The following is a 120,259-nucleotide window of genomic DNA, read 5'->3' as shown; positions in this document are numbered from 1 at the left end:
AGAATGTTTGCACGCTTATACAGGGTGATCCAAAATTACTTTTACAGCGAAGATATTCGAATAGAGAAAACGATTCTGAGCAGAAAACTTCTTAGTCGTTACTGAAAATTTTGAGTAGTTTTTGAGTTATTCAAAATTTTCGTTGACCAATCAGATGTGAGATTTAACATTTAAAAAAAAATAATAAATAATAAATTTGGCTGCGTTGCGATTTCCAACTTCACGTTTTACTTTTGTTTGTTTACTTTTTTTAAATAATTCTAATTTTTAAGAGTTTAAACAAATGTAACCTTTAAAATAAAATTTTTTTTTCTTAATTTTGTTTAAAGTCGCATAAACTACTAAGGTCGTGAGCGACTACGTTAGGGGGTAAACTTTTGAGATTGGAACTCGTTTTATTTCTTGGGCTGAGCAGTATAATACACTTAAATATTGAAAATATTCATTGGTGTACGCCGGACTCGAACCCGATCCAATGCTTTGGTAAGCAAGGGCCGGATCCGATAGGCTACTGCGCGCCTAAAAAATAAAATAAAATAAAATACTCAATTTTAAAATTTAAAGAAGCTATTGAATTAATGAATGGATAGGTAATCAAAGATAAAAATTAATTTATTGTAAATTATAAAGATGAAAGATTCTAAGTCAATTGTCAGAATAATAAAAAGGACTCATATCAGACGAAGTATAAGGACAAATTCTAGGCTACTTATCAAGATAAAAATAAGGACTTTTATTAGGTAAAGTAAAAGGACAAATTCCCAGGCTGCTTATCGAGGCTACAGGGTAATAGTAAGGACCTTATCAGGAAAACTAACAGGATAAGGACCAGGCTATTTATCAAGGTAATAATGAGTCTTATCAGGAAAACAAATAGGACAACTTCCAGGTTACTTCTCAGGATAATAAAAAGGACTCTTATCAGGAAACTGGAATTTACTGATTTCACTGTAAAATTCCACTCATTCATTTTAAGAGAGTAGCTTACGATAAATGTCAGAAAAATAAAAAAATTGTAGAAAAAAATGCCTATTTTAAGAACAATATCTAGATCACTATGCAAGGTGAAATTAAAAAATTAACATTATTTTTAGGGCTGAGATCCGAAACTCCAACTTTATAAAATTCCATATAATTGAGTAGAGTTATTTCAAGTTTTAAATAATTTCAGAAATATTATAGATAAATAGATAGGCTGGATACGTATTAGGGAGATGACAAACAAGACAACAAACGAGACGATAAGCGAGACCACAAGCGAGATCATTAGCGAGACCACGAGCGAGATCATGAGCAAGACCATGAGTGAGACCATGAGCAAGATCATGAGCGAGACCATGAGCGAGACTACGAGCGAGACCATGAGCGAGATCATGAGTGAGACCACGAGCAAGATCATGAGCGAGACCACGAGCGAGATCATAAGCGAGACCATGAGCGAGATCATTAGCGGGAGCACGAGTGAGATCATGAGCGAGACCACAAGCGAGACCACGAGCGAGATCATGAGCGAGACCACGAGCGAGATCATGAGCGAAACCACGAGTGAGATCATTAGCGGGAGCATGAGCGAGATCATTAGCGAGACCACGAGAGAGATCATTAGCGAGATCATGAGCGAGACCATGAGCGGGATCATGAGCGAGACCATGAGCAAGATCATGAGCGAGACCACGAGCAAGATCATGAGCGAGACCGTGAGCGAGATTACCAGCAATACCCTTATTATTAACCTCTAAGAATTTTTGAATTCGATCTTGCTAGCCTCCACATTGTGTTTTTTTGAATATTCGGCCAATTGTCTTTTAATCTAAGCTTGATAACATGATTTTTACTCCTGCAGTTTAACCTAAACTTTATCCAGTAAAATCATCTTTCGGATTCTCCTTCAGTTTAGTTGTTCAAATTTATCCTGAATATTATCCTGCTAAGCTTTCAATTTTGTTGCCTTCATGTTATCCTCCAATTTAACTCTTAGAACGTTTTCCTTTTTTTAACAATCTAGATTTGATCATCAATTGATTCTTTCGAGTGTTTTAAGTTGTCTACGCGTTTAAAATCTCTGCATATTGTCCTTTTAATCATTCTTCTTATGGTCCTTCTGTATGATCTTCCTTGTATCCTACATTTTAGTCTTCTATTTTTTATTCGTTCATTCAGAACAAAAGAGCACGCTTATTACTACGTTCGCGTTGCGATCGCTTATCTTTTATTTATGTCAATCAATTAATTCGGTGTGTATCTGTCATTACAATTAATAATTTACTTAAGAATTTAAATATTCATAAATCGATTTTTCTCAAACAATATCTGTATTATGGCTGAATATACTGCTCAAGAGTATGCTGATATGATCCTCCTGTATGGTAAGGCCAATTGTAATGCTGCTGAAGCACGGCGCAGGTATGCAGAGAGATTCCCGAATCGGCGGCATCCAAGTTCTCCAGTGATCCTTAGTGCAGTCAGCCGATTACGTGAGTCTGGTAATGTTTTACCAAATCACCGAGAAGCTGGTGCACCACGTCGTGCACGAAATAATGAGAACGAAGAGGCTATCATTGAGGCCGTTGAGGAAGATCCAGAGATCGGTATTCGTGGAATTGCTCAGCAACTGCATTTGTCTTTTGGCACCGTCCAACGAACACTGAAAGATGAAAAGCTTCACACGTATCATTATCAACGAGTTCAAGAGTTGAAGCCCGAGGATTATCCAGTTCGTATGGCTTTTTGTCAGGAACTCTTGAATCGTTTCGAAAACGATGAAGATTTTTTCAAAAAAATTCTGTTTACTGATGAAAGTAAGTTTGGCCGGAATAAGTTTTGGAATACCCGAAATTTCCACTGGTATGCTCAAGAAAATCCCCACTGCACTATTGTTCGGAATCACCAAGACCGGTTTTCGATTAACATCTGGGCAGGAATCCACTTTGGCCAACGCACGATTGTAAATTAAATTTATTATAATAATTGTCTTCAACTAATTTTTGATTTGTAAAGTTCTAACAACAAAATTTATTATAGGTTGGTCCTTATGAATTCGAAGAAAATTTAACATCAGAAATATATGTAGATTTTCTCGATCAACATTTAAGGCAAGAATGTCGAGAAGCAGGAATTCCGCGGAGGATTTATGAAGAAATGTGGTTTCAACAAGACGGCGCTCCGGCTCATACAGCAGGAGCTTCGCAAGCATGGCTTCATGCAAATTTTTCCCAATCGCTATATCGGTCGAGGTGGAATAATAGATTGGTCTCCAAGATCACCAGATCTCAATCCGTTGGATTATTTTGTATGGGGCCATGTGAAGGCCAATGTTTACCGTCATCCCGTTGACGACGTTGATACTTTGCGAGACAAAGTCACGGATTGTCTGAGAGAGATCACACAGGAGATGGTCGATAACTGCGCAACGAACTTCGTCAAGCGTCTTCGTTGTTGTATCCAAAATAATGGAGGACATTTTGAACAATTTCTATAATAGATTTGTTCACTGACGTTATAAATTTCATATGTTAATAAAATTTTTACTATAGATAATAATGCAGTCATTGTAATGTTAGTTATCCTTATAGGATGCCTGGAAATTGTTCTCGTAATCCATCTGATAAGAGTCCTTATTATTATTCTGATAAGCACCCTGAAATTTGTCCTTGTACTCCACCTGATAAAAGTCCTTATTATTATACCCTTCAATAGCCTGGACTATCTCCCGTTTGTTTTTCTGCTAAGAGTCCTTAAAATTATCCTGATAAGCAGCCTGGCAGTCATCTACGTCTTCGGCCTGATAAAAGTCCTTCAAATTATTCTGATAAGTAGCCTGGATTTCGGCCTTACAATTTTCCTGATAAGAGTGCTTATAATAATATCGATAAGCAGCCTGGATATTATCCTTTTAATTTTCCTGATAAGAGTTCTTATAATTGTCCTGATAAAAAGCGAGGATTTTATACTTATAATTTTCCTTAAAAGAGTCCTTAAAATTATCCTGATAAGCAACCTGGAAGTCATCCTCGTCCTCGGCCCGGTCAAAGACCTTAAAATTATTCTGAGAAGTAGCCTAGATTTTGTCCTTTTAATTTTCCTGATAAGAGTCCTGATAATTATCTTGATATGCAGCCTGAATTTTTTCCTTTAAATTTTCTTAAAAAATATCCTGATAAGCAGTCTGGATTTTGTTGTCTTAGTTTTCCTGTTAAAAGTCCTTAAAATTATCCTGATGAGCAGCCTAGGTGTTGTCTTTTTAATTTTCCTAATAAGAGTCTTTATAAATATCCTGATAGACAGCCTGTATTACCCTTCTTATTTTCTTGATTAACGTTATCGTCTTTAACCTTATAAGTAACATGGGATTCATTCTCTTAATTGTCTACAAGAAATTAATTTTTATCTTTGATTACCTATCCATTTATTAATTCAATAGCTTCCTTAAATTTTGAAATTAAGTATTTAATTTTATTTTAAAGGTTACATTTGTTTAAACTCTTAAAAATTAGAATTATTTAAAAAAAGTAAACAAACAAAAGTAAAACGTGAAGTTGGAAATCGCAACGCAGCCAAATTTATAATTTATTCTTTTGTATTTTTTTTTAAATGTTAAATCTCGTATCTGATTGGTCAATGAAAATTTTGAATAACTCAAAAACTACTCAAAATTTTCAGTAACGACTAAGAAGTTTTCTGCTCAGAATCGTTTCCTCTATTCGAATATCTTCGCTGTAAAAGTAATTTTGGATCACCCTGTATGTGAAAATTGAAATTTTTCGGATAAGAAAAAAATTTCTTATTTCCACGAGAGGTTATAAAAATAAAAAAATAAAAAAATGCTCTTATAGATTTTGATCAAATCTACAAGAGCATTTTTTATTTTTTTTTGTTTTAACCATTTTTTTAGTCGTGAAAGCTTAAAATCGATTCTAGCCATTTCGGGAGTAATATGAAAAAATGCTCTTGAAAATAAAGGAAAAAACTTTAAAATAGTTGAATTTCATTGATTTTGATGAATATATATTTCTAATATTTCCAAACAAAAATTTAATTTCAAAATTGCAGCTCAAATAACGAATTTAATAAATTTTCGAAAAAATGCTCTTACAGACAATTCAAATACACGCCATTATCACTTTGAAAAATTGTGCTAACCGATATTTTCATGAAGATATCGATTGTTAAAGTTTTCAATTGTCGGATGTCGGCTGACTTCACACTCATGTCAATGTAGGTGCTTAGTGAGAAAAATAATGTTTTTTTTTTTTAATATACATACAGTCGTCGTCATTGATTTGTAACGGTTGGCAATGATTCGGGTAGAATAAATAATTCTCAATTTGGACATCTCTCACTAAAAATTTCAATTAATAATGTGCTCAGAAAATAAAAATAATATATGAAACTATGAAGAAAATTCACATAAAATAAATAATTGTAAGCTCAGACAAACATAATTATAGAAATTTATCCAAATAAAAATACTATGCATAAACATAATTAAAGATGAAAAATTCCCACATGGTAAATCACCAGAGAAATAATTTGAATATTAAAAACTATACAAATAAAATATTTCAAATAAATTTGATGTTTCAATTAAAAGAAAATAAATAAAATATTAGTCTCCTTATAATTACAGTCTTAAAAATAAACAATATCAAATAACTGTAGCTCAATATAAAGACATTTACTAAATTATTAGATCATATTATCATACAAAATTAAAATTGAAAAGGCCCAAAATTAGAAAATAGTCCATTGAAACAATTTAAATTAAAAAAAAAATGGAATTATAAAAAGAAGATACAAAGGAAATTAAAAAATAATGACAAACCTAAATTCAGACAATTTGATTAAAAAACATCAAGGTTATTTGACTTATACACAATTGAACAACTCTGAATATAGAAAAGCTTTACAAATGAACATCTCTAATTATGGACAAGAAAATTCGGAAATCTCTCAATTTGGACATCTCTCATTGAAGAAAACAAAAAAAAAATACAATATTTTCCGAATTAAAAAATTAAAAAATAAGTAATAGTTTTAAAAAACACGCTTTAATATAAAATCAAATTTTTTAGAAATCTATCTATTGAACTGGTCTTTATAAATTTTATCATAGTATCACGTTATTAGTCAAGAAAGAAAAGTTTAACATAAGTAACCCTCGTCACTGACTCTAGTCATCAGCGATGAACGCTGCATTAACCGCGTACTCCTACGATCTGAACAATTTGAGCGACGACGAGATGGCGGGCGACTTTTCTCAATCATCGAATTCAGTGCATCATCAAAGCGGATCATCGCGTATCGGCGCAATGGAAATTACAACCGCGCAATTAGCTGCGACTCTAGCACGTGCCGGTGCTAATACTCAATCGGCACCACCTCCCTCAAAGATCTACCTAAAAATTAAAAAATCGTACATTATCTATGATGAATAAAAATTAATTTTTTAGCAGAGTTCTCCGAAGAAAATGTCTTGGTGCAGAGTTTATAACCCTTGGACGATTGTTTTTATCTGATCCCCACACTTATTTATATAAAACGATTTTTTTTTATTAATCACTTTGACTACATTTTGAATTATCCAAAAAATTTTTTCCTACTTTTTAGTTTGGTTTTATATTAAAGCGTGTTTTTTTAAACTATTACTTATTTTTTAATTTTTTAATTCAGAAAATATTGTATTTTTTTTTTGTTTTCTTCAATCAGAGATGTCCAAATTGAGAGATTTCCGAATTTTCTTGTCCATAATTAGAGATGTTCATTTGTAAAGCTTTTCTACCCTAGCGGTTTTGTAAATGCCAAAAAAATGTCGCAATTATACAGTATTAATGCGGTATTTTTTCAGCATTTTTTCGGTTGTTTTGGTCAGTTTTTTTATCGAAAAATTACGGAACATTACGGAAGTGAGAAATTAAAAATTGAAATTAAAATTAGAATATATTTACTTAACATATGTATTATTTTATATTAATTATCGCTAAATACCTAATTAAAAAATAATATTCTAAGTACATATTTTTTATTCAAAAACAGTATTTGTTTTTGCAAAGTAGCGATGGAGAATAAAAAGCAAAATTTGAAATTTTTCATTTTATGCATTTCTAACATAGAAGTGAACTAAAAATAAAACTAAATCTTTAATAATTGTCCATTATGTCAGAAAATATTCGGCAAAATTACTGTATTATTACGGTAATTATTGGGAATTTTTTGGGTAAAATTTGGGCATTAATGCGGTAATTGTATAGTATATTTTTGGTAACTGTACAGCATAAGTGCAGTATATATACTGGATAACTACAGTATAAAAACTGGCCAAAACAACTATAGTTTAACCGCATTATTACCGAATTATAACGGTAAATATACGGCATGAGCATAAATGCCGAAAAATTACGGTATTTTTACGGCATTATCAAAACCGCGAGGGTATATTCAGAGTTGTTCATTTGTGTATACGTCAAATAACCTTGATGTTTTTTAATCAAATTGTCTGAATTTAGGTTTGTCATTATTTTTTAATTTCCTTTGTATCTTCTTTTTATAATTCCATTTTTTTTTAATTTAAATTGTTTCAATGGACTATTTTCTAATTTTAGGCCTTTTCAATTTTAATTTTGTATGATAATATGACCTAATAATTTAGTAAATGTCTTTACATTGAGCTATAGTTATTTGATATTGTTTATTTTTAAGACTGTAATTATAAGGAGACTAATATTTTATTTATTTTCTTTTAATTGAAACATCAAATTTATTTGAAATATTTTATTTGTATAGTTTTTAATATTCAAATTATTTCTCTGGTGATTTACCATGTGGGAATTTTTCATCTTTAATTATGTTTATGCATAGTATTTTTATTTGGATAAATTTCTATAATTATGTTTGTCTGAGCTTACAATTGTTTATTTTATGTGAATTTTCTTCATAGTTTCGTATATTTTTTTTATTTCCTGAACATATTATTAATTGAAATTTTTAGTGAGAGATGTCCAAATTGAGAATTTTTTATTCTACCCGAATCATTGCCAACCGTTACAAATCAATGTCGACGACTGTATATACTTCCTTCATTAAATAACTAAATAAATGAAAACTAATTTAAAAAGTCTTGAAGAATATCGAAATGATAACATTTTTTCGGCATCTATACATTCATTTTTAATAATAATGATATTAATACAAGCATTTATATTTTTGTGTACTTTTTAATATTAAAATATTTGAAAATTTTTAATTTTAAATTAATTTAATATTTGAATTGTTTAAGAGCTAGCTTTGGCAGCACTTTTCACTCTTTTCGTCATTTTGCTAGCGGTCCTGTGTCCGTTTGACTGTCTAATGGCCGAAAAGAATGTCAATCTTGGTTTTGCTTGTACTTCTTGTACTTCGTCACACTGCCATCTGCTTCTCATTTCATGTCTGTTTTTTACATCACTATTTTATATGGATTTTAAAAAATGTGTAATACAAGAATTTGCTAATTAGAAGTAATTTTGTCTTAAAAGAAATAAATTAAACTGAAATCTTTCTATTAAGTATATAGTAAGTTTTCTATAATTATTAGTTATAAATTTCTTAAACCAAATTTGCTCAAGTGAGGTTAACAATGACAAAAGGCATCTATTATTTAAAAACTGATTATTTACTGTAAATACAATTAAAATAATAAAATGTGTGACAGTGAATTGCAAGACGAAGAAAGAGAAGCATTATTGTCGATTTATGAAGGAGATAAAGCTTTCAAACAGTTAAATTCTACAACATATCAATATAAGGTTTGTTTAATACATTCAGTAAAAACTTTCATATGAAAAACTTGAATAATAATATGAATAAATGATTTATATTGATTATTTTCATGTTTCAGTATGGAGAAGATAACGATTTTCGTTCGTTTTTATTGGAGATCATTTGGCATGATAAATACCCTACAAAAAAACCGACAGTTAGCATGGACACTTTCTACAACAAACACATGTATTTTTCACAATTAACTTGTATCTTTTGATATAGTATTACTTGTCAATAACAATATTATTTGATGATAATATGAATTTTTTAATTTTAGACTTCAAAAAGTAAAAGATAAAATAATAGCTCATGTAGAAGCAGAAGCAAAACAGTGGCTTGGATATGGTATGACTTACACTTTATTTCAATCAGTTCAAGAACATTTATCGGAACTAATAGAAGAACAACCCGATTCAATTACTGACTTAAGTATCCAAACAAATAAATTGACTATTAGTACTGGTGATTCGAAGGTATGAGCTTACTTTCTGTACTAGATTTACTTGTTAAATTAGTCCAAATTTGCTTTTTTGAATATTATTCCGATTTTTTTCGATTAACTTAATTATTTATCAAACATCAATATCAATTTAAATTATTTTTATCGTAAAAGTAATCACTCTTTTAAATGAAATTATTTAGAATTTACTTTTAATTCCTGTTAAACGTTGATTACTATTAGAAGGAAAAGTTACGTTAACATTAATAAAATTAGCTGTCTTTTTAAAGATACAGTTTCAAAATTAATTTGCACAGACAAAAGTTTGTTCATTTAACAATAATAAGATGGAATCAAACTAAAAATTAGACCAAGTAAGGTAAAAGCCCCAATATATGATCATGTACCAGTATATAATCACTCCATGTATTTGTATACCTATATTTGTGAATATATATATACCAATACATGGAGTGATCGTATACTGGTACGTGATCATCTATCGGGGCTTTTACCTTAATCATTTCACAATGAAAAATAGAATTTATATGGCTAAGTTGCTGAGGAAGTCGAAAGAAAGTCAACGATGCATCTAACATGAATCAAAACTAATTTTTAAATTGATTCACACGAAAACGTCCTTTTTTCTAGATAGAATAGATTTATGTTAAAAAATATGAACAAAGTAATATCAATATCAATCTTTAAAAAATTTCACTTTTGGCCATGAGAATAGTAAAGTAAAAAATTAATTCATCTCATAATTTTTTGTAGTCATCGTATAAATTATTTTCTCGAATTTTTTATCCAAGCAGCTTATTTTCAATTCAAGAGTTTTTATTTGTTAATACTATGATAATTTCATGACCAAAGCACTCACACTTTTATTTTTCTATTTTTATTTGAAAGATAATACTTCAATGCCATAATATTAGTGAGTAAAATTCATAGTAATTAGACTATCACCATTATCCATTAAAAGAAATCGAATAGAAATTTTATGATAGTCTAAATAAAAGTTTTTTCTTAATCGATTAATTTTAAATAAATTAAACCATAAATAGTAAAAAAGATTGTCAGAATTGATTTTCGTATGAACAATAGATCGATAGATCAATAGATAAAAATTTTAACAAAATCGCGGATAAAAAATTATTTAGCGAAGTGTTTCTTATTTGATATGGTACCATGATATAATATAATTCGATTGATATTTCACTAGGATGAAGCAGCGAAAAAACCAAAAAAAGAGCAGCTTACAAAATCACAGAAAAGACGTCGTTGGAACAAGGTCGATAGTAAAGGTGAAAAACCTCGAGGGTGGGATTGGGTGGATATTGTTAAACATTTATCGCAAACTGGTATGAAAACTGAGCAAGAAACCTAATGATTTATGTTTAATTTTTTTTTTTCTTTTGTATAAAAAACAAACTATATTACATATTTTTATGAAACGTTGAGTATTGACTATATACAAAATTCGATTTATTATACAATTTTACCATAAACAAAAGACTCAGTACAATAAGAAATTACGGATCATGTAATTAATTTATTGATTACCGTTAAAAAAAATAGAAATAACATTAAAGTTGTTTAATTAAATAGATTTTTTTATTTATTTCAACTTTGTAAAAAATTTGACTTGTATTTACTTAAGTATCCCATTCTCCTCTCCAATTGTTTACGGGTAAAAGATTTAAATCATCTAGCCATTCTAAAAGTGGATGAATACTAATAAATTAAGTATAGAAAAAGAATAATACCCTAAAAAAGAGACTTACCACTTTTTTGAAGTAATTTATTCCAGTGTTTAAATTCTTCATCAATAATAGAATCCAATGAAATTGATGGTTCCAAAGTAAATTGTCTTCTATCACCATTAAATACATTAGATTCAGATAAAGTATACAGTTTATCTAAAAAACTTATACCCTGCGATTTTATTGCATCGATTACGTTTTCCTTTCTGTTCAATTGTACATTAATGAATTTTGCATAAATATATGCATTGAAGTAAGCCTCCAAGATATTAACAGAGAGAACATTTTTCCTTAGAACGACATAAATTATTTCCTTTTTTACATCCGGTATAATCAAGAATGATTTTTTGCGAAAATGATTCATTAATTTTGTCAAATATTCAATATTATTAATCCTTGGATTTTTTATTATATCAGACAAAGAAATTCCTAATTTGATTGAGAAACCACTGTATTGTTTAGCTAAAAGAAAAAAAAAACATTTTAATGACATAATATAATTTTTTAATTAATATAATGACATTATATAATTTTATAATGTAAATGATTGTCTTACGTGAATTATGAAAGGGTAGTAAAGATTCTTGTTGATTGATTAATTTTGTATCATAAATAATACCATCATTAATGTAATTATGAAACAACAAAATTAATCTGTCTTCATTTAAAGAATTAAACGTCAGTACTTTAACAGCAGAATAATTCGCATAAATATGAATAGTTACCAAAATTAGGTACATTTCAATTAAAAATCTGTAAATATTAAGATGAATATGCGTATTTTTGTGAAAATCGAATAATCTATAAATCATATTTTATATTAAGTACTCACGCGTTCGGAATGTATGAGATTAAAAAAATACCAACAAAAGATCCAATAAGATTAATGAATGTTTCTTGACTTCCATCTTTGGCTGAAACATCACCTACATTACCTTTTAAGGCTTGGTGTTGTGTTAAAGCTGCTCTTGTTGCTCCACCAGCAACTCCAACAATTGACTTCGTTGCAGTAGAAAGACATAGTAACATTGTAACAGACGACGAATGCATACTAGGTAGTGTAAGCTCAATCCCCATTGCTAAATCATTCAAAATATCAGCAGTGAGTCTCCATTTTTTACATTGAGCGTCTAATTCAATACTGCAAGATTAACGTGAAACCTTATAAAAATTTGAAATAAGAGTCCCTATGTTTCATTTGAATCTTCATAAATCAAAAATCGTGACAAATAATTACCTTTTCCACCAAGTAAATATAATCCGTCCAATCATCCCGGTTCCATCTTTGAGAATCCAAGAAATAGCTGCAGCAGAAGCAGTTGCTGTTGATTCTCCTACCCCTACGCTTTGAAGAACTGAATGAGTAGTTAAAGCACCCAAAACCGTACTGGCGAATGCCTGACATTAAGAAAATAAACATTATTACTAACATGAATTCAAAAATGAGAGTTGAGTTTTAGTACCTGAATGGTATCCCATATTTGATAAGGAATGTAATCAGGGTGTACGCTATCCGGAAATCCTTGTGGTAAGAATACTTTTTTCAAGAATGACTTTAAATTGAACAGACGGGTCTCATTATTGATAATCGCATTGTTTTTTTCCAATGCTAAGTGTTGTTCTGAAATAAATATGGTCGGTGATACTGCATCATTATCAATTACACTTTGCTACTAATAATTTGCAGTGAAATCATGTATTCACTAATTATCGCTAGCGTTCTATACCTCATTTTACTTAATCTTAATTATTGTACGGTTTAGAGTAGTAAGTTCTACGTTCAAGCTTAAGCTAAATAAAATTTTTTCATTTATTTATATTAAGAGACAAGGTATGTTGAATTCTTTTAAAAGTGCTGTTTCACGCTTTTGTATTTTATACTATTTCTTATATTATGCTACTCTGAATAAATTTTTTCTATTGTTACTTTTATTTTTAATATTATAATTGTATTACTTTTTCATTTTATCTCATATCAAATGTAATATGACTAAGTGACTTTGTTATTAGCTGAATAGTTAGGTCTAACAAAAATGAATAAGTAGACACAAGGGAACCGAAGTTGCGATGTACTTATATCAATTTTTAAATTTAGATTGATCTAGTGCGTTTAATCAAGTATGTTGTGAATTTTTTGTGCATCTAAGCAAATACATTTTGATCATTTTAAGTATTTAAATGTAAGAAAACAAATGAAAGATTTTTTTTTTTTTTAAGATTTCGATATTTTTGATCAAGTCGACTTTTAAAAATTACAGTAAAATTTTTTAAAGTAAAAAATGTCTGTAGTTACGAACTTAAACTATTTTCATACTTGATAAATTTATGTTATTGAAAATGCGTACCTGATTTAATAAAAATATTTTTTTTTTCATCATTTCCATAGATTTCACAAAATAAAATTTTACGAGCCATGGATATAATATTGTTTCAGTGAGAGAATGGACGCGAAATGCATTGAGTTTTGAAAAGTGGGGGTAAGAGAGTTGTATGATAAATGAGTGAAGTGAGGACGACCAAACTTTAATGTAATTTATATAACCTTTAATAATTTGTTTTCGTTCGAAAAAATATGTGTTATGCATGATAAGATTACTAAATTATATATGAATAATTATATATCATAAGATTACTAAATTATATATGAATAAGAGTATGAGATTTTGCAACTTGATTAAATAATGTAAAATGGAAGATAATCATGATAAAAATGAATTGATAAAGTAAACAAAAACAATGCGTGATAAAGTCATGCCTAAAATTATTCACATCGACGAGTTTTTAAGGCTACGCCGTAATAAATGTACTGTCTGAAATTTTATTTTTCTAATTACTTTTTTAACAAATTTTTAAATGAACTATGATGAAGCTTCCTCCCCGGGAAAAAATGATCAGACCTGACCATGCCTGTTCATGTATGATCAGGTCTGAAATTAGACATGATCATGCCTGTTCATTGCGTGAAAATCGGTTCATTCATTCAGAAGTTATTGCGGTTTGAAAATTCAAAAAATAATGTTTTATTAAACTTCTAATAGACTTTTGAGCTAGAAGAGCTCATAATCATAGAACAGCTTACTCTTTGAGTTTGGAGAGCTCAAAATAACACATAAGTTAAATTTTCGAGCTCGAAGAGCTCAAACACGTCATAAGTGCAATTTTAAGCGCTTAGATATGGAATTAGCGGGAAGTTGTAGGGATGGCCTTTAGGGTCGACCGTTTTTATAATTTTTTTTATATACACTTGTTATTATTATGTTAGTTTTTTTCATTGTCTTGTGACTTAAATAACTGATTTAAATCATATAATAATAAATAATCTAACTTATTATTGTAATCACAAGACGAAAAAAGATCAAAATTACGAAACTTTTATTGATCAAAACGATAAAAAATGATTTTACATGTTAAGCACCTATAAGAGATATCATTTCTTTTTAATACTTTTTAATTATTTTGTTCAATAAGGGAAAAAAAATTATTTCTTGATGTGAAGGTATTTGAATTCCATGTTCGATAATATCTCAAAAATTTCGGTTTATTACGTAGAATTTTATAAATTAAAATAAAATCAAATGGCCCCATGAAGAGAAAATTCAAATTTGGTCTAATTTTAAAACTTTCTTCTCGCAGATAGAATTGTATATTTGTCCAGTTTTATCTAAACTATATTTTGATTAAATTTAAATAAAATTATTTAGCAAAATTACAAAAGTAAGTTCAAATGTAGTTAAATACATGAAACAAGTCTCGTAAAGATTTGAACAACATTATTTTATTTTTCTACAAAATGTTTTACAGTCGAAAATACTCAAAATATATATTTTTTCAGGTTTTTAAATTTTTGTTCATAATTTTTCATGAAAAAAATTATTGTTAACATTATGAAAGTATAAATTTAAAAAATAGCATACATTTAAGTAACTTATTATATAGATGTAAATTCACTAAGAGCATAAGTTACTGCATCATGAATTGTCAAAAGAATTAGAAAGTTAGGTTTTTCGGATACATGTTTATTATATTCTAAAATACTGTCATAAATTGAGCCTGAACATCCGGTTATACATACTGAAATATCAATTGAATTAAATTCATTAGCAATATTATATAAAATAGCTACACCGCTAGGATCAATATAACTTAATGAACTTAAATCGATCACTAAAAATCGTAATTTTTCATTATTTCCATCATTTAGTTGCATCTCGAATTGATTCTTCGCTTTCTTAGATCTCAATTTTAATTCTTTTTGAGGATCAATGTTGACAAGTTTAAAAATTTTTGACTTGAAATAATCTTTGTTAGCAAAATTCAATCCGCCACGATAATGGAATATTTTAATTCCAGGCAATTCAATAGGCTGAAAAAAAGATTTAGTTTGTAAACAGCAGTGACATTTTAAAATAATATTATAAATTTTTTCCTTATCTACATCCACCATTCAAATTCATATTTTAGTTAGCAAGAAAAAAATTATTTTTGATTTTTAAAGAAAAATACAAAATATGATAAATCATCTTAGTTATTATCGTTTTTACTCAATAATCTAAAATGTCGAATTTTTAGATACAGATATGGTAAAAGTATGTAAGACACGGAAAAAATTAGAATATCCCAATCTCCTTGTTTGTTATCCTAGCCTTCGGTTCGTACAGGCAATTTCACATGTGAATTGGAATATCCTACTTTGCTCAATATCTACCATAAAAAAAAAAAAAAATAAATAAAAACTTACATCCTTGTATTTGCTTGTGTCCAAGTATAACTCGGTGTTTGGAATGTGACCCAGTAAACATGAGTAAGATTTAATACTTAAAATCAAAATTGTCGATATAGATGTAAGTAGTCCAATTAGAAGTCCCACATCAATCCCTACGATTATTACAATCAAAAAGGTCATAATCCAAACCATACCATCTAGTTTGCTGAGTCTCCAAAAATGAAGGAATTGTTTCATTTGTAATAACATTCCTTTTAATGAAACCTTAAAACAATGCTTTTTTTTTATCTTCTTACAAGGAAAATTAAAAAAATTTTTTGTAACTCCGAAAATTCTTTTCAGTAAAATTTTCGAAAATTGCGTTTCCATTAAGTAGATACGCTAGTAATAATCTCATGGAAGATCAGCACAAGAAAGTATAATAGTTTATCGTTTGTTTGGTATGAAATCTCGCAAAATTGCTAAATGAGTGTTGATGTTTTGTGCTTTTAGAAAACAATTTCGACCATTTCTATTAGAATGTTTGTTTGTGTGCATATACTTGAAATTTTTTTCTTTGCGTACCTACTGTTAACTATTTTCATTACAAATAGTGCTCTTTTATTTGTTATTAATACTTACAACAATAATCGATGCTAAAACTGATCTTGGTAAAGATTCAAAAAATGGTCCGATAAATAATAATATAATTAAAAGAATTGAACAAGATATTATACTAGCTATCTGGGTTTTCCCTCCAACAGTTTGTTGAATTAGTGATCTGCTTAAAGATGCAGACACGGGCATACATGAAAAAAATGATCCAAAAATATTACTGATGCCCTAAAAAAATCGTTTTTATTCGTTTTTTTAAATATTTTAATTTGTTAGCTTAAAAAATAAAGTACTAATTATAATTGCTATATTACCATTGCAAAAAGCTCTTGATTGGAGTCAATCTCATAGTGTAATTTTTGAGCAAATATTAATGCCATTGATAGAGTAACTGTATAAGATACCATAGTTATAGCTATACAATCTGTTGCAATATCTTTTATCAATTGGATAGTAGGTAACTCGGGCTTTGGAAGTCTGTAAGTGTATTAAATTTATCAGAAATAAAATGGATTTTGTTTTATAGAATAAATTAGTGACTTACCCCGTTGGAATATTACCAACTGTTTCAATAACATAATGTCCAGCTAAATCAAAATAGTTTGAGATGATGGTTCCAGAAATCACAGCAATTAGTTCAATTGGAAATGGCATATTGCATTTCTGCTTAAGCCATGGCTTGATAGATAGAATTAATATAGTGTAAATTCATATAAGTTCATTAAAGAATGATGCTGCATCATTTGCGATTCTGATAAAACTGAATAAGAATACTATTTTTAAGTGTGGAAAGAAATACATTCTTTGAAAGTGAAAAATCAGAAATATACAATTATCCTCAATCGAATTTTAGAAATTTTACTAATTAAAAAAATTGTTTTTTGTACAAGGCATTTTGTGAAGTTTTACGTTATTTTAGAATGATATTTTATTTAAAGAAATTTTATAAATGCTATTCGTTGGACTAATAAAATATATCATTATGCTTCTTCAATTTTTTTTAAACACTTCGTTTCCAGTATTGAAGATTTATCATCTTTGCTAAGAATTTACTGAGTTAACTGTCTATTTTACCGTCAAATGTAAAAGTTATTTTGAAAAATTTTCAACAAGAGTATCTCTTAAATGAATCATGCGTGGTTACTTCTAATTATGCAGAACGTGAATTACTACTCGTGAATACTACTCTATTATTATGACAAAAATTTATTATGTATAAGTGTATGCGTGAAATATGAAAAATATATTGGCTTTCAGTCAAGTAAAATTGCTCAGAGTCGAATTTATGATTACGCGATTATTTATAAGTGATGTTGTTTAATTATTTACTAAAAAGCTTTAATTTATATATATCTTAATTTTATAATTAGTTATGATAAGTACGCTGATTATAGTTACCTTGAAAAATTCATTATTAAGTACCATAATAATTATTGTCACAGTAGATACAGTGAGGGCTGCGAAATTGGGATACTTAAGTACATTGAATATGTCTATAACAGTCTGAAAACGAAAATATAAAATATAATGATTTTTCTCACGTTAGAAGAAATTAATCGTGCGTAATTTACATGATTTCTTTAGCTGTGATGCAAATATATTGAGGAATAATTAATATTGTAAGAAGTCTTTAAACAAAAAATGAAGTAATTCATTTTATTTTGAAAATTTTTTTTGTAGAATCGAATGTGTAGCGCTGATATATTTTATTTATTGCAAAAAGACTTTTTTGGCATAAAAACGTATTAGGATTTAGAAAAAAATATCAAAATGGTTTTATTTGGTGTCACGAGACCAAAAATATAGTTTTTTCAACACGAGTTAACGATATTAAAGGTTTAAATATTCAGGGCTTTTTTTCTTAATATAGAGAACAGTTTCATAAAATTTTTAATCAATCAGCGGGAGAAATTTCGTAAAAATGATGTTATTTGACTGAATCACTAAAATATTGCATTTAAAGTTTAGATGTCACATAAGTAGAGTGTTCTACGAAAGGTTAAACATGGAGTGTACTTACATATACCAATTTAAAATGGGTTATCTTGCGTTTTGGTAATTGTAGACCTAGAAGGTCTTTTACTTGAGATATTAAAACATAAATCGCTGCTCCAGTAGTGAATCCGCTTACTAAACTTTCACTTAACAAAGAACTTATTATTCCCAATCGTAAAATGAACATGAGTAACTACAAAATAACAATTATTATTCTTCAAGTCTCTACAAAGTTGTTTAATTCCCTAGTTACCTGTAATAGTCCTACAGAAAAAGTAACGGCTGTAGCTACTTGCATGGGTGAATAAAACATAGGTAAGCTATCATTTAAGTCACGAGAAGAATCAAACAGTGTATTATTTGACAAGGAAGAACTAATTGGAGTAGAATAAGTTGCAACAACTTTGCCAGTCATTAGGCATACAATTGCAAAAGTACCTGAAAATAATTGAAAAATATTTTTTGTAAAATCTCGACAGATATTTTTGAATATAATTGAATTTGGACTAACCTATAGAAACATGTTTTGACGTTCCAAAAAAGAAATAAATTAATACTGGAAAAAATGCCATATAGATACCAACTATTGGCGGAACATTTCCCAATAAAGCATACGCCATTCCTTGCGGTATGTGCATTATAGCTACCGTAATCCCAGAAATAATATCTGATAATATATAATCTTTCCATTTATATTTACGGAGCCAATAAAATACTGGTATGAAGGATCTCAAAGAGACCTTTAAATTTTTATTTTTCATCGACACCAATACATTTTTAGCAACTAAAAATTATAATTAATAAAACTGGATTAGTTTAATGAAACTCCAAAATGGTAAAAGCGTTAGTTTATAGAAGCTACTGACGTGTAACAACGAGATACTAATACTAAATTATTAAAACACACTATGAATAGATTAATTAATCAGAATAAATTCAAGATAATTGATTAGATGGGTAGAACCACCGTCTTTTGGCCATAAGAAATCGAACAATTAACTTAATCAAGATTTTTTTTCTATTTTGTTCTTCACCTCGACAGATTCAAGAATAAAATTTGAAAGATTATGGAAAGTTAATTCAGTTTTTCAAGTTTTTTGAGAAAAAAATATTATATTATTCTACAAATTGATGTTCAAAAATTTTCAATGCAAAACAAGAAGATATACATTTTTTTATGTTTAAATGACGCAAGTAAATATAAACATCAAACTTATAAATTTTTAAAAAAAGATTGGCAAGTCTGTAAGGGACGAAATAAAAAAAAAATTTGTCGATAAATCAATTTTTAGATGTTTTATATTAAAAAAAAAGACGCCATTCGGCCATACCCGAAATGGAAGGTAGATTTCATAGAATGAATTATCATCTTGTCTCAATAACTTTCGTTTGACATGGAATGAAATTTATTGTAACATACATAAGTAGGTTGTATTACACATTGCCTGAAAATGGTTCAATTGAACTCTTAACTTCGATAAAATAACTAATAATGGTCAAAAAGTTAACGTTATGTAGTCAAATTAGAAGTGATTTTATGAGTTTTCACATAAATTTATCAAAAATCAGCTATCTTTTTGCTATTAAAAGTTATACATAAATGAAGTTACCGAAAACGTAATTTCTCCTATTTTGATCATTTTGAAGAGCTACTCTTTCTGAACTAATCGAACGATTTCGCTCATTTTAAGGCTCATGCAAGCTAATTGTCTAAGGAATTTGTATACTAAATTTCATTGGGATCTGTTACGAATTCTCGACAGAATAACATTCATAAGTCGGCTGCACTACACATTGCCTGAAAATGGTTCAATAGAACTCTTAACTTTGATAAAATAACTAAAAATGGTCAAAATGTCAATGTTATATACGTCAAATTAAAGGCAATTTTATGAGCTTTCACATGAATTCATAAAAAATTAGCCATCTCTTTTCAACCAAAAGTTATACATCAATGAAGTCACCGAAAACGTGATTTTGACTATTTTGATAATTTTGAAGAGCTGCCATTTCTAAACTTATGGATGGATTTCGCTCATCTTCGAACTCATTCAAGGTTTTTATCCAAAGAATATGTGTAACAAATTTCATCTAGATTCGTCGAGAACTGTAGACACAATCGCGGCAACATCCCGCGTTATATTACATATGTATATATATTATATACAGGGTGTCACAAAAGTCACGGACGCCATTGTAACATCTCATGAAAAAAATAATTCTGAGACGAAAAGTCCTTAGCCATTTTTCAATTAACCGCATAGATAATTAATTATTAATTAAAAATAACGTCTCTTTATTTGTTACAGAGAGAGCGCCAGTGTCCAGTAAAGTATGTGGAGATGTTGTAGGAGTATTTAGTAGCATAACATTAAAAAATTTTTATATTTGCTATGTGCCAAACAAAGGCACAACTAACTGTATGACTAACTAGTTTCTATATAGCTAACGTAGTCACACATATTTACTTACACATTCACACGTGCAAGTGTCTTCATTGGAACGCACTTGACTTGACACTAGTGCTCTCTCTCTAGCGCATAAAAGGACGTTATTTTAATTAATAATTAATTATCTTTGCGTCTGATTAAAAAATGGCTAAGGAGACGAAAATTCTTTAGCCATTTTTTAATGAGACGCATAGATAACACCGGCACACAAAAAAAAAAAAGTTGTCTGTACTTGGGACGCGCCACATATATTCCCATGTAATTTGACCCGCTGAACCCGAATTTGAGGTCCGTTTGGCCCCTACACCCTAGGATTTTGAGAAAACTGTAAAAAACCGAAAAAAAACGGGAAAATTGGGGGTTTTGGTGATTGAAAAATTTTTTTAGATTCTAACTATGCATGATTTTCATGTATTTCGATCTGCTTTATACTTATCTGAAGTGTACTCAGACCAGCAGCCATTAAAAGTCTAAGTAAATCCCGAAAAACCCATGAAAATTGCGAAAAAACAAAAATTCCCAATATTGTGATAAAAAATGTATTGAGCTAAATATATGATGATTTTCATGTAGGTTTATCGACGACATATAAATCTCCAACTTTTATAACTCAGACGTCTCGAAAACATCAAACAAATGTGCAAAAACCCCGAAAATTGGAAAAAATCAAATGTAATATAATAAAAATCGAGTTATTATTCAAAATAAATAAAAAATCATATCATTCGATCTGTGGTGCATAAAAAAAGTATTTCGTCCTAAGACTTAAAAAATTAATTTTTCGGAAAATATCATCAAAACCCTTTGGATTTGAATTTTAATTCGTTCTCCGCTTATATCTCACCCTTTTATCTTCAAACGTCCTGCATAAAGGGTTTCTCTTTCGTTTCCTCTCTTCTTCGGGTAAATCTCTCTTCAGAGTCCAACAATGATCTGCCATCATATTTACATCCCACGTTCCTTGATATCGTTTTTCCATCACACTAATGTCTTGATGGAATCTCTCACCTTGCTCTTCACTAAAATCACCAAGATTTTCAGGAAAGTGTGAAAGATGAGAATGTAAATAGTGCAATTTTGTATTCATTAAGCAACCTAAAGTATTATAGTTGTATAACAACTCGTCAACTAAAGTTGCGTAGTTATCACTTTTCGTATTCCCTAAAAATTGCTGTGATACTTCCTTAAAACTTCCCCAAGCTGCTCTCTCAATCTCGTTCATCTCATATTCAAGATTAGCATCCTGGAATAGAGTCCGAATTTGGGGTCCATCAAAAATTCCTTCTTTTTAATTTAGCGTCACTTATAGCTGGAAATTTTTCGCCCAAGTACTTAAAACAGTTTCCATCTTTATCCAGAGCTTTGACAAATTGCTTCATAAGGCCAAGCTTGATATGAAGTGGGGGCAGCAAGTACTTGGAAGGATCAATTAGAGATTGTCGCGTAACATTGTGAGAACCAGGATTCAAATTTGTTCTTGTTGGCCATTCTTTTTGAATGTAATGATTCTTTCGGTCTCGGCTATCCCACAAACATAAGAAGCAGGGGTACTTTGTGAACCCTGATTGTTGGCCTAGCAATATTGTTGCAATTTTCAGATCACCACAAACCTTCCATTGATGTTCTGAATAGTTTATTTTATCTAATACAACCTGTAAATTGTCATAAGTCTCCTTTAGTTTAGTCGAATGAGCTACTGGAATCGGTGCCAATAAGTTTCCATTATGAAGAAGCACAGCTTTAAGACTTCGCCTAGAGGAGTCAATAATAAGCCCCCATTCTTCGTCTTTATAAGTGTTTAGCTTCAACTCATCGATCAATCATTTTAAATATAAACAGTACACAAATGAATGCTCGCTTTTTTTTGTAAAATAATTCCGGATTTACTTATCCCTATCACGATAAAAATAACCTGTTGTATTTTTAGCTAATAAATTTTTTTCCTTAAAGCTGAGGCTAAATGTTCAGCTTTTACCTTAGATAGTCCTAAGTCTCGTACAAGGTCATTCAATTCAAGTTGATCGAAGACTTCAGGGTCTTTACTTCTAGGAACACCACTCGGGATGTATTCTTCATCCTCAGAATGGATCTCTTCGGGTTCAGGATCGATTTCTTCAAAGTTATCTTCAACTTCCATCTCTTCATGTTCATTCACTGGTTCAGGAGCTGCAGGTTCTTCGACATTCAAAACTTTTTCTGCTGGCACAACTGATGTTACGTTGGCATATTGAATTTTATGTTTGGTTGTCGAAGAAAAACCTGAAACTTCCGTCGTGCAAAAATAGCAGTTTTTTGACTCGTTGGTGCAGACCAAATCACAGGTTTTGAAAATTTCAAGCACTGTTTACTTTTCGTCTGCTCCCAACGAGTAAGCATCGTGTGACACCGATTGCAAAGTGAATGTGGTACCCAAGTTGCTTCCCAGTTCGTAATCTGGATACCGAAGCAGGTTTCGTAGACATTTTTCAATTTGTTTGAAAAAGATCTACGACTTTTCGTTACTTCAAATTCTCCACATATGTAACAGAAGCAATTGGAGTTTTTGTTACATATGTGAGAGACACTTCTTGTCATATTAAACGCTTCAGAAGCCAAGTCACCCACTAATGAAGAGCTGCAGTCACTTGATGACGACGCCTGCGAGCCTGCTTTCTCACTCTGACCAGACGCCGATACTGGGATTCCGGGTCCCTGCATCGTAAAACACTTATTACTTGTGCCTGCCATGACGGCATTCAAGCCGTTAACCCAGGGACTATGCCAGACGGTCCTGTTGCCCGCCGTCACCACGTGGAGGTGCCCTGGTTACAGGCACAAGCATTTAAGCAAGAAATCGATTCTGAGCCCAAAAAGTTCCTAGAAGTGAAAACCCTGAAACATCAGCTTAAAGAAAAAAAAATTTATTAACTAAAAATACAACAGCTTATTTTTATCGTGATAGGGAAAAAAAAATCTGATAACATTTTTAAAACGGCGAAAATTCATTAGTGGACTGTTCAGATGTAAGAAGTTTGATTGATGAGTTAAAGACGTTAATGAGTTAAAGAACACTTTCAGGACGAGGAGTGAAAGTTTTTCATTGCTTTGTCTAAGCGAAGTCTCAAAGCACCGACTCCAGTAGCTCATTTGACCAAAAATCATTGAAAAGTTTGTGGTGATCTGAAAATTGCTACACTAGTTAAGCCAACAATCTGGTTCACAATATATCCCTTCTTGTATGTTTGTAGGATAGTCACGATCGGAAAATTCCCTACAGTAGAAAAGAACGGCCAACAAGAAAGAATTTGAATCATGGTTCTCACAACGTTATGCGAGAATCTCTCATTAATCCTTACAAGTACTTGCTGCCACCACTTTATATCAAGCTTGACCTTATGAAGCATTTTGTCAAAGCTCTCGATAAAAATGGCAACTGTGTTAAGTACTTGGACGAAAAATTTCCAGCTATAAGTGACAATAAATTGAAAGAAGGAATTTTCTATGTACCCCAAATTCGGACTCAATTCCAGGATGCTAATCTTGAGTATGAGATGCACAAGATTGAGAGAGCAGCTTGGGGAAGTTTTAAGGAAGTATCTCGAAATGTTTTAGGGAATGTGAATACAAAATTGCACTATTTACAATCTCATCTTTCACACTTTCCTGAAAATCTTGGTAATTTCAGTGAAGAAAGAGAAGAAACATTCCATCAAAACATGAGTGGATGTCAATATGATGGTAGATCATTGTTGGACTCTGAAGAGAGATTTACCCGAAGAAGAGAGGAAACGAAAGAGAAACCCTTTATGCAGGACGTTTGAAGATAAAAGGGTGAGATATAAGCGGAGAACGAATTAAAATTCAAATCCAAAGGGTTTTGATGATATTTTCCGAAAAAATTAATTTTTTTTAAGTCTTAAGACGAAATACTTTTTTTTATGCACCACAGATCGAATGATATGATTTTTTTTATTTATTTTGAATAATAACTCGATTTTTATTATATTACATTTGATTTTTTTCCAATTTTCGGGGTTTTTTGCACATTTGTTTGATGTTTTCGAGACGTCTGAGTTATAAAAGTTGGAGATTTATATGTCGTCGATAAACCTACATGAAAATCATCATATATTTAGCTCAATACATTTTTTTATCACAATATTGGGAATTTTTGTTTTTTTCGCAATTTTCATGGGTTTTTCGGGATTTACTTAGACTTTTAATGGCTGCTGGTCTGAGTACACTTCAGATAAGTATAAAGCAGATCGAAATACATGAAAATCATGCATAGTTAGAATCTAAAAAAATTTTTCAATCACCAAAACCCCCAATTTTCCCGTTTTTTTTCGGTTTTTTACAGTTTTCTCAAAATCCTAGGGTGTAGGGGCCAAACGGACCTCAAATTCGGGTTCAGCGGGTCAAATTACATGGGAATATATGTGGCGCGTCCCAAGTACAGACAACTTTTTTTTTTTTGTGTGCCGGTGTTAATTATCTATGCGTCTGATTAAAAAATGGCTAAGGACTTTTCATCTCAGAATTATTTTGTTTATCAGATGCTACAATGGCGTCCGTTACTTCTGGGACACTATATATATATATATATATATATATTTATTTGATTTTCATAGAATTTTTTAACAGAAGCTTAGTTTGGGCATTTCTGGTGAAAATTCAAAATTTGGCCGGAAGTGCCCAATTAAATATCCTGTTAAAAATTCTATGAAAATCAAATACATTATCTCACACCAAAATATCTCAGGAAATGCCCAAACGCAGCCTCTGTTAAAAGCGGAACTCAAAATTCCAATTTTAAAAGGTTCTCTACGGAAGTTACATTTTGGCACACCCTAAAATATATATATATATATATATATATATATATATGAATTTTTTAACTAACGTTATTTTTGAGCTTTACTCGACTAGTTAAGTGATATTACGACAAAATTCCGAGTAAATTCCGACATGAGGACCAATGAAAAAGATTGATTTCTATGAAATCTACCTAAAAACAGTGGAACCATACACCTAATCGATTACTAAATTTAATGACACGAAAATTAAATTATAACTTGTCTGATTAACTGTGGGACCACTCAAACCAATGTTTATCAGATGTAACGAGGATTTAATATCATCGAGTTACGAGTCGCCGGTAGCCGTATTATTATACAAAAGGATACGTACAAGATTTTTTAGATTTTTCGTAATAAAAATTTTCGTTGAATGTATCTTGATAGTAAACATGACGATCGACTTTCAATTTTAAAAGTACTTCTGGATGTTTTTCTTCGTGGTCCACTGGAATAGTCAAAATAATTAGTGATAAGATTAAAGTGAGTATATACAGTACACAAAAATATTACCTGGTATATCCATTTTAATAGTGTTATTTGTTATTATAAAAATTAATTTTTATTAGATACTTTTTATAACCTGAAATAAATTTTTTTGTTGTTACTATACCTACTAGTAGTGTTTGAATAGATTAGTACAAAAATAGTTTAATGGATAAATTCCAATTATTAATAATATTGCCCTATCATCGAAATCGATTAGTCAAACAATAGATGTTTTTGTTTTTATTAATATAAATTAATCTGGTTTTTTTTTTTTTTAAATAAATCTTATATTTAAAAAAAGAGCGTGGCTATTAACATATTCCCGTGCTAGCACAGGGCACGGGAAAAGTAGTCATTTTACCTATTTTACACGCACGCGCACGGGTAAATTACCAAATCATCTGAAATATGACCAATCCGTTCAATCCGTGCCCCCTGCGTGTAAATCCTTCTCGCGCATTTACATATACATGTTTATGTTGACTAAGCATTGTGACTAAAATAACTATATAAATATAACAACTACTAAAAGAATTGGGTTATGTAATACCAGAAAAGTAAATACGACCCTTGGCACGTGGTCCTCTAGGGGATGATAGCCAAAAGAAAAAAGTAGTGAGTGATGTGAGTGAAACAGCATGACATAAATTGTGTTATGTATTGACTGACGGGCCTCTGATAGGAAACGATTTTAATTTTAACTTTTATTTGTGTGATATAATACATAGGTACAAGATAATTAGATTCTTAGAAATATGTTTTTTTTTTTCAATAAAAAAATTTTATAACGGTAATGGTTTATCATATTCTTCATTGTTTACAATTGAGATATGAGTCCCAACCTTTAACCTTTAATTAGTACTTATTTAGTATTATAGAAATTATTGAGTTTAAATAATTAAAAAAAATGAGTGTTGTCAGAACGTTAAGATTAGTTGCTTTCCAAGCTAATTCTGTTAGGCAAATATTGTTTTCTCCAAAGTATTTGTTGTATACAAATATTGGTATTTCTGTTTCATTATCTGCTGTGGGAGATACTTTAGAGCAACACTACGAAATTTTAAAGGTAAAGTATAAATATATTAGTCCAATAGTACAATAGGTCGTTACAAAAAAACCATAATTCGTTGATAACGTTTTATTCTGTATTTTAGGGTGAATGGAATGAGTGGTGTCCAAAAAGAACTACAAACATGGCTATATCAGGAATGTCAATTGGAATTTTTTGTCATTATTGGTATCAAGTATTAGACGCGAGACTCCCCGGAAAAACTATTGGAACTGTATTAAAAAAAGTTATTGTTGACCAAATTATTTGTTCACCATTCTATATAGGAATATTTTTTATTACACTTGCTTTATTAGAACGAAAAAATTGGTCTGAATTGAAAACTGAAGTTAAGGATAAAGCTCATAAGTTATACTTAGCTGAATGGATTGTTTGGCCACCTGCTCAAATTATCAACTTTTATTTTTTACCTACCAGATTTCGAATTCTTTATGATAATACAATTTCTTTAGGTTATGATGTATATACTAGTAAGGTTAAACACAATCATTAAAAAACATATGCTGGTCGTTCTAATGAATTAGATGAATGTATATTAAATTGTAAACTATATTCAAAAGTTTTGAATAAGACAATTTCTTCTGCAAGCAATAAAAATAAGGGTTTACAAATATAGATGATTAATCAATGGCCTGTAAATATTTATAAATACATCCCCATCTTATCAATCGGTCTGTCTAGATTTAACGAGCTATTAACAAAGATAACGTTTCAGTTCAACTATGAAGTGCCTACAGTTTATAAAATTTATAAAAAAATTATTAACTTGAACTTTTTTATCATTTATCAGTACAGTATTTTACTAAACTCCATATCTTTAGAAAATCTTTTCATTCTAAATTTTCATCCAAACAACACAGATAAATTAGTGACGATAATTTTTAATTAATAATATAACTTAACCTAATGTCTTTTTTGATTAATTTTATATTTATCAGATCATTAATCTTTTCGGAACTTATTATATAATTTTTGCTGTTTATTTACAATTATAAAAACTTTAAACCTGTGATATCACAATATACCATTATGTGTTTATGTATGTTAACGTCTTATTGTAAATAATAAATTTTGTAAATTAATTGAGTATTTTTGAATTATTCACGTTAGTTTTTCAAGATAAAATTGAGAAAAACAGTGAAATTAAAAAAAAATCAGACTGAAAATTATGTTGTAAATCACATAAATGACAAATTATCATTACTGACCAACTTGAAATCACTTATATATGATAATATTAAAATCAGCAGATTCTTTTTTGGCTTCATACACCATTTAAATTAATACTAAAATAATATTTTTAAAACTTGCATCCATAGTTTTTTTTAATTTCTAGATTTTAGAATTTTTGTAAAATTACTTGATAATAATTCACTTGTTCACAAATCTTAAATGATTCGTAATTAATAATCTATAATTCATAGTTTAGGCTTAGACGAAGTTGTTGAGTGGCCCTCACCCCACTATTGAGTGAGTGTGTTAGACTATTTATATATAATTATTATGTTATATATTATTGTAATTATTATGGTTATACCCTGGCGGATTCGTGGTCACGGTAAAATGATCGTGAAACGACGGTGAATGTACCGTGAATTCACAGTGTCGACAAATGATCGTCGAATGACCGTCACTTGACTATCGAACGGTCATCGTTTGACAGTGAACGACGAGTATCATTGTGAAAGTTTTTCACTGTTACTTTATGATTTTTATTTTGTATAGTTATCATACTTTACTCTTCGAAAAACCAAATTTTTACTTGACTTCTCCGATTTTTTACCTAAGTAAAAATCGTAGATCATCGATCGATCGTCTGTCATTTGACAGTCATTCGAAAACATATAAATTATCAAAAAACCGTAACTCGGTGGTAGATGCACAGTAGTCTGTGAGTGAAACGACCGTGAAACGAGCGTATAATGTCGGTAAGTCAGGAATTTTTTACTAGTTAACAATGAAAAAGTGCTGATTATATTTTTTTTTTTTATTTCATTAAAAATACTCAAAGTGTATAAAAAGATAGGTAAATGAGAAATTTTCAGTAAATAATCGGGATGAAAAATTTGAAAAAAATATTAAATTATTGTAATTTTGTTTATTTTAAAGTAAAATTATAAAAAATTAATCAGATTACAGGCAATCAACAGAGATCCGTCATTTCAATACTTTTCAGAAGAGTTTATGGCTTACAAGTGTTGAATTTTTTTCATAGTCTTAAATGAGAAACCATAATACCTTTTGATTATGAAAAATATAATAATCAATATTGTTTTTTTTTTTTTTTTTTTTTTTTAGAGACGATAACTTTAATTTCAAAATTACGGAAAAATTGTTTGTTATCAATAAAAATTATTATGAGATATTTTTTTTTTAACAATTCAATTTTTAGCAATTTTTTTTCCAGATCTTTTTTTATACAGTTAATAATTTCACCGTAATTTCGAAATTAAGAATTTCGTAATCATCAAAAATTTGAATCATATTATTATTATGCTTTACTTGTACACCTCTCGGTTTTTACAAGGCTGATTCCTCTTTTTTCTCCTAGCTCTACGCTTTTTCTATTTCTCATATTGGACCTCAGCAAGTCCCACCCGACACTTCATTTCTACTTTTAATTTTTGCGGCTGTGGACCGACTTGTGCTTTCTGTACCGTATTCACCCTGAACCTCCCCTTCTCAGGCTGTTGGAACAGAATCATGGGGAAACCGCAGAGAAAACCCATGATAGTACAGTCGGAGCTGGGCTAAGTCTACAGTGATTGATAAGAAACTCTTCTTTATCGACCACTGGAGCATTAGGCCCCTCTCCTAGTGTGCAGAGATCCCTCGCGCTACCCTGATAGCCACAGTTTCAGACCAACCAAGTTGGTGTCAGATAGTTGCCACCAACTTAGCGACAACTTGCGGTCAACTTCCGAATTTGTAACTGTTGGCGCCAAGTTGGCTACAAGTTTCTGAGAAAAAAGAGACCAATCTACTGCTGCAATATGTCGCCAAATTTCTTGAGAAACTTATCGTCAACTTGGTGTGAAAAAGTTTCAGAGCAACTTTTGCCGACAACTTGGTGAACAAGTTGACACCAACCGAGTTACTTTCCAAGAGTTGCCGCCAAGTTGGTGACAAGTTGCGGCAGTAGATTGACAGAAAGTTGCGGCCAACTTGGCTATCAGGGTAGCCAACGCTGACTAAAGTGGTCACCCATTCAAGTTGTTGCTTAAATGTGTGATCGCCCAAGTCAGACGTGTACCGCCCGGATATCTCTGCCACTTCCAGAGGCTGGCAACGTAACGTAACACACATATTTTTAATTATAATCACTGAAAAATATTGGTGCGTGCTGGAATCGAACCCGGGTCCCACTCTTTCGAAAAGCGAGCACCGAGCCAACCAGGCCATTGCCAGCCTCTCAAAAATTTGAATCATTTATTACGATTATTATTTTGAAGTCATGGAAAAAATATAACTTTATTTAAGCTATTTTTATCTATGCAATGAAAAAAAATGACTTGGTTTTGACACCTTATGATGTGACTGAATCAAACGTTTCGTGTAGTGTCTTAGATAGCTTTTTTTTTTTTTTTTTTTTTTTTATGAAAAGTTTATTTTTATTTTTCCACAAACAAAAGTTACATAAATGATAACACAGAATAAAAAATACAATAAAAAAAACTGTAACATAATTATAATAATAATATTATTTTATCTTAGCTAGCTATAGTAAATAGATCTCGCTAAGAGACATATTGGAGATTGCACTATTTAGTGTCAGAAACATAGATAATTTTAACATTCTTAATTAAGCCAAATAATTTATAAGGAGATGTAAAAAGTTGTGATTATAAAAGAATCTAAATCTTTAAGGAGAAGGTGTGGGATAGGGAGTAGGACGGGGAAGAGGTATGGATAATGGGAGAGTAATAAATTAAACTAAGCTATTTATGTACATATTTACAGGTTTGCCGACTGTTCGGCGCACTGGCGTTATATATAAAAAAAGCCCCTGGGGGTCATCTTGAGTTGTAGTCCGATTTAATTGTCCCAAATTGTTCTTCTCCTGATCTCATCTAAGTATGCCGCATCTGTCTGGAGCCACCAGTAATTTTTATTAAGACGGTGTGTGTCGCAGAGGTCCACTTTTGGCAGTGATGTCGAGAACATCCTATTTGAGTCTTCAAAAAGTTCGGTTGTTAGCTTTTTATTGAAGCAATGTCTTCTCGCGTGGTAGATGATTGGAAGGTTATTTCCATCTTGTAGTAGGCCTCTGTGATCACAGAAAGTGAACATCTCTGGAGTGACGTAGCCAGATGTACAAGCATTAAGACAGATGTTATCATCGGGCAGATTAAGTCATCCATTGAGGGATTGTCAATGCTTCTATAGTTAGCGTAGTAGTTCCTGCTTAATTTGAGGTAGAAACAGTCTATTCTAGTGATGTTAGCTTCTTTATAAATCTTCTTATTACTTAATATTTCCCGATAGTCTGTCTCAGGTTTACGATACATGCCAACAATGGAACGTATAGCTGATCTCTCCAATCTCCTGTACTTTTCCATGACCGTGTGATTCATGTTCCAGAGTATAGGTGCAGCGTAGGTGATCAATGGGCAGATCAATAACTGATAGCAAATGAGTTTTGCTTTGGAAGACAGGTTTCTGTTATAAAATATTCTGGAGTTAATTTTTATTGCCTTCTTGGCTTTTTCAAGTTGTGCTTTATGATGGTTTGTCATGTGCAGTAGATGGTCAAAGGTAACGCCCAGGTATTTTACAATTTTTTTAACTGGTATATCAGTTTTTTGACCCAGATGATCAGTTATTGTGATCTTGGCCGCCTTTATCCTGTTATATTGCGACACTTTTATTTGTTTACAGGGACGTCTGAAGAAGATTATTTCACTTTTCAGCCCACTGATCTTCAAATTCCATCTCAAATAATGGTCATTGATTTTATTAACTCGATCTTGCAGTTTGGCTGTGATGATGTCTACATTGGGGTCAGCTATGTAGATGACTCTGTCATCAGCGAATGAAATAGAATGAACCCCATTCTCTTCTAACTTTGCGGCGTCATTGGTAAAGCTGTCGAAAATATTGAAGAGGATGGGAGACAGTACTCTGCCTTGCTGGAGTCCTTCTAGTATGGAAAATTTGTCATCCGAAAGAGATAGGCCATCCCAAGTGTAAAAATAGTTACCAGTCAGCATATCTATCAAAAGGAAGATGAGACCACGCGGGAAGTTATTTTTTTCTAGTACAAAAATTAGTCCATCGATCTAGACGGAGTCGAAGGCCTTCTCTAAGTCAAGTAAAGCAGCTCCGACTACCATGTTATTATGAAGACTCTTATTAATATCAGAAGCGAACTTGTTCATCGCATGAGTTGTTGCATGCTTGTTTCTAAATCCAAATTGATTATTTGGTATGATCTTTTTGTCGCTGATAATAATGTCCAGTTGTTTTTTGACTAGTCTTTCAAAGACTTTGCTGACACTCATGGTGAGACTAATTGGTCGATAACTTTGCGGCCAACTTTGTACTATCCATCTTTGAGGATAGTACGCTAAATTAATCGCATTGTTGAATATGATGGTATAATGTTTAATGATTAATTCAGGTAGATTTTTAAGCACAATAGTGGGAATGTTATCTAAACCCAGCAGATGTTTTATTTTTAAGCTTCTTTAGAATTAACAAGACTTCTATGTAACTGAACAAGAATTTTGGCTCATTATCTTTTGTTACCGGGTAGTGAGCTGGGTTGCTAGTTGAGAAATCCACGAATGACCGATTTGTAGTTCTCATATTGTCTTTTATCTTCTTGATGTCGGTAGCTACCGTGTCGACACTTAATTTGGTGATGGTACCAAAATTGGTGTATCTTGGAGCGTTTATACTTTCAAGGTGTTTACCTATGATATGCAACTTTGTATCAGGATCCGTAGCTATGATTTCGTTGTTGTTGACTAGATCGGGAAACTTATTGGAGCAATGATTGCTGAGAGAACTATTGTCCATTGGAATTTTTAATGTGTTGATGCTGATGTCTTTCTTCGGCCTGAGTATACGGTTAATTTTGGGAAAAAATTCCTGCGGATTCTTGTAGTTAATGCTCTTGATTTGAGCCTCCCAATAAGCAGTGACTGTATTTTTAAATTCCTTATGAATAAGTTTATTTATTCTTTTGATGGTGAACTTGATTCTGGATTTTTCCTGATTACTGATGGGAATATTGTCAAATTGTCGTCTGATGAGATATGATTTGTATGCATGTAGGCGTTTAATGGATTTATTATTGCATTTCAGGAAATAGTCTTCTTTTTTCTTGGTGAGTGGAATTGTAGCTTTGATTGAGTTTGTTATGATGCTATCCAGTTGTTCAATATGGTTGTCAATTTCATCTATAGACAGGTTATGTTCACTTAGGCTTTTGATGTCTTGATCGTAGTTGTTTAGCAGGTGCTTCCTGAATTTTTCCCAGTTAGCTTTCTTGAAATTGCGGGCTTTGAGATGAGTATCTTGTTATTCAAGTAATCCAGGAGCACAGTTGTCAGTAGAGATGGTCAGAGTGATTGCCCAGTGGTCGCTATCATATGGTAAATTGGAAGTTTTCCATTATCAAGGTTTTCGATATCAATTCTCATGTCGATGATGCAGTGATCCAGGTAGGATTTGGCCTTAGGGAAGGTTGGTCCTTTAGGAGAGAGGAGTGTCGCTTTGTACTCAACGTAATTGGCTTCCAGCCAATCTATCAGTTTGTCACCTCTGTCATTTGATGTTACATCGCCCCACATAGTGCTCTGCGTTGAAATCGCCCGCTATCAGGTAGTAGTTGTTGCTGGGGTCAAGCTTAAAGTCTTTCATCAATTTTGCCAGCTCATGAATGAATTTTTGGCCATTACTTTGTGTCGCGTAGATGCTGATTATTATTAAATTTGTTTTTTATTTTTATTGCTGTGAACTCTATGACTTTGTTATTTAAAGAATTAGGAAAATGAATTGTCGTGAATTTTAGCTTGCTGTGGATGGCTATAGCAGTCCCACCACCTTTGGTTGAGTTGGGTCTGTCTGTTCTGACCAACTGGTGATTGGACAGTTGGACTTTATGCTTGGCATTTAATTTTGTTTCGGATATAAGGCATATGTCAATTTTGTTTTGATCAATGAAGGTTTGCAGATCGTATCTACGTTTGGTAGTAACAATTGAATTGACATTTATAGCGGCAATTTTAATTTTTTTGTACGGTGCTTGCTCCATTATTCGTCATCGGAGAAGAGAGCGGCCATTATTTGGTCGATTCGGGTAGTATTTGCTGAAATTCTATCATTTATTTTCCTGAATTCTTTTGTAATATCATTTTTGAATAATATGAGTAATTCTTCCATCCTGAAGATATTATTCGAGGCATTGCTCGTTGTTGGCTCAGGAGGACTGTCGAGGATGTTGTGACCGAAAGACAGTCCTGCCGGTCTTGGTTTCGTCCTTGGCAGAGGAGGAAAGTGTCTAGCTCCATCAGGTTTCATAACATTCGCGAACGAGTATCCCGGTGTAACATAGTAATTGATTGTGTTGACTAGCTTTTTCTTTTTCGCTTTATTAATTTTTTTATTATTAAGTTTAACTTTGGTAATTAGTTTTAGTGCTGGGCATCCTCTGTAGTTCGCTGGATGACCAGTTTCCCCTCAATTGATGCACTTAAGAGAGGATTTATCCATTGGTGATGTGATGGTGCAATCTTTGGACTCATGATCGCCTGCTCATTTGACGCAGACTGGAGGCAGTTGACAGTTAGCGCTGGAGTGACCAGTTTGCTGGTATCTATTGCACATGAATATGGTAGGCTTTCTGAGCCTCTCCCACTTAATAGGTTGTGACAATAGTGTTTTTTGTCTTGTGAGGGGTGCCAGCAAGCTAGAGGCTGTTGCTGATACTAAAAAATGAAATAAATTCGGTTTAGTTTTGTCAAAAGTTAATTTACTAACCTTAGTAATTGTGACAGATAATTGGAGGCTATCAAGTGCAGATTTGACATCTTTTTCGTCGTATCCTCCTTTTACTCTTTTAAAGACCACAGTTTTAACCTTAAGGTGGCGAGGAGTGTATGTGAAGTATTTAGTTGTCTTACTTTTAAGTAAGGCAATAATTAGATCGTAAGTTTCCATGTTGTTTGGAAATATTTTTGTGAACGTATCGTCAAATTTCCGGACTATGAAGTCGGTAGCTGGGATTCCTCCGGAGCTTAGGAACTTAATAGTGTGTTTGATACCTGGTAGTTGAACGTAGATTGGAGAAGGTTTAATCTTATTTGTTTTAGAAGTTGTTTTATTATTGATAGTTTCAGGATTCTCGATATTTGATTTGTTTATCCCGTTGTTATTAAATTTATTCTTTTTATTATTACTACTTTTTAATTTATTGTTAGTATCAGTCTCAGATTGTTCACTGTCTGAAAGAACCATAAATTGGTTACTAGTGCTCACATTTGGATATTTTGAAGTTTTGCGCACTTTCGCGGGCTTTCGTGGTGTGACAAATTGTTCAGTTGACGTCAGTAGCGCCATCTCTTGAGTTTTGGCTTGACTCGGATGAGGATCGGCTTCTTGAGATTTTAAGGTTAGGCTTTGTTGTTTGTTGAATATTTTTATTTTTATTACCGAGTAAAATATCTCTAGCAATTAAACCTGCACTAATATTTTTGTTAAAAATTTTGTTAGACAGTAAATCATTATTATAAATTGTATTTGACACTGTGGCGTCTTTAGCACTACCGCTTTGCGCAGTTTTCCCCGCGGTGGGGTTAGACATGTGGTTGAGAACCAGGAACACTAATTATGCGAAAAAACGAGTGTTACGGGAAAAAATAATATTCACAAATTAACAAACAGGCGAAAATTCACCTAAATAAAGGTCAGCAAACCAAATGATTGCGTCCCAGACTTGATATTTAAAAGCAACACAGTGTGTGAGCACGATACTTCTCTTACCGCGGACGGATCGAGACTGTGTGTGTGTCTTAGATAGCCTAGCTAGTAGAGTCTTGGGCGCACGACCAGATGAATCGGGTTCGAGTCTCGGTCTAGACTGTCCGAAATATTTTTTTTTATTTTATTGTCCGTGATAGTAGCGTAAAATCACCGTATTTCGACAGTATATTGAGCGTACAGTGTCGGTCATAACGTCGTAGATTTACTTGCGTATGCACCGTAAATATTCAATAAATTCATAGTAGACATCGTTCACAACGGTATCCGATGCTGGCTGACAGATCGCTCGGTAAGAACGAACTTTATCCGGTGAAACGACCGTGAAACAACCGTCATTCGACCGTGCTTTCACCGTGTCGCCGAAACCGCCAGGGTAACCATAATAAAATATCTCATGACTCACTAAGAGCAGTTTTTCTATTAGCGTATGCAGAATTTTAAAAATAGTTTTCTAAAACTTTTCAGGTATCACTCAACAAATGATCAGAATAGCTTCAAAAGCTAAAATAAAAAAAATGTTTAACCCTTCAGCACTCTCGCAAAACGATTTACTATCATTACTCGCGCGATAAGAAAAACTCTCACGCCTTTTGTGGAAGAGCGCACACATATGCTTATAGCCCCTTTAATTTAAAAAATCTCAAATAAGATAAATTTTTTAAAACAAAAAAAAAATTGACTTATTTAAAAATAATATTTAATAATAATACACCCAAACACAAGTGCACTCTTATGGGAACCTCCGAACTGTACCGATCAGACCCGATTTTTTAAATTCTGACCCCCCTACTTTACTATTGCGATGAGAAAATATCTTACAGAGTTAATAAAATTTATTTAATTTTTTTATAGTATTGAACAATTAAAATAATAATATTGCAATCTGAAATAGTATTAATTTTTTGACAGATAGAAAAAAAATCACATAGTCATTCCATTTGAAATTTGAAAGAAAATTTGAGTTATTGATGAGCGTGAGAGAAAATCTCATAGCGAGAGTGCTGAAGGGTTAATTTTAGTAGCGGGAAGCTAAAAATTTAAAGATAAAAAATATGTCAAATTCAACGCGTTTGATGTTTAGGAAGAGCTATTTCACAAAATAACCTAGTTTAATTTTATACTGGGTGTCATCTTTATGAAATAAGTAATGTTTCATAAGAAAACTTTTCATAAATCTAATTAGGCCAATGTAGTAGTTCTAACAATCGAAAGGGAAAATGATAAAAATTATTTTATATCTATTTAGAACCCATTAAGCCTCCGTAAATCTAAACAATTTTTTGTCGACCCATAATTAATCACTTATGATAAGACAGAACTCAATAAAAATTAAAATATCATTATTTAAGGATATTAATTGTGATCACTAGCTTTGAAACAATAAAAAAATATGATCATTTATTCGTATATTTCAATATATGACTTTTTGATAATGTAATTTATATCATATACAATCACGACAAAATGCTAAAGTCCATTTTTAAGCATTTATACGTAGATAAGTAAATAAAAGACTTTGATTTCTGCTATAGCAGATGACATCAACAAAAATAATCGAACGAAGACGAAGTTAGTTTATTCATATTATAAAATTATTACAGATTATTGTATAAAGTCATAAAGTTATTCCAGTCAGAGAGTTGTTCTCTTTAATACTGTACTTTAATATGTAATTTCCTTAACCCCACTTTAAAATTTGTCATTGAAGTTTACTCTCTTGTTGGATCAACTTTACTTGTTCATCATAACTTTTACTTATAAATTAACTTGTTGCTAGTTGCTCAGTCATCGCACATACATGAATCAGTAAGAACAATTCATTTTTCAATTTAATAGAAAAATATTGAGGTATACTTATAAATAATAATAAATAAAATTGGGTAAGAGACTAAATATTTTTAAGCATATAGTTTAATCGTGTTTATATTGTTGTTTTTATAGAATATACCTAACCAGGACTAAATATTTATGGGATCTAAATTAAAAAAATTTTATAAGTATCGTACTGTCATTAGTATTTTTTAATTAAAGTAGTTTGTTAGTATTTCTCCAAGTGTAAAATTTATATTTTATGTTTGAAAGTTTTTAATTATTCATTTAATCTACATTTATAGTGATTATATTTATAAAAAAATTCATTCATAGCTATTAAATATTTCAGCTTGAACACTAAACCTAAATTTTTTACTTTAACTTTGTATTTATCTTTACAAATTTTTAAGAGAAACTCATTCATAAATATAATACTAACTAAAAATTTTTTTTACCTTTCTAGTTTAATTGACGTGCCCTTGTGTTTTTATAAAACTATAAAAGACATATTTGAGGATTATCATTCTGTAACTCTTTGTAAGTGTAATTTTTTTTTTATTTTTATCATTTATTTATTTATTATTTTTTTTAAGCGTTAATAGTTTTAATTATTTTTCATTAAATTTTATTGAAATATAACGATTATAGGATAATTTTAAAATTAATAAATAGCCGGTCATTCTAAACTAAGTATAAAAAAGCAAATAATAATTAATGAAAATAACAAAAAAACTTAGAAATACGTATGTGCTATGCTTAAAATAATTTAAGTTGTTATGACGTATCACAAAATAGCGGAATACGCGAGCTAACTGTAAAAGAATCCTGGGTTAAAAATATTATACATGAAAAATGGCCTTAGGATATGTATATATACATATATATTATAAATAATTATTTCGATAAAAGTAAAAAAAAATTCAGACATTCTAGAAACAAACCGTGGTCCTCGCTTTTTCAAGATCGATTCGCTACCTGTTGAAAAGCTAGATTCTAATCTTTATATGAACTTCAAGTAATGCAAATCTTATGTATACAAGATTAATTACTATATTCTTATATTCTATCAATTATTAATTATAAATTATTAAATACGAAGTTACGGCTCTATAATATTATGTGTGAAATATAAATTGAGTAAACAACAATATATACATACTAAAGGAATATAGCGGCATGATGGCCGAGCGGGTTAAGTCATTATCCCGTTAGTTCGCTCGCACATCATGCCGTGAGGCGAGGGTTCGAGCCCCGACGGTTGTTCGAATAGTTCCAACACCAACCGTCGGGGGTCGCTCCGGTAGCCGAACTGTACTGGCATGGGTTTTCTCTGTGGTTTCCCCATCGCCACTATTCCAACAACCGATAGAAAGGGGTGAGGAATAAGGTAAATACAGTACAGAAAGCACAAGTCGGCCCACAGCCGTAGTGATAATAATAAAGAGTTGAGTATATAAATGTGCGAAAAATAAGGTTGATTATGTAGTGAAAATACAGGAGTGAAAAGAGGACGTGCTGGGGTCCAAAAAAGCGTTGAATAAAAAACAAGGGCAGTATAAAAAAACACAAGACGGTGGTGCACTCGCGGAATGCGACAGCTACCATCTACCCAGCCTTATAAAAACCAAGAACGGTATACAAGTAAAAATCGAAATAATACTAAAGGAATATTCTAAAGATAAAATTAATTTACATTTACAAAAAGAAAAAGAATATCTTACGTTAAGAAAATTTTAAGGAAGACCAAAGTTATTTTAGTACAAGATGAAATTTTCTTGACACACACACACGCACACACACATCGAGTTCTTTATCAAAGCTCCTATCACTTTAGCACTGTAGGAAAAATTCGAAAAGGAAAGATGGAATGCCAGTAAGTCGACCTAGAAGCCTTGAGAGCATCCATCTCGAAGAGCTGGGAAACTCTTAAACTCCGCCCGTTTCCCAAAACTAGCAGCGAAACGGAAAAGTTAGTGCAGCAAACGATGAAGGCCATCACCACTTCCTGCGATGGTTCAATGCCATACGAAAAACGCTGAGGCACGCATAGACCGGTATATTGGTGGTCACTGGAAATCGCAGCTCTCCGGAAAAAGTGTTTGCAACTTAGACGGCGAGCAACTAGGGCCGCAAGCGCACTTCAGAGCAAACCACATGCTTTAACGAGTATAAAGAGGCCAGAAAAGAACTAAACCGCACCATCAAGAAAAGCAAAACGATACTGTTGAAGGAACTCTGCAATGACGTAAACCAAGATGTCTGGGGAAAAGTATATCAGATTGTCTTAAAAAAACTGGGAAAAGCTGCACCCGAGGCACCTAAATATTCAGACGAAATAAACATCATTGTATCGGAACTGTTCCCCAAGCGCCAGCCACAAGAGAAACGGCGTTATACTAGCAGTGGAGCCACACCTTTCTCGTTTGAAGAGCTGCAAGATGCAGTCAGGTCCTTAAAACCAGGGAAGGCACCAGGTCCTGACGGCATTCCTACGTCAGTGATTAAGATTATAGTCCAGGCATTTCCGGACCTGTTGTTAATCACATACAGTGCATGCCTTGCAACTGGCACGTTTCTTACGAGCTGGAAGCGACAGATACTGGTTTTATTGGATAAAGGAAAAGGAGCCCCTTTTATACCGTCGTCGTGGCAGGAACAATGGACAAGGGGCGACACAGGCAGATGGACGGCACGCCTGATACCGAACATCAGGGTCTGGCTCACTCGAAATCACGGAGAAACGGACTTTTTCCTGACTCAGTTTTCGACGGGCAATAGCCAGTTCGACGACAACCTCTTCAGGATGGGACTGCACCACGTGCAAATACTGCTCGGATAAAACAGACGACGTCGAACACACGTTCTTCGAGTGTGATCGGTAGAGAAATTACAGACTCAACCGAAGAAATTGTAGACACCAGGCTCTCCCCCGCGAGCCTGGTGACCAACATGCTAAAACATGAAAGTAACTGGTCAGCTGTTGCAGCCTCTGCGCAACACCTTTTAAAAGAAAAAACCGCAGAAAGGGACCAGTAATCAGGAGCAGGCGTCGTGAGACGAAACACGGGCTGGATTGAAGTAATGCTAATTGTTCGGGGAACTAAGAGAGGAGGGGCTTAGAGAGTGGAAATCCCACACTACCGATAACATCATATGTCGGTGTCTTTAAAAGAATCCCCCCCCCCCCTCGTTAAAAACACACATATTCTCGTTAGAATAGTCAGAACTGCTTCCCAGGACCTTAAAACGTGGAGATCTGATGAAAACTCGATTTTCGAAAACTAGGGTGAAATCAATAACTTCTCGATTTTTTAAAAATCATTAATTTTTATAGTGGAAAATAAAAAATTATAAGTTCTGTAAAACTAAAGTGAGTAAAATGCGCATAATGCCCGTGCCGAAGGGTCAAATTATTCTAATTCAATCTACGTCTATTAAATGTCATTTTTGTAGAATAGAGGAATAGAAGTTACACATAGTAAAAGATCAGGCTTGTGTTTCTGCTAGGAAGATTGTGACTGGTGATGTAGTTACCGATTACTCGGTCTCTGTTAAATACTTGGGTATCATTTTAGATCATACTCTCTCGTGGCATGATCAAGTTATTGCAATGTGCAATGAGTAACCGTTCAATGTATTGCCTCGCGAGAGTAAAAATGAATAATGACTTATTTAATCTTCCTATGCGAAAAAGATTAGTTTCAACGTTAATTTTGCCGATTTTCGACTATTGTACATTGGCCTATACTGATATGTCAGGCACTCTACTGAAAAAGCTGCAGATAAAATTCAATGCCTGCATCAGGTTCATCTGCAGACTGGCGAGATATGATCACGTTACTCCAAGTAGAAGGCTACTCGGTTGACTAACTTTATCTAGTCGGCGTGAGTTCCTGATGGCTTGCACTGTTTTTAAAATGCTGAGATTCCATCATAACAGAATACTGCTGCAAGACTTCAGTCTGTTGACTTCGGTTCGAGTACGCTCTGTCAGGCAAACTGATGTGTTGAGCTTGCCATCTGCTCGAACCGCAACATTCGACAACTCATTTATTGTCACGGCAGTCAGGGTGTGGAACCAGTTACCGGAGGAGATTGTGACGATTACTGATTACAATGAATTTCGATCAAAGTGTTACAAGTTTTTTGTCGATAAAGATGTTATATAATCGTCATTACATAACTGTTCAAATTACTAATTATTTATTGTTTTGTCGCAAACTCTCCAAGATGGAGAATTTCCGTAATTATTTATTCTTCTTGAACTATTCAGGAACCAGGATCAGGAATTCTTAATTTAAAATAAAACACTCGGTGTTGGGGTGAATAATTATAATAATTTATTCCCCAATGGGAGAAAACTCTAGCAATTACTAGAGAAAAACTCCTCGAAGATAGATACAGTCGTGTATGATATGAATAAGTGTGTGTATGTAAGTGAAACAATTGCACTAGGTGTACAATAAGGGTGAGAAAGGATCTCAGCCGCTATTAGGTTGTTGAGGTCAACCGGTACCTGTTAATAATGATCCGAGAGGATCTGAGGATTTTGATCCGAGAGGATCAATGTGCGTTTGATCTGAAAAGATCGATTCAATTGATCCGAGAGGATCGAACGTATTTATGATTTGAGACAATAAATTGATTAGTTAAATTGAGATGAAATAGATTTTACTTAGTCAATTTGAATTATTTCGTGATTATAACTATTTTTAATATAAGTTAAATTGCGTATTATGAAGTTAAATTTATTCGAAATCTAATTAATTATTATTCATTACTAAAGAATTTGAAGTTAAATTAATATTTAAAGGTGATGAAATTACGCGTCTTATTACCCGGCGTGTAAGTTAAAACAATAGCCGCGACGCCACATCAAAGTACTGCGTCACAACTATCAAAAGTGTTTAAATTTAATTACGATGAATTTATATTATTTTCACGATAAAAAATACGACTTTAATTAACTAGATGAGTTACTTTAATATCAGAATGGATGTATTACTATGTAATTGTTCACAATGAAAAGCACAGAATAAAATGAAATTAAGTGTTAGCGAGGCTAGCGGGTATATTGTGTCGGTTACAGGTCCCAAACACAACTGAACTTCGCACATGGCGTCTCGCGCCTCGTGCTTCGTGCCGGCCGGGCTTCTTCCCGCTAGCTCATGGTGCGCAGGTGCAGCAGCCATTACAAAACGTGTTATTGGACATGTTCGCGGAGAACAGTCATAGAAATGACTCTTGTTGAGTCTCGAGTCTGGTTAAGCTTTTGGTATAGTTATGAGAGTCGGGGTGACCAACTCTCTTTTGCCTTGGCGGCAAAACAGGTATAGTTATGAGAGTCGGGGTGACCAACTCTCTTTTGCCTTGGCGGCAAAACATTTATATTTAAATTTATATTTTTTCATCTCTTTTGTTTTATGATCTAGAGTCATTAAATGTTAAATTAATTACTTTGATGGACTTTGCTTTGAGACAACGTTATTTATTTTTACTTTATTATTATCATTTCCATTACTGTCAATAACTTTTATTATTATTATGTATTAATTTATATTTAAGGCCCTTAGGGAGCTAAGGCTTCAGGGTCTAAAATTTTGATAAATAAATAAATAAATAAATAAATAAATAGTAAATATTTTATTTATGAACATTACACAATTTTATTGAATATATATGAAGAACAATTTATTGATTGAATACTTTGTATTTTTGTTTATTTCATCTTATAACTATAAAAAATATCCATACGGTATTTATCATATTTTGGATCTTTTGCAGTTACAAATCTCCAATATAAATTTTCTGCAATCATTGTGATAAAGCTTAGAAAATATCCTATGATTAATGCCACAAATATACCGTAAAGTTTACGAATATCTATTAAAGCTTTCGGTCCATTGGATTCAGATTTAATTTCAACTATTTGTGACCACTCCATTACATCACTGAGCCATTTATTTACTAACCCAGATTCAACTATTCTGTTAATTATGCGATCGACTTGTGGTTTGAGGGGAGAATTTTTTATCATTCCAATGGATATTGGCATATGAATGATACACTCTTCCATAATGTGTAAATCTCTATCTGCAATTAAGTTTTTATTGTTTTTAAGAGCTTCATTTTTTTGCATAGATTCTAAAAGTTGTCGTTTTGCTCTTGCTTCTTTCAAAACATAAATATTGTCGTAATATGCAAATGCTCCTTTTGCTACTCTTGAAATTGCTTCATCTTCATCATTTACTAATTCAAAGTTTTTTCCAATTTTATTTAACAATGCATCTGATTCAGAACTAAATACGTCTTTATAATTTTCATCCCATCCTCCAACAGGTAATGAACTTTTTGCCAAATCTGCTATTGTGTTTATAGTGATTCTATCAAAATAATATCCAGTGAGTGAAAAAAATTTCTTTAAATCATTATCAAGAAAAGTAAAAAAAAAAACTATTACTTGGCGATAGGGTTTGCAAGAGTAGCAGTTAAGCTAGCCCTATAAGTAACAGTTATCAGAATTGTGTAAAGCCACCACCAACCAATAAATACTCTAAGGGCCCAAACTTCAGGAAGTCGTGGCAAGGAAACTTGTAGAAGCATGCTATATGTATAGAGTAAACAATTTTGCATTCCAGTGAATGGCGATAAACCATATATTTTTTTGGTATATATTTCATTTATTTCTTGTACTTCAATCATCGATATTATCTTTAAACTTGAAGGTTCGTTGCTCTTTTCATGTGATAAAATTTGTTTCTGATAAAATATAGTGAAACCTCGAAAAATAGAAGCAACTAATAAAAGTATGAAAATGATAGTCGTCCAAGTATATAACCTAAAAAATAGTATCTATATCAATTTCAAGAGAGACTAGCCTAAATCATGCATATATCTTGTTAGCATTTGAGTAGTCTGCTTTTTTATTTAACCCTGAATTTAGTTTCAGAAACTCGTGAAAGCTTTGAATTAAAAGCTTTTCTGTAAGACTTGCAAAAGTATTTAATAATCTATAACTGAAGAAATATAAAGATATATTTCAAATGAATTGCTACATACATATATACTACCGAAAATAATGTGTATGGTGAATGCAGAAGGCTTGCGCAAAAAATTTTTTGACACAGACGTATAGTTTGCATGCAAGATATTTGAAGATATATTATGTTATATAACTGTTACTGTTTTACAACATTTTAGATTGTGACGAAGCAGCTCAATTCTGTTCAGCTTTAAATAAAACTAGTAAAACAGAAACAGTTATAAGTAAATATATCGTACGAATTTATTTTTTGCTGGTTTACAGTGTTACATTTACATAAAAATTCATACGTAAACGGATTAATTAACAGTTTCCAAGAATTATCTGTGAATGATTCTGGTGTAAGAAAAGTAAGACATTCAGTATTATACGGAGAAGATAAATCAAGAATTTGGTAATGGCGAAGAGTATAATGAAGATCTCCTAAAAAAAAAGTTGCTTTTGCTTCAACTGCTTCTCCAAAAAGTCCGTCATAACTTCCATTGTTGTTCGAAGTCCTCCATTTTGCAATTTTTATATTTTCCGGACGGAAAAAAATTGGTTTGAAGTTCATTTTATTAGCAATAATTTTCATAATCTACAATGAGAAAAATTTATTTTACAAAATCATTATAAACTATTTACAGAAATTGGATTCTACAAATATTTAAAAATTTTTTCGTAATACATTGGATACGGTAAAACTTAATAAAAAATGCCAGTACGACCTTTTAAAAATGAAACTTTAAAGTTCGAAACTTGTCGCTATTTATTTATTTATTTATTTATCTAGATCCTGGAGTTAACTCCTTGGGACCATATTTCTTTTACATTTATCACACGGTTTTTAGCTATTTTAATATAATTTATAAATTTACAAAACACAGCATTTACAGACATTAATCATCGCTCATACATGTTATCATCATATCCCATCTCCTCATCTAGTCTACTCGACTCTTGATTTAATAGATATAAAGTACATTTTTCTTTAAATTCGCCAAGAGTAGATAAAGAAGTTATCTCAAATGGCAGCGAATTCCAAAAATTACAACCTGCTACAACAAATGATCGCTGATATGTAGTGGTTCTAGCAAATGGTACTTTAAGAGTATTTGTCTTTCCTACATCACGCCGCGAAGCAATATTTGGCCTAAGATCAAGCTGATCACCAAACAACCCCGGCCGCATGAGACACAATGCTTTATAAAACTCACAAGCTATCAACAGAATCCTACGGTTCTGAACCGTAAGCTACCCAAGCCGCCTCCGATGTTGTGATATATGTTCTCAGCGCCTGATCCGAAGTATATATCTCACACAATTATTAAGTGATACTTGTAACGATCTTTCAAGTTCTACTGACAGATTCGTCAGAATACACGCACAATAATCATAGATAGACAGTACCAATGCAGTGACTAGCCTACGCTTCAGCGTAACACTAAGATGAGAATCATTCATGCGTATTCAATATAAAGCCCCCGCAGCACGCTTTCGCATGTTTGCTACATGAGAGTGCCACGAAAGCGTGCTATCGAAAACTACTCCCAAGTATTTAAACGATCCAACGTACTCTATTAATTCACCACTCAAGTATAGACTTAAATCATCCAAATTCAGATTGTTAACTCTACATACATTTATCGTACTGCCAAAGACCATTGATTTCGTTTTTGACAAATTAAGGTTAAGCTTATTTAACACACACTATATTTAGACGTTCGATACCGTCAATAATATCATCAACTTTACATCGCAAGTATATTACTAAGTCATCCGCATATAGTAAGTATTTACAGCTTAAAAGGCATTCAGGAAGATCATTGATGAATATTGAGAAGAGCAGAGGACCCAAAACGCTGCCCTGAGGAACTCCAGAGTTAATATTCACCCAATCTGACTTGCAACCCCCAGTAATTACCGACTGCATTCGGCCACAGAGATACGAATAGATCCATCTAATTGCATCATACGAAAAGCTAAGCTTTATAAGTTTTAAAATCAGTAATAAGTGATTTACACTATCAAAAGCTTTTGTAATGTCAAAGTAAACCGCAATAGTAATCTCACCGTTATCAATTCCCATTCTTATATCATTCGCGAACCTAAGTGCAACAGTTTGAGTCCCCATGCCTTCTCTAAAACCTGTCTGCCTACGATCTAGCAAATTACGATTTAACAAATATTTTACAATTTGATCATGAATAGTCCTTTCTAATACTTTAGATAATGCGCAAAGCAGAGCTATAGGGCGATAATCTGACGCAGTTGATGGATGCTTCACTTTCGGTAGTGGTTTCACTAGTGAGCATTTCCATAGCGAGGGAAAGACACTTTTACTAATTGACGTATTAAATAACGCTACTATAAGCGGCAGAAGCACTTCAAGCATAGCTTTATATTCTTGCATCGATATTCCATCAACGCCTCTCGCACGAGTCGAAATACGCTTCACCGCATCTTTGACACTTAGCGAATCTACTTCACAAAAACACAACTGATCTTCACCACTTATGAACTGCGTATCAGCTGAAAACTCTTCAAAACTTGGCAAAGGCTCACCACCAGACACTGATGCGAAGTAATTGTTAAGCTCCATCGAATTTAGTACAGGTTCATGCTGCAATTGCAATCCCTTCCTAGTAAGTCCCATATTGTCAAATTCTTTCCAAAACGCCTTCGTACCACCTGAAGCCGCAAACTTAGATTCCAGGTACGCATCTTTTGCCGCTAATAACTCACGTTTGAACTTGCGGCGAAGATCTATATATCTAACGAATAAACAAGATGAGTTATGACGCTTGGCTGCTCGATAACAGACATCTCTTTCCTTTTTTTAAGGCACGAAGATCCGCTGACATCCAAGGTACTGGAGACCGCTTGAAAGTTGTTACTTTTTTCAGTGCGACTGCATCGAGCAGATTATTAAACAGTGAGTTGAAGTTAGTAAGCTTCAAATCAACATCCTGCTCATTTTCGAAAACAGATACGTCATAAGATGAGATGAAATCCTTTACAGCATCAGAAGTAATGTGTTTGAGAGATCTATAAATAATTATATAATCTAATTATCTTCTGCTTGCAGCACATGGCTTCATAATTAATTGAAATATAAATAAGGTCATGTCCTGATAGAAAAGGCTGCTGTGATTGCCTTCATGCAGCTAGCATTGAAAGATCACTGACTGCGCAGATGTCAATCCATGTATCTGATGTCCTGGTATGATGCGCAGGCTCCATAGGAACCACCACTAATCCTTGCAGGGCTAGAAACTCCTGAAGGCTAATTGACTCCGGTGTTTGAACTAAAATATTAGTATTTAAATCTCCTATAACGCAGACAAATTTATATTTCTTTACATGAGCAGAAAGCTCATCTTGAAATAATTCTAAAAAACCAGCTCTAGGGGGTCTATAGACTACAACAATCAGAATCTTTGGATGCAAAGAGCTCCAAACTTCAGCGAAGAGAAATTATGGGACGCAATCAGAAGGCAATGACATTGAAGTGGCGAGAATTCATGAAGAAAGCCCATTGCGTATGTAGAGCGCAACTCCACCACCGACACGGCCACGACGATCAACTCGAAGCACTGAATGACCTGGCAAGCTAACCTGAGAATCTATGATCATGTTATTTAGCCATGACTCAGTCACAGCAATCACATCATAGTTATTATGGCAGAAAAAATTTCGAAACTCGTCAATATGAGTAGCTGAGGCTAATGACTGGGCATTTAAACAGCAGACATTTATAGTAGAGACCGCTGAAAGCTCTGAAGAAGCCGATTTCCTATTTACTGACCGTTGAGGAGATCTTGGATGCTCTGGCACCGGCTGAGAACATCCAGGCGATAAATTAATATCTGAAAGATATTATAGTTTAATGCTATCAAGGCTGGTTGAAGGCAAAATCCTTATTGGCCTGGAAGTCGCATCTTTCCTGAGATAAACAGCTTCATCCATGATCCAGATGTACTTGCCATCAACCTGTGCAAACTTCTTTCGAACTTCATCACATAACTTTCGCAACTCAACTGGGGTACATCTGTTGACACTAACTTTATTGGTTGGCAGCGAAGCAACAATATTATTTGCCATTAGGTTAGGGACCTTCTTCTTTGCTTCAATAGCTTGCTTGCACTTACTTGCTGAAGTGAGCTCAACAACGATCGCTCGTGAACGAATTCTTCCCGAGTTCAACTGCGGATTTGCCTTCTTTTTGCCCATGAGCTGTGCTCGAATAATCTCAAACTGCGTTAACGGAATATCTAGAACATTAGCTAACGCTGGAACAAAATCCGATGCAAGCTTCTTAGGATCCACCGTATCTTCCGTTTCAGGAACGCCAGTAATGACAAGTTGATTTGCAACACTAAGACAAGCAACACGCAGGCTAAGATCCGGATCAACTGAACCCTGGCGGTTTCGGCGACACGGTGAAAGCACGGTCGATTGACGGTTGTTTCACGGTTGTTTCACCGTGTAAAGTTCGTTCTTACCGAGCGGTTTGTCAGTCAGCATCGGATACCGTTGTGAACGATGTCTACTATAAATTTATCGAATATATACGGTGCATACGCAAGTGAATCTACGACGTTATGACCGACACTGTACGCTCAATATACTGTCGAAATACGATAATTTTACGCTACTGTCACGGACAATAAAATAAAAAAAAATATTTCGGACATTCTAGACCGGGGCTCGAACCCGAATCATCTAGTTGCGCGCCCGAGACTTTACCAGTTCAGTTATCTGAGACACTGTTCGAAACGATTAAATCAGTCACCTCATAAAGTGTCAAAACCAAGTCATTTTTTTTTTCATTGTACAAATAAAAATAGCTTAAATAAATTTATATTTTTTCCATGACTTCAAAATAATAATCGTAATAAATGATTCAAATTTTTGATGATTACGAAAATCTTGATTTCGAAATTACGGTGAAATTATTAACTGTATAAAAAAAGATCTGAAAAAGAAATTGTTAAAAATTTAATTGTTAAAAAAAAATATCGCATAATAATTTTTTTTGATAGCAAACAATTTTTCCGTAATTTTGAAATTAAAGTTTTCGTCTCTAAAAAAAAAAAAAAACTCAAATCTTCAATAATGGATTCGAATTTTGGAATTACGGTGAAAATATTAGACGTGCAGAAAATATTTAAAGTTAAGTTGAAAATAAATTATAATTTATTAATTAATTAATTGTTGAATAAAATATCTCCCGATTAAAAAAAAAAAAAAAAAACAATATTATATTTTTCATAAACGAAAATTATTATGGTTTTTCATTTAAGACTATGAAAAAAATACAACACTTGTTCCTGACTTACCGACATTATACGCTCGTTTCACGGTCGTTTCACTCACAGACTACTGTGCATCCACCACCGAGTTACGGTTCTTTGACAATTTATATGTTTTCGAATGACTGTTAAATGACAGACGATCGATCGATGAACTACGATTTTTACTCAGATAAAAAATCGGAGAAGTCAAGTAAAAATTTGGTTTTTCGAAGAGTGAAGTATAATAACTATACAGAATAAAAATCATAAAGTAACAGTGAAAAACTTTCACAATGATACTCGTCGTTCACTGTCAAACGATGACCGTTCGATAGTCAAGTGACGGTCATTCGACGATCATTTGTCGACACTGTGAATTCACGGTACATTCACCGTCGTTTCACGATCATTTTATCGTGACCACGAATCCGCCAGGGAAGCACCAACCGGGACAGCAGCCTCAGCCACTTTTTTCTCTACTTCAACTAGACGAGAATCATATTTTGAGACCTTCTTTGACACTTTACGAATGTCCTCAACATTCTTTTTGACATCACCAGCCAACGATTCATATTCCTTTAGGTCATCTCGAATTCCTTTGCTATCTTGCTTGAGAGCATCCACGGTTTCCTCTAGAGTTTTCAGAGTAATTTTCATTTATTTACATAAATTTACATTTCAATTTTGACTTGACACACTCAGCTGATTTCGCTATCTCTAGGTAACAAAGAGCGTACTTGGGTTTAGGCATCTTCTAGCTGTCCGCCGGTAACAATGCAGATACTGTACAACGACACGCGCTACAATCGCTCGAAGAACCTCTATACTATTGATATAGTTCACGGTAACCAAAAACACGTGGCGTCTACTTAAATTGCCAAATTTGCTCGAATTAGAGTTCACTCCACCAAACTAATTATCACAATAGGCACAAAAAATAAAATAGCTAATGAAAACCATTAATTGAAAGAAGTAGCTAGCCACTGAATATTGAAAAAAAAAGTAAAACTACGGAGTTAATAAAACACTTGTCCATCTCTCAATATGCTAGCGCCCTCTATTTAGATTGGACAATATTCATATTTTTGCTGCTTCATTCACCGTCATGTTAAGTTAAATAAAAATCGGTAGCGAGAGCATATTTTTAGATGAAAATATACAAGAAAACCCATACTGATAACAAAAATTAACTTGATTCAAGAGAAAAAAAATTTGAATCAAGAAAATCATTTTGGAGAATTTCACTGTCTCGAATGGAGCAGAAAAGCTCTTTATATTACGAAATTTTTCTTGATTTATTAAGAAATAATGATGCTTGCTAATGTATTCAAATAATAAGATAAAATTAAAGATAATATCAATACGGATCTATAATAAAATATTTACCTCAAATTCTATTCCTACAGATTTATTATTATGTTTCTCATAGTTTTTATAAAACATTCTTGAATTTGTTGTAACAGCCGGAATATGCTCAAAAATAGCGACTCTTAATTTTTTTTTTGATAAATCTAGTACTTTATTTGCAAAATGATTCTTTCCGTAACGAAATCGTCCTTTATACCACGTGTCAACGTAATAAGTTCTAAGAAAGTATTGACCAGGAATAGGATATTGCATTGTTTCGAGATTAAACCAGTCATAATTTATATTTTTACCAGATTGTGATCTTATCAAGCTATGTCGCCTGATAAAAATAACATTGATTATCCTGTTCCACAAGTATTTCATATTAGAGTAGAAAAGTCTTGAATCATGGATCATTAAAAAAAATCCTTGAATATTTAACAATCGTTCTCTGCAATGTTTTTAATTTTTATCAAAATTTACTTAAAAATAGATGATAAAGAAGCAAAAACCTTTCTGCGTATTGTAAGAGATCCATCGTTTGTAATCCATTAGTAATTAAAATAACATAACTATTACAACCAGAATTTTTGCTGTTTCTTAAAATGGCTTGAATAGTCAACTGAGGCGGAGAAAATTCTTCATTTTCACGTACAAAAACCTGCATTGATTAATGTGTTATGAAAGCATTCGTCACCAATAATCATCAAGTTTCGTGTTTACACTGTAATATGTTAATGTTAAATTTCCATTCTCGTCGCGATGAATCAAATTTTGGTAATAAGAATCGAACATATAAACCATACATTTGCTTTTTACAGACATTTCTTTGATCACGAGATTAATTACATCTCTCAATGGCTCTTTTGTTTGTTCGTGCCATTTTTGAAGTTTTAAACTGATTTAATAAGTCAAATATTTATTAAATATAGATTAATAAAAATAGTATTTTATTGACTGCTTACCAATTATTAGCAGTAATCAACTGAATAATTATTAAAAGACTCAACATTATTCCGTAAACACACTTAAATTTCTCAAAAATCGCACTTATGAACCTTTTTTACCAGAAGGAAACTAAGTAATACTTCTGATTAGGTTAAGTTTGCGGTAGCAACTGTGTTTTTCATTATTCAATTCCTATTAAATAACACGATTCATGAACTCGATTTAGGAACTTTCATTACGCTGCATAGAGAACGATTCATTAAAATCGGAGTGACTAAAAACACCGTCCACGGGTGGTTAAAGTCACGGGAAAAAACTTAAAAAAATGACGGTTTTTCATCAACCTCACCTGTGACTATAAGACAAAAAGATTTGATATCACTAAAATAATAGATTAATTAATAGTTATAAATTGATTAACATGACGAAGATTGTTCTTAATCTAAACGCTAGGAAATGAAAAGGATGTCGTAAGCTTTTTAGGTTACTTATAAAAATAAAGGCCACAAACTTTAACCGACTTATGTATAATACCATTAAAAATAAATTATTCGCGGGAATTCAAAAATTGAAGGAATCGTACAAAGATTCGATTTAGATAAAATTATCGTATAAATAAACACTACCATAATAAAAAAATATCAAAACTTGAATAAATTTATGAATAATTATGTAAATTAATATGCAGGCATTACAATAAATAATGCAGTCCTATGATGAAATAAATTCAATGGTTACAGTCACGGGTAATCCATAAATTTCACCGAAATATTTAATTATAACATTGAATTAATTTAATTAAATGAATGAAAATAATAACAGCGACGAAATGAATACATACCGTCGTTAAAAATAATTATAACACTGTAAATAATTAAATAACTACCACAATGATAAATAAAACCTTATAGTCACGGGTTACTCGGACAAGTATATCTTATAACAATTGTTATAAAATTAGATGTATTTAATTTGCATAAATAAATATATATCTACAAGGATAGCATAGATGCGTACAACCGTTTGAAATAATAAATATAAATCATTTAAATAAATAATTGCCTCAATAATAAATAAAACCTTATAGTCACGGGTTACTCGGTACAAGTATATCTTATAACAATTGTTATAAAATTAGATGTATTTAATTTGCATAAATAAATATATATCTACAAGGACAGCATAGATGCATACAACCGTTTGAAATAATAAATATAAATCATTTAAATAAATAATTGCCTCAATAATAAATAAAACCTTATAGTCACGGGTTACTCGGTACAAGTATATCTTATAACAATTGTTATAAAATTAGATGTATTTAATTTGCATAAATAAATATATCATCAGGGACAACATAGATCCATACAACCGTTTTAAATAATAAATATAAATCATTTAAATAAATATTTGCCTCAATAATAAATAAAACCTTATAGTCACGGGTTACTCGTACAAGTATATTTATAACAATTGTTATAAAATTTTTTTTTTTTTAATTGCATAAATATAAATATCAACAGCGATAGAATAGATACATACCGTCCTTAAAAAAAAATTAAAACACTGCAAATAAATAAATAATTACCGCAATGATAACTTAAACCTTAAAGTCACAGGTTGCTTGTATAAGTTTATCTTACAACAATTATTATAAAATTATATTTATTTCATCAGCATGACGAAATATAACAAAAGCAATGATATAGATGCCTGCCGTTGTTAGGATTGGTAATAACAGTGTAAATAATTAAATAATTTCCGTATTGATAAGTAAATTTTTATAGCCATGGGTTGTTCGGATCTTATTGCATTTACTAAAGAATTATATTTATCCAGTTAGCATACATAATATAACAACAGTGATGCAATAGATGTATACTGTCCTTAGACATAAGAAATCGCGATCATTGAATCAAATAATCACGTCAAAAAAATATCTCGCGCAAAATTCAAAACATTACTACAATGAATACATATCTTGAGCGTTACAGATAAATAAATTTATGAGTACATGACAACAAAAATTCATTCAAAAAATTATTTATGAATAAATAAAAGATTCAGAATAAAAAACACAGCGTTTCATAGTTATAAATTATCGAGTCATATGAGGTGATGAAGTATTTTTCCAAAATAAAAAAAAATTCTTAAACTCACGGTTGAGACGTAAGTATTAAATCCAAATAATAACTAAAATATCTGCCATTTATATAAATGAATATATATCAATGTGTTAATATGAAACATTAACACTAAAATAATTGTAAACTGGGGATATAGATTATTTTGTCACATAAGGTAATTAAATTATCACCCTGAACACAAGCGAATTCTTAAAGTCGCGGATAAGAAGTGAGTATTGAATTTAAGTGATTAATAAAATCAATTTTGTATCTTATTAAATTAAAATATCCATGTGTTAATAAAAGTTTAACAATAGAGAAATGATGTACCATAGTTACAATTTATCAAGTTACATAAGGTAATTCAATAATTGCCCGAGAAACAAGTAAATTATTAAAGACACGGGTTAGGGTGAGTATTCAATTAATTCAATACAAATGGTTAATATAAAAAAGATTATATTCAATGAAAGTAAAACGTATATGTGTTATTAAAAGACTAACATTGGAAGACTATTGTACTATGGTTATAAATAATCAAGTTACATAAGGTAATTCAATAATTACCCTAGAAACAAGTAAATGATCAAAGGCACGCGTGAGAATGAGTATTTAATTCGAATGGTTAACAAAAAGTCTTATTACCAATTATTTTAAATAAATTAATCTATGAATTTTACGGCGACGATTGTGAACTATTGTTATATGTAATCGAGTTATATGAGATAATTTAATAATTACTTCCAACACAGGTAAATTCTTGAAGTCACAGGTCAGGCATGAGTTAATTATAAACAATAAATAAAAAACAATTGAACGTAATCAAACTTTAATGCACATGCGTTAATAAAAGATCAGCAACGTAAAAATAGTGCACTCTGATTATACAGACTATTAAGTCGCATGAAATAATTTAATTGTTACTCTAAAAAGAAGTAAATCCTTAAAGTCACAGGTAAGATGTGAATATTAAACTCAAGTAGTTCATAAAAAAAACCAATATCTGGTTGTTTAACATGAGTTAATATAAGAATTTCACTGCGACAAATTTGTACTATTATTCTAAATAATCAAATAACGTAAGGTCATTAAAAATGATCACACTAAAAACAAGTAAATCCTTAAAGTTACGGATAACATATGAGTACTGATTTACATAGTGATTAAAAAAAAATTTCTATTTAATTCATTTAAAATATTTATGTATTAATAAACGATTAACAATAGAGATATAGTGTACCATAGTTATAAATTATCAAATCACACGAGGTAATGAATTAATTACCTAAATACAATTAAATTTTTAAAGTCACGGGTAAGACGTAAGTATTAAACTCAATTAGTAAGTAAAAAACCTATTTTTAATTCTTCAAAGTGAATCAATATAGGAATTCTATTGCGACAAATCTGTACTATTGTTATAAATAATCAAATCACTTAAGGTGTAACATAATTTAATGATTACCCTTAGAAACCAGTAAAACCTTAAAGTGACGGGTGAAAGGTGAGTAATAAACTTTAATGGTAAATAAAAAGAAACTTTGTCCAATAAAGTTAATAGATAATTATGTTAATAAAAGATTAACAATGAAATAATTAAGTCTTATGATGGCAGTTAATAATCGAGTCACATTAGATAATATGATAATTACCCTAAAAACAAGTATGACCTTAAAGTCACAGGTAAGACGTGAGTATTAAATTCTAATGATTAGTAAAAAAAACATATCCAATTAATTAACGTGAGTTATAACATTTTTTATAAACAATTGAGTAAAATAATGTACTTAAGTAATAACCTTGAAGTCAAGTTGAAGCTTTAACTCACAAGTTTTTTAACTTTATACACGGAAAAAACAAGATACTGAGCAATATCTGTGGTGAAAAAAAATTTCAGATAGTAGCTAGAAAAATCCAGATTATACTGTGTGATATCTGGATTATACTCATTGTAATCTAGATTATACTAGCTACTATCTGAAATTTTTTTCACTCAGTATAATCTGGGATGATATCCAGTGTCACCTTGTTCTTCCCGTGTAAAAGCACTATTGTTTTTTTTTATCTTTCACGAATCATCAATACTACTGATATTTATTTTTTCTTCCTCGGAAAAAATCCTGTCGTTGTTTTATTTATTCCTGTTGGTCTACCTTTTACTCGTACAGGACTTGGCATTACAATTTCTTGTAATGTTAATTGTTTTTCCTGTCGTTCCTTTTCTGTTTCATCCAATTTTTGTCGCGAACATCTTGGTTCAAACTCATCTTTAAAAACGATTTTACCGATACGCCCTTGACGCCATCCCTCTATAAGTTTATCCAATAGTTCTTCTTTCTTCTTATATGTTTCACCTGTTGATAAACTACCGATTTCAATCAAATCATTAGCGCGTTCACTTAAAGCTTTCCGTCTCTGCGATACTGTTTTAATACTTCTTACAGGTATTTTGCTAATTATGGTGCTGCCCAAGCTCGAAGTTTCGTGAAGTTCACTAGTAACATCAATTTTTTTGGTAGAACTCAATTGTACTTCATACTTCTTCGACCATTTATTAGCACATAGGTTGTGATCAAAAATTGGTTTATTTACAAACGCACGATGAGCCATAATATGACGACATGGCAAGTTATTGCTCTGAAAAAAGTGACAGCTACATTGAGAAGATGATGTTACGTAAGTACTCAATTTTGTAGCTATTGTGGATTAATCTGTATCTGGAGAATAATTACTGAGGACGATTCTTTTATATGTGGACAGTTCTTTATTTATTTTTTTATATGCATACGTAGTTAAATAATCTGCATATTGTTGTTGAATACTGTTATCTTCCGTATCATTTAAATTCAACCGCTTCAAATAGTTTGTTGCACTCTTCAGGTTTGTTTCTTGGTTTTGGGATTTTAATAATGCGAAAAAATTTTTGCCAAAATTACACAGAGTACTCCGCAGTTCAGTTATTACTTTTATTTGCTTATTCATACTCTCCACTATGTTGTTTGTTAAATTCCCGAAATTTCCTTTGATCATACTGTATTTTGACCACTCATGTCTGTTTGAGTGCCAACTTTTATTAAAATAATTTAACACACAATCTGGTGCTGTCTTACATAAGATTTCATAAAAATGATTGTATTGATCTTCGGTTTCAGACTTCACTAAATTTTCTAATGTTGCTAAGATTTCTAATTCCTCTTTTTTTTTTCAGATTCATTTTCTCAATTGTTCGACGAAATGTTTTTAATGTATGAAACAAACACAAATAAAATGTTACGTTTTGAGGAAAAACCTTAATAAAAGCATTTCGTTCGTTTAGGTCCTTGTCAGACATGAAACATCTAATTTTACTGCAAGCATTTGAATTTTCTTGCTTAAAGCACTTTGCCACCCATTGCAGTGTACCAGCATCTTCATTTTTTATGATAGCTGCTCCAACTATTTCTCCTCGGCCATTCCCCGTCTGGACCATCAGTAAAAATAAAACAAAATTAAGATTAAATAATTTATAAGTGCCGTCCATAAAGACAATTTCTGGATGCGCTTCCATAGATCGTTTCATATTCTCATTACAAAAATAAATGCCTTTGAACTGATTAGTTTCCTCTTCTTTAAGAATGTAACGGGTACTTTTTGACCAATTTTTACCCCCGGCTCGATTTTAAGCTCGCCGGAGTCCAGGATTCTAACGAGGGTAATTTCGAAATTAATCAAACTCGGAAATTTAATTAATATTAACAAACAAAACCTCTTTATTTCAATAAACAAAAACATTAAACATTTTACAAAAGAAAACGGCGATTAAACAAAATAAAACCCATACATACACGGCGTTTACAATTTCCATTACCGTCGTTGGTAAAATCATTCGCCCGTCGTACCTTTCAAAATGCGTCGCTAATTCCCCTTCAGTCGGCCCTCTGGTGCCCAGCTCCTGACAGGTGACTAGTGCCGCCCCGCAGGCCCTAATTCGCGATTCCCAAAGGAAGAGTGAATAGAATCCACCTCTCCCTCACCTACTCGGCTGGGGTTGCCACCTTTTGGCTGAAGGCCTCCAGGTGGAGAGTCGCCTTTACTCGTAGGTAGATAAGTTCACTTACCTGTGGTAGTCCGCACCAGGTAGAGAGAACCCTCTTTTAATTTCCTTGGCCAGAAGTCTCCAGACAAGTAAATTAAACCCAGAGAAAGGTTGCTCAACGGCGGATAATTTTTGGGCTTTATCAACCCAAAAATTATTAATAAAAGCGAAAAGTATTGATGAATTATCGCCACCTATCGCTTGCCGTCGAACTTCGGGAAATCCCCGAAAATTTATAAGTTTTTAAATATATTTTCAAAATTAAATATCAGATTCATTCAATTGATTCAACAGATTACATCGATTTCAATCGAGTTACATTTTCCTATAATTTCAACGTCGAAAAATAATTTCATACAAACATAATTATTTTACCAAAATTATTTCCCATACTAATTTAATTTCCTGGGACTTAGAAAAATAATTAATTGGATATTTCGAATTTATTCAAAATATTTTAATCAATTAATTATTTCAGATAAAGTAAATTGTTGTTCTTTGAAAGAACAAAAATTATCACGTCGCGGTTTCGCTTATATCAGCTCGGCGATTTTTATCGCGAGCGAACAGTCGACGCCATCTATCGCGCGATGGCAAACTACTAAATTCCTTTTTCTAATAGTCGTCCTTTGAAATAATTTTAAATCAAAGAAATAATTGTAAACAAAAAAAAATCATATACAGATTATTATTATTAATAATAATCGCCGTAAACAAATAATAAAGTTGTAAACGAAACTTGTCAAATTAATTGTTTCAATTATTTCAAACGCTTATAATACCTTCTTCACACCCCTCTTTCTTTACAAAGAAAAGTGGTGAACTTCGTTTGCCACTTTTCGTTTTGCCTTTTTCTTTCTGCTCCTTCATTTCTGGCTCGAGCTGCCCTGTAGATTGGCCAGCATGTCGTGAGCCGTAGTTCTCATCGATACTCTAGTCGGTGATGACTGATTACGTGTCTGAACCACCTGATATAGTCGTAGCTCTTGATCATACGCCTTGAATCGGCGTCTCTTCTGATGTGGAAGGAACGGTTGACTTCTAACTTGGTCTAGCGGCGTCAGAGTTGCTAGCAACTGCTCCAACGTCTGCGGCGGTCGTTTCCGTGGTCGTTTGAAAAGATCTCCTGGTTTGTCTTCGAATTTATCCGGGTAATCCATCAATAATGGTGCGTCGTCGTGTCGAACCCAACTGGGTAAACAGGCCACCTTCGAGGTGACCGCTGTCGTAATTGTCAAGGGATTGCCTTGGCATGGACTTTGTTCGTCTCGGAGATCCGAGTGGACGGCGCTGTGAATGGTCTCCGGTTCCTTGGTGATCAGGATCTCTTCTAACAGGCGTGCTTCTTCTTCCACTGTTTCCGTCGGTGGCTGTAGCTTCCTCGGCCGAGTCCATACGAATCCAGGTTTAGTTGGATCGTACGGCTCGGGGGCTGGTACTATCCGGATCTTTCCGGGCAGCATTCGGTTTTCTACGATTGAGATCTTCGGTCGTTGAAGTCTCTTCGTCTTAGGTTCTTGTCTGGTCTGTTCATTTGGTTTGTCGAGGCCCTTCCACTGGCGTGGACCTGGACTGGCTGAGCCGAATAGCTCCAACATTTTCTCGCAGCGTTGTCGAGCGAGTCGAACTCGTCGAACGTCGTGACTTGCGATTATGGTAGCGGTGGGGACGTGGGGGTCGTTCTTCAAAACTTCCTCGAGACGTCGAACTTCTTCTTGAAATTCGCTGATCTTCAACGGCTCCATCGTCTACGAAATCGTCGAAAAAATGTCTTAAGACTAGTAGGCATTCAACATACTTTATCATACCCGCGTTATTAAAATAAAGAGGTTCAGTGAATCTACGAACTTATTATTTTAATTTACCTTTTTACTCTTTTCGTCGCGTTCGGCTAATTTCAAATCGGGGCCCACGACTCTACAACTAATTTCGCTAACCCGCGCTTTGTTCTCGATCGAGTTACGCGAGCATTCTCGTCGGGTTCCTCGGTCGTCTCAATTGGCTCAATAGCCGGGGGTTCTCGATGATCTTTGACCTGCTCACTACCCTCGTGGCAAGGTTTCAGATCCTTAATGTGCGCTGTATACGTTCTCCCGTTCTTTTCTAGTTCGTACACTGACGGTCCTACTACTTTCGAGACTACGAAGCCCGTGGAAAACTTATTGGCCAGCTTGGCTGAAAAGTTGTCTCCTGCGAAAGACAAGTGGTGTTCTCTACGACTCACCAAGTCTCCGACTTCAGGTTGCCACGATCCTCGTTTCTTATTGTAGTATTTAGCCTGTCGCTCGTATGCCTGTGCTAGATTTACATTTACTAATTCCATCGTCTCTTTTAAAGATTTCGCCGCCTTATGCGGGTCGTGTTGCTCGTGTGTACCTTCGTCGCTCAACGCCCTTACCGATAAAGGTGGCATAATCTCGCGTCCGTAATTTAAATACGCTGGTGAGAACTGCGTTGCGTCGTGTTTCGCCGTGTTATACGCGAACATCAATTCCGGTAGCAGTTTATCCCACGTTTTCTGACTTTTTTCGACAAATTGGGCAATAATTGTCCCAATTACGCGATTCGTGCGTTCTACAGGGTTGCACTGAGGTGAGTATGGTGGGGTTTTCACGTGTTGGATATGGAATCCTTGTAATAGCGAAGTGAACTCTTTGCTTACGAATGGGGTTCCATTATCCGTGATGACCGTGTCGACTCGCCCAAAGCGCAGTAAAACTTTATCTTTTAGGACCTTACTAATCGCATCGGCCTTCTGATGGCGTAATGGGTGTGCCTCGACCCATTTCGTGTATTTATCTTGAAATACCACGATATACGCCATTCCGCTGCTCGACCTAGGTTTTGGGCCGATGATATCCGCTGATACCACTGCCCAGGGTCTGGTAGCCGGTATAGTACCCATCGGAGCAGACGGGGGTTGCTGTGACGGCTTAAATTCCTGACATTTGATACATTGACGGACGTACTCGGTAATCTCGGCGCGCATTTTTGGCCAATAATAACTACGTGAGATCCTCGCGATGGTCTTTGCAATACCTCCGTGTCCACCGGTCGGAGCGTCGTGATTCTCGTGCAGAACTTGTCGTCTGCCTGCATCTGGGATGCATAACTTCCAAACGTCTCCTCGATCCGTGTAATCGAGACTGTGATACGCGTGTCGGTACAAAAGACCATTCTTTAAACAGTATTCTGGATACTTCTGTGGGTCATTTTCAACACCCTTTTTAACGCGTTCGTACCACGAATCTCCTAGTATTAAAGCGTCGATCACGAGCTCGGCTTCATGATCATCGGCTCCTTCGATGACGGCGTTTTCCGGCTGGCTGCGTGACAAAGCGTCGGCCACCTTGTTCCATTTTCCCTTTCGATATACGACGTTAAAATCGTATTGTTGTAAATACATATTCCACCTAGCTACTCTACCGCTCGGACTCTCCATCGTCCGTAACCATTTCAACGACTGGTGATCGGTGATTACCGTAAACTCATAACCCTCGAGATACGGCCTCATTTTCTGAATCGCCCACACGACGGCTAGGCACTCTTTCTCAGTCACGGAGTAATTTCGCTCCGCTTTATTCATCCCTCGGCTCGCGTACGCGATAACTTGTTCTTTACCGTCGTCTTCCTGCGTCAACACCGCGCCAAGTCCTTCGTTACTCGCGTCGGTTTGCAGCGTAAATTTCTTATTAAAATCCGGGGGAGTTAGCACCGGCGCGGATTTTAAATGATTTTTCAAAGTGTCGAAAGCCGTTTGCTCTACTTCTGTCCATCTCCATCGTTTCTTTTTCTGGAGTAAAGAAGTGAGTGGCTTAGTTCGGTCTGCACAGTTTGGGATGAATCGTCGATACCATGAGACCATTCCCAAAAACTGGCGTAATTCTTTCGTCGTTCGCGGTGGAGCAATCTCGCTTATTGCTTTCACCTTTTCTGGGTCCGTGTGAATCCCATGTTCGTCGATAACGTGCCCGAGATAGACAACCGACGTTTCTAGGAAGCGACTTTTCTCGTGATTAATCTTCAAATTCGCGGCTCTGAGGCGTTCTAGCACCTTTCGTAATATCTCCATGTGGTGCTCGAGAGTTTCACCGAGTACATTATATCATCTAAATACACTACGACGTACGGTTCTAGATCGATTCCTAAGACTTCGTGCATGGCTCGTTGGAATGTCGCGGGTGCTGAATGTAACCCGAAAGGCATCACGCGGAATTGGAATAAGCCACGTCCGGGAATTGTGAAGGCAGTAATTGGTTTACTTTCTTTGTCCAGTGGTATTTGCCAATACCCGCTCTTAAAATCGATTACGCTCTTATACTTAGATCCTCGCAATTTGTCTAGCGAAGCATTAACCTGAGGAATCGGGAATGCATCTTTCTCGGAGACGTCATTTACGTGTCGTAGGTCGACGCAAAAACGATACTTTTGGTCCTTTTTCCGTACCATCACTATCGGCGAGCTCCAAGGACTGCTAGATGGTTCTATTATGTCGTCTTGGAGCATTTTGTCTACTTCGTCGTTCATAATCTTTTGCATTTTCGGATTTTTCGGATAATATCGTGATTTAATCGGTTCTGTGCCGGGTTTCAACTTAATTCTATGAGTCGCGCAACGAGTTGGACCTTTTACTACTTCATCGAGCTTGAGTAAGGCTTTGATTTCTCGGCGGGCGGTCTCCAGATCGTATTGTACGTCGAGGGTATGACACTCGAACGTATCCTGCTTTCGTAGTAACTGATAACCCATTTTGCTCAGGTTATCGACCCCCAAGAGCATATCATTTCTATATGACGGAATAATATGAAACGGTAACGTGTAAGCTCGACTTGACTCTGTTATCACGATCCACGCGGTACCGGTAGTTTGCACCACGTGGCTTCCTAAGGTTGATCCTTGTTTCGGCGTTGGATCATACTTTTTAAATAGCCCGTTATTTTGTACGAAAGTCCATGTGGCTGGTGAAATTATGGACGCCGTCGCGCCAGTATCCATTAACGCGTGGATATTTCTTCCGCCAAGCTCGATTTTGGCGAAAGGACGTTTATCTCCTACTCTTACTGCTGAGGGGTTGTACTGCTGCTGGGTTCCGACGCATTCGTTGTCACGGCGTTGTCCCTTTGATTCGTCTGAGGCTTGGCTCCCGATATTTGTGAGTCTTGACGGTCTCCGGGTCGACTCTGGGAGCTGGTGTCGACCCTCGCGGCGTTTCCCCGCCACGGGCAGCAATCGTAGGTCCACGTGCCCATTTTACCGCACCGTGAGCAGAATTTAACTCGTTGGTTCGTGCATTGGGGTTGTCGGTGACCTTTCTGCCGACAGCGCCAACAATGCTCTCGCCAATCGTACTCTAAAATCTCTAACGACGAGGCTGGTTTCGTCGTTTTTACTGTAGCCGGCTTCCCGGCGTTAGTTTTCCCGACTGCAGGCTTATTACTAGTCTGCGGTTGCCCGTTTTCCTGAGCCACAAGTTGCTCAAACTCGCCTGCCAGACGCAACAGCTCTGGAACGTTGGTGAACTCTGTTCGCTTAATATACCGACGGTATTCGGGTCTCAAATTTTGATACAATCGCGCTAACTTGGCCTGCGGAGTCATTTGGCCGTGTCGGCGCATAAGTGTCTGTAGACTGGTCGCATACTCTTTTGCTATCTCGGTCTCCTTCTGCACCCGGTTTCTAATTTGTTCTTCGAGTTCGATCTCCCGGCCCGGTGGCAGAAAAAAAGATTTTAAATCTGACGTGAAGTCTTCCCACGACACCCAGTCTCTCTTGTTGTTTCGATACCAGTGTATGGCTTTCTCGCGGAGAAGCATGGGAATGCAGTGGACTAGCTTGTCCTTCTGGAACCCGTAACTCTCGGTCAGCTCGTCGATACGCTCGATGAAGTCTAAGACGTCGCGCTCACCGTTGAAAGTAACGCCCCACTTTCGCACTAAGTCTCTCGTTCGGAATTCGTCGTTCTCTCTCGGCAATGCCGCCGGTACAATCATGCCCGGGTTTTGTGCTGCCAGATTGGCTTGCCTGTCTAATTCTATTTCACGTCGTACTTGTTCCGTGATTTCTCGTCTCAAACGTTCTCGAGTTTCACGCTCCTCCTGTTCTCTTTGCTCTCGTTCGCGTCGTTCCCGTTCTCGTCTCGCCTGTACTTCTTGTTCTGTCTCCGGTCCCGCGATCTCCTGGTCAGGTACCCTTCTCGCCTCTATTTCTCGTCTTACTTGTTCCGTAATCTCGCGTCTTAATCGTTCTCGCAGTTCTCGTTCCTCCCTCTCGCGTGTTTCTCGCTCTACTCTTTCCCTTTCTTCGCGTTCCTCCCGTTCGTGTTTCTCTCGCTCTTCCTGCTCTCTTTTCTCCCGATCCTGGGCCTCAGGTTTTTCTCTTTCTTTTTCTCGAACCTCTTGTTCTCGTTTTCTCTTTTCCTCGAGTTCCCGTTGTTCGCGCTCGGCTCGGCGCTTTTCGCGGTTCTCCCGCTCTATCTTCTCCCTTTCCTTCTTTTCCAACTCCTCTCGAACTTCGCTCTCAAGTTCCCGACGTAACTCAGCTTCTCTAGCTTCTTGTTCCCGGGTTGCCTTCAATTGAGCGTCTCCTTGAGTCGGATCGTCGTCTGGCGGCCGTATTTCTTTATCTGAATCGCTTTCCCCCTCATTTTGCTCTACTTCTAGCTCGGACCGATCGAGATCATCCAACAATAGGTCGTATATGCCTTCTTGACCCGCATTCGCGATCTTTGTTTTATTCAACTGGGCTCTCAACAAGATTCGCAACTCTGTTAGAGTCGCCCTCGATTCGAATGACACGTTGTACTTTTCCAACTCTTTGATAACGTCGGCTTTTCGTAACGACCAAAGCCACGTTTGGGAACCCCTCGCCGCTCCCGAAGCCATCTCAAAAAAGAATATAACTTAAAAAAAATCTACTCAAACTCCGCTTGAAAATGGCCGATCGCGACGCGGTTACTAAACTCGTACCCCGTTACCAGAAAAACAAAACCTGTCCCTGTTCGAGCGCCATAAAAATTTGTAACGGGTACTTTTTGACCAATTTTTACCCCCGGCTCGATTTTAAGCTCGCCGGAGTCCAGGATTCTAACGAGGGTAATTTCGAAATTAATCAAACTCGGAAATTTAATTAATATTAACAAACAAAACCTCTTTATTTCAATAAACAAAAACATTAAACATTTTACAAAAGAAAACGGCGATTAAACAAAATAAAACCCATACATACACGGCGTTTACAATTTCCATTACCGTCGTTGGTAAAATCATTCGCCCGTCGTACCTTTCAAAATGCGTCGCTAATTCCCCTTCAGTCGGCCCTCTGGTGCCCAGCTCCTGACAGGTGACTAGTGCCGCCCCGCAGGCCCTAATTCGCGATTCCCAAAGGAAGAGTGAATAGAATCCACCTCTCCCTCACCTACTCGGCTGGGGTTGCCACCTTTTGGCTGAAGGCCTCCAGGTGGAGAGTCGCCTTTACTCGTAGGTAGATAAGTTCACTTACCTGTGGTAGTCCGCACCAGGTAGAGAACCCTCTTTTAATTTCCTTGGCCAGAAGTCTCCAGACAAGTAAATTAAACCCAGAGAAAGGTTGCTCAACGGCGGATAATTTTTGGGCTTTATCAACCCAAAAATTATTAATAAAAGCGAAAAGTATTGGTGAATTATCGCCACCTATCGCTTGCCGTCGAACTTCGGGAAATCCCCGAAAATTTATAAGTTTTTAAATATATTTTCAAAATTAAATATCAGATTCATTCAATTGATTCAACAGATTACATCGATTTCAATCGAGTTACATTTTCCTATAATTTCAACGTCGAAAAATAATTTCATACAAACATAATTATTTTACCAAAATTATTTCCCATACTAATTTAATTTCCTGGGACTTAGAAAAATAATTAATTGGATATTTCGAATTTATTCAAAATATTTTAATCAATTAATTATTTCAGATAAAGTAAATTGTTGTTCTTTGAAAGAACAAAAATTATCACGTCGCGGTTTCGCTTATATCAGCTCGGCGATTTTTATCGCGAGCGAACAGTCGACGCCATCTATCGCGCGATGGCAAACTACTAAATTCCTTTTTCTAATAGTCGTCCTTTGAAATAATTTTAAATCAAAGAAATAATTGTAAACAAAAAAATCATATACAGATTATTATTATTAATAATAATCGCCGTAAACAAATAATAAAGTTGTAAACGAAACTTGTCAAATTAATTGTTTCAATTATTTCAAACGACGTTTTAACCGTTAATTAAATTAATAATCTTTCATTAATACTTTTAACTAAACAATTAAACATAATAATAGTTACAATAGTAATAATAATAATTAACTATAAATAAAATAATTAAACTCATGACAAAAGTTAAACGTATATAAGGTAAAAGCCCCAATAGATGATCATGTACCAGTATATGATCACTCCATGTATTTGTATACCTATATTTGTGAATATAGATATACAGATACATGGAGTGATCATATACTGGTACGTGATCATCTATTGGGGCTTTTACCTTACATAAATGCCGTGGCACGGCAGTCGACGCGGTCGCGGTAGCGATGGCTCGCTCGGTCCGTCGATGAGCCCCGTCTCTCGTTGCTCACGACACCCCTCCGCCTCCCCGCTTATAATACCTTCTTCACAAGAACATGAATCGAGCACTCTAAATGATAAAAGATCAGAATTAATTGTTACAAAATCCCAAAATTATATGTGTTTTAAGATAATATCAACTTACTGTAGTCTTGTTTCAATAAAGTTATGAAAGACTCTAAATCATTGTCTGACTTTCCTTTACTTAAAGCTTTCAAATTTTGCAAGTCGTTGTTAGTCAATAATTTTCCTTTTCTTTCAGCTAGATCATTTTTTATTAGTCTCGTTTTAGCACCCACTGACAGCATTTTAATCGTTTCTTTTTTAGTTTCCTCGGATAGGCGTCGGTGTTCCGGAAGAATAGCTTGTAGCTCCTATAAAAAATTATAATAATTGAACGTATTTAGGTTAATTAATAATAAATAATTATAATAACTATTATTATTAAGTCTTACCTTGTAATGAGTAGGGTGATTGGTATGATTTAAATTACTATGTCAACGATTACAAATTTCAAAACAGCTACATCAAATTGAATCCTGATGTAAAAACCGCAATAATGATTGTAAGTACTTGAAAAAAAAATTATTTTAACTAGTTATACATTTTATAATATAATCAGTCAGTAACAACATATCCTAAATTGCAATATTTGCCTAGAAATTATAAATAGAAATAGCATTTCGCTAACTCGACAGAAACTTGCATTGGAGTAAATCGATATTTCTACAGAAGGTAATCCAAAATAACAATAATTCAATTTACAATTAATTAAATGCTTATAAGGCCAGAATGCAATAAACTATTATTAGCAATAAAATTGTTTAACCATTTATTACCTCGTTATTCGCTGGCCAGTTGATTGATGGGTTTTTGTAGCATCATCATAAGAATCAAATGATTCCCGAGATATGCTGAGTGTTTGCATTTATAGTGGAAACTCAAATGAAAATAATTATCAAAAATAATCAAGATATACGTGTTGGCGTCACTATTTTATTTTTCAAATGAATGAGATGTAAGTAGTGTATAGATGTATCTCTGACATATTTATTTCTTCGAGTAACGGCGAGAACAAAAACTTATGATACGTAGTAGGTAAAAGAAAATCCTAGCTGATATTTTCGGTAGAGGTCGCTGTACATAGAAAATTGCACGTAAATTTACTGGGATTGAATTTTTAAAATTGTTACCTCTTGAGCTGTTTCTATTATCTTCTAAGCATATAAATGTATATACTCTTACGAATTCCAACGTATGCGCTGATACATCGGTGGATCTACTATCTATAAGAATTTCACAAAACTATTTCAGAATTAAGACGATATTTTTACTTTAGACCGCGCAAAGGCGGCATTTTGCAGCGTCACTTCGGGACAATTGCGTCAAAAAATTCATACTTTTTAAATCGTAAGTCGAGCAGATTATTAGTTATCTTAAATTAAAAATTGCAATAGTCACCTTATTTTATCATGTAATGCATTAATTTCGTCTATAAATTTATGTTATAGATATAATCATTATGAGTGAGAATACATTAAAAGCGATCTTCAAAGCCGGTGGAACTTTCGCTTCTCTTGAAGCCGTTATAGGAAAATTAAATGCCTACAGCCAGAAAACGGGATATGAACTAGCAAAAGGGCATTCAAAAACATTAAATTATGTTAACAACTCATCAAGTAAACCGCAGCAACATAAAGATAAAATTCTGTATAATGAAATTAATTTCGATTGTAAACAATATGGCGTATATAAGCCCAAAGGACAAGGGATTCGCAATCGAAAGTAAGTCATCACTCTATCACGAAATAATCCAATGAAACTAATAACGTTCTATTCTTCCTTTTTTCAGATCTAAAAAAACAAATTGTCCTTTTACTATTAGATTCTACATAGATCGTCAAAAAAAAACTTTAAGAGTCACCAATAAGTGTAACTTTGAACATAACCACCTTCCAGAGGTATGTTATCTTAAAAAAAATATTCAAAAGTATATAAATATTTGTACATGTAAATTTTTGAATAATAAAATAAAATTATTAATCTAAAAAATTTTAGGTTAAAGCTGCAGGACAAGCCATTAAGAAATTGACGAATGAACCATCGAAACGTTCAAGAAAGAACTTAACAGCTCGCAAGTCATCACCGGAATTTCCCACTACACCTAAACGAGAAGATAAATCTGAAAATGAAGATGAATCTGAAGAGGAATTTAATGAGATAACTGACACTGATGACACAGCATCATCTTCGGAATTATTCGACCATAGTCGCCGTCGTATTAATGTCTCTGAAAATAATAAAATAGAAAAAATTATTAAAAAAAAGAAGAAAGAAAAAACTAAAGTTGACTTACCTGCTGATCCGCCATCACCGAAAGTTCCCGCCGCGCCTGAACGAGAAGATGAATCTGAAACTGAAAAATTAAATGAGCTAGCTGACACGGATAATACAGCATCATCTTCGGGATTACTCGACCGCAGTGGCCGCCGTATTAATGTCCCTGAAAATAATAAAAAAGAAAAAATTATTAAAAAAAAGAGGATAGCAAAAACTAAAGTTAACTTACCTGCTGACCCGCCATCACCGAAAGTTCCCGCCGCGCCTGAACGAGAAGATGAATCTGAAACTGAAGAATTTCCTGAGACGATTGAAGACCCTGATGACACATCATCTTTAGAAATATCCGATCACAGTTATTATCGTAATACTGTCCCTGAAAATAATGAAAAGGTTGAAGTAACTAAAAAGAAGAAATTAGAAATAAATAAAGGAAACTTGCCTGCTAAGATTTCAACACCAAACATCACAAGGACAACTGGAACAGCAGATAAGTCCTACAGCGAAGAAGGTTTCCAAACTTGGACTTTAAAACCAGGGGGGGGGGGGGGGAAGTTGAAGTATCAAATATGCAAGGACCTAAAATACCACTTTTTGCAAATCCAAAACGTCCGAAAAAAAAAACCCGTGCAATCGGATTGACTTCTACGATTGTCAACAAAGAAACTAACCTGAGCCCCAAGAAGAAAAAGAAAAAAATTGATCAAGAGCTAGAAACACGTGGAAAAAAATTTTCCTCATTAACGGTTGAGCAAAAAAGTAGTTTCTTGCTTAGTTTACTAATAAAAAAGAATATAAAAATTACTGAACATCGAAAGGTATCACTGGAAAATATAAAAAAATTAACGGTCAAAACAATGCCACATCCAATAACGGCAAATCGTCTCAAACTAATAAAAAATAAATTAGAAGAAGATGTGTACAAAAACATACAAAAAATAACAAAGATGAGAAGTGACAAAAACACATGGTTCTGCAGTAAATGTCCGGAGTCAATCAGTAACAAATTTGCAACTGAGTGTGAGTGCTGTCTTAGGTGGTTTTGCGGAAAATGTGGAAAATCCGAAGAAGATAAACAAAAAGTATGGATTTGCGCAGAATGCGAAAAAATGGCTTACAAGGGGAGGATACGACCTTGGGGAAACGGATTTGGATAATCTTTGACGCAGTGATAGTACACCATGTGGGTATACTACCTCTGAAATACTAAAGTGCAATACTCAAAAATGGCTGAGAAAAACGCACTCAAAGTTTACTCAGCACTATAATATATTAATAGGTAAATAATTGATACATTAAATTATTCTTTAATAAAATATTTTTTTATTTTCAACTTCATTTCTATAAATTATCTACGGTGTATATCATGAGATATTTGTAATTCATGAATAATTCTTATAACTCTCATATTCATTATAAGTTTAACTGAAAAATATATACCTGCGCCAGACAATAAGAAGGGTCGAATATGGTATGAGGGTACAATAATTCTTGTCCTCGAGTTATTGTAAACTGTACATCGATTCGAGCTCTGTTGGCCCACCGGAAGAATAGTCATGTTGTTGTCCTTGAACCTATGTTAGTCCCACCACTTTTTCAGAAGCTTGACTATAGCAGTTAGTTTCTTAATTTCGACACGAACAGACGTATTTGTGCAGTGAAATTTACTTTAAAAATTGTTTTATAATTTATAAAATGTCATCAAGCGAAGCCAGTTCTTCTCATGGAGATGAAAACACTCCTGATACATCCTTACATAGTGATTTATCGAAGCAACGGCTAAAAGATGGAGTAGTGTATTATGAAGGTTTACTTCTTGAAAGTGATTTAATTGCAAAAACATCTTCTGACACTCTATCTGAAGATGCTATGTTGATTGGTAGAGAATTATATGATAATACGTTAGATATGTTAAATAAAAAGAAGTTCGTAAGCGATCAAGAATTGATTCATGCTCAAGAAGAATGCCCAGACAGAAATTTTGAAGCAGTAGAAGATAATTCAGTTGATGACTGTTCCAGATGAAAAAAAAAAACAAAAAATGATGGATTATATTCCTCTGGAATATAAAATTAAAGTTTTAAACATAGCAAAAGCTCACCCTTCATGGAAACTAGAGACATTACAAAAAAATGGATGTAGTCATTTGAAGAGAATGGATCATTTGAAAGTATGGAAAAAAGATGTTGAACATGGTGGAACTAAATTTGATAAATATCATGTGATTGATTCTTGGACGTATGACCGCTTCGTCGAGGCAAGACAAAATTATCAACAAGTGACTACACGAAATTTGCAGCAATGGGCTTTAGCTGCAGCCAGCCAGTTTCCTAATCTTCAATTTACAGCGTCCGACCCATGGGTAAAAAAATTTAAACAAAGACACAACATTCGTCAACGCAAAATTACAAAATTTGTAACAGACAAAGAAGTTCACACCATGCCAGAAATTATCGCCTCTGCAGAAATGTTTCGCATTCAAACAAAACAATTGATATCTAACTTCGATAGTGACTTCGTTATTAATACAGATCAAACAGGTATATAAATTTTCTAACGGTAAACTAATTATTTTTTATTCCATTATTAAATTTAATCGAAGTTAATCATTAGATTTTTTAAAATTCATATTTTCAGGATGTCAATACCAATCAATGTTTAATAGGACACTGACGGAAAAAGGAAGCAAAACAGTGTTTGCAAAAGTACAAGACATGACCAAGGTGTCACACTCATATACTGCACAATATAGCATAACATTATCTGGAAAATTACTACCACATGTTTTTATTTGTTTGCAAGAGCCTACAGGTGATTTTGGGCCAAGAATAAAGAAAAACGTAGAAGAATATTTAAAAAAATACAAAAATGTTATTGTCACATCATCAAAATCAGGAAAACTGACAACTACTCTCTATAAAAATTTTCTAGAGAAATGTTTAATGCCATATGTTCAAAAAAATAAATTTCTTTTAATTATTGACTCGTGGACAGGACAAGTGAAGCCAAAATTATATGATGAAATATTTCAGGATGATAAAAAAATGCCTACATGCACATTTAAAGTTATACCTCCAAAATGTACTCCGTTAGTTCAACCATGTGATGTCTATTTCTATAGACAAGTGAAAAATTTTATCAAACGATTGCAAAGTACCGCTGAACTTCTAGATAAGAATTATGAAATTCATTCCCGAGAGGATTGCATAAAAATTCATTCGATTATTCATCACCAATTGTCAGCGCCAATATTTTGAGACATGATGGAATATGCCTGGTTCGCCAGCGGGCTTTGTGACACAAGAAATTTTTTTACTAATGTCAATGATGGGTGTTTCTCATTAGACCGTTCAAAAATACCGTGTCATTGTAAAAAAGCAGCATTTATTTGTTGTTCTTGGTGTAGAAAAACTTTTTGTTTTGAATGTTTTTATCATAAGTATCACTCAGGATCATGTAATAATATCTCATAATACGTAATTATAAAATATTGCTTTAATTAATTAAAAAAATGTATAATTTTCCATTTAATTTTCGACTTATTATTTGTTTGTACCACCGCAGATAATTTATAGAAATGAAGTTTAAAATTGAAAAATTTTTTATTAAAGAATAATTTAATGTATCAATTATTTACCTATTAATATATTATAGTGCTGGGTAAACTTTGAGTGCGTTTTGCTCAGCCATTTTTGAGTATTGCACTTTAGTATTTCAGAGGTAGTATACCCACATAGTGTACTACCACTACGTCAAAGATTATCAAAATCGGTTTCCCCAAGGTCGTATCCTCCCCTTGTTAGAAATATCTATCGTAAAACTATAATCGTAAATTATAACTATATTTAGTTAATCGTTTTTTAATATATATTATCATTCTATTGATATAAGTTTTTTTTATTAACTTTTTGAGTTCAATTCTTCAACTTACTCATGACTTTAAAGACTTACTTTTTTTGGGGTAATTATTATATTATTTTATGTGCAATGGTTATTGATAACCAAAGAAAGCAATTTTCTATTGTTGTATTATTATTAACACGTAAATATATTAATATGATTGATGAGAGTTTTTTTTTATTTACTGTTTGAGTTTAATACTCACCTCTTACCCGTGACTTTAAGGATTGATTTTTGTACAGCGTTATCGTTTAATTACCTTACGTGACTTGATTACTTATAACAACAGTATACCTTCTTCGCAAAAGAATTTTTAAATTAATTCATGTTAAATAATTTCATATTCGTTCTTTTATTAACCAATTGAGATTGTAACTCACGTTTTACCCGGGGCTTTGAGAATTTACCTGTGTTGAGAGTAATTATTTAATTATCTCATGTAACTGGATTACTTCCCAGTAAACACGTTTACGTCAATGTGACGTCAAAATGACATTGGGCTATGTCAGGATTTACGTAAGATACAAGTCACGAATGAGTCATATATGACTCATTATTTCACACTTCTTGACGTAAGATTCTGACGTAAAAATATGACGTAGTCATGACGTCAGTATTATGTCTCAATGACATTTATGACGTCAATATGACATACCTGTGATGTCTATATCATGATAATGATGTCATTATGACGTAAAAGTGATGTAAGTGATGTAAGAATTGTACCTCAGAAAAAATATTAAAAAAAAAATTTCTCAAAAATAAAAAGATGGCAATTTTGAAATTAATTATAGTGTTGTGGACTTATTACAAAGTTTGAAACACTAGTTATATGTTGATACTTGATGAAAAAATCCTGAAATATGCTGGGCTCGAACTTGGGTCCTCACGTATCGAAGTCTGGAACGCTGCTCACTTGTCCAAGTAACGGTTCATGTCACGAAGTAAATAACTTATGTGATAAGCCTTACATGACGAAAAATGCTTATTTCATAATTTTTCTGAGATTAAATGGATTTTAAGAGCTGGAATTGTATAAAATTAAAGTCTAATAATTTATACAATTTTTATAAAATTTCATTAAACTCATGAAATTTTATAAAAGTTCTATAAAACTTTGTAAAAACTCTTATAAAAGGCTCTCTAGTGAAACTTGTGGTAATGAATAGACAATTTATAAATTTTTCATAAGAATTGATTGAATCTTACACTTTCAAAAATTTTCGTCTAAAAGCGGACACAGAGAACTTTAGACTCTCTGCGGACACAGAGAACTTTCACAGAGTGAAATTTTTTCAGAGTAAACGATGTATCCGTGTCATTTGAATATTTTTAATACTTATTGATTTCTCAAGACTCGAATTTTTTTTATTTAATTTTTCCGAAAATTTAGTATTTTTCATTTGGATTTTTCTTCTTCAAAATTTCAATTTACAAAATTTAGATTTTTTTTTTAATTTCAACTCTTTTAAGTATACCATTTTTTAATCTATATTTCTTTTTAATTTCAATTTTTTCGAAATTTGAATTTCTTTAATTTAACATACTAACAACATTATGAAACTTGATGTAGACAGTAAAAATTTTGCGTCATTGTGTCAAAAATTTTGTGTTAAAATTTTTATGTTAAATATTTAACATTTTTTATGTTGATTTAACACAATAAATGTTAAATTTACACTTAAAAAGTTAAATATTTAACACAAAAATTTTTAACACTAAAGTTTTTGACGCAATGACGCGAAATTTTTACTGTGTAAAATACTATTAGTCTCGTCAATAACAATCATGGAACTGTTTGAATTATTTCCAAATACAATGTTTCATAAGTAGCAGCACTAATGTCAGAAAATTATTTTTCAAGTAATAGTGCAATATTTAAATGACCGACATTTAATTTCTTGACGCGAAATCATAAGAAATTATATGTTTACTCGCTTGACGGTTTAAAAATTTAGAGTTCATGCCACATAAATTGAACTCGGTATTTTGTTATCAGTTTCACACCAAATCATTTATACTGAATGAAGTCGAAAATATTTTTACAATGGATAAAAGTACCTAAATTCATGGAAAAAATATAAGTGAGAAACATATATGCAACGAAAAAAAAGTATTTCTTGCACCAAGAAAATTTTGACGGAGGCCGAAGTTATATTGGAGCAAGAAGTGTTTTAGTGTCAAGAAATTTTGACTTCATCCACGAAATTTTCAGTCATCTCTAATATATTCTTAGTCCAAAGAAATTTACCTTTAAGTCAAGATTTTTTTTCTGCAGTGTATGGAAACATACAAGCAAAGATATAAAAAGTTTATATCCCACATGTATTTAATTTGTATGTTTTTTTCTTAAAAACGTAAATGAAAAATATTTTGTATGTTATTTGCTAATATGTTAGATATATTCATTAATATTGTAAATTATAAATTTTTGTTATTAAGAGCGGACTTAAATTTGCAAGGTACCAGCTTAAATCAGCTGTTTACCTCTTCCTGATTCTTACTAAATTTTTAAACCAATTTTCACTAATATTTAGCGATTAATTGTAAATTAGACATCTTGTTGAAGAAGTTTTATATTTGATAAATTTTGATCAATCGATAATATTAAAAAATACATCCCCAAATTTTATCAATATTATGGAAAATAATCGTTTGTCACTGATTTAGAAAATGACTTTCAAATTACGTCAGTATTATGTACAATTGTGACAAATTATTGATGTTAAATAATGACTCACAGATGGTATCGGTATTACGTAAGAGCGTGACTTGTCACTAATGTAAACGCATGATGTTAAACTTACGTCGTTATGACATACAATGATGGCATTAACGTTACGTAATATTGTAGTTTATATATTATGTCAGTTGTACGTAATATCTAAGTCATTTCCGTTACATCATGGAGAAGTAATAAACTTACATCAGTATGATGTCAAAAATATATCATATATTTTTACATCATAATTGGATCACAAGACAGGTCAATTTTACATCATATTTATGTAAAATATTGTGACATTCCTATGACTTATAAATGACGTCATATTGAAGTCATGTGTTCACTGGGTTATAACAATAGTACATAATCGTCGAAGTGAAATTCTCGAATTAATTTGCTTGAAACAATTGGAAATAAGTCTTTTTATTAACCATTCCAATTAAATACTCATCCTCACACATGCCTTTAATCATTTACTTGTTTCTAAGGTAATTATTGAATTACCTTATGTGACTTGGTTATTTAAAACCATAGTACGATAGTCTTCTAATGTTAATCTTTCATAAATATATTACCGTTTTACTTTAATTGAATATTATTTTTTTTTAATAACCATTTGAGTTTGATAATTATTTGTTACCCGTGACTTTAAGAATTAATTTGTATTTAGGGTAAGTATTAAATTACCTTTTGTGATTTAATAATCTATATCCACAGCATACTATTCTTCCAATGTTAATCTTGTAATAACACATTTACGTTTTACTTTCATTGAATATAATTTTTTTTATATTAATCACTTGCATTGAATACTCATACCCACCCGTGTCTTTAATAATTTACTTGGTTCTTAGGTAATTATTGAACTACCCTATGTAACTTGATAAATAGTAACTATGGTTCATCATTTCTCTGCTGTTAACTTTTATTAACACATGGATATTTTAATTTTAGTAGATACAAAATTTATTTTATTAATTACTTAAATTAATACTCACTTCTTTTCCGTGACTTTAAGAATTCATTTGTGTTCAGGGTGATAATTTAATTACCTTATGTGACTAAATAATCTATATCCCCAGTATACTATTGTTTTAGTGTTAATGTTTCATTATATATATAAATATACATATATAATTTTTTAAATAAATTTTTGTTGTTTTGTACTCATAAATTTATTTATCTGTAATGCTTATTACGATATGTATTAATAGTAGTAATGTTCTAAATTTTGCTTGAGATATTTTCTTTGACGTGATTATTTAATTCAATGATCGCGATTCATTATTTATAAGGACAGTATATACATCTATTGCATCAATGTTGTTATATAATGTATGCTAATTGAATAAATATAATTTTACAGTATATGTAATAAGAGAGTGATCCGAACAACCCGTGACGATGAAGAATTACTTATCAATACGGAAATTATTCAATTATTTGCAGTTATAATTAATTCTAACGATGGTATGCATCTATACCATCGCTGTTGTTACATTTATTTATGCTAATTAAATATATATAAAGCAATAGTGATTCATATTTATTTAAATGATTCATATTTATTATTTAAAACGGTTGTAAGAAGCGGCATGATGGCCGAGCGGACTACAGTCAACGCTCTCTGTATTTGACTTGCCCGTACAGGACCATTCTCTGTATTTGACTCGTCCTTGTCCATAAGAGCTGTGTAAAATCGTCAAATACAGAGGAACCCTGTTTAAAATTTCCAATAGGATCCCATCAAAAGCGACAAAAGCCACTTAGAAACCCATAAATTTTATTGGTTTCTAAGTGGCTTTTGTCGCTTTTGATGGGATCTTATTGGATCTTTTCAACAGGGAAGAATGTGGTCAAATACAGAGAGGTTCAATACAGAGAGCGTTGACTGTAAGTCATTATCCCAATAGTTCGTTCGTGCATCATGTCGTGAGGCGAGGGTTCGAGCCCTGACGGTTATTCGAATAGTTTCAACACCAACCGTCGGGGGTCGCTCCGGTAGCCGAACTGTACTGGCATGGGTTTTCTCTGTGGTTTCCCCATCGCCACTATTCCAACAACCGATAGAAAGGGGTGAGGAATAGGGTTAATGCAGTACAGAAAGCACTAGTCAGTCCATAGCCGCATTGGAATGAAATTATATGTGCGAAAATTATATGTTGATTATAAAAAGTGGAGAACATGTTGATAATAAAAAGTGGAGAACGTGTTGAGTATAAAAAAAAAAGAGTGGAAAATATGTTGATAATAAAAAAGGGTTGAAAAACTGAGTTGATAATATAGAGCGGAAAGTAACCTTGTAAAAACCAGAAAAGGGTATACAAGTAAAACTCATAATAATAATAATAATATTTAAAACGGTTGTATGCATCTATGTTGTCCCTGTATATATATTTTTATTCATGCAAATTAAATACATCTAATTTTATAACAATTGTTATAAGATATACTTGTACGAGTAACCCGTGACTATAAGTTTTTATTTATTATTAAGGCAAATATTTATTTAAATGATTTATATTTATTATTTAAAACGGTTGTATGCATCTATGCTGTCCTTGTAGATATATATTTATTTATGCAAATTGAATACATCTAATTTTATAACAATTGTTATAAGATATACTTGTACCGAGTAACCCGTGACTATAAGGTTTTATTTATTATTGAGGCAATTATTTATTTAAATGATTTATATTTATTATTTCAAACGGTTGTATGCATCTATGCTGTCCTTGTAGATATATATTTATTCATGCAAATTGAATACATCTAATTTTATAACAATTGTTATAAGATATACTTGTACGAGTAACCCGTGCATGACTATAAGGTTTTATTTATTATTGAGGCAATTATTTATTTAAATGATTTATATTTATTATTTAAAACGGTTGTATGCATCTATGCTGTCCTTGTAGATATATATTTATTTATGCAAATTAAATACATCTAATTTTATAACAATTGTTATAAGATATACTTGTACCGAGTAACCCGTGACTATAAGGTTTTATTTATTATTGAGGCAATTATTCATTTAAATGATTTATATTTATTATTTAAAACGGTTGTATGCATCTATGCTATCCCTGTAGATATATATTTATTTATGCAAATTAAATACATCTAATTTTATAACAATTGTTATAAGATATACTTGTACCGAATAACCCGTGACTATAAGGTTTTATTTATTATTGAGGTAATTATTCATTTAAATGATTTATATATATTATTTAAAACGGTTGTATGCATCTATGTTGTCCCTGATGATATATTTATTTATGCAAATTAAATACATCTAATTTTATAACAATTGTTATAAGATATACTTGTACGAGTAACCCGTGACTATAAGGTTTTATTTATCATTGTGGTAGTTATTTAATTATTTACGGTGTTATAATTATTTTTAACAACGGTTTGTATTCATTTCGTCGCTGTTATTATTTTCATTCATTTAATTAAATTAATTCAATGTTATAATTAAATATTTCGGTGAAATTTATGGATTACCCGTGACTGTAACCATTGAATTTATTTCATCATAGGACTGCATTATTTATTGTAATGCCTGAATTCCCGCGAATAATTTATTTTTAACCCTTCGTTGGTCGCGCTTTACTGCCCGCCTTTATTGGTCGCGTGGTTAGGGAATCGCCGCAATGTTAATTTTCTTACAGCGTTGCCAAGTATACTTTTAAGTAAGCGCGGTAAAATTTGAGTTGGTATGAAATAAAAATTAATAATTAGCGCAATAGAACAATGAAATCAAATGGATGATGAAAGTTCCTCGTAAATTAATATTTTTTTTATTGAAAAATTACATTTTATAACATTCACATATAATTAAGAATTATACATAAGAACACATAATAAGAACAGAAATTATATATATTAAGAATTATTATTTAAGAATAATGACTTGAAACAGTAGTAATATTATTATTCTTGTGATCCAATCCACGTAATGATATTTATTTATTTATATTTATATTTATATTTATTTATTTATATTTTTATTTTTATATTAAAATTACTTACAATAACATTGCACAAATAAATTAAATAAATAACTTTATGGGACATGCGCATAACAACTATAACAGCTGATGACGGCCATATTGTTTTTATTTATTCAAGTTTCATATAATTGGCAATTTCATGGTCGGGTTTGGTCGCGCTTACGGGGAATCGCCGCGATTCCATGTTCTTACGACATTTATTATTTAATATCTAATTAATAAAAATACCTACAACTTTAAAAACTGTTTAGGTGCATGCTAAATGAATTGAAGAAGGAATAGTTAAATTTTTTAAGGCTGGAAAAAATTATTTTTTTTTTTATAACGAATTGAAAAAAAAAAGCGGGGAATCGCTCATAGCGCGACCAACGAAGGGTTAATGGTATTATACATAAGTCGGTTAAAGTTTGTGGTCTTTATTTTTATAAGTAACCTAAAAAGCTTACGACATCCTTTTCATTTCCTAGCGTTTAGATTAAGAACAATCTTCGTCATGTTAATCAATTTATAACTATTAATTAATCTATTATTTTAGTGATATCAAATCTTTTTGTCTTATAATCACAGGTGAGGTTGATGAAAAACCGTCATTTTTTTAAGTTTTTTCCCGTGACTTTAACCACCCGTGGACGGTGTCTCTAGTCACTCCGCATTAAAATAGTATGAGTAACGAAAGTTTCTCGAACTCCAAAGCTAAAATAATAATCAACTTTTGATAAACTTACATGTTATCTATTATTTACTGTGATGTTTTTTTTTTAATTAATTAGTTTTTTTTTTTTTTTTTTATTTTAGTGAACAAATATGAAGCTACTCAAAATCAGAGAATTAATCCGTGATATACCAACAGGTGGACCCTTAGAAGTATTCAGAAAACGAGCAAGTTTTGATTGGAAATCGCTAAAATTTAATATTTTCGGGGTTGACTCTCTTGAGTATCATGTACGATTATTACTTTATTTTTTTTGTATATTTTATTTATTTGGTTTATATTAAACTTCTTTAATTTGTTTATATTTAGGAAAAAGTTTATAGGTTTATTGAGAGTTCACCCGATTTCCAGAGGCCATCAAAAACTCTCACTTTGGACGAATATCGACGAAGATGTTTTAATCAGATAAAAACTCTTTTCAAAAATGATCTTATTGTAAGATAATAGAAAAAAAAAATGTATGAAACAAAATCTTCTTTTTATATTAGTTGCATTGAAACTTAAGGTTTCAATGTATATTTTAGCCAGTCACGATTTTAAATCAAACAGTTCAAAATTGTTTCTGTTCATTTTGAGCTTCACAATAACTTATAATTAAGATGACGTTTGAAAAAGCACTATCAGTCAAATTTTCTCGTTTAAGTTGGCTCCAGACATAAGTGGGCTCCAGACATTGAAACTTTGAATTTTAATACAAATGATATGAAAAATCTGGTGCGTTTCACGGAATGAAATACCATTTCAAACTCAAGCGAAAAAAATTTATCCTTTTCTCAACAGTCAACATCCATTCTAATTTGAAATCGTTTCCTTTCATTTCTTACTATACGATATATCATTGATTTTAGGAATCAAATGGTTTGTCTCTGAATGCTTACATCGATTATGATTCTTCATTACCGGTAATTATAGGTATTTTATATGCTATGGTACCAGGAGTAGTTTTCTCCCTGGGTACTGAACGTCACATAGATTATGTCAGCAAGTTTCATAGCGGAGAAGTAAGTAAAAAAAATGAGTATAGATAAAAAAAAAATTTGAATTTTTATATCAATTATTGAATTGTTTTTATTAAAATTAATATATTTAGTATCGAGGATGCTTTGCACTTACTGAAGTTTCTCATGGGACTAATGCAAAAGGCATGAGAACGACTGCAACCTATGATATAACTTCACAAAGTTTTATTTTGAATTCACCAGATTTTGAAGCCACTAAATTTTGGATAGGGGGTTTAGGTAAACTATTAAAATCTTATTTGATTATCATTTAATCATTATAATTAATACTTATTAAAAAAAAATTGTCCTTTAGGTAAACAAGCAACGCACGCAATAGTTTTTGCTCAATTAATAACTCCAGATGAAATTTGTCATGGTCTCAATATCTTCATTGTACCTATTCGAGATCCAAATACAATGCTGCCGATGCCGGGAATAACAATAGGTGATTTAGGTGAAAAGGTTGGACTCAATGGTGTTGATAATGGTTTCATAATGTTTCACAATTTCAAAGTGCCTAGAGAAAATTTGTTGAATAAGATGTGTGATGTCACAATAAATGGACATTTCATATCAGCGATTAAAGATCGAAGCAAAAGATTTGGTAAAATTTATTATACTTGATTATTAATTTGTAGTTAATTACAATTAAACTTAAAGAACATTGTAATAGGTGCATCACTTGGAACTCTTTCTCTTGGTCGAGCTAACATTACCAATATTTGTTTTAAATACTGTTCATTGGCAATAGTTATTGCAGTTCGATATTGTGCTGTTCGCAAGCAATTTGGGCCTTCAGAAACTGAAGAATGGCCAGTTTTACAGTATCAAGCATTGGTAATAAAACTTATAACTACTATAATTATTATTATAAAAATAACATAATAATACAATATCTTTCTTGTTAATTAATTCAATTTAAAAATTGCAATTAAATGGTCGTATTTTTTTTTATCTATTGATGATGCACATCTGAGACTAAATACATTGTTGTTGTTAATAATACCAACTTTTATTTACAGTATGGAAGACTGATGCCACACTTAGCAGCTACTTATGCTATTCTTATTTTTTCAACAACTTTTCTGAAGCAAGTTCAAATTTTTCAAGCACATTTATTAAATCCTGAAACAAAAGATGAAGCAGCTGCTGAAGGTTTGGAAATCCATGCTCTTTCCTCAGCTACAAAGCCTCTTTGCTCTTGGACAGTAAGAGATATTATTCAAGATTGTCGAGAAGTTTGTGGTGGTATGGGATATCTTAAAGGTATTTTAAGATTTTGAATTTTTGGGGTCTATTTAAGTTTTTTATAACAGTAATTATTATTAGATAGGAGTGTTTGAAATGACCTTTTTTTTTTCGCTGACACTTAAATATTGTACTAAACATTTTCTCTTTTAAAAAGCGTGCATTTTAAGTTATTTTTTTTTAACTCCTATAGTTTTGTGAAGTTTTGAGTTATGATTTTAATGAAAACAACCGTTTGTAAGTACATTTAACGCTTTTAAAAGAGCATTCAATAATTTTACTCTAACTCCTTTCTTAATAATTCTATCAGTTCAAAGTTATTTTTTCGTATATTTTTGATGATATTAAGAGAATGACTCATCTTACCAAAAAATGCTAATCGGAAATTTTTCGGGAGTTTAACTTCCGTATTAACGTTCGTACCCCTGAAATGCGTTGTTATGAAGATATTTTGAAATTTTGAAATTGTCCGATTTGAGAGGGAATTTCTCGTTTATATTAATCGTATTTTCTTATTTAATTAAATTAAAAACCATTTTTGCGCATGTTGAAAATTATTATAATTTTAGTTGCTCGCCTAGGAGATTTAAGAGCAGATCATGATGCAAACTGTACATATGAAGGTGAAAATAACGTGTTAGTTCAACAAGCAAGCAATTGGCTCCTAAATTTCACTTCCAACTTCAGTAATGGTAAACCTATACCTTCGCCTTTGAAGTCTATTGATTTTTTGGCTCAGGGAAAGAAAATTCTTCAAACAAAATTTACATGTATGAATATGGAGGAGACTTTAGAACCTGAAAGTAAGTTTAATGAATTATATTTTATGTTGAATTAGATTTTCTATCAAGGTAGATGAATTTTTATAAAATAATTATTAAGATATGAATTTTTTTCGTTAGATTTACAGAAAGCTTTCCAATGGCTACTTTGTTACTATTTTGAAAAAACTTATCGGCGTGTTGAAATTTTGAAAAGTGGAGGAAATGATCCATTTACTATAAGAAATGATTCGCAAACATTCTATGCTAAATCATTATCGCTCATTTATGGCGAGGTAAGATTTTTTTATTTCTTTTTTTTTTCTTAAATCTCTTCGACTTTCAACTTTTTTAATATTCATTAAAAAAATACGATAAAATCATTTTTTCTATAAACTTATAATTCCTGTGTATACATTTAGTAGATTTATCTAAATGTAAAAAATTAAATCGAATTAGATATAATGAGATTTTAACTTCCTTTCTATAGCTGTCATATTTTTTAAGGAAAGAATAATATTCGAGAGACCGGACGAGACACTTAATGCGTTTCTCGTTTAATGTTTCTTGAATTTTATGCTTTAAATAAAATTCGAAGAAACCATAAAATAAAATATATAAAAAAAAATGTATTTTAAAAATGCATTTAAAAAAAAAACGTTCGTTGTAAGCCACGACATAACAAATCATTTCCTTGTAATAAATAATATTAATTAATAATAATTCAATTGTTCTTAACAAAATTATTGAGTAAAAATAATCGCCAGGAATTTACGCGCTCAAAATGGACGCCGGTATTCGTTAGTGCGTAGTAACTTTGACCTTGGGTACACGTTAACTGCGTTGTAAAATTCGACCGACGCTTGCCTGATCCGTGAGAAGACAAAGGAACTTTCTCGAAGAATTTATCATTCGGTTTTTATTTTATTAAATAAAATAAATGCAACTAACCGATTTTTCAGATGTTCAAAATTATCAATAATAAATCGAGTAAATTATTATTATAAAATAATTCTCACGACAATTAACACCACAAGGTCCTTGAGCAGTCCTCGGGTATAAATCCCCTTGAGGGACGCTCAACGGCAACTAATGAATCAAAATCAATTACAATTAAATAATTATTGAATTATTATTAATTATATTGAGAATAATTAATCAGAGGAGAAGTAAACCGAGTATAAACCCCGCGGTCCACTCCTAGCCCACAGAGTAATTATTGATACCTTGTTGAATATACGACGATCTAACTCACTACTCGAGATTGGAGTCCTAGATGTTATTGGCTTCTGTCGTCTCGTAACTACTCCGGGGATCGGTCCCTCTTGACTTCTGTGGCACACTCTCTGGCGGTTACACTACTTCTCCTCGTTGCATGTTGCAATGCACGGCTCCCGGGAAAAAATGAATTTGCCTAATCATATATAGTTATATATAATCACTTATATATAATTAGACCTGAAAATCGGCCAGATCTAATCATATATAATTAGATATAATTATTTCTATAAAAATAAAAAAAATTCACCGTGAGCGGGGATCGAACCGGGGACCTGACGCTTTAAAGACTAACACGCTACCTGATTACCTACGAGACTTACTGGAAAAGTAAAGCTTGAAATACCTACAACTAATGCAAATTGAATATATAATCGATTTATATAAGTTAAATTAATTAATACAGTTCCATTATTTCATCCACAAAAAACTATAGTTTAAAAGATTATTAATCATTGGAGTAGCAGACTCTGAGATGAAAATAGAGAACGTTTTATAGTAATCACAAAATGCATATATAATTATATATGATTTCCGTATAGTTACACTGATATTGATAGAAGGATTTGTTTATATTTAATGAGCTTTATTAACTGTTAATAAGTGATTTTTTAACATCATGGGATTTAATATATATTTATTACCAGTTAATAAATTATTTATTAAATACTATTTATTAAATGTTAATAAATATTTGTTAACAGTTAACAAATATTTATTTGAAATCAAAAGCAAAAATAGCAATTTTCTTTTGACATTTTTTATAACCCGACAACTGGGATACATAACTGTAACACATATGATAATAATTCAAATCACTAAATAAATTAACATTTAGAATATTTAAAAATTTAAAAGATAATTATGAGCTGTGATAGAAATCGGTATGTTACAATAAACGTTATTATAATGTAATATAATTAATGAAAATAATTTATAAAGATGATTTTTGTTTATAAGCAATCTTCATATCATATGACATTGCAAGTGAAACAAATTCCCTCACAAAATATTTATTAAATATAATCATTAAAAAATGCTGGATCTGATTATATATTATTATATATTAATAAATGTAAATTTATAATTTATATTTGATTAGATATAATTATGTACATAGCTTTACGTTTAATTATATACATGGTCCTATATCAATTAGATCTGATCAGATATAATCATATATAGATTTATATATAATCATATATAGCCCTAGATAACTCAGGTCTAATCAGATCTAATTATATACAGGGTGTCCCAAAAGTCACGGACGCCATTGTAGCATCTGATGAAAAAAATAATTCTGAGACGAAAAGTCCTTAGCCATTTTTCAATTAACCGTATAGATAATTAATTGTTAATTAAAAACAACGTCTCTTTATTTGTTAGAGAGAGAGCGCCAGTGTCCAGTAAAGTATGTGCCAAACAAAGACACAACTAACTGTATGACTAACTAGTTTCTATATAGCTAACGTAGTCACACATATTTACTTACACATTCACACGTGCAAGCGTCTTCGTTGGAACGCACTTGACTTGACACTAGTGTTCTCTCTCTAACGCATAAAAGGACGTTATTTTAATTAATAATTAATTATCTATGCGTCTGATTAAAAAGTGGCTAAAGACTTTTCGTCTCAGAATTATTTTGTTTATCAGATGCTACAATGGCGTCCGTTACTTCTGGGACACTCTGTATAGATTTATATATAATCATATATAGCCCTAGGTAACTCAGGTCTAATCAGATCTAATTATATATAGATTATATATAATCATATATAGACCTAGATAACTCAGATCTGATCATATATAGACTTATATAAAATATACATACAATATATTAGTCTATATATGATTATATATATTTTATATAAAAATTTAGATATAATCATATATAATTATATATAATTCTATATATTCAATATATAATCATATATAAACATATATGATTAGGCAAATTCATTTTTTCCCGGGCTCACCTATAATAACCTCAAACTACCCCCTCCTACTCTCTCTTTAGGCCCGAAGATCGAGACGCGCCAGTGCTGTGTCGAATAGTTATCGATCTCTGGTGACTTATCGATTCAGGGTAATTTTACCCTGTTACAATTGTAAAGAAATAGCGTCCCTGATAGCCAAGTCGGTCGCAACTTTCCGTCGATTTACTGCCGCAACTTGTCACCAACTTGGCGGCAAGTCGTGGAAATGAACTCGGTTGTTCACCAAGTTGTCGGCAAAAATTGCTTTCGAAACTCTTTCGCACCAAGTTGACGACAAGTTTCTCAAGAAATTTGGCGACATATTGCGGCAGTATATTGGTTTTGTTTTTCTCAGAAACTTGTAGCCAACTTGACACCAACAGTTACAAATTCGGAAGTTGACCGCAAGTTGTCGCTAAGTTGGTGGCAACTATCTGACACCAACTTGGTTGGTCTGAAACTGTGGCTATCAGGGGTATTAAAAGAATTTCTGAATTTGACTGAAATCAGTTGCTTCCCATTTCTTATTAACTCAAAATTTCTTTAGTGTAGAAATTACTCGGTAATTATTTTCCTCTCAATTTATAGCATGCCATCTTCAAAAGTTTTATAGACAAAATAGAAGACCCATGCTGGAGTAATGAAGAAAAAATAGTTTTGAAAAAAATGTGTTCTTTATATGGCTCTTCTTGCCTTGAACGTTGGCTAGGTGACTTGTATAGTGGGAAGTTCGCTGATAGTACATCAAAAATAGACCAGTTTCTACGTGAAGGGATCATTAAACTTTCTAAAGAACTTGTTAATGAAGCTGTATCACTTGTTGATATTCTTTCGCCTCCAGACTTTATATTGAATTCTCCTTTAGGAATGTCAGATGGAGAGGTATAATATCTTTAATTCATAGGTTTTCAATTAATTTTTTAGTTTATTTGAATTTGTATTGTTTTAAGGTTTATAAACATCTTGAAAAATCATTACGTCAAAATAAAGAAAATTCCGATCGTCCTTCATGGTGGAAAGAAATGGTAGCAAAGCTTTAATCTAAAACTAAAGTTGGAAATGCTTAGAGGATGAAAATTTTTCATTATGAAGCGAGAAATATTGATTTTACAACAATATTTTAATCTGAAGAACGATGGATTGTTAATTTTGTTTTATTTCAAAATTAATCTGATTATTTATTCATAATCTTGTTCTTCAAACAAAACTAGTATGGAACATTATCATAAGATGATAAATACTTAAAAAAATAATTTTATAACCATGAATTCAGTGCAATAAAGGTGATAATATCATCTTGAAAAAATGTACAAATGATTTCTGATAATTGTTATAAAATATTAATATTGTTTCAATTGTTATAAAGTTTTACATAAATCTTATATAATTCCGGTGTTTAGAGAAATTATTTCATGTTAGAATATATTTTTATACGTATACTAATTTGATAACAATAAACGGCTTTTTTTTATTCTCGTTGTAATTTTTTCCCATGTTTCCTCATTTTTAGCTGAGAACTATTAGTAAAAACTAGCTTTTGTTTCGACAACTCCTTTGTTAAATATATGAATTGAGACCTGAAGTTGAAATATTGGAACAAAATTGTGATGATGTTAGTTAACGATGACAATCTTGTTAATGCTTGCAAGAAAAAGAAATACTCTTAGTTCAAGAAGTCTAAAGATTACTATGTCAATGTTTTAGTTTATGCAAAAGATATTTAATAAAATTACAGAAGCTTATGAGAGAAAGAAGAAAACTGTTAGAAAAAGTTGAGATACGATATTATTTCATCAATATTTGAAATGAATACAATGTTATTATAAGGGAATTTGGTGTTATTTGCATATCTAAAGATGACAATATCAAATCACTGCGATTAAAAAGAAGATTTCGTGAATGTCAACAAATCATCAACATCCTCAGATGATCCCAAAAAAATTGGAGTTCTTTGATGTATTTTTTCAGGAATAACGTCCAATAAATCAATTTTACCCGTAGATGCTTTTCCTCCCGCATTTTTTATTATATATGCCAAAGGGATGCATTCATACAATAGGCGAAGCTGAAAAATAAAAATCTAGCTGTACAGGAAATTTCATTTTGTCAAAATATCAATATAATTTTATGTATATAGAATAGACAAAAGCTTTACTAAAAAGTTTTGATACTTAATGAAACTAAGATAAAATATTCGAGAAAGCCCCAAGATCGGTAAATAACTAAATAAATTAATGAATCAATAAAAAGAAATAAACTTACCTTGCCATTGGGATATGCGCTGGTACTTGGGTATAAAAATATGCCACCGTACTTCATTGTTCTATGAATATCCGCCACCATTGACCCCACGTATCGAGCTCCATACGACTTTCCTTTAGCGGGATATTTCTTCGATTTGATGTATTCTTTAATAGCTACTTCCCACGTACCCTCAGATCCTTCATTTATACTAAATTAATAAAGAAGAAAAAAAAATTTAATATTTTGAATTAAATTAATCACAATTTACAGAAGCTATAGCGAAATAAAATTTGTGTAACAATATTATTCTTATGGTCCGTTTAAAGAGGACTAAACATGTCCTCTAAAACATATAAACCTGTAAATATTTCCTCTTGTTGGTATTTTTATATTCTGTTCGGTTAACATGAACTCTCCAATAGCAGGATCATATGTAAATCCATTAACACTCTGCTCGACTGACAACACAATCATAGTCGCTGACCCATATAATGCATAGCCAGCAGCAATTAAATTGTTGCTAGATCGTATAACATTTTTAAGTTCAGATTCCATCGTTATCCCGGAGGATTTGTATATGCTAAAAATAGATCCAATGGATACTAAACAATCAATGTTTGATGATCCATCCAGTGGATCGAAGCATACGACATATTTTCCTCGTTTCTCTTTTGCAACAATTATCGGAGTTTCATTTTCTTCACTAATAAGTATACACGTTGTGCAAGTAGAAGATAGTACGTTTATGAAAATTTCATTACTGAGTTTATCAAGTTTCGTAGTCTTTTCCCCTTGGACATTTGTTTCTCCAGAAATGCCATATCTGAAATTGATCATGAAAATTTATCAATTGACACTTAAAATATTTATTAATATGTTACTTCTAGAAGTATTATTACTTTCATAAAGCATGACAGATAATTATGTAAATCGTGAAGTAACAATTTACTGACAATTTTTAATGCTGCGATATGAACGTGAAGTTCGTGGTGTAAAATGATGGAAACGAGTATAAATTTGACGTCCAATCTGAAGGCAATGGTATCAAATTGCATCCCGGGAAAAAGTTTTTCACACTTATGTTGATTCTAATGTACGTCTAACTAACCATTTTTAGATTTACAGAGACATATAAAAAAATAAAAATTGCAATGTACTTTGTATATTATGTAGACTGAAATGTACATTGATCTACGTACATAATCATAAAAAGTTGCAAATTTTTTGAAGATCTACATAAATCTACGTAAATATAATTTTGACTATTTAGGTTTACAAAAAATTTATAACTTTTTTTTATTATTAGATGTACGGAGATCAACGTACATCTAAATAGATATACATGCATTAAATCTAACGGAACTTAAAGATGTTTGATATAGAACCTAAAGTGTACCCGGGAAAAAATGATTTCGCCTGATCAAACATAATTATATATAGAATATATATATAATTACTAGCTGTTACCCGCCCGCTTGGCTGAGCACTTTATAGAATTGCATTTTTCAATCTAGACTTGAAATTTAATTGGATTATTGTTTTGATTTGCACAGATTCCAAATGAGCATTGAAAGTTTTAGTTAAAGTCATTGCAAGTCTCATAGGTGAAGCTGAAATCTGTCTAGCTTTAAGTGCGAAGAATTTTTCTGTTATTTAAAATTTTCTCAGTGACATCAATTTTTTATAGAAAATGAATTTAACATGTTTTTTACGAATTCTATTTAAATAAGTAGCCAAATTTATTTTTCACATATCTAGTGTTTGGAAAATGCATTCATTTTAATCTGTTACATTCCCGCTGTTTAAAAATAGAATAAAATAAAGATATAATTCAAAATTGTTGGTTATAATTCAAAATTATTAAATACGTGGCGCCACCTATTGATCGTTATGAGTACTCTAAACAACAACATTGGCGCTTTCGCTTAGCTCGCGCCTGCGCCTTACTCGCGTCTGCGCCTAGAAACATCTCGTAAAAAAAAAGTCTAGATCAAAATTCTTAATTTTGGCTAAATATTAATTAAAAATCGATTAATTAATAATCAAAAGAGTTAAAATAAAGTAAAAATTCATTTTTTGTATCAAAATCATTCATTTTGTTAATCTGGAAAGTGAATTTATCTACAAGAATTCTCTCGAACTCAATCGAGAGAATTCCAGCTGAAAATTCGAGAATCCCGCCAGTCAAGTATATAAGCCAGTCCGTCCGGCGCTGCGAGTCAGTCTTCATTTCAAACGCTTACTATTCACATCGTGATATCAAGCTAAGATAAAAGTCTTTCACTGCAACGAACTTGTCTACAAGTAAAATCTTGTTATTCTGAGTGTGAGAAAATCATCTAAGTCAGCGTGTTTATAACCTAATCGAAAAAGCATCTTCTTTGGCGACTTCTAGACAAGAAAATCATCGTGTTCAAGGCTCGGTACTTCTTTTCACCCTGTTAGGTGACCTACAAGCTTCCTTGTGGTACACCTCAGAGAAAATCATCGTACCCAAGGCCCGGCTGGTCATCACCTTGTAAGGTGCACCTGCAGGCTCCCTTGAACACCTTCTAGAAGTCTATTCCTAATCAACAGATCCAGCACCTCTTCTCCTTTGAGTTTACGGTGTCTAACCACTATTTTAACCATTTGAGTGACTTTCATTGATTTCATAAAACGAAACTGTGATCTAAAAGACTGTGTGTTCTCTAACTTAAACTTATTGTTAATTTTGTAATAATTGTCAATAAAATTAACCTATAAAACTGACTCTCTAGCTATTGTTCTTTAACACCCGCGATCCCGCAATAAGAACAATTTATAAATTATGTAATCGGCAAAAATAATATGTATGTAAAATTCTTAGTCCGTTGACTGAATTACTACATGTAATGTTAAGTTTTGGAAACCTTACAATGACTTTTTTCCCGCTGCTAAAGAGACGTTTGTTGGAAGGAAATTTTCAGTAAATTTTATTGAAACTCAATAGACATGGCCTAAATTTCATGTTTCAAAAAGTCCTAGTTTATAAATAACAACATTATTAATAGATTTCATAGAAATCTAACTATTTTATTTCATGGAACCAATTATTATAACCAAACACACGATCAGCATATAAATATAAATTTTCAACACTTCCCAGGAAAAAATGATCAGACATGAACAGGCATGAGTCTTCAGGCCTGATCAGACATGAAAAATGACCATGCCTGATCAGGCATGAATTGACCTGATCAGACCTAATCAGGTCTGAAAGTCTATTATTACTTCTAATTAATTATTTTGCTTAATCTTATGGATATAGCACTTGATAGAGTCATAAGCAATTCTTTATAATGAATTATAAAATACAAAAAAAATGTTTACATATAATTTTACGGCTATAATCCCTGTGGTCACCCATTCACCTACTAACCATGCTCAATGCCGCTTAATTTTAGTGATCTCCGTGCGCCTTGAAGTTCCCGTCTGCTGTGCTGCTATCTTATATGAAAATAATTCTATGAAGTACATAACGTATCAAATCAGTTTATCATAAATATATTATAAAAATTAATTTTATAATATATTTTGATCGTCTTAATTTATTTATTTTACCGAATTTCATTGTTACATCACATTTATTTAAATAATAAAGTAAATAATGTTTTTCCCTGTGGAAACGGTCTCATAAATTCTCATAAAAAAATTGGTTATGAGAAAGCGATCTGCATTTGTCCATGAAAAACCTTGAAAATTCTTATACAATTATTTTCTCTTAGCAATAGAGGGTTTAACAATTTTTTAGGCAAAACTCTGATAAGTTTAATTAGAATTTATGAGAGTTGAGTGATAAAATTGTTTAGCTATGAGTATTTATAAGTTTGGGAAACTGAATTATTTTAGGATTATAATAATTACGAGAACAGATGAAATTTTAGGAGAACTTTGTCGGAGTGGTGGTATGAGATTGTATACTGATATACAACATTCAAGGTTAATTAAATGCGAAGATAACCGAACTTTTATAAGATTTAATCAGTAAATTCATGTTATATTTCCATTATTTTAATGGGATTAATGCTTAGAAGTATTTTTTGAGAAACTTCCCAGTCAGCATCCAAGTCAGAAAGATTTCAGTATGAAGTCTTTTAAAAAACTTCTTATAGAAGTCCTAATGTGACGTCTTAAGGAGCTCTTTTTTACGAGGTCAGAACTAAGAGCTTTTAATGAACTCATAAGTTTGGAGTCAATTTTCTGACATCTAACTGAGTCCCTTTTTTGGACTTCTTTTTGAGTTGCGTATAATGAGCTTATAGACATTATAAACAAAAACACAAATTTCTTTTTAATATAAAGCTGTCAAAATCTTATTCATTTTTCATTTATTACTTTCCTGATTGAGAAATTAAATTGAAAATGATTAAAAATAATTTGAATTAAATAATTTAAAACAATTTGAATAGATTAATATATAGATATACACTTGGCATAGGTTAACTCATTTCTCTTAATCCAGGTTAATTAAATTTTTCAAAAATTTTAAATTATATTATGAAGTTATAGGCAATAATGTTAAAATCTGGTTCGTAATCAAACTAATTTATATAAAATAATAAAATTGGATTCTAATCTGAAAAAATTATGTGAACTTTTTACATTTAAGGAGTACTTTGCATGTATCAATTTTAAACATTTTATTCGAATTTAACGATATCTTATAACTATATACTTATTAATTATTGTTGAATTTTTAATATTCATTAATTTATCTATTAGATTTTATATTGTGAAAAGTAAACAAAATTTATATAGACTATTTAAAAAAATATTACAGGTAGACTTTTGAATATTTTTTAGTATATAAATATTCGTAAAAGTTACTTTTTCTCTATCGATAAACAGTATCAAATAGAATAAATAATATAGACAATGATCGCAACATTTCATCACTATATAAACTTAGCTTATAATAATAATGAGATGTGTAACGACATATCGTTTGAACAGCGTAGGGGGTTAGGTATCGATCTAGCGCGCGCGCGACTCGGGTTCGAATCTTAGTTACGGCAATTGCGATTTTCACTTTCTCTCTTTAAACCGACAATATTAGGTCTAACTAAAATAATAAACATTCGAAATCAGCATCGGTGCTTCATGAAACTCTGAATTATTTTTCATAATTTACTTTTATTATTATAATTATTATTATTAATATTATTTTTGTTGTGTTCTTATTATTGTTATCATTATAATAGCGTATAGAGATCAAAAATCATTCATTTGTGCGAGTTCAGAAAAAAGAGCTCTTTAAGAGCTCGTTTTGATGAGTTCTTAAAGTCTACAATAAGCGGCGCATTCGACCTCTTCAGAAGATCTTAAAGACGTCTTTTAGACGTAGACTCTGACGTCCAAATCAGAAATCTGAGCTCATTCGGAATAACTTAATACGTCATTTTGCTATCTGGGTTCCCGCTAATTCCGTTAATACCTTTTCGCTTAAAATTGCACCTACGAAGTTTTTGAGCTCATTTTGTTAATTAATTTCAAATAAGTATATATATTATGATTAGAGTGAGTTTAGTTGCATTTCTTTTGTTTTTCAAATATTATAAACTTCAAAACACAAGAAATTTTTTTTTATTATTCAACTAAACTTTTATTAACGATACAATTATTCACAAATAATAAAATTTATTCGACTATTATTCAGTAAATTATTCATCAAAATGGTCAAAATTAATTTTAATAATAATGAAGATGCGAGGATCCCAGCAAACGGGGTCGGATTGAGTCGGATTCAACATCCTATCCGCTTTAACACGATTCAATCCAATTTCTGAAATCTTCGTTTTTCAATCCGTCTTAATACGATTCAATTCGATCCGTCAGTGTTCGATAACTATAGTAAAAATTTTACCAACTTCTAAAAGTTCTTCTATACCGGCAACTAAATTAACATTTTCTACTTTATTCAACGACACTGATAATACAGTTAGATGTTATCATTATTGAAAAGTAAATTTTCTTATACCCTGATAGCCAAGTTGGCCGCAACTTTCTGTCAATCTACTGCCGCAACTTGTCACCAACTTGGCGGCAACTCTTGGAAAGTAACTCGGTTGGTGTCAACTTGTTCACCAAGTTGTCACCAAGTTGTCGGCAAAAGTTGCTCTGAAACTTTTTCACACCAAGTTGACGATAAGTTTCTCAAGAAATTTGGCGACATATTGCGGCAGTATATTGGTCTTGTTTTTCTCAGAAACTTGTAGCCAACTTGACACCAACAGTTACAAATTCGGAAGTTGACCGCAAGTTGTCGCTAAGTTGGTGGCAACTATCTGACACCAACTTGGTTGGTCTGAAACTGTGGCTATCAGGGTAAATAATATATATTATTTATTTATTTATTTATTTATTTAAGGTCGCTTCAACAACTTGGTTATTCGCGACCACTGTAATTACATGTCTATATAGTTTTGTATAAATTTACATTTTTCAGAAATTTAATTAGTTTTATTTGTTCTTCCGGTTTGGTTAACAAGATTTGTATTGAAGGTGATAATTCTAATTCTTCTCTTTTGGCTTTGTAACCTTCGCAGTTGATGAGTAAGTGGTTGATAGTGAGTCTATCATCACATTGTGGGCATTTTGCAGGGTCGGTCTTGGTGATGGTGTGGATATTTGTCAGGTTCGTATGACCGATACGCAGTCTGTTGATGGTGCATTGCTTATGTCTGTTTAATGTACTGCAGATTTTATCATTCACGTTATCTCGTACTGAGTGGAGTTTCGTTGTGGTACTCTTCCATTGGTTGTTCCAGTAATTGTTTATTCTTCCATGTATGAGTTTCTTTGCTTCGCCGTGGGTTAGTTTGGCGTCTGGGTGTACAGGTGTTTCGGCTGCGGATTTTGCTTCGGTGTCTGCGATCTCATTTCCTTCTATGCCCTGATGTGCTGGGATCCACGCAAAGGTCACTTGTGAGGATGATTCACGAACTGCTTCTTGGATACTTTGTATGAGTGGGTTACTATTGAATCGGTTTGCGATCGCTCGTAGACAGGACAGGGAGTCACTGTATATTATGTACTTGGTAGGATTCTCCATGGCGATAATTCGAAGGCTCCTGAGGATAGCGAAGGCTTCACAGGTGAAGATGGAGTTGTGGTCTAGTAGCCTTGCAGATTCAAGTAGCCCATCTTTATTGGCAATAGCATAGCTTGTGGCTGTTTCAGTCTTAGACCCATCCGTGTAGACATTTTCGTAACTATTGTATTTGCTTCGGAGTTCTTGAAATAGCGCTCGATAATTTTGTTGGCTCGTGATGGATCTGTTATGTTGGACGAGTGAGAAGTCAACTGATATATCTGGTTTCCATGGTGGAATAGGGGGGATACTCCGTAGAAATATCTCAGGTATTGTCATGTCAATTTGTTCCAAGTATTTTTTAATGCGTTGTCGTATTGGTCTGGAGGTTCGTGGGTGGTTGTTGTAGGTTGGGGTTAGAACATCTTTAAATACATTCCAGTGAGCCGGGTTGCTAGGAGTGGTTGCAATAGTAACGGCGTATCTTAAACATAGTTCTTTCCGTCTGATGTTTAGTGGTGGAACGCCTGTTTCAGCTTCAAGGCTGCTCGTTGGGCTGGTTCGGAAGGCTCCTAGGCTTATACGTAGTGCAGTGTTTTGCAACGGATCGAGTGTGTTTAACATTGTTGTATTTGCAGAGTCATAAAGAATTGAACCGTAATCCAACTTGGGTCTTATGATGGCTTTATAGATATTCAATAAGATGCTGGTGTCAGCTCCCCACTTTCTTGATGCAAGGATCTTGAGGGTTCGCAACCGTTTGTGGCACTCGCTTTTAAGCTTCTTGATGTGTGGTATCCATGAGGCCTTTGAGTCAATAGTCATTCCTAGGATTTTTATCGTTTGGACTCTTTGGATTGCTTGGTGATTTAGGTTAAGTGTTATATTTTTATTGTTTACAGAGTGATTGCGACTGATCGTGATGAACGCGGTTTTGTTAGCTGAAAATTGGAACCCACTTTCGTCAGCCCAGTTTTGGAGGTTGTCCATGGTGGTTTGCGCATTCTTAATTGTGAGATCTATGTTGTTCCCATAACATGCGTAAGCTAGGTCATCTACAAAAAGTCCCTTATGTAGCGGGTCTTGGATCACAGATGGGGCTTCGTTTACGGCGATCAAAAATAATAAGACGCTGAGTACCGATCCTGTTGGGAGACCGTTTTTTGTTGTTACTTTTTTAGACAAAATATTGCCGAGTCTGACTCTTATTTTCCTGTCTGTAACGAATTGCGTGATAAAGGCAATTATATTACCAAAAAAACCGTTTTTGTTGAGGATTATCACTACTCTATCTGTCCAGGTCATCTCGTATGCTTTTTTGATGTCCATTGAAACTAAAAGTAGGTGACCTTGAAGAGCCAGTGCATCACAGATTTCAGCTTCGAGGTTTACTAGGTGGTCCATTGTTGATCTCGAGCCACGCGAACCATATTGGTGTGGAAAGAGAATTTTATCTTGTTCTAGACGCCATCGAAGTCTCTTAATGATCATTTTCTCCATTATCTTGCATAGGTTGCAGGTCAGTGCGATTGGTCTGTAGCTAGAAGGTTTGGCTTGGTCTTTGTTCGGTTTGGGTACGGGGCAGACAATTGCTTCTTTCCACTGTTTAGGAAATATTTTGTTCGTCCATACGAAATTGTATAGCTTAAGAAGGTAGTCTTTAGCGCTATCAGGTAGGTTTCGAATCATCGCATTCGGGATGTCGGCTGGGCCAGGGCTGGTGTTTCCACAGTTTGAGAGAGTATTGCGAAGTTCGTTGGGCGTGAACGGTCTGTTTATTGGATCAACATGGTAGCTTTCTACCATTGGTCTGGTTTCATAGGATTTGCGGTATCTTCTAAATTTTTCCGAGTAGTTGGAGTCATTAGAATTTGCTGCAAAGTTGTCTGCTAGTACGTCAGCAGTTTCTTGGATGCTTGTGGTGCTGTTGCCATCGGGCCGTATGAGTCGGGGGTTTATATTTTGCACTTGGATTGAATCGCCTAATCTTATGCCAGACTTCCGATAGTGGAGTAAATTGATTTAGTGTTGAAGTGTAGTTGTGCCAGTATTCACGTTTACTCTGTTTGATAGTTCTTCTTGCGATGGCTCTTTTCTGTTTATAGCGGACTAGATTTTCTTGGTTGTGGTGTTTTTTATACTGACGAAAAGATTTTTTGGCTTCTTTGATGCTTACTTTGCAATCGACGTTCCACCAAGGCACTGAGTGTGGTGATATTGTGCCGTCATCTTTAGGGATGGACTTTTCCGCAGCGTTTGTGATGAATGCAGTGAATTTTTCTAATATAAGATCGATTGGCATCTGCGTGGGCTCTTCGAGTTGCGGAAGGGTGTTTATATTTGCGAGAATGTGTTCGCTGTATGCTGTCCAGTCGGCTTGGTTGAGGCGCCATTTTGGGTATCTGCTTTGGTGGTTGCAGTCAGTTGAATGTCTGTTATCGTTGATAGTTATCGGGTAGTGGTCGCTATCGTACCAGTCATTGATGGCTTCCCAGTCTAGGAAGGGTGCTAGTTCACTTGATGAGAGAGAAAGATCTATAACAGATTGTTGTCCAGAGCTCATACTGAAGTGTGTGTATGCTCCATTATTCAATAAGACAAGCTCTTCAGTATTATCTAGCCATTTCTCTATCAATACACCGCGCGTGTCGCTGTAGCTGGATCCCCATATTGTGTTATGTCCGTTGAAATCGCCGAGTATAATATAGGGGGGTGGTAGTTGGTTAGTAAGGTGTTCAAGTTCAGTACTACTTACTATTCTGCTGTTGGGGAGATAAACGTTGCACACCGTGAGCTGGTATGGTGTGTTAGTTTTAACTGCTACGGCCTCAAGGTTGGTATTGAGGGGGATCTGGGTAGCACCCAGGCTTTCGCGGGTGTAAATGGCAACACCTCCACTGGCACGTATATAGTTAGTTCTGTTCTTGTAAGCTGGCTGATATCCCACTAAGTCGACACGATAGTCAGATTTTAAGTTGGTCTCTTGAAGACAAATATAGTCGAAGGTATATTTTGTCATTAATCTTTGGAGATGTTCTTTTTTTGCTGAGAGACCATTGATGTTCCATTGGAGCATTCTCATACTGTTGATGATATATGTTTGGTAGTATTAGTTGGGTTTGGCTGTATCGTTATCTATTTGCATTGTTCCATCAAACTCATATTGTTCTGAGGAATCTGACATGTCTGAGAGCACAGCAGCTTCGCATTTGTTAATAATTCGGGTGAATCTGCTTTTGTGGTTTCTTTGTTCGAGTAATGGGTACAATTTTCTCATCATCGTGGCAAGGCATGTTGGATCTAATTTTAATTCGTTAACAGCTCGGTCAAGTCGTTCTTTCCGGTCTAGCTTTTCTAAGAGATCGCCGAGTTGTTTGTAATTATACTGGTATTCCGTTGGGTTGGTTGACATTTCGGCTTCGATAGTTGGTAGGTATGCTGGTTCCTTTGCAGGCTGCTCTTGGCCGGTTTTCTTTTGTTTTTTAAAGGTGCGAAGATCAATTTTTGGGGTTGGTTTTTGGAACGTAAAGGTGCTAGTTGTTCCCACAAGTTTGACAGAGCTGTCTACGGATGAGGTCGAGAGGGGACGTTTTGCGGGTAAAGCAGGAAATTCGAGAGGTGGTTTGTGGTTTGCAGTTTGCTCGGGTGCGTTTTGGATTATTACGGAGCTGTTTTGAGTGTCTGAACCCGATACTAGCCTTGTGGTGTCGTCACAGGCATTACTGATGGTATCGTTAGTTTTGTTAGGGCAAGATTTGGCTAGATGGCCTTCTTGCTTGCATAGGAAACATGTCATGCTGTCGAGGGTGGGGTATATCCAGTACGTTGTGTCATCAAATTCGATATTCCAGGAATTCGGGATTTTGTTTACGTCTTCTGGTTTGATGTATACTTGGCGACGAAAGCTTAATACATGTTGGAGACCGGGTGCACTCAATCCAGCGCGGAGTGTTGTCACTGTTGACATTGGTGTTATGTTAGATTCCTCAAGTTTCTTTGCAATGATGTCATTAGGGATTATCGGCTGAACGTTGGATATTATAAGTCTTTTGTTTCGACTGACTAATGGCGGGATTAAAATTTTTTCCTTGGCGATAACGATAGTTTGGTGGATGTCTATAAGTTGGTCGGCTACATCTTTAGACGATAAATATACACATACACGATTGTTTGAGATTCGGGAGATGTGTCGGATGTTTTCTGGACCAATTTTGGTGGCGATTGCGAGGGCATACTCCTGTATTGGTGTTCCTTCAACTGTGTCAAGTACGATAGCTTGTTCTTTGGTTGGTGTTACTTCTTTCTGGATTGCCTGGGTGTAGTTCATGGTTGACATGGCTCTGTTTTGAAGATTCCCTGTAGTCAGAGAACTTCTAGATTGGTTCGTTAAGCTCACAGAAAATCTGGAGCCTAGTGTGGATGGTGGATAGGGTCACAAGAACTTGTTAATAGTTAACACTTTTAATACACTAGTAAGTAGCGTTAGGTTGAACACGTATTACGGAACAGCGTGAACACGTCCGAACCGGTCGAGTGCTAACCGAATACTGAATAATATATATTAATTATGTATTTAAATATTAAAAAATAATTTTAAATATTTAAAAATTTTATGATACTAAAATTAGCCGACGTTTATAATTTTTTTGTCTATTTTTGGTTCATTAAATTAGAACAAAAAAAATTTTTTTTTACATTGCATTTACAGTTTTTCTAATTTTTTATGAATGAAAATTTAAAAAAAAAATTTTTTCAATGATTTTTTCAATAAAAAAAAATTGCAAAAATTTGTAGATGTCAAATAATTAAATTTTAATAAATGTTTTTATTCAGGGTCCTATTTAAATCATTACAGTAAAATGTTATTTAAAATATTTAATTTATTAATAGATAATTTTTATTAATAATAATACACACTTTGTTCATAACTATACAATTAAAAGTAACTTATTATAAATATAAACTAGACAAAAAATGTCTGCGGCAAGTAAATAAATAAATACAATCATTTCATTATATTCTACAGTTATAATTATGTTACATTTTTACTATACAATTTAAATAATTAATTTCAACACCAACGAAAAAATTGAAAAATGAGGCGAAAAAAGTGGAGCAAAAAAATAGTACTCAAGTTATTCGTAGTAATACTAAAGAAGGAAACAACGAACATGAAATTATCAACTCGCCCGAAAAGCGATTCAACATCGATGAATTGGAATTGGAAGATACTATGATAATAGAGTGCGATTTTCCAATAGATGAATAAAATAAATTTTTCAAATTATGAAGAATGAATTGATTTTTTTTGTTCACTTTTAGAATTTTATTTTTTCTAATAAGTTTTTTTAAGAATTTTTATAGAAATTTGAAAATTAAATTATAAACATATTAAATTTAAATTTTAAAGATAAATATTTTTTATTTTAATTTTTGCCTCGAACGTAATTAGAGAAGTATAATTATGTAATTTATTAATTATGGTCCAATCATATAGACATAAATTTCTTAATATAAATAAAATATAGAAATGTAACATTTTAGTTGCATGCGTTGAGCTTACACCTTTAGAGAATATAATACTTTTATTTCCATTATTTAAAAAATTTTTTTTTCCATAAATTATGATTTCATTTCTGCTATCTCCAAATGCATAATTGTCTAATATGAATCTATACATATGAAATACACAATACCCCCATGAAAAAAAAATTTTATAAATATATGTTCCGAAATATATAAAAATATTTTTTTAATATATTATAAATCTATAAAAAATATATAAATTATGTATAGTAAATATATTTTTAATAACTAACTTTTGGCCGATTTCCATATATATTTTATACATTTAAAATATATTTTAGATACGTTAAAAATATATTTTTTTATATTTCAGCTATATTTTTTTTATGTATTTTAAAATATATGTAAAAATCGGCGAAAAGTTAGTTAGTATAAAAAAATTTTTTTTGCATATTTTTTATATATTTATATATTGTTTATACATTTCATTTTTAATATATTTTAAATATGTTTTTTACATATTACGAAATATATATATATATATATATTTTTTATAGGGGGGAAAAACTGCAGCTCCGATTATCATTTAAATTCTACTTTAACCACGGATGATAAATGAGCCGACTAAGTCGGTAAATTGAACTCTGCCTCGAATTTATTCTATCCGATTCAATGCGTTTTAGGACGAAACACTGTGTTCAAAAATCGCATTAAATCGGGTTAGTTCGCATTGAAATTCAATCCGACTTCGATTGCTGGGATGTTTAATGATGGAGATCAATCGAAGTAGGTTATATTTTTTTTCTTAAATTAAAAAAAAAAAATATAAACAAGACCGGTTATATTTTATAGTCATAAAGTTTTGAATTGATGTATTTTTTGAGCTGATGTATTTTTTTTTTGGTTCAAAAAAATTTACCTTCGTTAAAGAAACTTTAACTTCGTTCAAAAAATTTTTAATCTTCCTTAATATTTTTTTAATTTAAAAAAATTTACCTTCGACTCAAAATTTTTTTCTTTTTGTGTAGCTATTGCGCATACATTTACTATGAGATTTGGGTAAAATTATGATCTGTACTCTTTTAGTCCTGCATCATAATAAAATCATAATAAAATTCACAGAAATTGAATATAATATCTCGTTTAATTGTTATTGCACGGAAATACGATAAAAGTGAAAATTTTTGTAATTTTTGAAAATTTGTGAATTGTTCCCATTTTAAAACTAATCAACCGATTTCGCTCATCTTCGAACTTAACCTCGGAAATAGTCCTAAGAATGAGTATGTTACGTTTTATTAAGATTCGTACAGAATTGCGGGAGTTAGAGTAGAGACAAGGCCGGTTATATCGTATATATATATATATATATATATATATACACATACATATATAAACTTTTGAACCATATGCATTTTCTGAATCCGCTTGACGAGCTGAGTCGAAATATAGCAAAATTTTTCAAAAGTTCCGTCATGAGGACCAATGCAATAGTTAGATTTCTATGAAATCTACTAAAAAGTAAGTTCAAACAACAACATTTCATCATTCAAATGACACCAGAAAGCAAAAAGAAAGAACTTACCAACATCAAAAGACTGCTCTGCCAAGACACCCACTGGGAACAGCTGATCAAGAACGATATATCTCAATGCAAAAATTGCTAACGCGTCGGCCATACAAGTTCACAGTGCCAAATGGAATATCGTTGTGTCAAGTGTGGAATCAACTACGAAAGAGGAAAATGCACAATCACAAACGAAGACGCAAAAGAAAAACTTACATGTGTTAATTGTGGTGAAACAGGACACCCTGCGTCTTACGCAGGTTGCCCGTTTAAAAAATACGCAACTCTGCAATGGAAGTTGCAAAAAGAACAAAACACTGAAAAACTAAAAGGAAAGATAAACAAAAACAGAACAAATCATGACAGGGAATTAAACCCGCCGAAGCATGGCAGAAGCCCCATTATAACCCAGATAACAGCCAAAGAGACAACTCACAACAAAATTCAAACGACATACCAATATGGGCAAGAGAATTAATGAAAGGGCTTCATAACATTGACCAGAAAGTTGAAAAACTTAATATGCAAACCAGCAAAATAGAAATAATAGAAAAAAAAGTAAATTTTCTATATAACCAGTTAGGACTCCAAAATGAATAAAAGCCCTAAATCTGAAAACGAAAAGAGCCTAAGCTACAGTGCCAACAAACAGTTACTAAAATTTATAGCAATTAATGTAAACTCGATACAACATAACTATAGGAGACTAGAACTACTAACACTCCTAAATGAAGTGTCCCCGGATATAGCCCTAATTTCAGAGACTAAACTCAACGCCAACCACGTCATCACGTACAAAAAATATGACATAGTAAGGACAGATCGCCCCAATTCAACACAAGGAGGTGGAACGGCCATAATAATAAGCAAGAACATAAACTACAAGATCATCAACCAGCCGACGTCAAAAGGTAACGAATTAATTGAATTTACAATTACAAAAATTGAATTGAACAATATACTGCCGAAATATTTGTTTGTTATTAGCCTGTATGCAACAAACTCCAATAAAACAATCTTCATAAATGAACTAAACCATCTGATGACAAATATTAAAGCTGAAAACCAGGACTGCGCTTTCATAATAGCAGGTGACTTTAACGCGAGGAGAACTGAATGGGGAGATCATGCAGACAATGAAAGAGGCAAATACTTACGTAAATGGGAGTACTCAGAAGCTAATAAATTCGGAGCAAGAATCTACACGACGCTGATGCCTTCCCGCATGGACAGTCAAACATACCTAGACATCTGCCTAACAAATCTCCAAATCGTAGACTTCATAAATGGCAAAATCAAGACACGCCCATATGATAGCGACCATCAAGTACTACAATTCAACAACACACGTAACGCGATCCATAGATACAACTATAAAGCAACAAAATGGCACAAGTTTGAGAAAAACTTGCTAAAAAACTACTTAACTACAATCCCGGACGACAGGAATCTAGAGATAGAGGAAATAGATAAGAGTATTGAGGACCTGAATGCCGCAATACTAACAACAATTGAACAAACAGTACCAAAGTTCAAGCCTCACAACAACATAAATAAATATCTCAACACAAGAATCAAAAAATTGCAAAAAAACAAATCGGAGCAGCTCAATGTACTTCACAAAATGCAACGAAAAAATCCAACAATGTGGCATAAAGAAATCACGACAACTAAAGAGACCATCAGACTTATAAAAGAAGAACTAAGAAAAGAGTTTGCCAAAGCAACTGCTAGCTATTATGAAGGGCAACTAAAACAAATAAATCACCGAGATGCAGCCACATTTTTTCCAAAAATTAATCGACTTCTAAGGAATAAAAACCTGATCAAAATTGGTGATCAAGTGCTAAAAACCAGTGACCCAGTCATCGAAAAGTTTAACATCAATTCTGAGAATCAAAATGCAGATGAAAAAATAATAATAACTGATGCTGTAACAAAACTTGATATAATAGGAAATTACCTTGAATCCATCAATTGGGTATTTGCATGATTTTCCAATCCATTAAATAGTTATGTCTTATTATTTTTAAAAATTTTTTAAAATTTTTGAAAAAAAAATTTTTTTTTTTTATTTATAAACATTTAAACTATTTAACAATAAAAAAATTGTTAAATTTTAAACGAATAGGTAGCTCCCTCTTGCGTATGTGACGTCATTGTGCATATTCCATTCAAATTTGTTGGCGCCAATCCACTCACAGAATGTTTTTATAAAAACGCCTGATCAGCTGTTGTGATTGTTATTAAAAAAAACAACTGTTTAAATTATTTCAAAGCAAAAACATAAACTTTATAACTTTTTAATATGTCATTAAAAAACAGTGGTTGTTGGTGTATTGTACCAACATGTAAAAATACCGGTAAATCTAATCCAAATAAAATTTTTATAAATGTTCCATCAAATAAATTAAAACGAAAAATGTGGTTGGATGCATGCGGGAATAAAAGTGATTATTCTTTATCAAGTCGACTTTATTGTTGTGAGGATCATTTTGATGTAAGTAATAATAAAAATCAAAATAATTTGTTTATAATCAACTTATAACCTCAAATTTTTAAATATTTTAACTGTAAATGAGTAATTAATTATTTTTATTTTAGTTAAAAACAGATATGGAAAATTATTTAGAGTGGAAAATGATTGGTGGTAACAAACGGATGAAAAGTAATATTTTGCCACATAAATACATTGAAGAATCAAAACTGACAAGTGTAGAAGTTTCTCCAATGGAAGTAGATCAACCAAGTTCTGAGAAATCCAGCTTCAATTTTGATGATAAAATGATAGGTCGAAATTCAAGCAATAATATCGATAATATGGATCTGGAATATTTGGATACTGCAAATTCTACTGCAACTCAAGATTTTAAAGCCAGTGCATCTAATGTTTTTTATGATAATTTTCCTCCTCAAACTATAAAAGTTAATGCTGCAGTTCAAGTCAAGATAAGAAGTTTGTATAGGAGTACACAAATTCAGTGTAAACCTCAAACAAAAGACCGTGCAACTTCTTCCATTAAAATATTCTCTGGAGTAAAAAATTTGGATGACTCATGTTCTTCATCAATTAGTAATAATCAAGTAATGAACACATCAAATACAACAGTAAGTTCATTCCCAACTTCTTCAGATAACCTTTTGTCGACAAATCCAAGTACTGAAAATGAGTGGACAAGCCAATATCAACAAGAAGAATTCCAAAAATTAAATTTAAAACAAACTTTCCAAAAAATTCAACAATCACCTCGTAAATATATCGGTATTCCAAACGACTGTATGGATATTATCGATATTTTACGGACTGCTAAATTAAGTGATGTTGAAATCTTTCTCACATTAAAAAAAATAAGACTAAATGAAAGTTTTGCTATTTTAGCAGATGATTTTGGGATGTCTACTTCTAATGTAAGTCGTACATTTACTAAGACCTTGCCAATCATAACTGAGTATTTAAAAGACTTCATTATTTGGCCTTCATCTGCAAAAATTAAACAACAATTGCCAATGAGTTTCAGGAGTCGTTATGCCGCAGTTGAATCGATCATTGATTGTTTGGAAATTGAAATTGAAAAGCCAACAGACCCAGTTAAACAATCATTGACATGGTCAAAATACAAAAAATGTAATACTGTGAAATATTTAGTATCTTGTATTCCAGATGGTATAGTTAATTTCATATCACCAGGTTATGGTGGTAGAGCATCTGATGCAGAAATAGTTTCAAACTCTGGATACTTGGATTATTTAAAGCCAGGTGCAGCTGTATTAGCAGGTAGAGGTTTCAAACATATTGAAAATTTAGTAGTTGCGAAAAAATGTACATTGATTAGACCTCCTACAGTAAGCTCTAATAAGCAACCAACTCATGATGAAGTCATTGCGACGAAACGAATCGCTAGCCTTCGAATTCACATTGAAAGGTTAATAAGAAGAATCAGAGAATTTCATATTTGTGAACCTCATTCATGTGTTAATGTTAAATTGATTCCGCAAATGGATAATATTATCACGATTGTCGCTGCTTTAACTAATTTACAAGGACCACTGATAAAAAAAACATAAATAACATTAGAGATTAATTAAAAATATAATATTAATTATTTTACAAAATTTTGTTATTCACAGTAAATAAGCTTATGTATATATCTATAAACATTCAAAACATACAAGTGTCTTAAAATAATACGTTTTTGATCTTAATTATTTTATTGCTCTGTTTTGTATAAAGAATTAAATAATCGTTTAAAAATACATTTCTCCCAAAATTTACTCAAATCTTCCAATAATTTATTAATTAATTGTGATTCGTAATTAATAATAATAGATTTAAATGCTTTTGTATGTTCGAAGTTCGGGTCTGCAACAACAAACATCGCTTTTTTTCTTCCGGCAAAAAGCATTTGCATTTGCATTTGCGTTATGTACTTCATTGCTACTTTATCGTAATTATTAGTATCAATATATGTACGAGCACTTTTATCTGACGTTGGGCATTTAATTTCAATAACAAATTCGTCGTCAATAGCATCAGGCGAAGCTCCTAGATAAGGATATTTTTCAGATAAAAGTAAACCACATTTATTAAACTTTTTTTTCATCTTCTGTTCAACTTGTTGTAAAACCATTGCTTCTAATTTTTTGCCTCGTTCCATAGCTTTTGTATTCCGCAATTTTTTACCACCGACCAACAACTCCACTAAAATTTATTTATTTTATTATTAGTCTAATATTTCAACTATAATATTTAAACACTTGTTGTAAATTAAAAACTAACCTATATTAAAATTTTTTTTTATTTTTTTCAATATGAGAATTTCACTTTAAAAACAAAGAAATGACTGGTTGATTTTTTATATATACTATTTATTTTAAAATTTCGATTTATCAAAAAATCCAAAAATTATTAAACAATAATGAAATTACGTATCATGAAAATTTATACTCACAGGTTAGCTTTTGCGCCTTGCATTTCTGCAGATACAAAATTGGAGTTAGTAGCTAAGTAAGATGCGACCATAAAAGCATCAACACGAGGTAGATTATCGGATCGAGCTTTACTGAAACCAGGATCGACTTTTCTTCGAGGCATTTTTATTTCTTTTTAATTATTTATTGTCAGTTACTATCACCCCGTTCACATGTACCACTAGTACCACTCAGCATTTATGGTAATATAGAGTATAATCATAATATCTATGCTAATTATTCTTTTTAAAGAAAAATATTTATGCTACTTTCAGTAAATTTTAGTCTTAATGATAAAATATAACTAAACTCACTATAAATAAAAACCAACTTGAAACTTTTTTCAATAATTTATCATTCGTCGTTTATCATGCATTCAAATAACGCGCCAATAATATGCACAATGACGTCAGACCAATCACATCACGTTTTACATCACGTGATTTTTACATCATATTTGACCACTTTTATTTATTTATTTATTTAAAAATTATTTGTAAAAATTAAATTTTTTTCTTACGTAGGTATTTTATGTGTATCAAAGAATTTATTAACTGAACTTTATTTGCAACATCATTTTCATGCAAATACCCAATTCAGCTAGATATCTGAATAACGGCACTAGGCTAAAAGAAATCGTAGATGCGGAAGCAGACAAAGTCAAACAAGAATTTGAAACAAACCGACAACAAAAAAACACACGAATAAATTTTAGTGAACTAAACAAAGCAACGCTACCTTATTACGAAACAAACGAAGCTTACTTCTGCAACAGCTTTACTCTGAGCAAAGTACTAAAGAGATTGCCCAACAAAACCTCAAGTGGCTTGGACGGCATACCCACCATAGTGTTAAAACATTTACCTGCAAACATAATCAATGACTTAGTAATAATTTTCAATAACGCTCTCAATCACTCCTATTTCCCCAAGATGTGGAAAAAGGCCAAAGTATTACCAATACTGAAAAAGAACAAGGACCCAGAGAAACCATCAAGCTATCGGCCGATCAGCCTGACGCCGACCATGAGCAAGGTATATGAAACAATTATAATTACACAAGTAAATAAATTCTGCACAGATAACATGCTGATTCCGGATCAACAGTTTGGATTTAGACACAAACATTCGACAGTGCACGCTATCAACTACCTACTGAACTATATTATGGAAGAACTCCACTACAACCAGCTAATAAGAGCGGTGTTGATCGATTTGGAGAAGGCCTTCGATTCAGTGTGGCTAAACGGATTCATATACAGACTCATAAATCTGGGCTTTCCACGATGGCTAATCATGATTATATGGGATATGATACACAACAAAACGTTTGTGACATGGGACGGGACCAATGTGTCAAGCCGAACATTCAATGTGGAAGAAGGACTCCAACAGGGTACAGTATCCTCACCGACCTTCTTCATCATATTCACACTCGCACTACTAAAATCATTTACCCTAAACCAAGGAAAAAGAATAGCAATAGCATTTGCTGATGATGTGATTGTGTGCGTCACTGGCAAAAAACCTGATGATATCAAAAAAGAACTCCAAGAATTCTTTGACAAAATTGATCAATTTTTCAAGACATGGAATCTCAGAGTGAATCACTTAAAATGCGAAACAATTCTGATAAGAAGAGCATATAATCATCTGAACAGCAAAACCACAAAGAACATGAAAACATTCGGACTAACAGCCAAAGCCCCAGGAACTGATGAACTGATTAACATTCCACATAAGACTACAGTAAAATATCTCGGCGTTCACATTGGCTATCTGGCCAAACTCAATGGACACCTAGAAATTCAACTGAATAAAGCTCAAGCAGCATTTAAAGCTAATAACAGACTGTTCCATGCAAAAGGACTAAATAGCAAAGCAAAAATAATATGCTACCAACTGCTAATACGGCCGATCCTGACCTATGCAGCCCCAGTATGGTGGAACATCAGTGCATCCTTCATGGAAAAACTACGAATATTTGAACGAAAATGTCTGAAGGCATGTCTGGGAATATACCGGTCCCGCGAATCAAACTATAAAAAAATCATCAGTAATGAAGTCTTGTATAACCTTGCCGATATTCCACGAATCGATAACTTCATAATAAAATTAACGAGAGATTATCTAGCCAAATTACCAGAACATGAAAACAGCGAGATCCGGAAGCTGACAACGATATGACAAGACCATATCCATAAGGAACAACAATTCAGCATGCTTTCCTCCCCAAGCATTCATCTACTTGGATAAAATTGGAGTAATCCAAGATGCCTACAACCGAACTATAATATACCACTGGCGAAGACACCAAGCCTTCAAAAAGATCGAAATGAAACCAGAGGATGCAACATCGAACATGACTGAATGGGTATACTCGTCAACAATTCCAGACAGAGACATAAATGACCCCAGCCGACTTAGCGAAAAGTACTGGTGGTTAACAAACGAACCTGCCCATCGAAAAGAACTCAAGGAGAGACTGAAAAGTAGTCGAACTGCGGATCAGCGAAGAAAAAGACAAAGAGAGACAAGAATCAACCATAAACAGAATAAAGGATGATCTCTTTTAAAATTAATCGAATCAAATACTAATGGTAGTCTTTTTAACGCTCTATTTTTCTCAACTTGAAGAGTTTAAGTGATGTTTTTTATCTAATTATTTTTTTTCATCACCAATTAACATATAAATTTATCACAGAAATTATTATATCGCTAATAAAAAACTAATTAAATATAATGAGACAGTAAATTAAGTTTTTAACCAACTATTAATGGAAATAAATAACAAATGTAAGTAGCTCCAAGCGCGGAGACAAGCATTAGAATAAAAAGAAAAAAAGGCTTGTTTTTTAAGTTTGTATTTGCGGCCTAACTACAAATGTACATATGTAAATAAGATTGTATTCTTTTATAAGGCAAATAAACTTTTATAAAAAAAAAAAAAAAAAAACAGACACTTCATGACGCACGGAGATCACCAAAGTTAAGCAGCATTAAGCAGAGTTAATAGTTGAATGGGTGACCGCTGGTGTTATAGCTATAAAATTATATCTAGATATTTTTTTTTGCATTTTAATTGGTTACACAGAATTTCGTAGGAACATATTAAATATTCTATCCATAAAATTAACCCAATAATTAATTAGATGTAATAAATATATAATTAAATATTGTTATATATAATTATATATAATTAGATATGATTATATTTGGCCATTTTTCATATATAATCATATATAACTAATTTATATATAAATATATGTAATTATATATAAATATTTTTTCTCGGGATGTAAAGGATAAAACTTACAATTTTGCTATACCAGCTTTTCGTATAGCCGAACTTATGGCTTTCACAGCTGTTTGAATAGCATTTATCAGCAATGTAAAATCACCAGTTGCACCAGGAATTTTTTTCTGTTCTGATAAAACAAAGCTAGTTAAAGTCACACATTTTGTATCAAAAGATGATTCATGTAAGGCCATTTTAGTGAAAATGATATATTTGACGTAAAATTCGTAAACGATATGATTTACTAATTTATATTCGAGACAAATATTCTGTTAACACTACTGTAAGAGTATTTTTTTAGAACTGTAATCAATTTTATATTTCAAAATGTTGATGATATAGGAGTCATTAAGATAAGGTGTTTGGGTCGATTTATAAAAATGATTAGTTGTGATTGAATACTGTTTTTTGTAAACAACATGAAATAAAAAGACAAACAAATGTTTAAATCAATACAATATTTAAAGAAAATGATAAAAACTTTTTTAATAACATTAAAAAAAGTTGATGGGATATAAACTCTTAATCTATTTTCCCAATATATATATATATATATATATATATATATATATATATATATATATATATATATATATATATATATATATATATATCTAATATATAAAATTCTCGTGCCACAATGTTCGTTCCCATACTCCTCCGAAACGGCTCGACCGATTCTCATGAAATTTTTTATGCATATTCAGTAAGCCTGAGAATCGGCTACTATCTATTTTTCTAACCTCTAAGTGATAAGGGGTTTCACCCTAAAAATTTTTTTTAATTTTTTTGATAAAATTTTTTTTTTTTTAATTTTTTTATTATGCGGCATCAAAAAATACATACAACTCTAAATTTGCACTTTTTTTATCACCAACCCTTGCTTTTTAATAGTCATTTTTATAATTTTATCGTTTGGTAAGTTATCCCCTTATGTGTCTACCGGTGTCACTTCTCACCCTGTAAACAGCACGGAGTAGGGATGTTACCTCTACAGTTTTCGGCTATTATTAGTGTTTATGCTTCAAGCGTATTCTTTGTCCATAGCACCAATTACTACTTTTGAATGAGCATAATATTCAATATCGGGCTCATACTGGAATGCTAGACGCAGAAATGATGTAGCTACAAATGCTCGATGTGCCTGTTGGCGTTGTTGGTCATTCGCTCTGCGTCTATTGACAGTAAAACGGTGTGATTGTCGTTGTTCTAATCTCATGACTTCATTGCGTTCAGCTCGTGTATCGTCTGATTGTTCTTGACGCAATTGCGCCATTCTCACACGCGCTCCAGTATTTTCTTCCTGAACTTGTTCTTCGGTTCTTTGGGCTCTTCTATTTCGAATGCTTCTAGATTTATTTGTATCACGGCTCAAATTGGCCCCTTTGCGTTTTGTTGGCATTGTTCACTGTACAATACAAAACACACATGAATAGAACTGATTGAATTATTTAATTATTATATTAATCATTTATTTTATCTTTGATTACATTAAATATACATGTAAAAATTAGATAGTTTTACGAAAGCGAAAAATTTTATGTTTCTTAATTATATCGAAAATACATATTGTTAGAAATAGTGAAAAAAAAAATTCTGTCGAAGTTAGAGCTCTTATAAGTAAACACAAAAAAAAATTTCCCAATGGTAATAAAAATCTAACTATCACCGAATTCGTTTTTCACCATTCCCAACAATATTTTCGTTATAAATAAGAAAGAATAATTTTTGATTTTATAATAAACGTAAAAAATAATTTATACTTACAACTCAATAGCCGTTGTTTGCGGGAACTCGTGACACGTGTTAAGTATTTTAGAGGTTATGTAAGTAGTAGTGTGTCTGGGGGGTCTGGCTCCGTCGGTAAAACAGATTTGTGGGTTCGTGTCCATGCTAAGTACCATCCGTAGATATGGGTGACCTGTTTTACCGACAGTAGGTGTTGCCAACTGTAGATATGGATGAAATGTTTTTACCGACATTTTGAGGGTATGGACGAGGTTTTTATCGAGGTTATAGGTGGCGCTGGTGGTGAATTTTCTCGCCATTTTCCCGCCATTTTTAAATTCTGCTATCCGCCATCTGGTGGCTGCTATCTGCTATCCGCCATTTTGAGTCTGCTATCTGAAATCCGCCATCTGGTGGCTGCTATCCACCATTTTGAATTCGCTATCTGGTGGCTGCTATCCGCCATCTGCTATCTGAAATCCGCCATTTTGAATCTGATTTCCACCATTTTGAATTTGAGTTCAACATTTTGAGGTTAGAAAAAAGCATCCTTAACTATTAACCCGCCTTCGGCTCGGCCATAACAGATCAATAGTTCAGGATTACGCATTTGTAGTATGATATATCCATGTTTTATATATTTAAAATGAAGTTATGACAACTACTTGCGAGAAGGATTTACGCAGCACCATCTGGTGGTAGTTTGTATTACTTCTAGCTGCGTAGTAGATGACATCATCAGATAGGTCTGAGCCTGTTCAAGGTCACGTAACTGCGCAGTTCTCTTTGTTCTATTCCTAACTGCGTAGTAGATGACTCATTCTGTTCTGGAATTTTCTTACTGCGCAGTAAATGACGTCATCAAACCGGTTTTAAGGTAGAGGAGTGGGGGTAACTGTGCAGTATTTTCTGCCTATATAAGCAGCTCGCCGAGAGCGTACTTCACAAAACGAAGTACACGTCTCCAGTGAAGTATCAGTTTTCGGTAGGCATTAGTGAAGTATAAGTTCTTGGTGATATACATCTTCTACCTATCAGTATTACTAGTTGTAAGTATTCATTTACTGTCTAATTAATTAATCAAAATATGAATTAAATGAAGGATCATTTAATCAATTGATCAATCACTTTAATTAATTAAAAAATTTTTACAGCTATCAATCATGGATCTTACCAAGATAAATGAGGTTAATTGTCTTACTGGGGTTCTTCCTGTTAAGAAAATGAGAGAGTTGGAGTTTAATCGAGAATATAAGATTAACGGTATCAAAACTATTACAACTCCGTATGGGACTAGGATTGTTGTCAATATAAACGATGAATTTAACATTTATTTACCATCTAGAACTATTCAACATCTGAAAGATGAGGAAATCATGAAGAGTTTGAATGAATTAATAGATCTAGACTATCTCTTTCTGCGTTTCCATGGTGGAAAATATAACAAATTTGAATTCGTCAATTCTAGTCTTGATGTAAAAATGACCAGTGGAATTATTTAATCAATAAAATATTGTATTTCAATATAAATAATTCATTGTTTTTATTTATAATCCCTCACATTTTTAATTTAAGATTAATATTTATAATTCAAATTCCATAAGTTATAATAAACTACTGAGGAAAAAAAATTCTATTTGTTATCTACGATACTATTGTTGCAGTTATAACTATCGATGTTGTTGATATTTAATTGCGAATACTTTGTTATCTATAAATCTGATAAACATTTATATATATATTTATTAAAAAAACTTTTACACTTACAAAATATATTATAATTAAATAATTATTATTAATTATACACAGTAAGACTTAAATTTATTTAATATTATTAATATTTTAAATAACACTTACGATGTTGTCGCTGTGACTATTGTAGTTGCTTTGTGCTATTTCACTAAAATACTAACCCCTAAGATCTTCCTAGAAAGTTCTTTCTTCCTGTAGAGCCAGAGGGCCCTACAATCCTCCAATAGTAGCTATCAAACCGAAAACGCATGATGCTGATTGGTTCTTTCATTGAGCACACACTATACACAGCTGATAAGTTGGTATTTTTGATGTTAACATAAAACGTTTATAAACGTTGTTATGTAAAAATTATTAGATAAATATAATAATCATTTTTCATTATCCCTGAATCCGAAATTTCATCAAAATTCATTAATTTCTTCGATTAAAATTTAATCACTGAAAATTCTACATTAAGGGCTCATTTGGCGCGTGAAAGTAGTCAGTTCAAAATATTAAAAAATTTTTTTTCCAGTTATATATCTAAAATAATTAGATCTTCATTATAAAATTAATCAAATATTAATAATAAAATATTAGAAAATAATAATAATTATTATTTATCTTTATTTCAAAATTATTATTATTATTTAATAAACTAATATAAGACAGATGTATCATCTATAGTCAAATCCAAAAATCTTCTATCGATATATTTTAAAAATCGATACTCACTTTTTATTTTCAAATGACTTATAAAATAATATACAACTTTTAACTTGAACAAAATTAATAATAAATAAATTAAAATAAAATATTAATAACAAAATATTAGAAAATAATAATAATTATTATTATTATTTCAAAAATATTATTCAATAAACTAATAGAAGACAGATGTGTCATCTATAGTCAAATTCAAAAATCTTCTATCAATATATTTTTAAAAATTAATATTCACTTTTTATTTTCAGATGACTTATAAAATACAACTTTTAACTTAAACATAATTATGTTTTTATTTAATTAATTATAATTAATTATTTATAATTTATAAAAAAATTAATTATAATTAATAAATTAAAATAATGAATATAAAAATAAAAATAAAAACTGATTTTCATAATTAAAAATCAAAAACATTTACACCGTCTACAGATGTTTATAGGATATTACAACCAATAACAGTACAGTAAAATTTATTGAATATTCAAAATAAAATACATTTACGTCATCTGTAGATGAGTACCACTATCAACAACAGTGCTGTGAAATTATTTGAACTTAATGACTAACAATAATTAAATTCATTTATTTTAGATTTATTGGGTGCTTACAAACCAATCTTTTAAATTTTTTACATTTTCCAAAGCGCATAAATCAGATAAACAATCATGATAATTACAAAAATGATTATTACATATTTTCATGCTTTTCAAAGATGGACATTTGAAATTTTCAAGATCGATTACAATTTTATTGGCACAATCAATTAAATTTTGGATCCATAATTTTTTTTCGATACCTTTGACATAAATAATTTTTTTATTACAAGTTAAGTAATTAAGAACTTCTTTGAGCTTGTAATATGAAGTTATTCCAGCGTTCCAACCGATTCCATGATAATTTCGGATCAGCCAGGTATTCAGACGTTGATAGCTGGCAGGTAGTACCTTCCAGTGATATGGTGGTTGAAATAGTGTGCATGATAACTCTTCAATATTATCAATATGATCTTGAATTGTTATTGAGGCCAACTCCTTAACAATGAAGCGATTATCAGCTCCTCTGAATCCTTGAACGTCTAGAATGATCTCCATTTTTACTGCTCTTGACAACGAAGAGTGACTGAATGATGACTCTCAAAGTCAACTCAACCTTTTATAATCCGATCTCAGGATTTTACCCCTACCACTCGATAATCTTATTGGTTAATTATTTTTTCTTGATTAATTAATAATTTGATTGGTTATTCAAACTACACAGTATAGTTTTGAACTGCGTAGTAGATGACATCATCAGACAGGTTTGAGCCTGTTCAAGGTCACGTAGTTCTCTTTGTTCTATTTCTGCTACGTAGAAGACGACGTCATCGGACAGGTTTGAACCTGTTCAAGGTTGTGTAACTGCGCAGTTTTCTTTGTTCTATTTCCAACTGCGTACTAGATGACATCATCTCATTTTTACAGGTTATATCTTTCCCCGCCATTTAACTTATGATTTTTAGGTTATGTTTATGCTTCCCCGCCATTTAACTTATGATTGATAGGTTATGCATATGGTTTCCCGCCATTTAACTTATGATTGATAGGTTATATTCCATAACTGCGCAGTTTCTATTTTTAGACTATGACTCATAATTTCTATTTTTAGATTATGACTCATACTATTCTAGAATTTTCTAACTGCGCAATAGATGACGTCATTGCCTGGCTATAAAAGCAGTGCGCCGCGGGGCATACTTCAATACAGTGAAGTACGAGTATACAGTGTGAAGTACGAATTTACAGTGAAGTACAGTGAAGTACCATAGTGTTGTGTCAGAAAATATCTAGCTTTTGAAATCTGCTGTCTGAACTCTGCTACCTGGACTCTGCTACTTGATGCTGGAATTCGCTACCTGGAATCTGCTGACGAAATCTCAATCATGGCACCTCACCGTAAATATCATGTTACTGACACCATGTATGAACTTATTAGATCGACAACGTTCAAGCGTGTCAATACTCAAGACAAAACCCCAAGCTCACTGATGTTCAAGAGGATAATGGAACTTGAGGTTGGAAAAACTTACAAACTAACTGGGATTAGAACTGTTATGACAGATCATGGACCCAACGTTGAAATTGACTTGGAAAACAACTTTTTGATATTCTTCCCTGCTGCCACCAACCAAAAATATCTCAACAATCCTGACATGATATTTAAAATGAAATTTTTGATTTTATGTGGTGCTTTGAATCTACATCTCCGCTATATAGGAACCAACTATAATAAATTCAAGCTTATCAATCACTCTGGAAAATCAATTACGGAAATTGTCAGAGAAGTGTGTTTTGATATGTGTACTTAACTTTTATACTAATTAATTTTTATACTTATTCTAGTAAGGTTTGTAATTAAAAAACATTAAATTACAAAAACATTGTTATTTATTTACTATTTTTAATTACATTAAGTTTATTGATTAGTACAGGTTCAATAATTTTATTTATTTGTTGTATTCTTCGACGAAATCGTTCTCTGTCTCTCGCCGCTTGTTCCCATGGACCTTTCCTCGCTTGTCTTGATGCAAAGTCCCACACATACATGTGATGTATGGTAGGCTCGAGGTTGAACTGAACTGTCATTCTACGTAAGTTTTCTTACAGTGCTGCTGATTGGATTGTATTCAATGATGCGATCATGTATTATTAAACAGTAAGCAGCAGTTTGATTTGGAAACTGTGCTGACGATTCAAACTCCAGGCGTATATCCACAGGTCCAGACTTGATTGACTCGTTCTGCTTGGAACAGTCAATTATATACAGAGGTGCTGTATTCAGAAAATTCTTCTTAGCCAATAGCGGTTCAGCTTCTTTCCCATAGTAAGCACTTTGAAAATTTGTGTACATATCATACATCAAGGCATACTGATTATGCACAATGTTGAGATTCAAATTTCCATATGGATAACTCTGAGAGTTCAATAACAGCTTAATGTCTCTTATGCTGCAGTGATCAAACTCGCTTGCGTTTTGATTCGATTGATTCTTTCTTGCTGTTTGGAATCCAAGGATGACAAAACGAGGTTTCTCAAGCTGGTTGGTTGTTTTGATTACCCAAATATGCTTGTTGGTAGCTGGTAGCAGTGGATACTCATATAATTCCCAAGTCCGGAAACTGATTGGGATAGCTGGATCAGAGGTTATGTAATTCAACACCTCGATTTTTTGCTTGTCAGACATTGTTATATACGGTACAATCCACTCAATTTTTTGGATTGTAATTGTAACATTGTCAGGTGCTGCAGCGGTAACAACGTAAGCATTTTGATCAGTGTTTGATCTGATCAGTATCAATTCATGCTTGGCATTCACGATAATTCGTTGATAATCTTCAGCAAATCCAAGAATGAAACTCAGCGGTACTGAGACATCAAAGTAACCGCTATTATCAGTCAGCTTGTTGTCATCTTCATTAACAATCCAACCAGCATTTTCCAGAATATTTTGTTGTCCCGGACTCAGAGAAGCGTATCCTTTCATAACACTGGTGATACACATTCTTACATCTGTCAATTTCTACACCATTCAACTCATAACGTATCTCTTCAAACATATGACAGACAGCCATGTTGATCATCTTTGTAGTAGCACTTACAGCAGTACCATCAGCTTTCCTCATTCTTCCATAAAAATGTAATGTGCTCTTGCTTGGGAGCAAGCACAGATCTTGATGCTGAACAGCAATCCTGATTTCATCACTGTTGTTGAACGTTGATGATGCGTATGGTAGGTGTGAATGAGCTTCACAGTGTGCAATAGACTCATCAAAAATAATTGATTTTTTTATATCTAAGATTTCCGCCATGGTATTACGCAAGCTAGACAACAAAAACTTATTTTTATCTTATGAATTTTCCACGTAATTCTAGTCCTAGACTTTTTAGGAAGTCTGCGTTCTGACGTGTTAACACTTTCAGAGCTTGATGATGACTGATGATCTTTGGGCATGCTGCAATCCTTTTATACCCATTACCAATCTTTGTCTCATAAACGATACCCATTACAGACTTTTTATATGCAGTCTTATCGT

General features: G+C 32.5%; 11 protein-coding genes across 17 annotated transcripts; 6 read left to right on the top strand and 5 right to left on the bottom strand.

The window, feature by feature from the left end:
- The first annotated feature begins 8,301 nt into the window (after nt 1-8,301).
- On the top strand, nt 8,302-10,724 carry LOC123264664 (RWD domain-containing protein 4). The gene is made up of 4 exons (XM_044728081.1): nt 8,302-8,780; nt 8,873-8,982; nt 9,074-9,269; nt 10,458-10,724. Exons 1-4 carry the CDS (start codon nt 8,676-8,678, stop codon nt 10,620-10,622), a joined length of 576 nt encoding a protein of 191 aa, XP_044584016.1. The 5' UTR covers nt 8,302-8,675; the 3' UTR covers nt 10,623-10,724.
- A 54-nt stretch (nt 10,725-10,778) lies between these two features.
- Nucleotides 10,779-13,539, bottom strand: LOC123264630 (RUS family member 1). The gene is made up of 7 exons (XM_044728023.1): nt 13,344-13,539; nt 12,462-12,619; nt 12,236-12,396; nt 11,831-12,139; nt 11,555-11,751; nt 11,020-11,460; nt 10,779-10,952 (listed from the first exon to the last, which is right to left on the bottom strand). Exons 1-7 carry the CDS (start codon nt 13,411-13,413, stop codon nt 10,891-10,893), a joined length of 1,398 nt encoding a protein of 465 aa, XP_044583958.1. The 5' UTR covers nt 13,414-13,539; the 3' UTR covers nt 10,779-10,890.
- A 1,215-nt stretch (nt 13,540-14,754) lies between these two features.
- Nucleotides 14,755-26,427, bottom strand: LOC123264622 (prestin-like). Its single transcript, XM_044728008.1, has 11 exons — nt 26,109-26,427; nt 25,930-26,043; nt 18,822-19,094; nt 18,564-18,748; nt 18,336-18,503; nt 17,714-17,818; nt 16,860-16,993; nt 16,630-16,792; nt 16,343-16,543; nt 15,737-15,985; nt 14,755-15,361 (listed from the first exon to the last, which is right to left on the bottom strand). Exons 1-11 carry the CDS (start codon nt 26,119-26,121, stop codon nt 14,927-14,929), a joined length of 2,040 nt encoding a protein of 679 aa, XP_044583943.1. The 5' UTR covers nt 26,122-26,427; the 3' UTR covers nt 14,755-14,926.
- A 123-nt stretch (nt 26,428-26,550) lies between these two features.
- LOC123264665 (mpv17-like protein 2) lies at nt 26,551-27,924 on the top strand. The gene is made up of 2 exons (XM_044728082.1): nt 26,551-27,150; nt 27,239-27,924. The coding sequence occupies exons 1-2, from the start codon at nt 26,992-26,994 to the stop codon at nt 27,644-27,646; spliced, it is 567 nt and encodes a 188-aa protein (XP_044584017.1). The 5' UTR covers nt 26,551-26,991; the 3' UTR covers nt 27,647-27,924.
- A 9,646-nt stretch (nt 27,925-37,570) lies between these two features.
- LOC123264624 (peroxisomal acyl-coenzyme A oxidase 3-like) lies at nt 37,571-88,636 on the top strand. Of its 4 annotated transcripts, none has more exons than XM_044728013.1 (12): nt 37,571-37,947; nt 81,163-81,309; nt 81,389-81,514; nt 81,928-82,080; nt 82,170-82,317; nt 82,394-82,684; nt 82,754-82,917; nt 83,103-83,346; nt 83,898-84,131; nt 84,231-84,385; nt 87,935-88,228; nt 88,297-88,636. In XM_044728013.1, exons 2-12 carry the CDS (start codon nt 81,172-81,174, stop codon nt 88,384-88,386), a joined length of 2,037 nt encoding a protein of 678 aa, XP_044583948.1. In that variant the 5' UTR covers nt 37,571-37,947; nt 81,163-81,171; the 3' UTR covers nt 88,387-88,636. The 4 variants fall into 4 exon arrangements, with proteins under 4 accessions (XP_044583948.1, XP_044583950.1, XP_044583949.1 ...); XM_044728015.1 differs by lacking the exon at nt 37,571-37,947 and adding an exon at nt 78,637-78,655; XM_044728014.1 differs by lacking the exon at nt 37,571-37,947 and adding an exon at nt 80,494-80,934.
- On the top strand, nt 38,003-70,990 carry LOC123264653. The gene is made up of 5 exons (XM_044728062.1): nt 38,003-38,021; nt 38,417-38,490; nt 68,883-69,156; nt 69,224-69,332; nt 69,430-70,990. The coding sequence occupies exons 3-5, from the start codon at nt 68,894-68,896 to the stop codon at nt 70,351-70,353; spliced, it is 1,296 nt and encodes a 431-aa protein (XP_044583997.1). The 5' UTR covers nt 38,003-38,021; nt 38,417-38,490; nt 68,883-68,893; the 3' UTR covers nt 70,354-70,990.
- On the bottom strand, nt 43,655-53,076 carry LOC123264620 (glutamate receptor 1). Of its 3 annotated transcripts, XM_044727999.1 has the most exons (7): nt 52,584-53,076; nt 52,342-52,516; nt 52,131-52,279; nt 51,658-52,069; nt 45,286-45,572; nt 44,414-44,791; nt 43,655-44,336 (listed from the first exon to the last, which is right to left on the bottom strand). In XM_044727999.1, the coding sequence occupies exons 1-7, from the start codon at nt 52,628-52,630 to the stop codon at nt 43,673-43,675; spliced, it is 2,112 nt and encodes a 703-aa protein (XP_044583934.1). In that variant the 5' UTR covers nt 52,631-53,076; the 3' UTR covers nt 43,655-43,672. The 3 variants fall into 3 exon arrangements, with proteins under 3 accessions (XP_044583934.1, XP_044583936.1, XP_044583937.1); XM_044728001.1 differs by lacking the exon at nt 52,584-53,076 and having other exon boundaries at nt 52,131-52,342; nt 52,425-52,515; XM_044728002.1 differs by lacking the exons at nt 52,342-52,516; nt 52,584-53,076 and having other exon boundaries at nt 51,658-52,046; nt 52,131-52,287.
- On the top strand, nt 71,000-73,261 carry LOC123264637. Of its 2 annotated transcripts, none has more exons than XM_044728037.1 (2): nt 71,000-72,251; nt 72,325-73,261. In XM_044728037.1, exons 1-2 carry the CDS (start codon nt 71,720-71,722, stop codon nt 72,966-72,968), a joined length of 1,176 nt encoding a protein of 391 aa, XP_044583972.1. In that variant the 5' UTR covers nt 71,000-71,719; the 3' UTR covers nt 72,969-73,261. The 2 variants fall into 2 exon arrangements, with proteins under 2 accessions (XP_044583972.1, XP_044583973.1); XM_044728038.1 differs by having other exon boundaries at nt 71,002-72,251; nt 72,349-73,261.
- A 489-nt stretch (nt 88,637-89,125) lies between the features above and the next one.
- LOC123264641 (fructose-1,6-bisphosphatase 1) lies at nt 89,126-112,283 on the bottom strand. Its single transcript, XM_044728042.1, has 4 exons — nt 112,018-112,283; nt 89,949-90,413; nt 89,609-89,798; nt 89,126-89,411 (listed from the first exon to the last, which is right to left on the bottom strand). Exons 1-4 carry the CDS (start codon nt 112,191-112,193, stop codon nt 89,226-89,228), a joined length of 1,017 nt encoding a protein of 338 aa, XP_044583977.1. The 5' UTR covers nt 112,194-112,283; the 3' UTR covers nt 89,126-89,225.
- On the top strand, nt 105,839-107,803 carry LOC123264629. The gene is made up of 2 exons (XM_044728021.1): nt 105,839-106,234; nt 106,349-107,803. Exon 2 carries the CDS (start codon nt 106,351-106,353, stop codon nt 107,797-107,799), a length of 1,449 nt encoding a protein of 482 aa, XP_044583956.1. The 5' UTR covers nt 105,839-106,234; nt 106,349-106,350; the 3' UTR covers nt 107,800-107,803.
- Nucleotides 112,284-118,812: 6,529 nt separating the features above from the next.
- On the bottom strand, nt 118,813-120,034 carry LOC123265422. The gene is made up of 2 exons (XM_044729160.1): nt 119,825-120,034; nt 118,813-119,745 (listed from the first exon to the last, which is right to left on the bottom strand). The coding sequence occupies exons 1-2, from the start codon at nt 120,032-120,034 to the stop codon at nt 118,813-118,815; spliced, it is 1,143 nt and encodes a 380-aa protein (XP_044585095.1).
- Between the last annotated feature and the right edge of the window lie 225 nt (nt 120,035-120,259).

Source organism: Cotesia glomerata, linkage group LG5 (assembly GCF_020080835.1).
Source record: "Cotesia glomerata isolate CgM1 linkage group LG5, MPM_Cglom_v2.3, whole genome shotgun sequence".
Taxonomy (NCBI): domain Eukaryota; kingdom Metazoa; phylum Arthropoda; class Insecta; order Hymenoptera; family Braconidae; genus Cotesia; species Cotesia glomerata.
This window is presented reverse-complemented; position numbering and strand designations above follow the sequence as displayed.

Coding starts and splice junctions, on each gene's coding strand:
- LOC123264653 (XM_044728062.1), top strand. CDS start 68,894: ATGAGTGAGAATACATTAAAAGCGATCTTCAAAGCCGGTGGAACTTTC. Junction 69,157..69,223: donor CAAGGGATTCGCAATCGAAA/GTAAGTCATCAC, acceptor TCCTTTTTTCAG/ATCTAAAAAAACAAATTGTC. Junction 69,333..69,429: donor AACATAACCACCTTCCAGAG/GTATGTTATCTT, acceptor AAAAAATTTTAG/GTTAAAGCTGCAGGACAAGC.
- LOC123264630 (XM_044728023.1), bottom strand. CDS start 13,413: ATGGCTCGTAAAATTTTATTTTGTGAAATCTATGGAAATGATGAAAAA. Junction 12,620..13,343: donor AAATATTTTTATTAAATCAG/GTACGCATTTTC, acceptor TATTTATTTCAG/AACAACACTTAGCATTGGAA. Junction 11,752..11,830: donor ATCTCATACATTCCGAACGC/GTGAGTACTTAA, acceptor TAATATTTACAG/ATTTTTAATTGAAATGTACC.
- LOC123264641 (XM_044728042.1), bottom strand. CDS start 112,193: ATGGCCTTACATGAATCATCTTTTGATACAAAATGTGTGACTTTAACT. Junction 89,799..89,948: donor ACAAGAGGAAATATTTACAG/GTTTATATGTTT, acceptor TTATTAATTTAG/TATAAATGAAGGATCTGAGG. Junction 89,412..89,608: donor GCGCATATCCCAATGGCAAG/GTAAGTTTATTT, acceptor TTTATTTTTCAG/CTTCGCCTATTGTATGAATG.
- LOC123264622 (XM_044728008.1), bottom strand. Junction 19,095..25,929: donor CGAAAAATCTAAAAAATCTT/GTACGTATCCTT, acceptor TATAATTTTTAG/TTGCTAAAAATGTATTGGTG. Junction 15,362..15,736: donor ACACAAGCAAATACAAGGAT/GTAAGTTTTTAT, acceptor TCTTTTTTTCAG/CCTATTGAATTGCCTGGAAT.
- LOC123264664 (XM_044728081.1), top strand. CDS start 8,676: ATGTGTGACAGTGAATTGCAAGACGAAGAAAGAGAAGCATTATTGTCG. Junction 8,781..8,872: donor CTACAACATATCAATATAAG/GTTTGTTTAATA, acceptor TTCATGTTTCAG/TATGGAGAAGATAACGATTT. Junction 9,270..10,457: donor TTAGTACTGGTGATTCGAAG/GTATGAGCTTAC, acceptor ATATTTCACTAG/GATGAAGCAGCGAAAAAACC.
- LOC123264665 (XM_044728082.1), top strand. CDS start 26,992: ATGAGTGTTGTCAGAACGTTAAGATTAGTTGCTTTCCAAGCTAATTCT. Junction 27,151..27,238: donor AACACTACGAAATTTTAAAG/GTAAAGTATAAA, acceptor TCTGTATTTTAG/GGTGAATGGAATGAGTGGTG.
- LOC123264629 (XM_044728021.1), top strand. CDS start 106,351: ATGGAAAATTATTTAGAGTGGAAAATGATTGGTGGTAACAAACGGATG.
- LOC123264624 (XM_044728013.1), top strand. CDS start 81,172: ATGAAGCTACTCAAAATCAGAGAATTAATCCGTGATATACCAACAGGT. Junction 81,515..81,927: donor TTTTCAAAAATGATCTTATT/GTAAGATAATAG, acceptor CATTGATTTTAG/GAATCAAATGGTTTGTCTCT. Junction 83,347..83,897: donor TGGTATGGGATATCTTAAAG/GTATTTTAAGAT, acceptor TTATAATTTTAG/TTGCTCGCCTAGGAGATTTA.
- LOC123264620 (XM_044727999.1), bottom strand. CDS start 52,630: ATGTTGAGTCTTTTAATAATTATTCAGTTGATTACTGCTAATAATTG. Junction 52,070..52,130: donor CTCTTACAATACGCAGAAAG/GTTTTTGCTTCT, acceptor AAAACATTGCAG/AGAACGATTGTTAAATATTC. Junction 44,337..44,413: donor CTTGCAAACCCTATCGCCAA/GTAATAGTTTTT, acceptor TTATTTTGATAG/AATCACTATAAACACAATAG.
- LOC123264637 (XM_044728037.1), top strand. CDS start 71,720: ATGACTGTTCCAGATGAAAAAAAAAAACAAAAAATGATGGATTATATT. Junction 72,252..72,324: donor TATTAATACAGATCAAACAG/GTATATAAATTT, acceptor GTTAATCATTAG/ATTTTTTAAAATTCATATTT.
- LOC123265422 (XM_044729160.1), bottom strand. CDS start 120,034: ATGGCGGAAATCTTAGATATAAAAAAATCAATTATTTTTGATGAGTCT. Junction 119,746..119,824: donor GGAAAGCTGATGGTACTGCT/GTAAGTGCTACT, acceptor TGAATGGTGTAG/AAATTGACAGATGTAAGAAT.